The 122,583-nt window shown below is 46.1% G+C and overlaps 5 protein-coding genes across 26 annotated transcripts; 3 read left to right on the top strand and 2 right to left on the bottom strand.

The window, feature by feature from the left end:
- Window positions 1–23,917: 23,917 nt before the first annotated feature.
- On the top strand, window positions 23,918–60,189 carry MYO1H (myosin IH). 7 transcript variants are annotated; one of them, XM_087754835.1, is made up of 32 exons: window positions 23,918–23,986; window positions 35,942–36,100; window positions 37,230–37,345; window positions 38,306–38,504; window positions 39,075–39,155; window positions 39,581–39,760; window positions 40,842–40,940; window positions 41,282–41,395; window positions 41,762–41,833; window positions 42,476–42,595; window positions 42,947–43,014; window positions 43,352–43,457; window positions 43,982–44,062; window positions 45,561–45,652; window positions 47,058–47,152; window positions 47,381–47,427; window positions 47,667–47,747; window positions 48,221–48,326; window positions 48,436–48,553; window positions 48,843–48,956; window positions 50,565–50,641; window positions 51,198–51,266; window positions 51,897–51,981; window positions 52,567–52,726; window positions 53,622–53,705; window positions 54,178–54,271; window positions 55,171–55,226; window positions 55,762–55,897; window positions 56,471–56,538; window positions 56,949–57,046; window positions 58,044–58,143; window positions 58,899–60,189. In XM_087754835.1, exons 2-32 carry the CDS (start codon window positions 35,975–35,977, stop codon window positions 58,920–58,922), a joined length of 3,066 nt encoding a protein of 1,021 aa, XP_087610961.1. In that variant the 5' UTR covers window positions 23,918–23,986; window positions 35,942–35,974; the 3' UTR covers window positions 58,923–60,189. The 7 variants fall into 7 exon arrangements, with proteins under 7 accessions (XP_087610961.1, XP_087610960.1, XP_087610959.1 ...); XM_087754834.1 differs by having other exon boundaries at window positions 23,959–24,093; XM_087754833.1 differs by lacking the exon at window positions 23,918–23,986 and adding an exon at window positions 29,323–29,509 and having other exon boundaries at window positions 55,174–55,226.
- Window positions 60,180–73,798, bottom strand: KCTD10 (potassium channel tetramerization domain containing 10). Of its 3 annotated transcripts, none has more exons than XM_087754839.1 (7): window positions 73,697–73,798; window positions 71,887–72,100; window positions 67,178–67,347; window positions 66,275–66,364; window positions 65,529–65,581; window positions 64,602–64,797; window positions 60,180–64,004 (listed from the first exon to the last, which is right to left on the bottom strand). In XM_087754839.1, exons 1-7 carry the CDS (start codon window positions 73,697–73,699, stop codon window positions 63,786–63,788), a joined length of 945 nt encoding a protein of 314 aa, XP_087610965.1. In that variant the 5' UTR covers window positions 73,700–73,798; the 3' UTR covers window positions 60,180–63,785. The 3 variants fall into 3 exon arrangements, with proteins under 3 accessions (XP_087610965.1, XP_087610966.1, XP_087610967.1); XM_087754840.1 differs by having other exon boundaries at window positions 66,275–66,361; XM_087754841.1 differs by lacking the exon at window positions 73,697–73,798 and adding an exon at window positions 73,608–73,625.
- Window positions 73,799–73,894: 96 nt separating this feature from the next.
- Window positions 73,895–97,772, top strand: UBE3B (ubiquitin protein ligase E3B). Of its 13 annotated transcripts, none has more exons than XR_015704131.1 (30): window positions 74,039–74,176; window positions 74,524–74,620; window positions 74,706–74,788; window positions 75,336–75,505; window positions 75,600–75,720; window positions 77,065–77,124; window positions 77,528–77,632; window positions 77,730–77,826; window positions 78,338–78,423; window positions 79,092–79,174; window positions 80,126–80,231; window positions 80,918–81,038; window positions 81,701–81,878; window positions 82,292–82,461; window positions 83,169–83,336; window positions 84,145–84,316; window positions 85,085–85,203; window positions 85,804–85,918; window positions 86,323–86,422; window positions 87,002–87,121; window positions 87,469–87,645; window positions 87,738–87,848; window positions 88,461–88,598; window positions 89,008–89,073; window positions 91,485–91,543; window positions 93,172–93,354; window positions 93,484–93,682; window positions 93,775–93,883; window positions 94,250–94,342; window positions 94,812–94,855. XR_015704131.1 is itself a non-coding variant. In XM_087754825.1 (29 exons), exons 4-29 carry the CDS (start codon window positions 75,345–75,347, stop codon window positions 95,001–95,003), a joined length of 3,213 nt encoding a protein of 1,070 aa, XP_087610951.1. In that variant the 5' UTR covers window positions 73,895–74,032; window positions 74,524–74,620; window positions 74,706–74,788; window positions 75,336–75,344; the 3' UTR covers window positions 95,004–97,772. The 13 variants fall into 13 exon arrangements, 8 of the variants coding, with proteins under 8 accessions (XP_087610951.1, XP_087610953.1, XP_087610955.1 ...); XR_015704130.1 differs by having other exon boundaries at window positions 93,772–93,883; XM_087754825.1 differs by lacking the exons at window positions 74,039–74,176; window positions 93,484–93,682 and adding an exon at window positions 73,895–74,032 and having other exon boundaries at window positions 93,772–93,883; window positions 94,812–97,772.
- Window positions 97,773–103,404: 5,632 nt separating this feature from the next.
- Window positions 103,405–107,935, bottom strand: MMAB (metabolism of cobalamin associated B). The gene is made up of 9 exons (XM_087754842.1): window positions 107,773–107,935; window positions 107,610–107,686; window positions 107,419–107,512; window positions 106,946–107,003; window positions 106,017–106,089; window positions 105,524–105,621; window positions 105,132–105,196; window positions 104,007–104,066; window positions 103,405–103,610 (listed from the first exon to the last, which is right to left on the bottom strand). Exons 1-9 carry the CDS (start codon window positions 107,874–107,876, stop codon window positions 103,523–103,525), a joined length of 717 nt encoding a protein of 238 aa, XP_087610968.1. The 5' UTR covers window positions 107,877–107,935; the 3' UTR covers window positions 103,405–103,522.
- A 159-nt stretch (window positions 107,936–108,094) lies between these two features.
- Window positions 108,095–122,338, top strand: MVK (mevalonate kinase). 2 transcript variants are annotated; one of them, XM_009472339.2, is made up of 10 exons: window positions 108,095–108,248; window positions 108,328–108,475; window positions 109,517–109,664; window positions 110,930–111,085; window positions 113,932–114,035; window positions 115,090–115,135; window positions 115,928–116,018; window positions 116,473–116,589; window positions 119,787–119,940; window positions 120,284–121,953. In XM_009472339.2, the coding sequence occupies exons 1-10, from the start codon at window positions 108,171–108,173 to the stop codon at window positions 120,433–120,435; spliced, it is 1,194 nt and encodes a 397-aa protein (XP_009470614.1). In that variant the 5' UTR covers window positions 108,095–108,170; the 3' UTR covers window positions 120,436–121,953. The 2 variants fall into 2 exon arrangements, with proteins under 2 accessions (XP_009470614.1, XP_087610964.1); XM_087754838.1 differs by lacking the exons at window positions 119,787–119,940; window positions 120,284–121,953 and adding an exon at window positions 122,123–122,338.
- The last annotated feature ends 245 nt before the right edge of the window (window positions 122,339–122,583 follow it).

Here is a 122,583-nt window from a genome sequence, read left to right as displayed (position 1 = left end):
TCCAGCCTGGAGCATGCGCGGCCGGGGGCCGCCCGCAGGGTCAGGGCCGGGGCAGGGCCGGGGGAGCGCCGCGTTTCCCGGCAGCCGCCACAGCGCTGCGCGCCCCCCGCGCCCCCCCAGGCCCGCCCCGCCAGCGGCCGCGCCCGGGGGACCTGGCCATGGGGAGGGCGAAGGGGCTGGGCGGGGGAATTTGAAAAAAAAAAAAAAAAAACAACAAGACAAAAAAACAAAAAAAGAAAAAAACCCACCAACTTCTTGCAACTTTTCGGAGAGAGACAGGGGGAGGGGGACCCACCCAGCGCGTTCAAACGGGCACCGGCGGTTTGAGCCGGGGGGGGATAAATGTGTGAGGGGAGCGAGGCGGGGGCCGCCCTGGAGAGCGCCGCGGCCCCGGCGGAGAGCAGCCCGCCCGCCCGCCCGCCGGAGCTGGGGCAGCACGGAGCGGGAGCCTGCGCCGGTCCCCGCTCGGCGGCCGGTGCCCGCAGACCCCGCTGCCCCGCTCGGCCGCGGCGGGAAGGGGTGGGGAGGCAGCGCCTGGGTCCGCCTCTCCCTGCCCGCCTTCCCCGCCGCTGGGCCCGCCGCGCCCGCGACCGGCCTCCACCCCCTGCCCCTCCGCGGGAAGGTGCCCGGGAGCGGCCGGCAGCCCTCCCTCCGGCGGGCCCGGCGGCGGGCAGCGCCCCGCGCCCGTCCCGCCGCCTCCTCAGCGCTGAGGGGCTGCAGCGCGGGGGTGTGAGGAAAGCGGCCCAGTCCTGAGGGGCTGCCGGCGGGGAGAAGGTGGCTTCCCGGGCGTGGAGCGGGGACCTGCCCCCATGGGCCTGCAGCCGGGGAGGCGAGAGGGGCTTTCCCCATTGCGGGGTGGGCAGAGGCTGGGGGGAAGTGCTCCTCTCCCTGGCAGGGCGTGAGGGCGCCCGGGGAGCTCCCGGCTGTCCCGGGGGACGGAGGGCAGTGGGGCTGGGGGTGCCAGGAGGGCCCTGGGTGGGCTGGCGACCAGGCCATAGGGTGCCTGGTAGGCGTGGGCACCTTTATTTAGCTAAGGTAATACATAAAAAATGGAGAAATTCGTTCTGACAGACATACTTTTACTTCCTCTTTCACCAGAGGCTTTTTAGGTGCGGTGCACCCAACAGCTAGTGAAGTCTGACAGTAAAGGCGTGAGGTTAGGACAGCATTACCTCCACAGACCAGAGAGATGGGAGCAAAACGGCTGAACCAAGGTCAAACCCCATGTCAGCGGAAGGACAGCCCCAGAAACTATTGGCCTGGACTTGCTGGGTCTTGAGACAAGAGTTTTCTTCCTATAAGGCCATCATCAAAACAGGTGCCAACCTTACTTGTCATGAAAGGTGGCCTTTGTGTAGAAGCAGTTTGAAATCAATGATGAAACCAGGTCACTTGGACTCTGCAAAGCATAAATGTGGAAATACTTCAAATATACTTGCAGAATGAAAACCCAGAAGATCTCATGAGAAATTTATTACCTTGTGCTTGACAGTTTACTGCACGGTGTAGAGGAAATGAAATGTGAAGACAGGGGAGATCTTTTCTGTTGCTCTTAATGAGAATCTGTTCACTTTGATGAGCATCAAATCTCTCTCTGTTAATTACTGTCAATAGAAATGGAGAGTAATCAATACTTCTCAGCATCAAGGCTTATACCAGGCACATCTGGAGAACCGAAAAGCAGAATAAAAGAAAAAGTACTGCTAGAGCCTAAGGCATAGAGTTTGCACAGTTGCAAGTGTGCCCTTAATTACAGTGATACGTTGTGCTGTTTTGTAACTTATTACAAGGTCAATTTACTGTCGCTATATACTTGCCTTGTAACGTAAAAAACACTTTTTTTTTAAATGCATTCCTGTAGCTTAATATTTGCAGGAGGGGTAAAGATAAAACATGCTGTTTCTTTTAGACTTTCTCGGAATCTGCTGGAGCCATTGTGTTGAACTTTTCGCTTGACTGGTTTCCTTGTAGCCATCCATTCAGTGCACACATTCGTTTCTCTCATTCAGGTGATTTGCATACCTCCTGCTTGGAAGTGCCAGATTATAACAGGTAAGGAGTACAAGGGTGGCTTATACCCATCTTGCTCACTAGGGGAGCTTAAACTGAAATGTGAAGGGATAAAGAGCTTAGTTCTCCAAACTCTTAGTACACAGCAAGTTGCAACAAGGAAAGTTCTAGTTAAATATTACGAAGAAAGTTTTCACAATGAGGGTAGTCCAGCATTGCACGGGGGCACAGGGGGATGGTGCGTCTCTGCCTTTGGAGGTACTCAGAATTTGACTGGACAGAGCTCTGAGCAAATCGATCTGCTTTGGCCCTGCTTTGAGCAGAGGTTTGGAGCAGAGACCTCTGGAGGTCCCTTCCAACCTACATTACTCTCTGACTCCATAGTGGTGGCATGTAGTACTCCTTGGGAAACACGCGCATGAATATTTGCAGGCTGGGATTTTTGTGGCCGTTAAGCAGAGCAGGTGGTGGAGTCTGCCAGTTACCAGCTAAAACTGTTAAAATTATCAAACAGATTTAAAAGCAGTAAGCAGCTGGCCTTAGAGGTTATCGTGAATGTGTTTGCTGTTACTTCCATACATATTTTCAGAAATTCTTTGACTGTTCTGTGTTATGTCAGCATGAAGTTTGAATGCAGGTAAACTGCAAGTTGATGATTGGATTCAGAGAGATTGACTGTAGCCAGTTTTCCCTTGGTTTACGTGTTTTCTCACCCAGTTAATGTTACACTGGAGACATTATGCTGTCCAAGACACCAGCATGAAAACACCATGAAATGGAGTATCGGCATGTATTGTTTCCTTACACACATTAGCTGAGTTCCTTTACATCATTTAAAATGAGAGAATACAAAATATGGCTACTTGTTTTAATTTATAGTCTCGTCTAAGTTAAGGAATAGGGCAAGTTCACCTGACACAACTGAAGTTATTTTTACAGTGAATATTAGCAAAGAAATGTGTATTAGGTATTTCTATTCATCCAGTTTCTATCTAATTTATTTTGGCAGCATATAAAATCACATGTAGCCTTGAAAATAACGTCATGTTCAGTAATTAAATTCTTCCTTTCTTTGGAGTAACTAGTTTGTAGCAAATAAATGATGCCATAAAACAACAGAGGCAAAGGAGGGATTTGCTTTGTAAGGGCATTGGCTTCCTTGTGTGTGAATTTCTCCTAAAATTACCTCAAATTTCTATAGACTATCGTTTAAACTGTAGTAGCTTCCTTTGGATGTTGAACTGAATTCATTTTGCTACCAGCTGAGGTCATCATAAAACAACTTTGTTTTATTTTCCCTGCTCTCAAGTGTGCTTTAGGAGATAAGTAAAAAAAAAAAAAACCAGTAAGGGATTGAGTTGAGGAACCCTCAAAACCAGAGATTTATGAGAACTCTGTGAAGACTGATGACTTCTGTGTTCCATCTAGTCAGGTTGTAAAATCAAAATATTGCGCCCACCTCAGACCAATTTGGACTGGGACTCATGGTTTCTCTGTTGAACCCAGCACGGCTGAAAAGCAGCTTTGTGTTTACGCATCATCTTTTTTGTAAAAGGACATTAGCGTGTCCTGACCCTCCATCTTCTTACTCCTTGTTTTCTGATGTCTTCTTACTGCATGTTTTCTGATACTAGTTTTCATCCTTCTTCAGCTGAGTATCTAAAACTGTGGAGAAAATAATGATGTGAATTAAGATTAGTGCCCTCTATTTAGTGCAATGGGGTGCTTCTAAAAATGGTTAATGCTTCTTAAAAAGGAATAATTTCCTTGCACACTTCAAGCCAGCTTTGTTTTATGTGAAAGAGTGGATTCTTTAGCTCCTCCTTTATTTACCCAGTGCCTTTACAATTCGTCCCTCCATTCCCCTCCGTACAAAAGTGAAATATCCTATTTACATTTTAAACTGCAACTTCATCATGCAAAGTCTCAGTCCCTGAACAAGATGGGGAGTACGTTACACTTCATCCCCCTACCAGCGCACAGATTCTAAGTTTGTGTTCGTGTTCTTTCCCTCAGAAATAAAAAGCAGCTACTTCAATTACCCAAAGATTCTTTTCCCGAGACATGTGCAGTCATATCTGAATGAAACTAATGTCCAAGCAGATTCCGTACAACCCGTTTTAAATACAGGAAACTTTACAAGCTTCCTCCTTTTATTAAAATGCAAAAGCACTGACCGTTTTTTTATTTTAGCATACTGTATCGTAACAAATTATACTTAAAAATCATTTAGTGTGAAATTGCAGATTAATCCCATAGGGATGGGGTTTTAGCACTCGTCTAGCCACTTGGGAGCATACAGATGGTGAATCTGAGTTTTACAAAAGGCACAATCACTGATTACATGCATGGATGTAACGGACAAAAAGGCCTTCCTCATGGCTAAGGTAAGGAAAATACACTGGAGGTCCTAGTGCCTGGCTTGTTCAGAAAAAGCTACATTTTAAAATGCCTTCACTATTGAAAAGTTTCAGAATATGTATCACAAACAAAGGGAAACCTGCTTTTTACTCCCTTTAGGATCCCATTTTTGCTTTCTAACGCAATTACTACTGTTCTTTGTTGTTGTTGTCGTTTTGTTTTGTTGCATCTGTAGGCAACAAACAAACCGTGATTCCTTTAGAAGGAGTTTGGCAGCTTCTAACTATCACTGTCCTTGTTACTAAAACTAATGCCTGCCGTTCTCTATTCAGCAGGGAGAAAGTTGTCTTGCTCTGTGTGAAGCACTGGTAGTCTGGCCTGTAAGAAATTAATCTTCATCCTCATGAAGATGATATTGCTTGCCTGTACAGCCGTGAAGTTAAAACTGCCATCTGACCTACTCGCTGATTTTAACGTAAAATTGTTAATGCCTAGGAACAAAAGCCATCATACTGTGTAATCCATCGTAGCGTGTCCGGGTTCAGTAGGGTAAGGTGTGTCATCAGAAGGAGAAGCTTCTTTGCTGGTATCCCAAGTTAATTTTTCTTTGGGTTAAGATGCAGTTTTTAGAGTGCAGTGTTACTGAATAATTCTGAAGTTTAGGAAAAAAAAAATTAATTGGGGATAGCTGCTCTGTTTACCTTAACTGTTCTCATTATACTTGCATGTGTCTTAGAATTTCTCTAAAATACTCAACAAAACTATGCATCTGATACATAATTTCCTCTGAGGCCGAAACCATCTCACTACTGTATATTTGCAGAGTGCCTGGAAAAATGGGCCTGCGGCTTCTAAATGCCCCGTAACAGAAATAATACAGGGCCATTATTATATGCACTTCAAGAGCTGGCAGAACCACAAAACCAGACCCACTAGCACACACAGACCCTGACAATCTGTTTATAATTTAGCCACTTAAACCTAAGCATAGCACAATTTTATCTTTGTGAGTGGACTACGAGAATATTTTGCCTTGATACACGTCTATTTGGGGGCAAAACATAGTTTATAGATAGTGTAATGGTGCGGTGCAATGGTTATTATATACAATATTATGAAGCAAGTGTTGTGACAAGAGAGTTCTGGTTGGCTGGCATGTTTTCCACCACTTCAAATGTCCAACATAATTGCTCTTATCACAGGCTGTTAGCAGATTTTAACCCTCAAAATTTCATTAATGAGAAAGTGATCTCTGAGAAATGTAGTTTTAGTGTATTTTTACTTAGCCTCCAGCAAAATAGTTACTTTCAGAAGTACAGTGCCTAATACAAGATTGTAGAAACGAGAAAAATTGGGACTGAAGCTAAAATTGCTTCCTTGAACCATTCTGTTGTCTGTAGATACTGTGCTGTGTATGACAATTAGTATCAGCATGTGCAGAAGGTAGTATCCCCTTCTTAAAACATGTAGGTGTAAAAGGTTGGAATAAAAACTTATTGTCACCCTGAATTTTTAGTGTCCTAAATTTAGACAGTGACGTTAGAACTAATCTTTGTAATACGTAAGCATAGTGTTAATGCTTTTATTTTGCATTTTGGGGATAAAACGTATGCGTTTAAAATAATCTTTTTTTCATATATAGAAGGAAATCAAGATGCTGCTGGCTGCTGGATATAATTTACAATCTAGTTTGTCACTGCAAGAGACTACTTCAGCAACAGGGCGCGCTGCAGACAAAATTGTCAGTTTTGATCTCTTTATTGCTTTTTTTGTAGACTGTGATTAATTTATAGCTGAAGAACACTTCAGAGAATCATGTGTAGGTCTCACCTATTTCTTCACCATAGTAATGAACTTTTCCTAAAATAATATTCCTGATTGTTTTCAGCAAATCTCTGTGGATTCTGTTGTGCAGATAATGACAACGAATGCTTTTATCTATACCTATGCTCACATAAAGTTTTTCCTCTTTGTAGATGATCAGTTAGGAAGGAAGAAAAAAGGAAAATTTTACAGCTACCTGCTTTCAGCTTTGGGTAAATATACAACTCTTTGTCGTAGAAGCAATGAACGTTGACTACATAAACACTTTGGGAAATTCGTCTCTGAGGGGTTATTTGTTGCCTCAGTTGGAGGCACAGCTGAATCTTCAGCCCTTGAAAGACTAAATCAGTTGCTTCACACAGTGATGGACACCTGGAGCATAACTGATTAGCATCAGAGAGAGCCCAGTCTGGTCCACCTTGCTTCCCAGCAAGGCTGCTGTAATGTCTAACCTTGACAGAGTGGAATTAAGTTTGCCCAGTATGGTACTCGCTGAGCCGCACAGAGAGACAGGCGTCATCTGTAGATCACAATCTGGCCACATTTAAACTGATATTTCTTACATAGCACTGCAGTGACAAGGCAACAGCTAGAGAAAGGCCAAAGTCTAGGTTGGAATTTAAAATTTTGCAGAACTCAAATCTTCTTGATCTCATTAAGTTTATTAACCATGACTAGAAATACTCAAGTGAAGTATTCTTTAAGGTTTCTGGAGAAAAATTTTAATAACAAATACACATTTTTTTCTTGGTTTCTATTTCTGCAGTATTTTCAGCATATACAGGGATACATTTTATCTCGAATAAAAAATAACACCCATAGGATGTCAGGGTAATACTCTAAATGTGTAAAGCCCAAATACAGTATGATAAAGGACTTTCATAATCTGTGGCAGAATGATCGATTTCCATTTTCTTCCTAGCTTCTGTAAATCTTAGGTGAATATGTAACTAGTTTCACGCATGTATTGTACCTCATAAAAGCAAATCTGCTTTCCTGCCATTCAAGAACGCTGGGTGTTTTCTGGGATTCCTCGTTCTGAGTATGCGACTATTTGCATAACTATAACTTTACAGGTGGAAGCATCCTGCAGAAACCAGCACTGATAATTCCTTTGAAGCCATTGAGACTATCCACATGAGCGAAGATAAGCATGTACATATTTTTCTAAGGATCTAAGACTGAAAATTTAATATCCCTTCTCTTAAGGCCATCATCAAATTAACATAATCAAGAAGTAGTCAGTTCTATTATGAACAGCTTCTCTAGCAGGTATCCTGCTACCTCAGCATCTCTGTTCTAAACAGTATCACAATTTAGATGAGTGTTCTTTCATGTTTACGTGACACAGAAATCTAATAAAACCATTTCTGCACCTTCCCTGACCAAAATTCGTAATTTCAGTAATTAGAAGACACCACAGTACAGACACGCTGTTTCATCAGATTTTAGGCTACGAGACTTAAAACTAACATTTTCAAAAGCATTTCATGGTTTGAAAGAATGGTCAATTAACCTTCAGTTTCCTGTGGGGAACCCTGCAAAGAACTGTCAACAGTTCAGTTTAGAGAGATTTGTCCAGTGACCTACAAGGCCACTAAGTTCACGAATGCATGTAACAGTGTCATCATAGATTTGTTTCCTGGGTTACTATCGCAAGAGAATAAACCAATTGTTTGGCAGTTTCTGCTACAGTACATAGGTGACCAACTGAATGATGGGAAGTGCCCCAGTGCTACGATGCGCTCCAGTGTAGCTTGTTCAAAACTAGAACCACTCAACAGGAAAAAAGAAAATCTCTGGTATCTTCAAGATGAATTATGTGTCTCTTCCTTCCATAAGGTTCTTTTTTCTAAGATGGGGCCGGAGGGAATTCATCTTGAAGAGAATTCATCGAATTCTCTTCAAATGGCAGTGTAAGATAAACGTCTGATTATTCTAGTGGTGACAGTCTTCAGATTTAAGTGATAGCAACATCTCACTTTTTATTCCAAATTAAGGGCATTCTGTGGAGCAATAGAAATCGATTCAGGAGATGCACCTGCTGAAGAAAGGCAGGCGTACCCATTCTGAGCCCTTTAAGAAAGATTACACCGTCAAGCTACAGTGAGCTGATTTTATTGTGAAACTGAAAAGAAACCAAGGGTCTAGTCCTGGCCATTGAAGTAAAAAGAATCTCTGGTTTCATGAGAGAGGCAGAACTACCCATAAATAAACTTATCTTCTATGTAGGATTTGATACATGGAAATTGAAATCTAGCAGTTGGCATTTGGCTTTGCTTTTACTTCAGAGCTATATAAACAGGATTATCGCATCGTTTTGCAAGCTGCATGTAGCAGTTAATTTTTTTTTTCTGTTGCTCACAATCAGAATGTTATATCTGGCCAACTTGACAAATGGAAGTTTGATATATTCATTCTCATCTTTACTGGTTGCCAGTTGTGTGGATTATTTCAGCGTTTTCCTATGCATGACTTCGAAGGCCGTGTATCCTTCTGTGAAGCTAAGTATCTAATTGAAAATGCCAGGCAATTCTAAATGATGGCACTGTGCCATCGAGTGAAATGAAAATAGTTCAGTGTCATGTGAACATGGAGTTCCTACATTAAATCTGATTTTCCTGGCTTTTGACATTTTGTCATACCCTTAGCACTTTCACAAGTGCTGTCAGGGTTGTGGCTTCATGATTGTAATGGTCTATAGCACAGTTTAAAGCACTGCAGCTGACCTTATGTGATGCTCCAAACTTCACATTTTAATATATGAAGTAAACAGGAGGGTTTGCTTAAGCATTGTTTTGAATGCACATCTATATCTTTGGTTAAGATTTTATTCATCATAGTGTGCACTATTGTCTGAAGTAGTTCAGTTTATTACACAGGGCTCTGATTAGAATACACATTGTCATATTTTACCCATTAACGTAGGAATGTAGCAAAAAACCCCTGAAAATTATTTACATTTTAGTGTTCCCTAAAAACTAAGAAATTTCACGTTTACAGTATGTCTTGTGTGTGTAATATTAGGGTTTCATTACCTTCTGTTCAAGTTATGATATAAGAAAAGAAATCTAGTCCAAATGCCTTTTCTCATCATGTTTTTCATTTTTTCATTGTTTCCCTTGAATATTGAGAACTGATGCCAAAGCTTCTTCTTATTCCCTCCAAAGGCATATAGCAGAGGGTCATTTGTGAGCAGCTGAGGGAATTGGGTAATTCCTTCTTTCTCATGGTTTTGATGTCCTGTATGGGAAAAGCAATTTTGAAGAATTTGGACCACGATGATGCTCTGGTCTCTGGGGTGCAGCAGCTCTCTTCGGCCTGCCTGCACTGCCTGCTCCAATCCCGCAACATCCCCTGTTGCTGGCTCCAGGCTACTGCACTGCACACCTCCTGCGGGGAGCTGCTGCGAGGGGAGCTCTGGAGAGGGGGGAAGCTGGTTAGTGGGAAAGAAAATGAGCTGTTGAATAAAGAGCAAAAATATAGCTGGAAACAAAAGCAAAATTCTTATTTAAATGATTGCAAGTAATGTAGCAAAGTGTGCGGAATAGCAGTCACGGGTCTAAACTGGTGGTTGGGAAATAATACCTCCTTTCCTAGTGCTATCATAGACCATGTGTGTGGTCTTGCATAGTACAGATTTCCACGTTTTCTGAAGTATTTACTAATACTGGATATCTTCGCTAAGTAAGTTAGTAACTCATTTTTTCAGCATGTTGCAAGAACTGCTGAATACCATGCCCTGAATGGAGCTAGACGTCCAAATTAGAACCAACAAAGCTAGAAACAACCGAATTTACTGCATGGTGTTGAAAATGGAAGCTTCAGTTCCTCAGAAACTTGTTATTTGGAATTAACCACCGAAATGACTAATTAGGTGAGTTCTGCTAAACAGATAGTGCCATAATAGGGTTCTCTGTGCCCTGGTTAATTCTTCTGTAAAACAGATAATGACCCTTTCTATTACTATGCTAGGGCTTCATTCATTAGTTTTTATAAAACTTTCAGATACTTTGATGGAAGAGGCTGTAGAAATGCAAAAATATCATTGTCATTTGCTATTGCAATGAAGGAAAAAAAATTTAAATTTCCTCACAGAAAAAGATGTAATTATATGAATTATATGAATTCAACTTGGCCCAGTTTCACAAATCCTGATGATCACAGTTTAGAAAAATAGGCTCTGACTTTGAAAAGTTGCAGAAATGGAACTGTAAGCAACCTCTCCGAGATCAGTTGTCTCGGAAATGTGGCATCTTTTTGTTATGAGTGCCTTGAACTCCCTTCGAAGTTATGAATTTCATTCAACCACGTTTTAAATCTTTGTACTTCAGTATGCTAACCCACTTTAGATTTCTGACATGAGGAAGTGAATTTCATTGTTAGAGTTTTTTATCATGCTTACATTTGTCTTTCAAAGGTGCTACATACCTATGAGACTCACAGGATGAGATCAAGACAGAGGGATATGAAAATTTCACAGAATATACCTCTTGGCATTGACCAAAGTCTTCGGGCTCAAGTGAGAATGAAGTTAGCAAAACATTTGATTCTTCCAGCTGAAGGGTGTAACAATTAATATATTCAATAATGCTTTTTGGGGGTTAAAATACACATATATGTGTGTATATATATACAGGTGTATGAGTGCAAGGCCACAGAGATCCCTCTGTAAGTTAATAGGTATCTTCCACAGTCGACGCTTCATGTAAATACTGATATGTACGCACATCCTTGTGCTTGTACTCATACACCTGAATTCCCACCAGAGACACACAGCTGTGCATCCTAAGAGCAGTTTTTGTACTAAGTGCAGGTAACACCTGCTACAAATAACAGAATTCTCCAAAACCTCAGTGCTTCTGTTTTTCCAAGTGCAGCATGACATGAGCTGGATGTACTTCAGACTAGAGGAAATATATATTTTTTTATATTAGTTTTTTAAAAGAGTATCATATCTAAGGATCGTAATTGAAATCCATGCCCTGTTCTTCTGAGTGTTACACAGATACAGAGATAGTCATGGCTCAGGCTCCAAAGATCTTCCTGCCTATGTTGATTCCCATCGGAGTATAGCCACTGAGTAGTGAACAGATGTACGGGTCAAGTCAAGTAGGCTGTCACCCAGAGCCTGGGGTGACTGCCTCTCGGTGCTTTCAGCCAAGAGAAGACACCGGAGGAAGGGAATAACGGTCCTTTGTATTACTAGTAATTGTATTTTAGCAATGACATGTTTGTGTTGTGGCCATAGAGAGTCCCCTTGTGAGGTTCTTGGTATACAAGAAGGGAAGTATGAAGAAAAATAATGGGTTGAATTATAAGTTGGCACGTTCTTTCAGAATAAGTCACAGTGGGGAGAAGCTCAAATGCTCAACTGTTCTTTCTTTCCTCAGAAGTCACAGAGAACAGATTTAAAATGCAAAGCATGACTTTGCAGGCCTATACGTGTAAGGGGGGAGGGGAGCAGAGGATAAAATGCCATTGGCGGCACGTTGCACGAGCATCGTTAGACATTGAGAAAGATATCATTAGATTAAAAAAGTGTCTTCACAGAGAAACAAAAGGCGAGCCAAGGCATGGCGCGTCAGGATTGCCCAACGCGAACTTCAGAGTCATTGCTGTTGACAATAGATGCACAGGCAAGCTTTGCCTGGGAGAGGTTACCAATTCCAGGCAGGGTCCAAGTGGTGCTAACAGACACTGCCTGTCATTCTAGGTGAATAAACAGTCAACAGGGCTCCACATCTCCCTCTCAGTTCAAGATTAATTACTCATCTAAAATGACAGCTACTGTCTAGTGCCTAAAAGTTGTCAGGCGCCGTCTTGCCCATTCATGTTTCTTCAAGGACAAATGGCTTCATTTCTCTCGGGCGCGTTTCTGAATTTGTCTGACTGTTCAATTACATCTTTGAAAGTGCTTAGCAAAAGCTGACAAATTTTTCCTATTTTTATTGCTGAGGCTGAATACGAAGTAATCTGTTCATCATGTGTAACATCTATCAAGACAGCTAAGCTTCTTAATACATTCAAATTATCTTTCCTGGATTTATTTTTTATAACACTTACGTAAAATAAAAGCTTGGTGATTTTGCTATAATCTTTGGAGCATTAGCTAAGGAAAATATTGATCCTGCTAAACTCCTGAAAATTGGCGCTGGAATATGAAGTTGGGCACTTATTTTTCTAGTTTTTCTTTTATCTTGTCAAATAGTTTTAACCTTTATGCATTATATATTTTGTTGGCTTAGAACGGGCAGTTTAATGGTTAGATGAATTGCAATATATGGGTACGTCACAGAAAAAAGAATCTGTTGGGGTTATTCATGTGCTTTTGGATTTGATTTACTTCCTACTTCCTTATTTAATAACTAGGTTCCTTAAGACTCCTTAAGCTTGAATGACCCATGTTTTGTTGCCGGGTCTATTCCAATGACCCCTGCCAAGACCCCTGCCCCAGTTCGTCTATCAGACAAAAATGAATCTATTCCAGGAGCTATCAGTTCCCATTATCTCTAATTGAGCCTGACAGTTGGAGACAGGCCTCATTATTTTTAATTGGGCCCTATAGTTCTAGAGTTAAATTAAACACAATTTAATGCAGATAGCTCATATACATTGGTATGACAGAGTCAAATTGTATTTTAAGTTTAATGAAACAACAGTTTTTGTTTCCAGGCTTTGCTTTTACGTAGTTCTACTGCTTTGAGCTCTGCATTATTTAAAACTTGCCTATTGCCTGATGACAGATACATTAATTAGAATCTGACCTGATCATGCACCTGTTGAACCTTTTCACTACGTACGCTTTTATACTGAAAATCATAATGTAGGCCTAAGGTGGTGGTGAACAACTCTTTATTCTCTACTAAGCTCAGACTGTCTGTGACAGATTCATACGCAATGGTTAAGATAGTTTTAAACAGATTTGCAGTCACTAGTCATGCAAATATAAGAAACTCCTGAAAGTTTTCCCAAAACTCCTGAGTGGAAGTTTTATTCAGAATTTAAAAATGAAGATACCTCTGTATACCTCAACAAGGACATTTTTACTGCTTCATAACAGAGCATCTGGCCTTTTTCTGTCATGAAGTGAACATTTTTGTCACGATCAGGTGGTGCTTTTCTGTGAAGACACCGCTGAATAAAGAAGGAATTGAACCATCTTGCTACACAGGTGCATGTTGCTCTAAATACTATAAATGATCATGTACTGAATTTTCATTGGGAAGGAACATACCAGTCCATGCTGATGAAGGAGCCGGCCTCACCATCCTTACTGTAGTAGTCTGCAGCCATACAAGAGTTTGTAAAATCATTCTTTGTCCTCTTTCTTTGCAGCATGTAATGAGTCAGCAGTGGGCTGCAAGAAAAGGTTGAATCTTTTATTGAATCTTTAGTTTTGTCAGAGTTATTGAAGCAGGTAATCCATCAATGATACTCCTCTTTGGATTAAAGATCATGGGACCAAGTTTCCTAATTACAGAAGGCTTGATTAAATACTGGATTTTCAGATGCAAGTTTCCCTTTACACAGGTGAGGTTAACAGGTACTTCTTTCAAAGGACATTTCCTTTAATATATTTGCATGTGCTGTAGCTCCCTCCTCAGCTTTGCTTGAAGGACAAATAAATAAACTACAACAATTATCTAATGAGATGTGATACATGTAATCAAACTGGACATTTTTTTCACAAAATGTATAAGTTTAGGAATCAAAGACAAGTATTCCTGTTTGGAACGGCAGGAGCTCTAGCCTTCTTAAGAGCTCAAACGGCTTGCATTTAGTAATTATATATTATGTGCTTAATTAACAGATACTTAATCATGGACATTATATGTCATCAAGCCTATAGGCTATGATTGTCCTGGAGAAAAAGAACAAGGATTACCCAATGTTTATATAGTCACTCTACCTTTCTAACTGCTTTCCTTGGCCTGCGTGTAGGCATCCTTTCCAGACCAAACGTCAGTTATGCCTTACTTCTCCTAGCTGCCTGTAAAGTTGCTGCTGAAGCATGTTACACCTCCCACATAGAGCAACATCTGCATACTTTGTTGTCTGTTATACTGGACTGAATCTCTAGCATTTTCTCCCTGCACTGCTTTTTTCAAACAAAGGTGCCATTACAGATGAAAGGTCTGCTCTACCTTTCTTCTTCCTATGGGGAAAGACTTTCTTTCAGCTGGTAGATACCCTTTGACATTTTAATTTTTTTTTTCAATTTATTAATTTGCAGGGATGCACTTTGTATTTTAGACCAACAGTAGGGAATGTTTTCCATGCTGAAAGTCTAATAGAAATCTCAGGTAATACTGGTGTGACATCCTGTCACACACTTCTCCCATCTGCAGCTCTCCAGGGAATGCTCCTCTGCTCCAGTGCCACACACAGCATTCCCAAACCGCAGCATACAGTGTGTCCTCCTGTCCATCACCCTCACATGCATTTCCAGCAAGTTCAGTTCCTCCTCTCCCAGGGCAGGGCTCCTCTAACTCACTGCGTCCTTCTCCAGAGGTGTAGCCACATTGCACAGGGCTCCTCAAACCACCCCATCTTTCTCCCCCTGAATTCAGTGGGGTCAGGGATGGGAAGCTGGAGGGGGAGTAGCTCAGATGGGTGGGAAACTGTGGTATGGGTGAGAGGGATGGAGGTTAGCAGGGAGAGAAACCAGTGCTAGAGAGAGGAAGGGAAGAGTCAGACCAGAAGCTTGCAGGATACAAATCAGTGACAGTGTTCAGGCTGTAGGGCAGAGTTTCTTTTTCCCTGTTCTAGAGAGAAAATGGGGGTGTGGGGAGTGGTATACTTTCTCCCCCAAATATTTTTAATTGAAGGAAAAATAGTTACTGAAATTAGTATTTTTTTTTAGTCTAACCAGTCACTTGAAGGTATATCCGATAGCATCTCTGGAATTAATTTTTCATGCCCACATTCAGTATGCACATGCTACTTTAGACATAGCTAAATGCATGAGCTTCTCAGCTCTTCTACTCATTAGGTATTTTTGTTAGCTTTAGCTTGGCCAGCAGAAAAACCCTCTTTTCCTAGCACTGCAGGAGGTCCCTGCTGTGACAGGCTAAAATACCAAAAGATACAAGGGGTCTGTCATATGCTGTTGTCCTTTTGATTGAACTTGGAGAGAAAAGGCTTTTGTATAGTTTGTGGCCAGTTAGCCAGCACACTCCTAATATTATAGGCACAGATTTAGTGACCTGCATGAGAAGTGAGATTGAAATAGATTTATTACAGCTTTATATGCGCCTAGAAAAACCATGTATCTATGTTTGGGATTTTTAATGGCTTCCTCGTACATTAGCATTTGGGCACTGCAGAACGATTTAAGTCTGAGTATTCACAGCAGCCATGTTGTTAGTCGTATTTTGCAGATGGGGAAGTGAAGCTTTGCGGGTATGTTTATGTGACAGAGTACAATGCTATGGAAAGATCGAGATGAGGTAGACTTAAGTGGCTTGGATCCTGTAATACAGGCTAGTTTCTTGGGTTTTTATACACATGCTGGCTTTGTACAGGTTTATCCTGTGTGCAGTAGGCATTTTCTGGGTAAATTCACTCTAGAGGCTTGTGGCCAAGCACAGAGCTGCATCCAGGTGTCACAAATCCTGACCTACTGTATCAGGCCTCTTTCTGTGCAGACATAAGCTCCCTAGATGGGTAAATTACAGATTCATTTATTAAATCATAATAAATGGATTTATCATTCCCAGTTATTATCGGAACATATTTGAAAATCAAATCTTGCTGGTCTGTTTAAGCCACCTGGTTTTGTTTCTGTCATCACAAAACTATGTCTTGCATGCTGAGCCCTTCTGCGGATGCCAGGCGGGAGAGCTTGAGTGCAGCAGTTCACACTGGAGCTGCTGGCTCCCGAGCTGACATGCGTGGAGCCGGCAGAAAGCTTCCAGGGACGAAAGACACCTTCTCGGGGATCACAATGACCCCTTTCAGCTACAGAGCTAAAATGCTTCACGTGTCACGCCTGCTATTGTTAGCAGAAGAACAAAGTTAACAAAAATATTACTTCCATATTTGTTGTACTAATTAACTTCTGTATGTTCCAGTACTCCAGTCAAGTCACAACATCGCTTCCTCAGTCAATTTCTGTCTGAATGCTTTCCAGTTTAGGGTGAAACTTTAAATCCTTGTTCTAAGAAATTCCTCCCAATTTCCAGTGCAAACAGGATATGTTCATTTTAAAACAAGTAAGTGAGAAGAGCAAGGGTTTATTGTATTGCATGGCACAATGAAAAAGGTATAGACAACATTTTGTCAGACATGTTTTTTTCTGTTTTTTATCCAGACTGCCAAATCCATGAGAAGACCATGAGACCCAGGCCATGGGAAGGTGAATTTTCCTGTTCCAAACGCCATTCTGGGCAATGCCAGTATAAAACAAGTCCCATTTTACAGGTAGGAAAACTGAGGCATTCACTGAATTGTTCAGTAGGTCGTATCACATTTGCATGATTTCTCGTTGGCCTTGTGAAGATGAACTTTTTAATGGGATATGTTCACAATTCCATGGCTTGCGCAACACCACCTTGTTGCTACGTAAGGTTCATGGATTGTCATGGCCATGCCGGAATGATATTAAAGAATTGTAAGAAAAAAAGGCTTCTGTTTGTAACAGTCGCTTTTCAGCAGGGTTTTAAAACTTAAGGTGTGCTGACTATCAGAGGGACTGCCCCAACTCTGTCAAGTAGACATGTGTATAGGTGGCACATCTCCTGCTCAGCAGTGCTGAGATTGCTGTCTGGGCCTTAGATGCAACATGCAAATAATGTATTCTAATCTTACAATGACAAAAGTCATCTCTGCATCTTGAAATATTTGATCCTGTGTGACCGTACGATTACTGAAGTGCAGCGTGGTTTGGAGATCCTGACAGAGAGCAGGTTGCAGTTTTGCTGTATTTTACCAGGACCAAATTATCTCCTGTTCCCTCTGGGCTTTTTGTCTGCTTTGTTTGTTTCCTCTCAACTGGCTTGAGAAAGAATGTGGGTTATAAACAAAAGATGTTGAGGATTTAATTTAGCTAGTCAAAAGATACTCTTTTCAAATGTTAAAACTGAGGCTGAAAGAGGTCTGAGCTGCTGGTTTGAAAGGAGAGGACTTTTCTCAGTGCTCTTTAGCCATCACTGGCCCCAGCAGTGATGGGAGAGACTCAGGTTCCTAAGCTGATGAATCTGCCCCGTGCTGCCTTCTGACACAGCACCACTATTATACCTTGTCTGCTAGCCTGCTTTCTTCTTTAAATAATATATACAGGAAAGCCCCATATAATTCACTGACTAGCTTGTAGTTACACAGCCAGCAGATTAAAAAGGAAAACAAAAATATTTTGGAATTTTTACCGGAGCAGTAGAGCAGTCCTATGTATTATTTGGGATGTTTGGAATTAATGAGCTCAGAAGTGAATAATTGATAACCATTTTAACACAAGCAAGAATTCAATTAAATATGAACAAGAGGAGGCTGGGCATGCGGTAAAGAATTTCTCTTTCCCTTTTGACTGCAAACAATCCTTTCGGATCTGGTCACTGAAGACAACTGGCAATGAAATGAGTGTGTGAAAGAGGAGGAAACCAGATATTATGTTACTTAAAAGTCATTCATCATGTCACAGGAAGGCAGGAATCTGAACTCCTGAAATAAATAATCGCTAAAGGTGATCTCTCTACACAAAGGTACTGCAGCATGAAGCCGCTTTCAACCGCTAAAATATTCCTTCTGTAATTAGGCCAGGTACCCAAGTGCTGTGCTTGCAGTATGTCCGGGGAAGGACAGGACACATTAAAACGATTTCCTGGGTGAGACATCTCCATGAACTATCTGTAGAAATGAAGTTACTGCTCTGTTGTGCAGATGGGAACGCAATGCAGTATCCTCATCTCTATTTTTGCCAACGTGGACGCTGAAATAGAGCAGGATTCTGGGTTAAATTCTCAAGCCTGAGTTGCAAAGACTGTTTGAGGAGCCCCATTCATATCTGCCCATCATAGCACCTTGACTCCAAGTACAAAATTAATTGTCATTTTGCATTTGTCAGCAAAGAATATTATTTCCTTCTGTCTTTTAATTCCATGTCTGTTTTTTCCTACTCTGCGAAACAATTCCTCAGCATTCCCTACTGAGAATGGATGGCATGAAAAGATCTGTTCAATATTTTATCTGGTGGCAATTTCTAAGTTGTAACTGTCTGAAAGAGTAACAGTGCTTTTGGTGGTGGTCAAGGTAACAAACAGCACCATAGCGCATCAAACAGTCCAGGCCAGTTTACTGAAAATGTACTGCCTTGGCTGTGTAAAAAGACAGTGACTTTGGGCTGAGGATGGGCACAAAAGCTTCTGTTGGCAAAGTAAGTGACTGTGAGGGATCAATATAGCGCTTACTTCCCAGAGTTTGACTGGGCATGAGCATGCTTTGTTTTTCCATCTCTTGTAACACTCGATGATACACTCAACTCCACTTTCATGTTTAGCCCTACATAAACTAATGAGTTTTCCTCAGCATTTCTGCACTGAAGTCAATAATACATGTTCATATGCTTTTCATCTATGTATTACACTGTTTTGTATACCACTATTTGTTGTGGTTCAGACACCTACATAAATATGGACATGCACTTTAGATGCACCACACAATATATAACGGGGAATGAATTGCTAGATAAACCTGAAAGAATTTAATAAATGTTCTCTCTGTCTTTCTCTTTATTTAAGCAGCTGTAGAAACTGCTTGAAGCTCGAGGTCTAATTTTTCATCAGCTAATGACGGGACTGAGTGTGAAGACGATGCAGCGAGGATGCCAGCAGAGGTAGGACTACCTCTCTTAGATCTGGTTACAACACGTCAGGACCCTGTAGAAGAAAAAGGGAGAACGCAATATATGAATGTGAGAGTTGAGTACTCATTCATTATAACACTGTTTTGAGTCTTTCTTTAGGGTAAGTCTGTATCCACACCTGTGCCCTATCACAGTGAGTGGCACATTGCACAGTGAGGTGAAGAGATCGCGGAGGCTGCAGCAATGCAGGGAAGTTAGTAAAATTTAGTGTGTGAGTTGGAATCACATTAAAGATTAATGTGTAGTCTTAGCATCTGTTCCTCCTTTGTAGGATATCTGCACTTTTAATTTTTAAGCATGTCTTAGCCTCAGCCTGGGAAGAGAGATACTATAACCAAGAGAATATACATTATTAACCTTAAAGCTTCCAGCCCGAGTCAGCTCCTACAGCCTCTAACATTCCGGTTTCTGAACAAGCAGATGAGAACCCACCACCCGGTCTGCAACACTGGCACAGTCCTGGATTGGGCTGACTCCAGGGGCAGTTTTAAAACTGCAGATGGATGCACTCACTTATTTTGGTAGCTCATAATTAACATATAATGCTTATACCAGCTCATCAAAGATCACTGATGCCTGCAATGTAATCTCAAGGAAGATACAGTTTCTAGTGCTTATCTTGGAAAAGCAGCCACTAAGTGTATGCAAGTGCCATAGGACAAGGTCCCTGACTCACACAGTAAATTATTAATGGTACTCTATTCGGGTGAGAACATAGTCTCCTAGCTAGCTGCACAGTGTTAAGAAGGATCTTAAACAAGTTCAAAGCACCTTTTCAATGGTTTAGCTGGAATAATTGTTAGCAGCTGACTTTAACAGCATTCAAGATGGACACCCAGGTAACTTTAATTATTAGTGGCTATAGTGATAGATGTATTGGAGCTAGCTAGAGATGTAGTTCCATTTGACATTTCTATTAACTGCATTAGTAAATATTTGAGTAGTGCATTTCCATAGGCTAGAGACGGTATAATGATTTTGAAATAATATTTTCATAAAGCACACAACTGATATAATTCAGTCACAAATACCTAGACTCATTTCAAAAACTTCATGGTGCAAAAGTGTGTGTTGCGTTTAACTTGGACAATATGCCTTCAGCAGTAAGAATGACTTTTATCCTTGATACCTGTGTATTCATAAATGTTCACTTTCCATCTCTGTTGGCTAATTTAATTTAGTGGACTTTGACAAAGAAATTTCTTGGAAGCTGTGACTCGAGTGACATCTCACTTGCATGCTAATGAAGTCTTGACAGAGTAGATGACAGATGGAACTCCAGGATCAAACCAGCTACTTTTTCCAACAAGATACTGAAATTCAAAAGTTTATAACAGCTCTTGCAATGAAGGTGCAGGTTTCTCGGTGTCTGCTGATGACTTTGTCTTGCCATAGACTATAGCAAAACTTCCAGGGAAAATTCTGTAAGAAAGACCTCTGTAGCAGTACTACATCACTAACACAGACTGTCTTCCTTAAACAGTCCAGTTTAGTCTTTCTAAATGCTTAAGAAGTTCTGAAGCTGGCCTGTTTGGATGGTGGTCACGGTCTTGGCATGGCACTCTGCCTGTGGCAATCTCCATCAGATCTCATCACAAAACCTGGTGGTGGTTTTTGGTTTTTGTAGGACAGACATCCAAGTAACCTTGATATTCTTGGTCCAGAGCTGACTCGCAGGCGAATGAATGACATGGTGAAATTCTGTGATCTACTTGGCAAATATTCCACTTGCTGCAAAATAACTTGGTTAATCCTCCATTTATTTATTGAGCATCAGCACGTTGAGACCTGCTCAAAGGAAAAGTGGTTCCTTTGCACCTCCCTTTCTCCTCTTCCCCACAGAAAATTATTGTCTCTGTTGGGTAGGGACAATACAATTCACACTCACGATGCGTTTCATGAAGGTCAGTTGTGCAGCAGCGGTGGTGTCCTCAGAGGAACCACAGTTAAAAAGCTTCGCAGAGAGCTGCTCCATCAAGTGATTGGGCTGGAGAGAGCTGGCTTGGCACATAAGGAGAGGGAGGCTCTTGCTGGCTGCGGGGGTTGCAGTACGGAGTGACACTGAGTTGCTGGAGAGAGGTGCTGAAGCAAAGGTGGTCAGCCGTGAGCAGCGGCAGCGGCACGGAGCCGAGGTGGGAGCTGGACTGGAGCTCTGCAGCTGGCACCGCAAAGACCAAATGACAGAGCTTGATGCCGAAGCCAAAGAGAAGTAAGCAAATTATTCCCAAATAAAAGATGACAGAGGCAGAACATAAGAGAGCATTTCAGCTGCATATTCTGAGTCAGAGAGAGAAATACAGTGACCAAAGGCAAGACAGAGGATTTAATTTTTAATTAGCTATAATTAATTCCTTCCACATCTTATGTCTGGTGAGAAGACAGAGTGAAAGGGAGTAATAATGGGTTTGCTTCAATGTGTTATAGTACCAGAGAGGAAGATAAAGGGATGTATTTTAGTGAGTTGAAGAAATGAGTCCTGAACTCAGAGATGATGTGGGCGTCTGGCTGCGCAACGATCCTGTTAAATCTATTGGAGTTTTGCTTATTGCAACACTGAAGGCTTTTTTACTTTGCATGCAGTTTTCAGTGTTGCTACTCAATACTGCATGGTCTAGCTGAATCAGAGACAGCGGAGCCCCCGTTCAGTGATCCAAAGTTAAGCATAAATCTAAGGATAGTCCGTGCGATGTGATAGGTACCTTGCTGTTGAGGCTTTAAACTGATATAGGAATGAGGGAATTTTTTTTTAATAATGGTTGTAGAAGGCTTGAAAATAATTCTTTCTCAGGAAAAAAATGTCTTTTATTTTATCCAATTAATAAAAAAAATTCTTATCTTTCCCTTTTAATGTATATTTGTTTGACAGATCCAGACTTGTTAACAGCTTGTAGTAGCTGGGGGCTTTTGAAACTTTGCTGTGAAAGTTTTGCTTCCCACGGCTATACTACGTGACAGATATTTGAAATAAATTACAATTATCAGACCAAAAAAACCCCGAATGCTCAAAGAAAAACTCATTTGCTCTTGTCAGACAACCCAATGCAGCTTCTTTGGGCCTGCTGATGTTAAACCTGCTCCTTCTTTGTTCATCTTCCCAGGAAAAAAAAGCCGGGACCTGCATTTCTCATTTCAAAAAACCCAAAGCAGCATCCCCCTGCTCCTTCTTCTCAGTTTGTCCTTTTGAAGGTCAGCTTTAAAGACTATAAAATCAGCACAGTAATCCTAATAGGATCCGTGAGTCATTCCTCAGGCAATAGCCTTTGTGTATCCTCAGCTCGTGTTTCACCAACTCTGGAGCTCCGGTGTTGTGACAGTGCTTGGGTGTCCCCAAGCTCTCCCGGCACACCACCGGCTCCTCATTCCCGCAACAGTTTATTAACTGGCCATAATCTGCCGGTGACAGGAGCAACATCCTCCTATTTGCTAAGCATTGAATTCTGGATTTGCAAAAGAGCTGCAAGGCATGGAGGAATTTCTCCTAGTGAAAATCAAGCTTTCTTTCCTCCTTGTCTGGTAATGAGTGCTGGGCTTGCTGCTCTGGCTGGGCTTGGGCAACTCAGGGCTCTTCAGGGAGCAGGGGGGGACGTGGCCACCTGCCGTGGAAATGGAGATTTTACAAACATAATGAAAGGCAAAACAATGAAAACATTATCTACAGCGTGAGCTGCTGAGAAGCAAACAGCAACTTACATATTGTTCAGGTTTGGCACGGCTTTTATTTTTACCCTTAGACAGGACTCCCTATGTAGTTATTTACTGTATTAGTGACATGAGACAGAATTACAGCAAACGGGCCGAGCACATTCATTACTGCGATAATTGTCGCCGTTTCCACCGAGGCCGGGACAGCCGAGCGCTGCAGAGAGCCCTGAACGTGAACAGACCGATGGCTGCAGGTCGAATGCAAGAGCGGTTCCTGGCCTCTCCTTTCTCCCCACTGACGCTGCTTTTCTTCCATCGCCTCTCTTTGCTCACCACCTAGCAGAAAGGAAATATTCAGTTTGATTGCCGGGATAATTTTCATTCATTGTAAATAGTCCTCTGTGAGAAGAGGAGTTCTTACAGGAAAGGCCTACGGGTTTATAAAGGAGACACATTCTTTCCCTCCAAACCCCCCTCTGTTTTATTTTTTATATGTAAAGCATTTACTTCGAAATCACTGTAGTGATTTCTACTTCCTCAAATAACGTTCAGCTTTAAGTATAAAACCCAAGATAAATAATGTATAAAGCTACTTATGCCCTTGTATGAAACTCTGTAAAAGGAAGATGTTAATTTTAGACTTATTTTTCAAGATGAGGAATATATACTTTAATAGTAACACTTTCTAATTCAAACATGCACCTAAATCAAATAATTTCATATCGTCTCCTAATATGCAATGTAGTAAAACACAAAAGCATCTGCTGATATGTTGGTCTTATATTTGTCAGCCTGCAGTTATGTTACCATCTAACTTTTCACAGCAGTTGCCTATGTGGTGAGGGTTTAGTTTTAAAAAATTCAAGCATTATATACAAAAATGTGCTTGTGGCAGAATATACATTTCTCTGTATTCTTTCTTCTTTTATCCTTGTTAAGCACAAATAAAATAATTTCATATAGAAAACACCATCTTTATTCTAAAGTACTGCTAGTATATTAAACCACATCTTCCTTTCTTCTTTCCCATGAGAGGAAAAAGAAAGAGGTTTTACAGCAGCTGCGCCACGGTGGTCATTTTGTTAAGGATTAAGGCTAAGAAGTGATTAATGTTTTGTTGCTCTTTTAAAACATGCCTCTTCACTTAACCTGTTTTACCTATTTTAACAGGTTTTCCCCAGTTCAGATGATTAAGTTTCCCTGTGTCAGCCTTTTAACCATAAGAGCAAACAGCTGAGTCACCTCTGCTTCCAGCCTGCTCTGCTGTGGCAATATATCATATCCAGAGTGGGTAGTTTTGTGTTTCAGAAGGTGGTGGGGGATTTTTACTTTTTTCTCTTTCCTGCTTGGCTTGCTTTAGGCTACTTTTTTGTAGCAATATGGAAGAAGTGGGGGTAAGTTCTAGAGCTCTTTGTAAGGGTTTTTAAGTTAATGGGTGCTTTAAAATGAGAATTTCTGGCTAAATGAGGAGGGATAACTGTCTTGGCAAACTGGTAACTGACTTGTAGTGTGTAGGTAGCAACAATTTTCCTCCTTCTCAAAGGAAGAGAGGTAGAACTGTTTCTAGGGTGTTTGGGAGAGAATGGCGTGACCAAAGGAGGAGGGAAGCTGCTGACTTTGACCTGCTTGGAGAAGAGAGGGATGTTTTTCTGCTCAGTGGAGAAGGGGGCTTGCTTGTATATGACTGCTTGAGGAGCCTTGATTTTTATTTAAAAACAAAAAAACCAGGATAACTGCCCTCTGGTGACCTTGATGGGTGGGCCTTGCTGCGTGCAGAATGCTGGAGACCCCCTGCGCCCCTTTTGTACTTGCCATGGAGTAAAAATAACTTGGATGCTCTAAGGGGGATCACTGTGCTTCTTCCTTTTACTTCATCTCTGTCCCCACCTGTAACAATTCAGAGTGCTCGCCTTTTCTCTCACTTGGTTTCAGAGCTGCAGGCAGCAATGGAAGTTCCTTTCGAGTACCATGACCAGACCCTCAAAACCAGCTTTTGTGCGCTGTAAAGTATGATGAGGGGTGGTAAAGGGATATCTTCTGAGGATAATTCCCTATCTTTCCTTTACATAAATTTCTCCTGTATTAAGTCTCACCACACTGTTTGCTGCTTAATGCTGCAGGTGGCTGTAAAGCAAACCTAGTCTGTTAACCCCTCTGTCAGACTGGTTGGTTGGTGGGGTGCAAGAGACTCTCCTGTGGATTCAGGTGGTAGTTTCCAGAATGAAGCATTTATATGGCCTATTGGTAATGTCTTCGTGCTTGGCTTCTGAGTTTAAATGCTTGTTAGCGAAGTGCTTTGTGTGCAAGGGGGTCCAGGAAAATGAAAACAATAAGGAAGGTCTGATAAAGATGTTTTCTGCATCAGTTCGAAGGAGGTTTGCTATTTATTCCCAAGAACGTTCCCTGCTCCATTGCGGCTGTCTCTCCAGGCTCTGTTGAAATATTACACTTGCCAGTAAATATGCAACTAGGTAATGAGTCTGTGCTCGCAGCCTCTTCAGATGCACCCTCCGAGTTCCTCCTACCTGCATGCAAAACTGCAGCCTTGGCATCTGATGCTACTTCAGGCCTGACAAACCAGGCCCAGAGCAAGTGCGCGTTCTAAATTAACATGAGCGTTTGGGTGACCTTTGCTGTAATTCATGTGAATTAGACCTTGTGTTGCAGCCTCTGCAAGTTACTGGTTTGTAGTTGTTATCAAAGCAGCCCTTGATTTTTGCAGGCTCTAGTGCAGAGAAAGACTGACTTTTGCTATGGGAACTTGAGTTGTAATCTTGTTTTGAACAGCAATTTGTTGTCCCAGGCGTCATTCATCTTGTCTGCTTTCAGTTTTGACGCTGACTTCTCGCCTCCCTCGAGAGGAGTGATTACACAGGCCAGCTTCTCCTTGCTTTCTGATGCCCAGAGGATTTTATCATCGGGGGTTGTGTTGGAATGCTTCTATGAGAGATGTGATACCAATACGTATTTTATCTGTGGCCTTCTTGCTGTATCCGAAAGTGTGTGTTTGGGTGCAATTTTCCTCTAGTTCTCTCTTCTGACTGTCTTGAAGACTTTTCCCTACCAATGTTGTGCCTGCTTTGTAAATGCCATGATAGTGTGTTCACTTGCGTTTCAGTAAAACTTACGCTGCATTGAGGAGCTGTGATTTTTTTTTTTGCCATTTTTTTTTTCTATCTGGAATCCTAGCTGAAGAATTAAGATTTGTGATTGTGAAAACCGGAGTGTTCAAGCTGTGAAAGGGGGAGAAGGTGCCTTTGGTTTTCTAGATTTCTGTGTGGCTGGTGTAGATCTGGAACCTGGCCGGAGGGCTGCACCTCCTGCCCACACCACCACAGCTGGGAGAGGTTGCTCTATCTCCCTTTCTTATGCCAAGTAGGAATAATGGTGTGCTTGCTCTGAGCAGCCCAAGTCCTGGTTGAGACCAAACAAGCAATAATTGTAAATATGGAGGGACTGCAACCTAATCCAGGCAGAGGAAATACCTGTTACATCTTCCCTGGAGCTTGGTTGGTTTTGGGGTTGTTTTTTTTTTTGAAAATTTTCTGGAGGTGGCCTTCTCCTGCTCTGTGTTCTCTGTAGTTATTGGAGCAAAATCAAGGTCTGAGCTGTGCTCTGGCCAACATAGAAGGCATCTTAGCGAGGTGTCTCTTTCTGTTCATCTGCAAGACTTTTGAGTACGTGAACTTACTGCTGTTTAATGCTAATCTCCCTGTACCATATGGACTGTCAGATACTCAAGGACTGCCCTTCTCTTTCCTAGAAGTTCGATAAATCTACTCTCCCATATTTCCAGAAGCTTTAACTCTGAATGTTAGCTTTCCAGCTGGAAATCCTGTGCTCTGTTAGCTAGGGAATACATTTTATGGAGTTTATCAGCAGTTTATGCTTTCTAATAAGATGTCCTGTTCTTCAATTAATAAAGATACGGGATTCATTAAGGAGCTGTCTCTGGTCCAGCAGCAGTAAATATAAGCATGTTGGTGCTGAAGAAAACTCTGGCATTTATATCTAAAAAGCAATGAGAGCAAGAGCATGCAGTTAGTGTCTCTGTTCTGGCTTGACAGGATTTGTAGCTTGATTTTTATAGTCTTAAATTTCCCAAGTGGGGTGCGATTGCTGTTGCTTTCCTTGCTCATCAAGCTAGCGTGTCTGAGGTGCAGGGGCAAAAGCGGAGTTTCAGGCAGCATCTCTGCTGCGTGCAAAACAAGCTGATAAAGCAAAAGGATCTTTCCTGGCAGTTGTTACAGGTTTGTCAATTAAAAGGTTATAAAGAAGTGTTTTACGCTATAGGTCAGGTGCCTGAATGCGTTGGTGCCTGCTGACGGCGCTGTAACCTGGGAGCACTGGTGCAAACTGGAATCTCAGAGGTGAACTGGGAATTTTGGAATGAGAAGGGCTGTTTTTACTGACCTGGTCCAGAAGAGCAGGCTTACTGGCACTAACCCAAAATTTGAGCTGCTCATATTAACCTGACGGGCAATTGTTTTATTAAAGCTGACGTGCTGAATGGGACTCTTTTTAACGATATTCTTTACCTGTCTCATTGTGTTAAAGTGGGGAAAGGGGAAGGGGGGGAGAGGAGTGAGCAGGGTGAGCGATGGCAGGTGGAACCGAACATCAGCACCGGTTTCATGCCTTGAACCGCCCGGCGCAGCCAATGTAGACCCTGCGTAACAAGAAAGAGTTGCTAAGAACAAATCTCTATTGTTCCCCATCATCTTTAAATGAGTGTCAAAGTAGGCAGGGGGGCTTTGACCGTTAACCGCACAATTTAGCCTGCCCGTTGTGTCCGGCAGCCCCCACCGCCTTGGAGTTTCTCGGATGAGAAAAGGCGGCCTCAGCCCCTTATAAATGGGCCAACTCTTCTCCTTTGTGTGCAGACTGCCCAGTGTGAAATCTGCAGTGACGTTAAATGTTTTCTAATGAATAATTACTGAAAGGAAATGTAGGAATATATGTGTAATGGATTGTAGCGCATTAAAATGTTTTATTTTGGGCACAAAAATGTTGTCCTTCACCAGCGCCGCGATTGTTTCAGGAAGCCTTTTGTGGGGGTTTGATTCTCAATGGATTATCTGTGAGCGCTCGCATTTCAAATAGAAATCAAAAGGGTCCTTTGGCAAACTAATGTTTTTCAAAATGGCAGCCATGAAGCCCATTTAGTATTTAAAGTTTGGGTTTTAAAGAAATGTTTGAACTCTGGAGATTTTCTCACTTTTTTCTTTCTTTTGATTTATGAAAGTGAAGTGGTTCACCTCGACCTCTCCTCTATAGAGAAAGACAGACAGTCACCCTTTAACAAGTCTATAGCAGACTATGCCCTGGAGACAGACAAGAGGCCTTAAGAACTGTTGGCGTTTCCCTAGGCTGTTGATTAACCTTAAAACCCTCTTATTCTGTATTCTTTTGAAAAGAAATTAGGTTACAATGTGTAAATTTTTCCGCAGTATAATTGTATTTATGAATTCTCTTGCCTTGAAAAGTGTGTACAGTAGTGCAAGACGGCCTAAGTTCCTCGTTACAGACCCAAGACATCGCTTTTCTGCAGTGCTGCCGCTGTGTTTCCAAGCACAGTCAATGTATAGCGTTTCAGTTTCATTATAAATGTGGAAGAATTTTTCGGCTATATAGGGGCCAGTCTCACTGAAATGTCTAAAAATCATCTTGTCTTTTTGTTGGCTTTGCTGCAATGGGATGACCGTCACTTGGTGGAGGTCTGGTCTGCTTTAATCTGTTTTATGTGTGGGTCTTGTTTATCTGAAAATTACCCTGAACAGATTAATGCTTATGAGCCATGCCAAAGTTTCCACAGTAGGAGGAAAGTATTTACTTGTCGCCCTGGGCTCACTGTTATTCTTGGGCGGTGACATTGCTCCAAGTCCTATTGCCAAGCATACAGCAGTACCAGCTCTTTGATGGTCACCGAACCTGAGTTCTCTTTGGGGATGAAGGGGTGGGGTCCTGCCTCCTCCTGGAGCAGATACTGCATGGGCAGCTGCCTGTAGCACCTTCCAGCAGCCCTACAGCATGCTGTAATCTTGACCTTGAGGTCGCTGCCAGAGTTGAAGGAAGAGACATGATTACTGGGACCTGTCCGTGCTTTCCTGCTGACCTTGCCAAGCAGGCTCTTGCAGAACATTGTTTTTTACCACTTTTAATGGTCGAGTGCTGCTGCTGCCCTTTTGGCCAACTTCTTTTGGGAGCCTTAGGTGGAGCAGAGCCCAAGGGGCTTCCCTGTTGTAATCCTTGCAGTGCTGCCGTCCAGTTTTCAGGACTCTTAATGAGCAAATTCCTGTTGCGCACAAGGGGTGCAGGACTGGGTCAAGGAGCGCTGCCTCTCGCAGTAAATGAATATTTCCAAAACAGAGCTCTGACGTTTCTAAAGGAATCTGTATTAGCAGTGTTGCTCCAAGTTCATCTGTCCTGAGCGGGCCTGAGACTCTCATGTCTGTTTTAAATCAGATGGCTCCAGAGATGTCGTTCCTGTGGCACGGGTTTTATTTGCTTACATCTCAGGGGTGTAACAACAGAAGAAGAGGCAAAAGGGTCATAAATGTTTGCTGTGACAGCAGATTTCCTAGGATGCCAGCGGGAGACAGAGCTGAACAAATAGACTGAACTGTGCTTTAGGCTTGCTGTGTCCAGCGTTAGATAAGGCTCTGGCTTTTGGAGGGGGTGGGAGCAGGAGGCTTTTTTGTGGAGATCGTAACCGAAGTGTGCTCTGGTCGGTAGGAGTTGTCTTACCCATTACTGAAAAACGATTCTGTTGGGAAACGGATGGTTCTAAAGGAACTGTCTGTTAAACAGGTGCTTCTTTCCATTTCTCTATGGAAATATAAATTATTGATGGGGTTTTTTTTGTATTTCATTTTAAGTCTTGAATGTTCTTGTTCATAATTGGTATTTATTAGCTGAGGGTAAGTCAGAAATGCTTTTGCCTGACTCAGATTCCTGGATCGTACTGTTTGCCTGTTTTCCTCAATGACTGAGCGACGAGGTAAGATGTCTAACTTCTAAATGTTGCTGTAAGACCAGGCAAAGATATTTTGTGGTGCAGGAAGGGTTCTTCCACTTCTGTAGACCCTGATCTCGCTATAGGACCCTTTAGGAGGACACCTTTGTTATTCAGTGAGGTTGGACTTGGGTGTGAAGCTTCTTAAATATGGAGCTCTTTACAGGATTGAAAGCCTCATCTGGAGGATGGCTGAACAGAACTGAGAGGTCACTTGCTGCTGCTCATGGATCACTGGCTGCCCAAATGGAGGGGTTTTAGTCTGTTGACAGTTGTTTATGCGGGGAAGCAATCATGGGAAAATATTTGTTGTTGTTGTCTTTGACAGCTGGGCAGAGGGGGAGAGAGCTGGCATCGTGTGGGAGTTGGCGGCAATCGGAGTCCAACCAGAGAAGTCATTTTTGGGGGGAGAAACTGTCTGTTGCATATGAAAAAAGGGATAATCCGTGGAAACGTCAATCTGCAAATTAAAGTGGGTTTTGCAGTGACCTCTAGTGGGGAGCCAAGCCGGGAGCAGCGGGAAAGGAGCCTGGTACATTTTGTGCCTGCATTTGCTCAAATTACCCATCAGAAAGGTTAGAGTCCGTTGCTTCGTCTTCAAACTCGGACTTCAATCTTTCGGTGAGATCTTAAAATCTCATTAAGTGGTGCTGTCGGCGTAAACCTCATCAGCGGTTGAGTGCTGACAGCGTGTTAGATAATTCATTAAACAAGGAGGACGTTAGCATCCCTGCCCAAGGAGGGAGGCGAGCAAGCAGCCCGACACATGATACTTGGTGTCAGTGGGCCTTAACTTCAGCCTTGTTAACTCTTTATGGAAGAAGCACAGGCTGGAGAAGGAGTTGACGGGAGATGGCACGCTGCGGCTGGGGGGGTCCAGGTAAAGGAGGAAGGAGGCACGTGTGAAATAAAAACACTTCTGAATTTGTAGGGTGGTGGTAAGGAAGTCCAGCATCTCTGGCAGGTTGGGAGGGTTTGGGGGTGTGTGGAGGATCCCGGAGAAGACTTTTCTGATTTTTGTGGTGGGAAATGGCAGCCTTATGGGTGGCCCTTAGTAAACCTGGAGTCTGGTGGCTTGCGTGGCATTTTGCTACAGGTAAGGGTGTTTGCTTGACTGGTTGGGTAAGAGGCTACTTGAAAGATGCACTGGGTGAGATGGTGCCCACCTGAGGCTCTCACCTCGTGTTTGTATTTGCATGGGTAGCATGTAGCATCGTTGGTTTGGGTTTTTCTAGTGCTTCCAAAATAGCAGTGGCATCATAACTGGTCCTCCTCTTCCCCTATACATTAATCTCTTCTGTTCTATGGCATTAAACCAAAGAAACAGCAACAATTAACTTTGGAACCTGTTGAAAAATGAAGTTCTGAGCCTCTGGCAAAGATAAGTAATAATTTTGCAAAGTTTCTTTTTAGAAAAAAAAAGTTGTTTTTCTAACTATTCCTTGCCAAGTCTTGTTTGTTTGTTACAGACTGGTACAAGCTTTATCAAAGAAACTAGTCTCTTGCTTCTGACCTTAATTTAGGCCTTTTTCAAGAGCTGCACATCTCGTGAATTTGTGCTGTGATCCATTGCAGTTCCTTGTAGTTTCACTGTTGATAGACAAATCCCTGTGGGAAAAGAAAAAGCCCTCATTGTAGCGAGGGAGAGATTTTCTGATAGAGCTTGCATCTCAGTAGGCGAGAAAGAAATCTTCTGACTCTGAAGTGATGAGGAAAGGAAAATAATCCTTTAAAAAGAGCAGTGTCTTGCTGGGGTAATGCGCACTGATGAGTCCTGGGGGGTTTCTCTTACTGGTGGTGATACCAGGTAAGCACAAAACTTCTCGTAAACTTCCAGGAATGGGGTGGGGGACAGGGCAGTAAATGGTTCTGTGATAATAAAATTACCTGACCTCAGCAACAGCAAAATACTGAGAAAAATCTGAGCACAAAGTAGCCCAGAAAAGAGGTCAGGATTTTTGTCTAACGGGGAACAGTGTCGCTTACCAATTAACATATGAGTGAGAGAATTGGGTTAAGGAAACCTGATCAGGTAGATGGCCACTGTGGTTTCAGGCTTATTCTTTCATGCTTCCCAGCTTGGAGAGAAAGTAAAAGTCTCTCGTCCAGTTTGTCCTGAGTGCTTTCCCAGAAGGACAAATCCACCTTATGTTGTTTATAGTCTGTCTTTCTAGTAGAATGACAAACTCTGACCTTGTCAGGCAGCCACCGTGCTATGGCCAAACCAGAGGGGAAAAAATGAGTATCAACTGTTTGGGGGAAAAATAAGGGGAAATAGTTCAGACTGTGACACAATTTGAGTTCTCTCTGCCTTAGGTCAATCTCAATTTCAAGTTTTCAGTTTAAATTAAATTTGTTTGGCCTAGTCCAGGGTATCTGTAGAGGAAGTTTGCGTTTCAGGGCATTATTATTTTGATTAATACTGCGTGTATATTTTGAAAGTGAAGCTGTTCATATATTCTCCTTGCTTGTAGTAATTCTGCCAAAAAAGCTGATTTACCCTGGGAGAAAAATCAGATGATTTCTTACTCAGACTGTCAAAAATAACTTGAAATAACTGACAGCTGAAAGAAAACAACAGTCAAGGAAGACAGGAGACTTCATACACCATAAGCCCTAAAAGACACGGTATGGGATACTCCGGGCAAGACTGCTCCTCCTGTATGGCACGTTAACGTGTGGCAGTTAGATGCCATGGGCGTATGCATAGAAGTGTCTAGATAGGTCTAATTTAGGACGTAGTAGCTTTGGTGTGTTGATAGTGGTCTGGTACTAGAGACTGCTGACTGAGAAGTTGCCACATGTGCCGGGGTAGGTATCTTGATGAAGTGCTAAAGAGAAGCACTGACCACGCATGGAGCAGAGAGTGTATCGGGAGGTCGTGTTCCTGCAGCCAGGTGAAAGCCTCTGCTGTAAAAATGAATTTGCAATTAAATTCAAAGATATCTCTTGCCTGGCAAGACATGCTTAAGTTTGAGAACTCATTCAACAGCCCTGGCTTCATGGGTTTGTCTGCTTTTAATTCTCTGTTGCTGATTTATTTCATCCTGAACACGCTTGATTTGAGAGATGCACATCTTTACTGGTCTGGGGTGATGGTAAATTCCTTCTGTTCTTGATGCGGAGCTAACAGCTGCTCTGTTAAGTCTGATAAACACTTGTCCAGCTTGGTCATCTTAAGAAGGTTGTGTGCCCTTCCAGCCTGGGTAGGTCAGCCCTGCTGGTAGGGGCTGGGCTCCAAGCTCAGCTGCCCTTGTAGCAAGATCAAGATGATCAACATGATTAAGACAAAAGTTTCCCTGCTAAATGGTAAAGAAAGTTTTAGATTTTTTTTTTTTTTTTGCCCTATCTCTAAACTCTGTCATTTTGTTTATGAAATGTATACTTGTGTTTGCTGTGAGGTTAATATCTTTATCTAAGAACTTATGTGGACCAGGTAGTGTTTCTAGATGAAAAAAACACCTATCTTTTGGTAACACAAAATCTGTAGATTGCACTGCCAAATAATATTGAATACTACTCAGATGGGATAGACACTTAACAAAAATGATTACTCTGGTAATTTGCACTATAGCTGCCCATTTGTCTCATTTGCAATACAGTGAAGTTGCAAGATTGCTAAAAATGTTTGCAGAATAGATTTTTGATTTGGATATTACCATGGCAACTATGCTCAATACAAAACCAGGTATGACTGAATGTTGTGTCATCTGTGTTAGTCCAGAACAGCGACACTGAAATGATTACTGTTATCCTACTTAATACTGCAGTCTGAAAAGCCATTCCGTCAAGTCTTCCAATGATTTTGCAAAGCGATAATAATCTTTTGGGGAGATGTCGTGACTACTGGGGTGACTAGTGGTGTGGGAATGCCAGCACTAGTGAGTATTAAACCGGCTACTTGGTTTAGAGGCACGTCTTCGGAATGAAAGTAGTAATGACTATGACTAGTGGTTTGAATATCTCCTAGGTTCTTGAAGTTTATAGAATCAAATTAAATGTTTACTAGAACAATGAATAGGAGATTTTTTTTTTTTAAACTCTCTCCTCCCTCCCCGCCCCCATGTTCCTCCCTACATAGGTAGTTGGGTCTGTACAGGTATTGGTTTGAGAAGCTAAGTCATCCTTTATATTGTCTTCCAAACCAGTGGAACTTGAGCTAAGGACAAGCACAACAAATGGATAAGATATGTCATGTGCAGAGGAGGAAAAAAAAAAAAGGGGGCTACTAATATTAAAATGAAAAAATGTCAGTATCTTTCCAGCAGAAGAAAGAAGTGATCACAGTCACATTATGCTATGGCTCAGGAGAAATGAGGAATGCTACCTCCTGCCAACCTAGAGCTTGTAACACAGTCAGCTGGAAGGCAGTGGATGTAAAAGGCAAAAAAACTAATTACTTGTATGTGAAGTTAGTGCAGGTATGATTTATTTTTAAACTATGATAGGATTTAAATAGTATGCTTTCAGAATATCTTTCTCTCTGGAGTATTGTGGTAATGTTACTGCTGAATATAAATCTCAAAGCTCAGATTGCTCTTTCAGTGTGATAAACAGATGAATGTAAAGAACAGCCTGTACTAAAAATGAGCCTAACATTAAAAGTCCCATTTAAGAGCTGACTCTTCTGAGCTTCCCTCAGTCATAAAGAATATTGTGCAGTTGGGTCCTCTGCTTTTCATTTTAGTGAAACCCTGCTTCTAGATCCACCAAGCCTTAACGTCCAAAGTGCTGTCATCTTCCACCAGTGCTATGCAAGCTCATCCCAAAAGCCTACCTCCAGAGTCAGGGTTTGCCAAAGCTTAGCAGAAACACTTTACATTGTGCCTATTTACAATTTGTAAAGCTTCTGCTTTTAAAAATGGTAGGGGGCAAGTGACGTGGCACTGCATAAACAGACCATCACTGTCCTTTTAATACTTGTTCAAAATCTTATGCGCAATCACACAATCTTCTTGAGCAGTGGAGCAGCAAAATGTAAAAAGCCAATGTCACGAAGGGCAGTATGAGAATAGCAAAGGTGCTGGGCTTACGTGCACATCCCTGAGTCTGAGGAGCTGCTGCGTGCGTTCAGCTGATGGCTGCTCAGCCAGTTTCTTTCCCTTAATTTGCAAAGCCTGGGAACCCTGAAAGGTAAGCTGCTCAAAATGTATTAACTTCATTTCTGTCCTAAGGGAAGTATTTTATGCATTAGGGTAGGAATTTTTCTCTGAACTGTGTAATCCTGGTGTCTTTAAAAAAACAAACAAGAAACCCTGAAAACACCACTATAGCACACTTATTCCTATAGAAAAGAATATCCTGTTTGTCTATTTGCTAGCATGAAATTATCAGCTTCATTTAATTAAATAAAAAGCATACAATTTATTCTTAGAGCCTGGGAAACAAGAGCTTGATCCTCAGCAGTGAGTATTTTCAGTATAAGGTCAACTTTCACGATAAAGAACGGGAAGTGGAGTGTGCAAAAGAATTAAGTTTTGTCGGTGACCTCCTTTTTGCATCTTTCAGCCTCTTGAGAAAGAGGTGGGATGTGTGCTAGTAAAGTTTTAACTGTTTCTTCAAATTGCTGTTTGATTACTTTTATCAGCGTCGTGGACTCGCTGTTCCCTGCCCAGGTCTCTCGCTGGCGTGTGGAGACATCTGCTGCCCAACTCTGAAAGTTGACTTCAATCTGCTCACAGAAGGCACTGGGAATAACGAAGCAATCTCGTGCAGAGTAGTACTGTAGGATTAATCTTTTTTCCCCTAAAGGTCAAGTCAAATGCAGCCTTTTCTGGAGATTCTCCATTTTTGTAGTTTTATCTGTATAAAGTAGTTGCAGGTTGTGTTAAAAACAATTTGTCTGGTATGTTCCACTGTTAACTTCCAACTTTGTGCTTTCAACTACCGAGTTAATGGAATGTCCTGGATCGTAACTGCATGTTGGGAGCTAGGTTTGTCTCAAACAACTGTTATGTTAGTGAGGGCTGCCTGGAAACCTTGGTTTTCCTCTGTGATCACAGGAATGAGCCTCAGACATCTTGACTGTAAAGAATTTGGAATGCAAACTTGCATGGTATGAAATTGCCATCTTTGGGGAAGGTGTTAATAACAGCTTGGATAATAATCTTCTGGCATTACCCCTGCAAGGTGGATTTGGCCCTGGGATATGGGAGAGGACTTAGCTGACCCTTAGGGTCCCTATCTGCTATCTCCTAAATCTGTTTCATACAACCTCTGTGTTGTAGAAAGAAGAAGTGGAAGATAACACTGACGCAAACATGGAGGGGGCTCTGATAGCCCGGGACAGAGTCGGGGTGCAGGACTTTGTGCTTCTGGACTCCCACACCAGTGAGACCGCTTTCCTGAACAACCTTCGCAAGCGATACCAAGAGAACCTCATCTATGTAAGTGCTGGGCATGTGGATTCATGTAGCCTATAGCAGGTGAAATGTTTAAGTGTGGCATACACATATATATATAAAAATTGTTGCCCATCTAGATGGGATGCAAACTAAAACTACAGGGGCGGAAGGCACTATCAATACAGAGAATAATCACCTAGCTTTGGTTTCATCGTGCTCTGAGACACATTGCTAGATGTTAGTAGTACACAGCAAAGTGATCACCCAGTAGTAGTCTGTCTGCTTTAGCTAACGAAAATAATAGTCTCAGCCTGCTCTGAGTTGCCTTACAAAGATCCAAACAATATGCAGTAGATAGCACTTCACTTTCCTATTCCCTTACTAACTTTGAAGGCAAGGCAGTGCTGAGTGTGGTATCTGACTTGTATGAGAAGTGCTGAGATGGTGCAAAATAAGATGACTTCATAGCCATGTCCATTTTGTCAGCAGCCCCAAGGTTATACATTGGCTTACAGCACTGGCAAGTAGTCTCTAAACATGTCCTTTGTCTAATGAGGACTGATATTTGTATAACACTAATAGAAAGAATTGAAAAGAAGGTAGAACAGGGCATTTTGATGTGCTGAAAACATATACAAATAAGGGAAAATGTAATGTGTCCTGAAATGTGTTATTTGATCGCCTTTTACAGTCAGGAAGGAATTTTCTCTGTTGAACAGCTGTCTCTGGAACAGACATCCTACTTGGCTTTCCTTCTCAGCATTAGTTATTGGTCGTTTCCAGAGACTTTTGTGAAACAGAGCTGGGATTGTAAGTGCATTATTGTGTTAACTTAAAGTAGGAAAAAAAAAAAATAAAAATCCCGTAAGTGTCATGAAATATCAGGACCTTGTATACAAAATGTAAGGTTCTAAGCTTGCTGTCATTGTCCAACTCCACTCTTAACTGGGCGGGTTTTGGAAGAAGTTGGTATTGGCTTTGAAATAGCGATGTCTGTGGAGGGTTTTCCTCCTGGAGGGGGGGGGTGGTTTCTTCTCTCATAACAATTTCTGTACCATCTTTCCCAGTTGTTCTTGCATAATGTCCTGATGTACTTGATTCCCCTTTTGGGAGCTGTCGTGGTAGTGATGGAACAGGTTTCCCACCTGTATGCATTCTTTTCTCCCTGCAGACATATATCGGTACTCTTCTTGTGTCTGTCAACCCTTACAAAGAGCTGGACATATACACCATGACACAGATGCAGCTTTATCGAGGGGTTAACTTTTTTGAACTGCCACCACATCTGTAAGTAGCACCCTTAAGATTTCAGTTTATACCAATAAATTGGGTTTTGTCTGTGATGCTATGTATTAGCAGTCACTAGGCCTGGTGAATGCTGATATTTCTTATCTTCCTGTAGGTAAGAATGTGTTTGTCTCTGTCTTCTAGCTGACTGTGAGAATAAAGAGGGAACAAAAGGATTGCAGAGTGATGTTGGGGAAACTGTGGAGAAAGAGTTATCTTAAAGATTACTGTCCGGACTAGTGCTCAATGTGTCCTCCTTACTACACATGGTCTAGTCAGACCACTGCCTGACTGGGTCCATGTGCAAGTCAACATCATTTCCTTCAGTTGCCCAAAACACTCTGGTCATCTTGCCTTGTGCTCTGAGGCCCTGCGTCAGTGCAGGCAACCACAGGACTAGCACAGTGCTCAGGCACAGCCTCCACCTGGCCTTCCCAAGAGGAGAAGGAACATGAACTTCTGAACTCTGAGCTGGAATTTTTTTTGCTAGTTGGAAGTTGTTGTGTGGTTTGCTGAGTAGGTTTTCTCTTTTCTTTTTTCTTTTCCTTCCTTAAGTGGCATATTGGTGAAGGCTCCACTACTGGTTATCTTTGTATCTGTCTCTATCAGCAGAAGTTGAAGTCTTTGCTTTACTGGAATCAAAACTGGCTCCTCTGCTTTGGAAGAGGGAGTCCCTGCTGTGTATAAACTGTATTCACCAGGAATACATGCAGCCTGTATAAAGCCTACAGCAACAGTGGGGAAGAGAACAATCCCTGTCTGTCCCTCAAATACAGACTGGGCTTTTACTCTGAGACCTTGAGTCAGACTCATGTGTTGAGCTGTGATTTCCCATCACTCACACTACTGGTAATGTTAGACGAGGAGTTAGTCCTTCTGAAAAACCTTCGATGCTCTGCCTCCTGTTGCCGTTTCTAACGGATGCTTCTCCTCTGAATACTTCTTGTGATCCTTGTTCAGATACGCCATAGCTGACAATGCCTACCGGGTGATGTGCAGTGAGTACAACAACCATTTCATCCTCATCTCTGGGGAGAGTGGAGCTGGGAAGACGGAAGCATCCAAGAAGATCTTGCAGTATTATGCAGTAACCTGTCCAACTACAGAGCAGCTGCAGATTGTCCGTGATCGTCTGCTACTTTCCAATCCTGTTCTGGAGGTAAAAAATAAATAAAGGTACAAAATGCATTTTTGGCATTGATGGCCTCACTCCAGGAATGGCCTTCTGTTTTACATGATTTTGCACCTGCATATGTAACATACATAATAACATACATTCAGCCTCTTGGCAGCACAACCTCTGAAAGGATGCTTGGGATTGAATATCACTTAATGTTGAGAAATTTAAACTTGGGTTTTATAGTGGAGGATAGCTGAAACCTGGGCGTACAAGGAAATGGTACAGCATACAACCGTTCTTTGTGGCTTCAGTTATGGGTCATACAAGAAAGAGCGATAATTTGTTTAGCTGAGTTCCACATTAAAGCTAGGGAAATACATTAGGTTGGAATCATAGAATCATTTACGTTGGAAAAGACCTTTAAGATCATTGAGTCCAGCCATAAACCTAACACTGCCAAGTCCACCAAGTTTGTATTTCTTTAATCCCACTAAATTCAGCAGTAGGACTCAGCTGATGCAGCAAATCTCTGTTTCTGGAGCTTTGTCCTGCTGTGGGTGTCAGGCTCTCAGTAAGATGAAGTGACTCAATCTATCTGTTTATCCATAGGCTTTTGGAAATGCAAAAACTCTGCGTAATGACAACTCAAGTAGATTCGGGAAATACATGGACATCCAATTTGATTTTAAGGTGAGAACAAACTTAATGGACCGCTATTAAAACAAGCTGTATCAGTGAACCTCTTGGACACTTACCAGGCAGCACAGGATTTATGAAGACTGACACTGCAGACTTCTGACCCTATTTTTACGGGCATTGCATTTTGCAAGTAAAGTGACTAGCTATACATCCTGAAAGCTTCCTACATTACTGGTGATACTGCCAGTGCTCTGTAGAAAGCTAATATAAATTGTTATAAAGCACAAGTTACACTAGAAGGACAGCAAATTCTTTAGATACAGCTTGTGCTGTTGTTGGATGCTAACTCTTAAACACAAGATGGCAAATAAGTAACAGCAGAAACATGTTTCTCCTGACATTGCTCCTTGTTCCTAGGTGCGGAGGAACAGCTGTCACAATGATGTTGTTTATATCTGACTGCTTTGTTCTGCCAGGGAGCTCCAGTGGGAGGGCACATCCTCAGTTACCTAATTGAGAAATCCCGAGTTGTCCATCAAAACCATGGAGAAAGGAATTTCCATATTTTCTACCAGTTATTAGAGGGTGGAGACAAGGATCTTCTTTGCTGGCTTGGGCTGGAGCGCAACCCCCAGAAGTATGTGTATCTCATCCAGGTCAGTGAGAGCTTGTCCCTAGCTCTGTGTCTTGCATCTAGAATTGTAGGGATTGCGACTGCAGCTTTCTTCACTTAAGTGTGCTGCTGAACTCCTAAGAGAATGTGCTGTGTGTCACATCATAGCGAAACTCGAGTCAGGCTGGTTGCAAACATATTTGCTTTGGGGTTGTTGGACACTGTTGTGCCCTGGGTGCTTTTGTAGCAGGAACGGTTGCAGCTGTTATGGCCTAACGATGCACATAAGTGGCTTATAAGGGGTCATATCTCTTATTGGGTCAGCTGATATAGTTGTGGGGACAGAAAGAAGCTTTTGAGCAGCATGACCCAGTGACAACAAGGCCATCAGAGTTTAAAAAAAGTCACTTTCATCAGGTCTCTTATTGATTGTGTATTCCCCGTGTTCTGTGTGTGCATGGAATGGCGTGCTGCTGCTGTGAGAATGTAAACACTCTTAAGCAAATGTCACCAAACCATTCGATGACCCTGGTCCCTCTGGTATGGTCAAGACACTTCTTGATTCATTGAAAAGAGCAGTCCGAGCTACTAAACAGCAGAGTTGTATCTGTCTGCAAGTTACACTTTATACAAAGGCATCTCTTCTAATGCCCCTGTGTGAGGACCTGGTATAAAATGAGTTTCTCGGGATTTATGGACCTCATTATAGAGATCCATAGATATGGTTATGCAGCATACAGCTCACTTCGTGGTAGTGCTCTCAGTTTCCTTTCTTCCTTGGTGGTGAAGAATACTTAGGCAGAAGGTATTATTACCATAAAAATGGAAGATGGCTGTAAGCTCAAGCGCTTCACAAGACTTAGCCATTTTATGGTAGTGACTATCCAAGCTCAATGCTTTAAGATATCTGAAGCTTTAAGTATAAGCTGAAAGATCTGATCAAATGAGCCCCTTTCAGGATTAGCAGGAGTGAAATAAATTGCTAGCTAGTTGCAGACTTCATCTATACAGGCTGAGGAAACTGGAAATGAAAGTAGTATGCCCAGTAGTATGCTATGATTGTTGCTGATAATAAAATTGCTTTGCCAATTATTGGACTAATTCATCTTTCTTTTACTGCATAGGGTCGATGTGCCAAAGTGTTTTCTATTAATGACAAGAATGACTGGAAAATAGTCCGCAAAGCTTTTTCTATCATTGACTTTACTGAAAAAGATATAGAGGTATGCGTGTTAAAAAGGGACTGAGCCTACCAAAGGGAATTTAAGTAAGGAGTGCGCTGCTGCCTTTCCTTAAAAATTATGGAAGCAGTCTTGCTTGGGAGAGGTGTTAAGGATGGAATAGGACATCATTTGGGGGGGACTGAGGGAGTGGGTGGGTGAAGAGCTCTATCACTTGGTACAGCATGATGGCAACTGGCGGTAGCATATCTCTGAAGCAGGTTGTCTGACTCGCCTCCTTCAGCCTAGCCAATATTCTGTTTATTAGCATGCATAGCAAAGATTAGTGCCGTCCCACGGAGCTGTAGGAACCTGCTTTCTAATGGTATATCTCTTGTTATTAGCATCTCTTTGGAATTGTTGCTAGTGTGCTGCACCTCGGGAACATTCAGTTTGAAGAAGACAGCAATGGACATGCCATCATTCGTGACGGCACACAGATCAAATGGATTTCAAAGGTATCTCTTCTGAGATAGTGTCAGTATTACAAGTGCTACGAAGAAAGCTTTAACGTTGCTGTGTTTTCCTCTTAAGGACAAAATAATCTGTTCCCAAAAGCAGAAGGATTGCTATAGAAATACCCAGCTCTTGTTACAAACTATCTTGAATTATAGGGCCCCTTTTCTCTGTAGCACATCTCTCTGAAACTTCCTTACTTATTGTTGCTGAAAGATGAGTATACCTGAGATCTACCAAGGCTGGAATCCTCCTGAAATGAATGGGAATGGATTGGAGGGGTTATGCCTTACTGGTCACACAGTACTGCTTATTTAAGCAGTCTCCTGCTGGCCATACTCTGAATGCAACTGTTTCTTTTTCTGCAGCTACTGGGTGTGCACTTGTCCATTCTGCAGGAAGCTCTCACCCATCGGAAGATCGAAGCCAGATCTGAAGAGGTATTGCGTAGTCACCCCAGGCAGCTGAGAGTCACCCCAGCTAGTGGTGGTGACAGATCAGGAGCTCTGTTCTTAGCAGTGTTACAGTAAAAACAGATCACTCTGGCTGTCTCTCTCCTCCGTATTATCTTCCTCTTCTAGCCTGAGACGTTAAACTAAAGCATATTCCCATTATGGGAGTTTTACTGCTGAATGAGGTAGTAATTGCTAAAAAGCTAGGGACTTGCAGGCAGCCCTGTGTTTGAGCCAAATTTCCTTTTGTTCAGTCCCTGGAGTGCTTCCTGGGAAACTGGGCCACATAAACAAAGAAAAGCACTGGTAAAAACTGTTCTTTGAGCATTTTGTACCAAGTTTAATAAAATAAAACTAAAAGGAAGTCAGAATACTTCTCCCCACTTGTCTAAATTAGTACTCTCCAAAGCGTAGTATCATAGTCCTGCTGGCATATGGTCATACACCAGACTGAAGTAATGCTGATGGTAAATAAAGCTGTAGGCAGCCACAGTTCAGATAGGCTGAGTGCTGTGCTGTGGTGTACAACAACATGGCTGGTTCTCCAAGCCACAAGTGTGAACCGGCTTTGCAGAAGCTTGTTCTGATCATCTGTGGTGTTTATCATCTCCAGTATATCTTTATTTTTAGGTCCTAAGCCCATTGAATGTGGATCTGGCATTCTACGCTCGGGATGCAGTAGCAAAGGCAATTTATGGACGAACTTTCACTTGGCTGGTCAACAAAATTAATGGCTCTCTAGCCAACAAGGTTGGTTTCTTGTCTAGTGTCCTCCTAGACACTGAATTCTCCTAACGTGCTGAGCAGAGTTTCTCCAGTGAGGCTCTACAGCACTCATCACCAAATATCTTAGATGCTTGGTAATTGAGGTAGGGGCATCCCACAGCACTGAGCTGGAAAACTGCTTAGCTAGGTGTGGAAGGTGGTATGTTAAATAGTGTTAGCAGTTCATTACCTGCTTTAAAGTGGCTACTCCCTTGGCACGTGATATAAAGCTCTCAAAGAGAAAGTTTAAAATTTAGGTGAAGAAAGCAACATGAAACATGCAGGGAAGAATCATCAGCTGAAGCAGCAATTACAGAGCAATGGTGTCTTTAACAGGATTCAACTCGGAAAACAGTTATTGGCCTGCTGGATATCTATGGTTTTGAAGTGCTGGACACAAACAGGTAACAACAGCTCCTGAGGCATGGGGTAATGCCTCATGCTGGTGGGGGCACGTGCTGAAGTCCTACGTGGCTTCTTGACTGTACTCTTACCCTAGCAAGGCAAGCTACAGGTGACTGCACAATCTGAGTGCACTGGGTTAGCTGAACCCCCTGGTGAAAGCTTTAGCTTGGACTGCTTGCCTGGACTCGAGTCATTGGTGCAACAGTGTGGGAGGAATGTATGGGTTTGATCTGTATAGAAGTGGGCTGGCTGGCTGGAAAACAGTAGGTAGTGGTGAGAGGAGTAAAACTGTCCATGCAATAAATAAAAATTAATGCTTATTTAACCACTCTGAAGCTTTGAGCAGTTCTGCATTAATTACTGCAATGAGAAGCTCCAGCAGCTGTTGATTGAGATGACCTTGAAAGCAGAGCAGGAGGAATATGAACTGGAAGGAATAGAGGTAACTCATTATTTTCCCCCTCCCTTTTTTCTTTGAACTGCCATTACACTGGATGCTTTTGATCATCAATGAAGAAGACATCCTGCTTTTTTCTTTTTTTTAGTTTGCATTGTTCATGTGGGAAGTGTAAGACAGCCACAGGTCTCATTCTGTAATGCTTTTTGCAGTGTAATTTAGCCTAGATTTAATTTATGTTATTTAAGAAAGGAATAGGATATTCCCCAAAACTCAAAAGGTCAGCAGTGACAATGTCCATGTGGAAATGAGGAGCTCCAACAGTGTAAGACACTGGATGATGGAGTGCACTAATGCAGAGAACAAGATCTGGGCTGCTGGAAGCAGGAAGACTGTAGTGTGGGGTGAGGGATCAATGTGCTGTCACTTTTTCTCCAGCAGCTTGGTTGGTCCTAATTTACAACACTGATGTTCACTGGGATTGGAGCCTGGCTCCAAAGAATTTAAAATGTAAGGAAAAGACCTTCCTCTAAAACCTTTCTTCCTTTTTTTTTTTTTCTTATTTCCAGTGGGAACCAATTCCGTATTTTAACAACAAGATCATCTGTGACCTGGTTGAGCAGAAGCATAAAGGAATAATCTCCATTCTGGTAAGAACAGAATTTGTGCTACTGAAATTAAAATGCATGCCTGTGCCCTATTGCAATGGTCCATAAATGTATTTTTTCCGCTAATTATGTGATGGGTCTGCATTATTCAGAATGTAAACAAATAGACCTTGTAAACAAAGACCCAGAAGATTAAGGTAGAGGACCTGCTTGCTAGAGAGCTGTGTGTTTTCAAGGTGGTATGCTGCTTCCACAGCAACTCTGAGTGCTTGAGAAGGCAGACCTAGGCCATTCTTTCCACTTTGTGCCTGGAGACACTAAGAGATAGAAGGAAGGTACCTGCAGCAACCTGGCTGGCTATAGTCGGCAACAGGGATGGGACCCAGGCTTCTTCAGCATACCATTAGGGAGACTGCAGAGCACCGGGAGTGCTTCTCCACAGCCACCTGAAGCCAGACATCCAGGCTCTTGTAAAGATGAAAGAGGACAATTCATCCCGTCTAATTGCTTACGTGACTTGCTAGCCTTGATGTCTGATGCTTCAGCAGGGCTCAGCTCCTGAGAGCTGCCTGCCTCCTCCTGAGCTGCAGGTCTTCCTCTTGTTTCCTTGCCCTGTAGTTGTTGCTGCTCTTAAAATACTGATCTGAAGAAGCTCCTCTTTCTGCCTTTGTAGGGATAGCAGGAGAAATGGGAGAGGCTGAAGGCAGCTCCCTACAGAGCCTTTAACAAGGAGCTTGTTCTGCAATGCTGAGTAACATTTTTCACTTCAATTAAGTGTGCAGTTCCATGGGGAAGAGTCTGAGCACACAAGCTAACTACTGTGATGATACTTTCTTGAATGCAAGCAAACCCTAATTAGTAAGAAATTGAGTAATCTTCCTGTAGAGACTTGTAGCCAGACTTGAAGTTGAATTGTCCCTTGCCACCATCTCTGACCTGTCTACAAAGCTAAGAATTTTTATCACCTCAGTACAGGAGGCGAAGGATTAGTACATCGTAATCCAGAGAAAGTGCTGCTGAAGCTCAGCACTAGCTTCACGTTGCAATGGATTGCTCTTTCAAGTAGGGCTTTCTACACATGGTACAATTGGAGGAGCAGAAGGAATTGTGTTTCTTGGGTTAGAAAAAAGTCTTCTGTAAGGTTGTCTTTCCCCCTCCAACTCTGCAACTCATCCAGATCAAGAGTCCTTCAGGTCCTTCTAGATTTTGGTGTCTAATGATGTCATCTTTCTCACTGTTTTTGTTTAAATGAACAAAAAATAATAAAGGATGAGGCAGGGCATTGCCAGATTGGGGGGGGGGGCGGACGGAGGGACGGGGAAAGAAGCCAGATCTGGCTTAACCTGATTTATCTTGACAGTCCTACTGAAAACAGATAAACGAAGCTCTAAATTTAACTAGGAAATTGCTTTTATAAAATAGAGCTCATCTCAAATTGTAACCAAGCTCTTTGGTTTTGCATAACAAAGTTGTACTAAATGTTAGCGAGGAGGGAGTAGTCTGTTCAGAGCAGCGTTTGATCTGGTGTCTGCTGTTCCAGGATGAAGAATGCTTACGACCTGGTGAAGCAACTGATTTGAGCTTCTTGGAAAAGCTGGAAGAGAAAGTAGGAGATCATGCCCACTTCGTGACGTATGCATTTACGCTCTGTATCCTATCACAGAGGAAACTCTTCCCATCTCTTGCCCGTAACAGAGTATTGGGAAGGGAACAATTTTTGCTTTGTACCAAAGAAAATCAAGCAGCCCATCCGCTGCCTAATGTTGTAATGTGCTACGCTGGTAGAGTATGACCTGGGGTATTGGGGAGGTGTGGTGGGGATTTCTGTCTCTTTACTGGTGTGATGCTGATCTTTGAGTCATTCCACACTAAAATTAGGGACTAAAGATTAGATGGCTTTGGCCCATGAAGGTTAGATGGCTTTGGCCATAGATGGCTTTGGCCCCCATTGACTCCAGGGAAAGCTGAAGATATTGTGAAGAGGAGCCTAATACCCTAGGCTGTGAGGGGTACATAAATATTTAAGTCCATCTTGATATGTGTGAGGTTTGAGTATGAAGAGGAAAGAAGCATGCTCCTGCTGAAATCTCCCAGATGAGTGGTGTTTTGGTTAATACTCAATTTGTAGTATTTTCACATTCAGTTTTGGTGGCAGATGAACACGTTGGCGCTGGGCTGTTCTGGCAGTTCTCAGCAGAAGCCTACCGAAAGGCTTTGACAAGTCATCAATTCAGAGTCATGCTGCTGAATTGTCACCATTTCTACATTTCTGAAGTTCATCACAGCCAAGTGGAAAATTTGTAGCCAACTTCCTTGTCACCACAATGTGCCTTAATACTGTTCTGCCTGATTAAAAGCTTTAAATAGAAGTGCTACAGCTACTTAAATGGGATCTGTACTTGGCAATACTCTTGGAAGGGAGCTTTGATGTACTAATGTGCTGTTGTGACACACAACTCTGCTGTTAGTGACTGCGTACAAAGCTGAAACTCAAACTGTTAAGTTGCTCTTTTTTTTTTTTCTTCCCTCCTGCCCCCCCCCCCCCCCGAGTCCTTGCTTTCTAAAATTTTCCTGCTATTCTTGAAAATTTTGATTCCTCCTTTGTATTTGGGTTCTTGCTCTAGGGCAAAATATCTCAAACAATCCTTCCCTCCCCGGTTTCACTTTGAAATTGAGTAAGCTGGTGATCTATTCCTCATGTAGGCAATAAGAACATATTTACATGAATGTTATGGGAAGAAACCTTCATAATTCTGGAAAGGATGATCATTGCCAAATGGCAATGGATAGGTCACAGATATTCTGAGGAGTTTATAGTAGCTGACTCCATTCTCTGCTGCTAGCTGTTCAGAATGGGCAGATAGATGATAATTTGATTATGGGCAGTAACTGTATAGTCAGAGCCATGTCAATAGGAACAAACATTAGATTTCCAGTTGTCCTACAGCTGCTTTTTGTGCAGGTGACTTTCTACAAGCTGAGGAAGTCTGTTTGCTGCTTTTTCTTTTGGTGTGTTTGTTTTTTTTTTTCCCTGCAGTCGCAAGCTTGCAGACCAGAAAACACGGAAATCCATTGACTGGGTGGATTTCCGCCTCCTCCACTACGCAGGAGAAGTCACTTACTGTGCTGTTGGTGAGTGTGAACAAAGTGCCAGTCTAGAAGTTACCTGACCTTTCAAGCCAATGTGGTAGATGGTAACTTGGCGGGAAGATGAATTACAAAATATCTGCCCTCTGAAGGTACTGTTACTTGGAAGTTGTAAACGTGAATGCAGTGAGAATTTTGAGGATATCAATGTCCAGATTTTGTGCTAAAATGTGTAGCCTACAAAAGAATTAAACCTTTTTTTTTTTTCTTCAGGATTTCTGGAGAAGAATAATGATCTACTATACAGAAACCTGAAAGAGGTAAGAACAAAAAAGGGATGCTGTTCTCTTAGGTTACCTTGCTTGAAGCAGAAATGTTTTGTAGAAGATGTATTTAATCTCTGTAGCAAATAAGAACACATATTTCTCCTTAGCAATGTTCTTTAGGCATTAGGCACCTACATACATGTCCCTACAGCTGTGCTGCTCAAGCTTAGAAGCATCACAGTAGGACTAGCATGGCTGCTAAATAAGGCAGCTTTTCATTTCTCCTGTTTCAGGTGCTGTGCAACTCTAAAAATAGCATCGTTAGAGACTGCTTTTTACTATCAGAACTAGACAACAGGAGGAGACCAGAGACTGTGAGTTTCATCTTTAGTCTTAACTTTGAATATAAACTCAACTTCCCAAGTCTTGATTTAACCACTGATCCTGTCCTTAGTCCTGAATTCAGTGGATATTTTTGCTGGTGTTACACCCCTGCTAGCTTTCTGGTAGTTGAACAATGGTGTTGCTGAGACAGCAGCTAGCAAAGTGACATACCTTAATATTGTTATTAATGCATCCTTCTAAAACAAGCCCTGTGCCTAGCATCCAACAGTATTTAGTTTCTGAAGGGCTGCCTTGCGTGTCCAGCTGCATGGCAGGGGTTCAAATATTCCAGCTAAGCACTCTGTCCAGGTAACTTATGAGTGACTATGCTTCAAAAGCTTTGTGGTACTAATGCATACGTCAGCCTTTCACTTACAGTTTTGAGATGGGTGCAGGTGATGAGTGGATTTCAATTACTGCAGTGAGTTCCAAAGCTAAAAAAGTTCTTTCAATGTCATCTTAGGTTGCAACCCAGTTCAAAAACAGTCTGACAAGTCTTATAGAAATCCTGATGTCCAAGGAGCCTTCTTATGTCCGATGCATTAAACCGAATGAGAACAAGGAGCCTGGTAAGGCATTGGGTTGAAGACACAGTTGAGATAAAGGAATGAAGTAAGGGAGACTTCAGCTAGGTACATATAATATATATTTACCTGTGAATGTGTGTTCTTACTACAGGGAAGTTTGATGATTATCTGATCAGACATCAGGTGAAATACCTGGGCCTGATGGAACACTTGCGGGTGAGACGAGCCGGCTTTGCATATCGACGGAAGTATGACCTGTTCTTGCAAAGGTAAGTGGAACTGTTTTGCCCTCTAGCCAGGTAAACCTGCCCTCCCATGAGGGCTTCAGAGCAAGGTTTGTTTAAATGTCAAGTCCCAGTGATAAGAGATGTGGAGGGTGTCCGCAGACGCTCTTCTGCATCGAAGACAACCTTTGTATGTGTCTTCTGTCTGTATCCATTCTGATCTGCTTTGGCATCTTCTGCCTTGAATAAAGTAGGAGTTTGGGGGGGGGAGAGTTTCAGGAAGGGGTTCCTCAAACATCAAGTCATTTGTGTTGATGTCTTGCTGGTGTTTCAGGTATAAATCACTCTGTCCAGCTACCTGGCCACATTGGCATGGGCCAGCAGCTGAGGGTGTGGAGAGGCTCATCAAGCATATTGGTTACAAGCCTGAGGAATACAAATTAGGAAGGTAAATTTCCTTTCTCTGGCTGTAGTCTCTGCTGCTTGGTTGCATGGTGCTTGGCATATTTGATCCTCTGTCCTGTCTGACTGCAAGTCACCATATGGCCCTTCCTGGAGAGCAGCAAGATGTAGTGGTGTGAACAGATCCCTTTAGCTTGGCTCTTGCTTGACCATGTGAACAGGGTGGACCTGCCTGGGTCTGCAAACCTGACGGCTTCTGATTAGTGGCTTCTTTAAAACAGTCCAAAGTAACCTCACTGCAAAGGTATACAATGCATAGGAGCAAGGAGACAGATAAAAGCCCAGATGCGTAAATTTCCTCTTTATTTTACCTTCCTGTTTCCATGGAAGCTTGAATCCAGCTGAGTTTCTTCTGTCTCTGGGTTAGGGGAGACAGGCTGCCTTGCTTCAGCTCCAGGTCTCCCTGCATGCTTTGGCAGCCAGAGGCAACTTGCCTGTCTTAGGCTTGGGTTCTTTTTTAACTGCCTTTTGCAGCCACTCCTGAACTACAACCTTGTCCTCCCTGCTAAAGACAAGGTATGGGGCAAGGCGGGGTTCTCCAATGTCACCTTCAACCTGTGGCTATCGGAATCCATGAATTAATGTCTAGGATAGTAGCTAGACAAGGAAACCTGTTTTCACTGGGTTTCAGCTGCTTATCCTGAGCTCCACAGCTCCTGGGGAAACTTGCAGGGATCCCAGCATCGACACTGTGTGCTCAGGTGGCCAAGAGGGCCAATGGCATCCTGGCTTGTATCAGGAATAGTGTGGCCAGCAGGACCAGGGAGGTGATAGTGTGCCTGTACTCAACACTGGTGAGGTTGCACCTCGAGTGCTGTGTTCTGTTTTGGGCCCCTCACTCCAAGGACATCGAGGTGCTGGAGCGTGTCCAGAGCAGGGCAATGAAGCTGGGGAAGGGTCTGGAGCACAAGTCTTATGAGGAGCGGCTGAGGGAGCTGGGGTTGTTTAGCCTGGAGAAGAGGAGGCTGAGGGGAGACCTTATTGCTCTCTACAACTACCTGAAAGGAGGCTGTAGTGAGGTGGGGGTCGGTCTCTTCTCCCAAGTAACAAGCGATAGGATGAGAGGAAACGGCCTCAAACTGCACCAGGGGAAGTTTAGGTTGGATATTAGGAAAAACTTCTTCACTGAAAGGGTAGTCAGGCACTGGCACAGGCTGCCTAGGGAAGTGGTTGAGTCCCCATCCCTGGAGGTATTTAAAAGATGGGTAGATGTGGTGCTTAGGGACATGGTTTAGTGGTGGACTTGGCAGTGCTGGGTTAATGGTTGGACTCAATGATCTTAAGGGTCTTTTCCAACCTTAACGATTCTATGATTCTAATTACAAGTCATGTAAAGGCCGAGGTCCCCACACTGTACCTTCCAGGGCACCTGGGACCTTGTGCAGTAACTGGTGTTTTGCTTCCTTCCCTCTCCCTGCCACCCGTTGCCAAGTCCTTTGCATCCTTTCAGGGTGTGCCAGCTAGACAAATGAAGAGTGGTTATGGAAGGAGGTGTAACTTGTCATTATTACAGCTGGTTGAGGACTCTGAGCCTGGTTAGGGCAGCTGAAATGATGGCTCACTGTGAATAAGCTGTTCATGGTCTCTTTTTCAGAACCAAAATATTCATTCGATTCCCAAAGACTCTGTTTGCTACTGAAGATGCATTTGAATTCAGAAAGCACCTGTTAGGTATGGTTCCAGTTCCTTTTATCTATATATAGATTAAGAAGCAGAGCCTGGGTGAACTGTGTTTCTGGGCTCCAGGTTCATGCAGCAGATACACCGTGGTGAGAGCTGAGACCCCTGCTCTGCAGAACTCTGGAGAGTCCAAGGAAAACTTAGTAATCTTTTTCCAGGGTGGGGAGAAATCACTAGCTATATTACTTGAGTTCCAGATACATATCTCCTTTAGAGCTCCTCGGTCCTACTAGTAACTGTTGGTCCATGTCTAGATGCACTAAGTACCTTCCCCTGGGATTGGGATACCGCCTGTCTCATCCTAGTGTTACTTGTTTGTGCCTGCTTGAAATGCATAAACGCATGAGGCTGCTAAAGGCACGTTTACCTACGCAGGCTACTTTTGGTCCTGTTGGTGTCTTGGCACCTTTGTTCCTTGGTGATTGTGCAGACCCTCCTGTGCCTTGGCAAGTGGTGTCTGATTGCTGGGAGCACAGCTCCTGAATGCTGCGATCCTGTAGATAACGAGTAATGTCTCTGCTTTTTTTTTTTTTTTTTTTTTTTCCAGTTTCAAGACTACAGGCCAAATATAAAGGATGCCTTGGAAAGAGAGAGTACAAGAAGAAGAGAGAAGCAGGTATGGGCTCTAGAATCGAGGATTCTCTTCTTAGGGCTATGCTTTCCAGTAGGAGTTGTAGCTTTGGGAGGTCACAAATCTATGTTGCTGCAGATAGCACTCATGGCTCCCCTGCGGGGCTGTGGGTCTTGGGGTCAGATGCAGGTGACAGCTGTATGAAGAGTATTCAGAGGTCCCTTCAGTTCTGTTCAGCTCCTCACATCATGTGCTGCTCTTGGCCTCACGCAGGCATCAGCTGTGCGAGCAGCTCTGTGCGGCGGCAGCACCCTCTGCTGTGCATGCGGGGACGTTCTGGGGTACCGAGGGAATTGCTCGTTAACTGCTAGGGAGAGAAACCCTCTTATCACAATGGACAGGCTGATAAATAATGCTGCAGACTCAAAGGCCAGCTTTCTGAGATGAGCTGCTTGCTGTGTACAGTACACCGCCGCCTTGATGTTGGGCTCTACAGTTCAGGTAGTGCCGGATCAGTTGTTATGGAGAAGGAAAAGTTTGAAACGTCTTACTCTAAACATCAGCTGATGGGAAGAGCTGCAAAAGAGACAGTTATAGCTTCTGCTATGTGAATTTAAACGATAGTGTGGCACAGGACCTCTCGTACTAATACAAGGACCTGGTTAATTCTTGCAGCTATCAAGCTGGAGGCTTGTTGGCGAGGAGCGCTGGCACGGAAGGAGGCCAAGAAGAGGACGTGGGCGGTTCAGATAATCAGGAAGTAACTATCACTGCGTGGTGATCATGGGGAGGGCTGTGGGTTGCAGCCTGGTGATGGTGTCTGGACGATGAGTCCAGAGTACTGACAGTAGAGTGAGTCAAAACCATCTCCTTTGCACCCATTTCTAAGCTATCATGGTAGTTAGGAGGACAGTTGCCAGATGGGGTTGATCAGAAATGCCTGTCACCTCTTCATGAATTCTCTGACTTATGCAAATTTCTGTTGCACTGCTAGTTTATATTGGTGCAGAGGATCTCCAAACCAATACTTTGTGTGCCTGTCCATTCTCTTATGTAGGGTCCTCCCTCTCCACTCCCTTAAACCCAGCTCCTGAAGAGTGCTGTAGAGCTGATCTTCCTTTCTAACTCCAAAGCACTGTATTTTGGTCAACAGAACTTGGAAAAAAAATGTTAAGGTTTGGAATATTATAAAGCTTAAGATTTCCCTTGCTGTGACACAGGTGACAATGTACCCGAGTTAACATCAATGATCCGTTAGCCTGTTGTGTGCCTTCTGTGACTTGCCTTTCATTTCCATTGGTTTCTGAAGGTAACATGTAAGTTCTGGTTCGGATATTTTCTGTAGATTCATAAATGGCTTCATCAATCGGAAGAAACCCCTTTGCCCAGAGAACACTGAATTTGTGCAGCTTGTGCAGTACAACTACTTGATGAAGCTCAGAGACCACGTTCCAAAAAACGTCTTGGACAAGAGCTGGCTCCAACCTCCTTCCATCCTGGAAGAGGTGAGGGTTGCTGCAGGCTTCGGGAGAGGTGAAGATGGCTTCTGTTCTGGGGTTGCTTGTGGCACGCTTCATGTAGGAAAAAAGCAGCTGTCTCCTGCTGGCTTGTCCTCTGTTCAGGCGTGATGGCAGAGCCTTTGGAAGACCCTGAGATCCTCTGTATTTGGGGGAGGATGGGAGTGGGAGGAATGGTGCTGTTGTTTAAGTTTCCAAGGGAAAGGAGGGAGCTTGGTGCTTTTGTTTTAAGCAATAGAAAGGAAGATGCACTGACAAAAAAGTGGGGTCATGGACCCTATTAAAGACAAAATTGATCCCATGATGTTTTAAGCTTGCAGCACAGATAGACTTGTAGCCTTTCATCTAGTTTGGGCTTTGGCAGGACAGGTAGCCTCAGTGCACAAATTGGACAAACTCTAATTGCTTCCAGCAGAACTCTCATTTAGAAACAGCTGCTGCCACTTGTTATGGCCCCTTTGGTCCTGCCCGTTGCCTGGCTCAGGACCAGAGCAGATGACTCCCACGCTGGCTGTGGGCAGTGCTCGGTGGATGAGGTGGGCCCGGTAAATTAAAAGCTCAGGCAAAAGGTAAGGTGAAGAGCAATGCTAATGGTACGCTACGTGTGCAGTGCCACAGTCTCGTCTGGCGGTGACGGATGTGGTTTGCTGCTTTTAGTAACTCTAGTAATAACTCAGCTGCTTGGTGTTCTGTGTCCTTCGGCTGCTGCTGGGCATTAACCCTTCTCTGGTAGCAAAGCTCTTTGGTACGTGGGGCTCTGGGCTGGAGGACCTCCAATGAGTTGTGATTAGATGTTAAAAACAGCTTGCACCAGGCAAGTATTTGTTAGGACTACAGCAGGAGTTGCTTGCACAACTTCGCTATTTTTTTTCTTTTAATGTAGACATCTGAGATGCTACAGAAAATCTGCATTAGGAACCTAGTAAGGAAATACTGCCAAGGTGTTACTGCCGAGAGGAAAGTGCAGGTAACTAATATGTGGAATGAAAATGCGTGAGTTAAAACACACTGTGCACATGTGATATCTGCTTTCTGTGAACTGTCTGAAACGCAGGCTGCACCTTCTGACACACCACTGCTCCTTTGCTGAGCAAACATTCCTGAGCGTGGAGTCAGGTGTTTGTTTCGGTGGCACTTGCAATGTACAGTGCAGTTCTACAGACACATAGGTCTTAATCTTATGGCATTAAAACTGCACTTCATATAATTAGAAAAGATCCAAAAATAAGAAAAGATCCGTAGGACTGTTTAGTCCGTACTACTCCTTTATTTGGGGTAATACAGGAATAACCTAAAGGTGTTGGAAGAAATGCAGCATGAGTCAGGTAGATACTGCATGAGTAAAAGGATGATGTTTTGTAGTAACGATGCCTACATTATAACTGCTGATGTTAATGGAGAAACTCTAAGAGGTTGAAGGCTGTTCCTTCTCAAAACAGTTACAGCAAAAAGTGGTAGCAAGTGCTGTTTTCAGAGGGAAGAAGGAGGGCTACCAGCAGAGCATAAACCAGCCTTTCATGGACACCCGACTGAGTGAGTACACGGCATACCCCTGCAGGACTCGGCCACGTGGTCCTTGCTCAGGAAAATTCTGTTTGACAAAACAGACGTGGTTTCTAAGAGAAATTCCCATCTGACAGAGGCAGCGTCACCTGCTGCGTTTGGGCCCTACCATTGAGTTCCCTTGCCCTGTCGTGTCCAGTGACACTAAACATGGCGATCAGTCTGCCAGACTTTGCTCTCAGACTGGGAGTACCTGGAATCCCTCTTGGGATAGAGAGCCATAAACCCAAGCAACCTCCCTTATGGGCTGGGGTGGATCAGGACCCACCCTCGCTGTGCTGGACGGAGCAGGGAGGCTGAGCGGGGACGTTGCAGTGCAGCATTGCCAGCTGTGGGGTTCCAGTCCCACAGCTCCCAAGGACTGGAGCTTCTGGGAAGGAGAGATGTGAATCTTGGGAATCCATGCAGCTGGGGTTAAGCACATAAAAGGCATGCGAGGAAAGCCCTAGTAGTGCAATGGCAGGGCGAGGGATCTGGGAGATAGGGTGGGGTGTGGTAGCAGGGGTGCGTGGGTGAGATGCTGGGGTCATTGTTGGAAGCTCCCAGAGAGCTTCAGCTGGAGCACTGTGCAGAAGGAAAAATGCTCTGGGTGGTAGTCAGCACAAGTCCTTCTGTGCCAGGGCCTGAACCAAGAACAGACCCAAGAACAGCCAGTATTCCCAGTGTGAATTACTTGTCAGGCCGGAAGAATCACTGAAATGGGTTTAGGAGTAGCTGGAAGTGAACACCCACAGTTTAGAAGGGAGTGTACCAAGGGGACAAGGACTGATGGGATGAAGACAATTAATGCAGCTCTCTGGTCTTTTGCTGGTGGGAGTGATGGCTGTCTGTCGCCTACACTCAGTTTATCTTTCTGGTTTGCTCCTCAGAAGAGAGTGATATAAACCCTAAAGTACTGCAGCTCATCCACGGTGAGAAGATCAAGGTAAGGAAAGGACAGCTGGAGCTCAGCAGCCCTCGAACCAGCTTCACTGGAGTCCTGGAGCTGGTCGGTCACACAGACTGGGCGATCCGTCATGCCTGAGGCTGTCCTGCAGCCATGCTTATGTGGCAGGGCAGGCTGCTGAATAGCAGTGTAGCGAGTATTTCCTTGCTTTTAAATTTGAGACAGGTCTCAAAATGCACCTAGACAAAAATTATTTAAGATTCCTTTTAATAAAAGCTTAAAAAGCATCAATAACCCTATTTGGGCTGTAATGGGCAGGAGAAGTGCAGGTGCGTGCACTGCACTTCCCATGGTTATGGCATAGAGGGCACAGGTAAACCATTTTTCTCAATGCGTGATTCTGCCATCTGAATTTCTAAGTATAAAAACCCAGATGATTATAAGTAGAGGTTGGCAGCAGCTGTTGTGAGCTGGGATCCGCAGCTCTGTGGTGCAGTGCTGCTCCTTGCTGAACTGCTTCCAGCGCAGGACCCTGTGGCAGCAAGAAATGCTGATACCAACTCGTTGTTTTCAGTATGTGACCCCCGTGATAAAATATGACAGGAACGGGTTCAAAGCACGAGACCGGCTACTTGTTCTGACCCAGTCCTCGGCGTATGTGGTGGAAATGGCGAAGATCAAGCAGAAAATAGACTACGCCACTCTGAAAGGTAATGGTGGAGGTCAGCGTGGGGCTTCCCTTTCTGCCAGTGACCCTGGGGGCGGAAAGATGAACTTCTGAAACTTGGTCTTTCAAAGATATTTAAAGCAACGATCTACCTGAGAACGCTTTTTCCTGGGGGATGGATAAAGGGTCTGTGTGTCAGCGTGCGGTTCCTTGAGGTATGAATTATGAATAAGAGGACACAGTTCTTTGAAATACTTAAATGCAGGAGAACATCACTTTCTGTTAAAATAGAGGGGAGAAAGGAGAAAAAAAACCCCAACCTTTTCTACCCCATTTTGTAGGTATTTTTTAATCCTGGCATTGTCTCAACTACAGTCCAGGGGTAGAATATATACTTTCTCCCTCCTCCCCTACCAAAACAAAGGTAGCATGGAAAGGTACAGAGCAAACAACTAATGCACTGTGTTTAAATAACCACTGTTGGAAGTGTGTTATGGACAAGTGGGTGACAAAGTGGTCTTCAGAAGGTATTTTGAAAACTGGGAAGATGATGGTGGTGTGGAACTGTCTTTGGTAGTTTTTCCTCTAATTCTTTGATTTTTTTTTTTTTTTGAAGGCATTTCCACCAGTAACCTGAGCGATGGGATTGTAGTCATCCATGTTCCCGAGGACAACAAACAGAAGGTAGAAAATTGCAACGTAGCTGCTGTGAGCTTGTGGTTAGAAGTAAGGTCTTGTAGCTGACAATTCTAATATTTTCCTATGAAATACTGGGATTACACAGTTACTGATGTTCACTAATTCTGTAATCAGCTAGACCTTTACATTCTTGCTGTCTCACCGTGAAAGCTTTCACTTTCCTTTTTTTTTTTTTTAGAGCCAAAGTTGCTATAAATCCTAAATAGTGCCTGGAAAGGATGTTTAACAACCAAAACTTGTACTTGACTGTTTAACTGCTGTGCAGTTACTGGTCCCATCCGCACCGCAGTCCCTACCCTGGCATTAGGAAGGAGTTTCTCTGAATGCACAACCGCTGCGCGGCTTACGTGCTGGGGTGATGCCAGATGACTCTCTGCCTCTTTTTTTGTTTCCAGGGAGATGTGATACTTCAGTGTGAGCATATCTTTGAGACGATCACTAAACTCTGCATGCTGGCCAATAAGCAAAACCTTGTTAAAGTTGTGCAGGGAAGGTAAGGAAGGAAGCTGAATGGGTAGTATTGTGCAGGCTGTATTTTATGGAAGAACCTGCTTCAAAAACTTAAGGCCTGGACTACTTAAGTCAAAACTATTAACATCACCCCAGCAGACAGTGCCCTGAACTGATTAGAGGTCTGCTGTGCAGTAGCACAGTTGTTTTCATGGCTTCCTTTCATAGGCACAGGGGAAACAAGATGGGATGCACAGGAACAAGAAAATATATTAAAAAGTCATTACAGCCTATTTCCCACGCTAACAAGGCTTGCTTCCGTGATGGCTGTGGTTGCACCTTGCTAGGTGTGCTGCTCTGCTCTAAGACCTGCCCATGATCCATCTGCTTAAAACCCAAACTTGTTTACAGGTGACTGTATTGAAAACCACTTTTTTCAGGCTTCTGCTGATGTGACCTGGGCATGAGGCGGTGGGTTTAGTGGTTTCACAACGGATCTCATTAGCACCAGCTCTGAGGAAAGCCTGCTGGGCTGAGCCTGTGGGTCACTTCAGGATAAATGCTCCTCTCCCGAAAAGATTGAGAAGGCCCTGAAATGTGATTGCTGAGCACAGGAACCTTCTCAGTCACGCCACCAAGCTAATGGCAGGTGGATGCAGTCTGTCTCTCAAATCTCTACGTGAATTGAAACTGGCATATGAAACCTGTGCTTCTGCTCCAGCTTTTCTCTCTGGCCTTTGCGTTTCAATTGTAATTAGATTCCGTGTGTTCAGTGGTTTTCTCCAGGTCAGATCTGCTTATCTTCTAGTGCTTAATTGCACCAGGAAAATTCAAATGCCCAGACCAGACAGGCATGCTCCATTCATCAAACCCTTCTGGGTTGTGTGGTATAATGCAATTGTTTAGGAAATTTACCTAAGCTGGAGGGCTCTGATCTTCTAATCTAACGAGATTTGCCAAGGGAACAGAAATAAAGGGGGCTTAGAGTAAAGCCTATTGCGAGGAAAGCATCTAATGAGTAATTCTGTCTGTATTTGCAGTCTTCAGTTTCGCATTGGCTCTGGGAAAGAAGGGACAATGGTGTTTACTGTTGGGCAGGAGCCTCAGGTCTTTAAAGCCAAAAATGGACAACTAACAGTGGTAAGGCCTCATCTAAGCGCTGGGAATATGGCTCGTGCTTTCTGCTTTGATGCTCAACCCCTGCAGAGAGCACAGCTAAGCTCTAGCAAGGGCCCTTTGTATGAGTTTTGGAGGACTTGATTCCTCTCCCAGAGCAGAGAGGTGCATGACACAACTACCCAGTCAGTATCTACCTGCATAAGAAGGTAGATAGAGGTTTACCACCTCTTGTTGCCTCCCTCAACCAAATTATTTCTGAAATGGGTTGGGGGATGGAGGGAAAGCATTTCTTGTCACCCAGGCAGGTTATCTGAGAAGGAAGGATCTGTCTGACCCAGTGGCAGTCTTGGCAGCACTGCTACCAAAGGGAGAACGAATTCTGGCTCTGTACGTAGCTATGGAAAATGGGGGATCTCTGCTTCTGTCCTTGCTTCTGGTCAGGGAGGAAGGTGTGCTAAACCTGCCTCCATCAGCTCACAGCTGCAAGGCAGTAAATGGCAAGTGTGGCTGGAGGAACAAGGAAAGGTGTGGGTCTTTGCTGCTTCACCAGTGAGCTTAGCGGGTTTGGTGCCATTAGCTGACAGCTCCAAGGAAGCATTACACGCTGAGGTGTAACGGCACTGGGTCGCTGTCCTTGCAGGCCGGAGACGAAGGGAGTTGTCTGGATATGCCAGTTGCTAAACAGAAACAGACTGCCTCTTTTCCCCACAGACAGGACACCTCAAGGACATAACATTTGTACTTAATTTAATGACTCCTTCCTTTTCTCGTCCCAGGTGTCAACCCAGGCAAAGTCTTGATGAGAAACAGCTCCTGTTCCTGGTCACTGTCTTGGCTAGGAACAGAAAGGAGCCTGCAGGATGAGACCAGCACTCGCATCTCCTCTGGAATCTTTGATGCCATAGGGCTGCTGTGATTTGAGAGTTTGCTTGCATCTTTTAGGCTCTTTTTATAGCTTAAAACTGTTCAACTGGAGCTAAATAAATTCCATTATGTTGCTGTAACATTCTAGTGAGCATAGATGCTCATTACACACTGTCACAGGGAAAGGTTTAACCCAAAAGTTGCAGTTCCACACGTAAAATGTCCGTCTCTGTGCACCCAGTAAGAGCCGAGAGCTCTGACCAGGCAGGAAGGATTAAGACAGAAGCAGAAAGGTTTCTCTAGCTGTACCTTGAGTCACAACCTGCCAGGAGAACCGCACCAAGTGCAGATCAATGAAGTTAACTCTGGTCTGAAAACACCTTTTGTCTCGGGCAGACTAGCAAAGCCTTTAAAACCAGCAGCTCGTGCTTCGGCATGTGTAGAGATGGCTAAATGTAGCAGTAGGGCTGGTGCTGGTATTTTTGAGTTGGTGCATCAGCATATGAAGCTGCTCACCTGGAAGTCTCAGCAAGCTGCTTTCTTGTCTACTCTGACATGGAGGAAGATCTTTGCTTTTAGAATAACCCTGTCCTGGTTCTCCCTGCGCAGCAGCTATGCATGGTGTAATGGAAGCAAAACCATAAGCGATGACCAAAATGCCCCCTCTTAGAGGGATGTGCTGGCTTGGTGCAATCCAGTTCAGAAGAAACCAGTCCCCTGCTGCTGAAGAACCTTCATCTCCACCTATGGAGCTGGACTCACTCAAGAGTGTGGTAGGCACTACTGTTCCCCTGAGGTGTAGTGGGGCAGGTATGAGGGGAGAGGGTGGAAGGCAGGAATTCCCTCTGCTCCCTCCTGCCTGGAAGCTGCAGCTGTACTGCCGTTCGCTGCGTTCATAGCGCTTACTCTGCTGCCTCATGTTGAGGCAAACTCGCGTAGCTCCTGCTCCAGTGCTCCAGCTTGCTTTGGCTAGGCTGAAACTGCAGCCTGCAGGTCCTCGACTTGCTGCCGTTAAATCCTGGGGTCTGCAGGGTCCCGAGAGCCAGGTGGCCGGTGCCTCTGCCGTGAGCGGTGCCAGGAGGTAAAACGAACAACCTGGGGGAAGGATGGTATGGTATTTCTTCCTGAAAGTTCCTTCCAGCTCCATGGACCGTGAGGGAAGCATGCTTCAAACAATAAAGCAACTCACATGTAAATATGAAATATCTTCGAATTTATTGTGTTACATTTAAAAAAAAAAAAGTACATATTGCAAACATCAACCATACACTGGAATCCAGCTCAAGCTTTTTTGTGCCTAAGTATAAAGTGGGAGGGAATGATTGTACAGAACAGATGAATGTGCTGCTATTGTCCATGAAATGGGACAACTCCATTAAGACTGGAAGGTTCTGCCTACCCTTTGCTCTAAAGTAAGACTGGAGCTTGGAGCCTTCTACAAGGGCTCTAACCAGGTGATGGCCTGCAGCAGGATCCAAAACCTGCCTTATGGGAATACTGGAGCAGCTGCTTTGGTGCTACATCTACACTGACACGGGGAATAAACACCCTGCCAGGGAGCTGGTGGTCACTCTTGCCTCTACCATGCAGCCCTAACTGTGTTACAAGCTGCAGATTGTAGCCCAGCTGTTTGGCATTATGCTGATAGACAAAATCACTTCCACAAGGAAGATTTTAGTCAGCTCTGCTCTGCCGTACTGTCACTATTTGTGTCGGTTGCGGGGTGCTGGAGAATCGAAGCAGACGGGTCTGTGCTCCCCGTTAATACGAGGTAGCACTAGATAATCTAAAGAGCTGCTTGGGAGCGGGCCAGCTGCCCTGTACCCCATCCTCACCTGAAAGCTGTAGAGGCAAAACCATTTACAGTAAAAAGGCTCAAGAGCTGAGAGCATTTGTGCAAAGGCATTAACTAAGTCTCTCTCCACAGACCAAGGACAAGTGGCCACTAGGTGAAGGACGACAGCAGTACATCTTTACTACACAACTACAGCACGCAGAGGGTTAAGTCAGGACTGTGTTAAGGCAGAGTCTGCCCATAAATGCAGTAACAAAACTGAAACTTACTCAAACTCTCCTGGAGTGACTTACTAAACCAAGAGCTATATAAACCACTGTACAAAGATTAAAAATAACCATCCCCTGGGTTTTTTAAGAACTTAGTTTGCAAAACCTGAAAGAAGAAATCCTGAAGCCAGTTAAGAATCTATTTACAGAGAAGTTAATCACATAGATGTGATCTGTCAGGTGCTTAGCACTGGTGTCAACACACGTCACCTCCTGGAGCTGAACCTGCTCTTGCGCCACAGGATGTGACTGGATTTTGTTTGAGCAGCCGGTGCTGGGTTGCTGGAGTCTCCCCGGCACCGTATGGGGAAAGCAGGTAGTTCAGCACGGCTGAGGATGAAGAGGGCCTGTCCCTCCTGTCTTACAGGAGAGAGCCAGCTCTCTAGCGTTAATGAAGCAAGCAGGGTTTGCTGCAGGACTATCAGCATGTTCTACAGTAATCGGCTGGTGTTTCCTTTTGGCTGGCAGGAGCAGTGGGACTGCGGAGACGGGGGAATTGAGCTGAACGGCTTTACACAGTGCAGAGTCTGGGCCCCTTCAAGGGCAGTAGGTCTGTTATGGATGCTCAGAAACCCATAAACAGCCCAGTAACGTGCCCGAAGTGTCAAAGTACACAGTGCTGGAGAAACAGAGCAATTCAGAGGACTTTCTGTCCCCGCTCCCCAGCTTATCACATAAGGAAGGTAAGAAGGGAGAGGTGCTGGATCCATCACGACAACAATCTGCACTATGGACTTCTACAAACCCGAAGTGTGTTGCAAACACAAGTAAGTACAGCTTAAAATAGCAGCCTGTAACTGACGGGATGTAGCTGAAGCTGCTGAACTACAGTGGAACTGATAAAGCAGTAGCTGAAGAAGAAAGAGTAGAGGAGACAGGTACATGTTACAGACACCAGCTGCCTGTAACTTAGAAAAGTCTTTGGTTCCTAGAAAGATGACCTATGCCTAACTTTGAAATCTTTTTAGCTTTACTTGATGATCCAAAATTGTACCACTGAGCAAACACAATGCTTTATTTCAGCCTCTACAGACAAGCTAGACAGAGTTTGGGACGTAACTGCTATTTGAAACAGAAGCATTGGAGTAACGTAGCTGGTGATGCTGACAACACCTTTGGTTTTTAAAACGTTAGCACGCCGTTAACAGCCCTGAGCCAGGAGCGGGAATCCTTGCAGCAGGAAGTTGGGCAAAAACAAATAACCACCTCCATGAGGAACAGGAACATGGAGCTGCTGCTCAGTGTGAGATGTCTGGCCATTAAGACCAGCAACAGCTATTCCAGATGAAGGGTCAAAAAACTCTAGAGTAGGCCAAAGTACTCTGGTGTCTGCCAAGGTGCCAGCCTGATCGCACGTTTAAGACTTCCTACCTCGGGTTTCTCTCCCTCTCAGGCTGTGTTACGTTAACCATTACAGCTGTGGCTCTGCTCATTGTCCTTTAGCATCCAGTCCTATTGAATAATACACAATCTTCCACGGTAATTGTTACTTGACTCCACAACAGGCAACAAAAGACAAGGAGGTAGATAACATTCATTTATAATAGAAAAGTACTCTTAGAAAACTAGACTACTTAGGTCTTCTCTACACAACATTTTAGCTCTGTCCTTTCACACACAGCTGCCATTTCTGAAAAGACTTGGAATATGCTCAGGATAAAGTCAAACAAGGAATAACGGCCTCTGGGCCACTGCCTACTCCTCTTCCCCCTGGTACTTGTGTTGCCCTCGCTCAAAGCAAGACAATGCTCCTGTATCAGTTACAGACCTGAACTACGGCTGCTGGCCTCCTACCTACGCTGGGCTGGCACGGAGGGTTTGAACCTGCGACGACTACTGCTTTACCTGTAGTAAAGAAAGCACAGCTTACTGACCTGCGATCCGATGGAAATAAACTCCCCGGCTGAGACCTGGGATCAGGCAGAAACTCTAAGTGCTAACTGGTAGCAACACCACCCTAAGGAAAAGCAATCGCATACAATTTGCTCCTGATCTTCCTTTTGGAGGAATTTTAACATCTTCCACCCTTGAACTGCACGGATAAAGCAGGGGTGGGTCTCCACAGTTCAGTGCTGTAGAAGCTCCACTGAACCCTTGGGGGAAAAGGTGCAGGCAGACCCCGGCAAGCCGAGCCCAAGCAGCTCCCCCTGCCTGCCAGCACTGCAGGAATCAAGTCAGCACGTGTCATTTGTCCTTCTGGGAGTCACGCCGAGGCACTCCTGAGCTACCAACCCCATCACCTACAGGCCTGAGAGAAAGGGAGCTCTGCAGGAGCCCTGGTGTGTTCAGATCATTGCATTTCTCCCATGCCTGAGTGCCTAGGAGGAGACAGGGTCAATGAGTGCCTGGAGGGAAGGTATATGGCTGACTGACCTTTTTTTCTTTGCTTTTTGTTTTGTTTTTAAAGTGCAGGATAATTACTAAAGCCAAAGGAAGCCAGCCCTCTTCCTCTCTAGCCACAAAAGAGCAAAGACAAGAGTGCTAAAAATTCAGGGCATTTCTCCAGATGCTCAATAGGTCCTTACAGCATCTATCGTACGCCCAGTAACCTTATTTATTCTTCTCCTAGAACTACTGCATTTAAATACCCCAAATAATCTAGTTTGTTACAAAATGTAATTTACAGACTTTGCTGAACAGAAGTTAAACCGCCTGGTCCTCTGCTGCAGATAATCGATCAGACAAAGGGCAGCACCTTCCAGGCAGAGCTGCGCAGTCTGCGGCTGTTGCTCGGCTCACTGATGCAGATGGGCCCTGTCATCCGGACGTTTAATATGAATTCTTCGCACGCGTTCAATGCGCTCTCGTTCCTCGTCTTCATCTAAGTGATGGGAGCGGCCAGCTGCCCCTCCTGTGGCTTCCAAGAGCGCGTTGTCGGGTCCCCTCCCGTCCTGGGACTCGTACAGCAGAATGTTCAGTGTTTCCTCATAAATGCGGGCTTCTGGGAACTCCACCTGCCCACCCAAGAGAAACAAGGTCAGTCTCACCTATTGCCAGTCACTCCGGGTGCCAGGTTACTCCATTTTTCATTCCTGATACCTTTCTGGTTTTACAATTTCTTAATTTCACTCTAGCCACAGCAATCCCTTCTAGCGCAATCGTTTCTGTTCTATTATTTGCTTTCAGCTTTTGAGACCCAACAACCAGGTTGGGTTGTTTTTTTTTTTTTCAGAACCGGCCTGCCTGCAGGGCAGCCTCAGACAGATTTCTCCTGGGAAAGGTAAGGTGGCACAGGGAAGGCATGCCATTGCTCACCAGGATCCGTCTTTACGCAGAGATATAAACCCAACTTGGTTAAATGCACAAGTTTGTCTAAAGATAAAGAACTGAACTTGCATTACGGACTATCACAATTGCCCTGTGTTAAGTGCCACAGCCAAGCAGCCCCTGCCCTGATGAGCTCCGCTGTGCCGCTCCCACTTTGACTGGCATTGATTATTCTATAGAGATGCTAAACAATGCAAGGAGTGTTCAAAATGGAACAGCTGTCAGGATGCCAGTCTGACAGCAGCTCAGCCCGTGGCTGGAAGCATTCAGGGGTTTACTCGTACCTTTGTCTGTTTTTTCTCAGTAGCATAAACAATGGAAGTGCAACAGACTTCGGCAATCTTCCGCCCCTGCCCGTAAAAAGACCAGCAGCAGATCTCATCTCCAATCACATCTTTTATAAAGAGCACTCTCCCATTAAACCTCAAGGACAGCTTATCGAATAGCTCGATGTTCTTCAGCATGTTGTCATCGGAGTTGCTGTGAGAGACGAAGGCAGGCAGCAGTCACGTTAGGGGAATCAAGACAGCACACAGAAGAGAAGCAGGGTTTGGGCAGTGAGCGTTTACACGCCCAGCTTCCTTTGATTTACTGTGTCTCTACCAACGTAGTGTTTACAGTTGGTATCCAGGACTGCAGTGGATAAATCATTTGACTACTGCAGGCAGGAAAACCTGCTGCTGAAGCAGCACTAATACGACATCAACAGTACTGTGAGCAATACTGTCCAAGGCCGTTTCATTTGGGTACAAAATTCTGTCACCCAGATGAAAGCATTCCTAAACTCAAGCTCAGCACCAACTGGATGGAAGCTGTGTTATGTCACGAAACACATACAGACAAAAGGGAAGGGGGACAAGGTCCCAGGCTTGATGATTTTACCGCTTATTGAGAACACTGCACCATGGAAGACTTTCTGTATTCAACTATGTGCTGTAGCCCGTGGGGAACACAGGCCAGCAGTTGGCCAGGAGTCTCGTCAGCTGCACCTAAGTACTGGAGGAACTGCTCTGGCACAGAAACAGCACACACTTAGCCTTCCATTGATGACAGTAGGCTCCCTTCTGACTAAAGTTTGAAATTAATTGGGAAAAAAATTGAGTGCATGCCAGCACCAATCTGTCACTGGTTCTGAGTGAAGAAAAAGCAAACGCTTATCATAGATTTTAGTCTATGAAAAACTTGAAAGAAGCCCAGCTGAAGTCATTTACCTGGTGTAGGAATATTTGTTGTTGCTTCTGTTATATAGCAACTTCACTGCTGGCTGTAAAAAACAAACCACGGATCAGTTACAGGAAGTGCAGTAAGAGCTGGAATCTCAGCTCAGCCCAAGACCCTACAGCAGAAAAGCTGCAATATGATATGACACCATCAGGCCCAAGCCCAGTGGGATTTTGTTGTTGTTGTTACTGCAAAACTGTCATGCACGGGTTGGCAAGGGGGCTGCAATCCCTTCTGAGCCCTTCTGTGACTGGATCATAATCTGCTCTCACCCACCCTCTGCCTCTTTGCCAAGGCTAATCATTATCGTCAGCATCCTCCCCTCTACCTGCCACAGCGAGCAAGCTTCCAGAAACAGGAGCCATGGATTCACTTTAGCTAAAGAAAGCATCTGTCGTTAAGAACCAGAGCGGACAAATAAAAGGAAGATCTAACAGCCCTGAGGATCTGCTCAATCAGGCTGCTACTACCTACGCCCTCTATTTTAATACCTGACGCAGAGAAATACACGGCCAGGCCCACCCTGAGCAACATTTGACTTTTAATTCAGAAGAAATGTTTAGTCTGCTGTAGATTTTCAGTGCTTTGCAGCTCAATAGTTGTATGTATTTTAGGGTAAGGCCACAGTTGAAAACTAAAGACCATTTTCTAAAGAATACATGCTCAAGGTCCCACGCAAGCCCGGGGCAGCAGGCCAGCACCCTCCCAAGCCACGGCACAGCCTGGCCTCTCTTACCTTGTTAGAAGTGGCTATAAGTTTTTGCTCTTCTTTGGAAGATGTGATGACTGGTACCTTGCAGAACGGTTCATACGCATCTTTGTTCTGCTGAAACAAGAATCAAACCGCAGCTGAAGGTAAATAGGCCTTCAAGCACACTCATATTAACTGGGAAGGTCCTGCATAGTCTGTGCTGAAGAGTTCAGCGTGCAACCTGTCCCTACACCGCACCGAGTGGCCGCTTCTGGTCCATGCTCTGAACCAGGCTGGCACTCCAGCTACTGGGCAGCATCCCTCCGGGATGACCTGAGGTGTTCACTTCTGCTCTCCACTGCTCTGCAAACACAGGGACTGAATGTTATGTACCTATTTAAACGGCAGGATCTGGAATGTGGCTTCACTCAAACAGGACACCAGTAACAGTGGCTTCAAACCTAAGATGAGCACCTCAGAGGGAAACAAAGAACAAAAGTGGACTCCCAGCAGCCTGTGGCTACTGTGGCTACAAGCAGCTGCTCTGGTCTGGCCAAAGGACCTACCCCATTCTGGTTGATGCTGGAAGCATTAACTTTTGTCTCAGAGCTCGCGCTGCTAATAGACCATTTCACCACGTAAGACCCTGACGGCAGCAGAGAACACTGCAGAGGAGCCAGGAGTCAGCAGAGGGAAACTGAGCAACTATTTATCCCTCACTGTAACTGAGTAGCACTACACGCTGAGTTTTTCTGGATGTGACCAGACTCCAGAAGATCAATGACATGAAGTATTTCAATTTCATCCCAGCCTCAAAAAGGCACCAAGTGGAAAACAGCAGAAAATCTTGCTCTGCCCAGGTGCTGCTTCCCACCCAGAGCAGCCTCCTCTTCTTGACCCCTCAATGCAGCCAGAGCAACCTGATTCCTCCTTAACTCCACAACCTACCTGCAAGGCTGCTTGGCACTCGTCCACCAGCCCCTGGACCAGGTAGTACTTTGCTTCAGCCAACAACTCTTCTATCTCCCTGCGGCTCTCAGGGAGCGGCACAGCCCCGTCGCGCAGGTAGTTCAGTATTGTCCCAAAATGTTTTCCACAGCGGTCGATCAGGATCCAGCCTAGGGACAGAAGACGACCACGGTACAGCAGAAGCAGACGCAAATGTGGCAAAAGACCTTGACACTGGCCTGGGACTGCTGTACCCAGTAGGTTCCTGCCAAGAGAGACTAACTCCAGTTCCTTGCTTGAGCTGGCGAGCAGAGGAGCAGAAAGCACAGGGAATTTATCATCTCCTTCTGCGTTTCAAGTGCAGAGTATGTGGGAGTAAGGTAGAAAGCTCACTTGTTTCTCATAGTTCCCCGGTTATTGACAAATGATTAACTGAAACAGAAGAATAAATACTTCTCATTCTCAAACTAACCAGCTCTGTTCTTCCTCTGCTCCTGAAGCCCTGACACATTATTATTTTCTTGCCTTCTATCTGAGGGCCCTGTTACATATACGTATGGCTGCTTCTTACAGACAGCTTATTAGAGCCAGCCAGACGTGACTGTCTAACGGCTGTTGCACCTGAACACAACATGGGGACCCACTGCGATCCCCCATCTCCAGCAGATGTGCAAAAAGGTCGGCAAGAGAAAGGCAGCACAGACTTTGGCAGTGTCACGGCAAACGTTGTTCCAATCTCTATATTCCCAAAGTGCATTAATTTGGTAGAACAAAGTGGTTACTAGCACAATGGCTTAAACTGCTGAAAGACATGACGTGACAGCATGCGTAAGCAGAATGTAACGTACAGCCTGTGCCCTGGAGCTCACCAGTGCTGCTATGTACTGACAACGGTGTGAAGAAAAGAAAACAGCTACAACTGAAACGCTCTCCCGTTAGCTGGCGATAAAAGGATCTGCGCTTCACCTCTGGTTGCCAGTCTGTTGCCTGAATCAGGCCGGACCCTGAGAATTGTTAGGCAATGTTGAGGCTCGAGTTTCCATAAATGAACAGATGGCCACTCTTACGGGCTGCAGCTCAGGAATGCAGTGAGGAAACGCTTGTGGGGAAAGAGTCATATTTTGGACAAATAAGGAAAGTAGGTTAAAGCAGACCCTGTATGTTCTGCATGAATGGAATTACTAGTAAAGTCCGAACATTTGGTTCAATTTGGAAAGCGAACACAGCCCTTTCATGCTGCTCTGTGGAAAACTGAGACGCTCTCCAGCAGTTTACTACAGGCTTTCCATCTCCCTCGTTACCCTGCTGTCTACATAAAACATAATGTATGCTCGCAATTGTAATTTTACAGACTGTAATAACAAACTAGAAAGCTGGAGGCAGAACTAGAGACAGAGAAATCAAAGAACAAAAGACTGATAGAGGCTAATGAATACAGTATACCTAACCAACCAGAGCAGAAAAAAGCCCATCTGCCAATGCGGAGGTATGTAAAGCAAGATCTCCCATTTTAAAGAGAAGAGGGAGCACAAGACACGATAATAAACAAGGACATCCATATTCCACAAATGCAGCCGTTGACAGCGTTTACTAGAGGACACCAACACGTAGGGAGGTAAACGGCAGGCTGAGAGCAGAATTGTGATCCCCAAAATTCTTTTATTATCTCTGCTGTGATTCCCTCTGTAGGCTGTAAAAATCTGATGCAACTTTATGTTTCCAGATGGTGAAACCAAAGCAGAATTGCTCACTTTCATGTGGAGGAGGGATGAGAAAATATTTCGAGCGGCATTGCAAAATACAAATGACTGCTCAAACAGCTTTCAAAAACCTTCTGTTTTAACCGAACAGCCAAGGGTACAGCCAGAGCGAGATGACTCACAGGAAAACGACCCTGCTGCCACTCAGTCACGGCTGTGTGGAGCCTAAGAAGTGGGTTTCAGCTATAGTCATTTAAAGCCATTTTTTAATTGCAGTGCTACAAAAACGTCCTGTGATCCATTTACTGAGGTAGGAATGCATAATCCATGAAATGTACACACATTAGACTTTTAGGAAATTAATCTTTTGTTTTACAAGAAGTCTCAGGCACAGCATCCAAACACCCAGACCAAACCAGACTACATTTTCTGACCAAGCCTTGACAGATGAAACAGTAGCCTGGCTGATGCTCAACAGTCTTACTAGCAGCCAAACGAAAAACATGCATCTCGATCAACTGGTTAACAGCAGTGGGGAGTGAGGAAAGAAATGACACCGAAGAAAATTGGAAACAGATGGGTGCACCTGGAAAACTCACATCCTTCTATCTGCTCATTACCATAAAAATAAAATTTTCAAAATATGCCAATTTGCTACAGTTCATGAACAATTTCTAAGCCAAAAATAATCATCTGCCACCCACCACCAGAGAACTCCAGTCTTTTCTCCTACGGCCCAACTAGCAGCGTGGTGCAATTGTTAAGCTTTGAGAAAGAGCTGGGGAGATGGTGCTGGGGTCAGAAAAATGCATCGAAACAAAGAGGAGGACCCCGGGTGACGCATTCCATGGACGGTTTAAAAACTTTACTCCTTCCAGCTTCTCCACAAGTTTGGCTTCTTTTCCTAAGAAACACTTTGTTTTGTGCCAGATTTTGGGTGTGACCAATTAGCAGAATTTTGAACAATTTCAGATAAAAAGAGTTTCCCTTAACAGCTATAATGCTATTGTCCCAGTTTCCAGCATCACGCCAGGCAAGGGGAGATAAAGCAAGAACTACTGCAATGGGAGTGTCTCAGTTACAACATACAGGAAGTATCAAATTCCTATTAAAACACAAACTGGCTAAATGGAACAATCCCACACAGACACTCTGGGATTCACAGCAAAGTGAACTTGCCATTTTATGTCTCAAGCGTGATATTTTAGCAGATTAAACTCCAGTTACCCTCCTATTAGCAGTAATATCGTCAGTTGCTCTCCAGCAAGAAGTACCTGCACTTACACGGCCTCCAAGCCTTGGGAACGCCATGCACCAGCCCTCCCGCGGTACCTGCCCAGGACGCCCGGAGGAAGTGCTGAGACCACACCAGGGTGGGCTTCCAAAATTAATTTGGAATTTCTCATCCACTTCCAAACTGAAGGACTTAAGAAATCTTGAATTATCAAATTTTGTGAAACACAGAGCAGCTTTAGGAAGGGACGGGAGGATACTTTTGGAGTTGCCTGAAGTTTAGCAGCAAGAGGAGAGGTCTTCAATGAACCTTTCCACTAGAACACCCCTCCAGTCTTCCCAGTAAGGGTGCCAATTCCCATTTGACAGGGTTTTTTTTTGCAATTTGACCCACAGGCTGGCTTTTTTATGCAACCTGCACAGACCCGTGACAGGTAGCCCAGCGACCCTTTGATCTGGAGCCCACAAACCACAGCACCAACGTTACTGCTTTACAGCAGCTGAAACTTGCAAAAGACATGGTATAACACCCAGAACAATGCAGGTTTTTTTTCCCTGGCTTAAATATAAGGACTTCTACCTAAAACAGGAATATTCAGATAATTACATTGTATTTTTTTTACAATTTTTTCCTCCAAATCCACTTCCTCCTATCTCAAGAAAGCTTATCACAAGATCCCTACTAAATCCATCGCTTGTTCTACATGACCTCTAAATATAGACTATTCTAAAGCACTCAAAACTAAGCCCAATTCATCTAACCACATATTACATTTTCTATGCTTTTGGCAAGTTCAAACAGAATTTTCAAATAATTAACTAATCACAAGAAAGGTGTTTTGAACCTTTAGGCTGAGCGATGCACTGGCTATTGTTAAAGACAAGGTATCTAAGTCTGTAAAAATAGTTATGGGCAAAACGTCAGCGCACAAATAGAAAGCTGCGCTTCCAGTTAAACTCTGAGACATTCCCACAATATGAGAATGCTGATATAAAACTATGCTACCAGTTGCAGTTATCACAAACACATTTTAGCTATATTAATAATTTAAACATAAATGTTTTAAAGAATTTCAGCAGAAGATAAAATCAACGTATCTGGTACGGAAGTGAAGGATTTGAGTACTGCTCCTTTAGAAGACCGTAGTTTGACATACTGCACATTCCTTCTTTCCGTTTTCCACATTTAACGTGGAGAGACCCATTTGCTAGCTCTCTCCTTTTATTGTCAGTAATACTATAGCAAATTTTCTAAAAATTTTGCAACTGGTTTTGTTTTAATGAAGGCAACAGTCAATACTCTCACAAGAAAACAGTTTCATTTTAAAATGAAATTTTCACAACCCCCCTCCAGTCTTTAGAGCAAATTTTATACTTGTGTTTGAGATAAGGAAACAAGATGAGGGAACTGCCTTCTGAGCTTCAAAGTAAATAGGCAAGTCCTGACTCATAGTTTCTTAATCACTATCCCCACCATTTTCTATACGCCTAAGAGCTTTAGCGTTAGTATTTCAAAAGAAGAAGACAGCCTGTGCTATTTGGGCCTGACAGGAGCCTTGGGACTTCTTACTGTCCTTTTGTTGTTTAGACAACTATTCAAGTCATACGTGTCTTTTGTTCCACATCTTTTCTCAGTTGTATAAGCTACAAGTTTTAACACTAATAAAATGTAGAAATATCTGGCCCTATGATTAAGATGTTCCTCTCTGTTCTCTGTTCTCCAACCCCTGAAGAGGAAGGAAGCCGGCGCGAGGGACGCAGGGAGCAGCCCCTTACCTTCGCTGTCCGTGAGGACTTCCATTCGGCCACTGAACATGGCCTTGAGCATGGTGTCCTGCTTGGTCAGGGTCTGCATGGTGGTGTAGTAGAGGGCACCGCCTATGTTCAGCTTGACATACTTGGAGCTCGGACTAGTCCCTTTGAAGGAGGTAGTGCGAGTCGCAGCCGCCGGCACTGCTGAGCTCACCACACTTTCTCCCGACATCTCTTCCTGCAAGCAAGGAGTTACCAGTCAGACCTGCAGTTCCACTGCCTGACACCCATCATCATCAGAAGTAGTCATAGATGTGCTGGGCACTCTCAACCTCGGCTCCTCTCTGCCTCTTTGCTAAGTTCTCAAATGTTTTAGACGTTTAACTTTGTCTTCTTTCTAACAGTGACATAAACCATCGAAAGAACGTAACTCAGCCAGCAAAGAACGCTGTGAAAGCTGAGCAGCATTTTACACTGCGAAAGCCAGTGCTTTCCCACAAAACTGTGTTCAGTTCTTTCACAACTTCTAAAGCTTAAGCTCTTACTTCATGAATAATCTGGTATGTAACTGGGCAATTCCCAATACACGGAGCCTGAGCAGATGATTCCTATGTGCTGAAATGCGGACTATCCACAGATTTTCTGGAGGCTTTTTGTCCTTCAAGCATGTGTGGCTCTACAGAGAGCACACACAAGCTTCCCACTCTCTTCCCTGCACTCCCACATTTCTCAGCACACCAGAACCTGATGCCGAACATCCCCCGCTATCTCTGCCCGCAGTCCCCAGACAAAGTGGACTCCAATCAGCTAACGAGGTCACGTGCTGTAACAGGAACACGTTAGCTTAGCACCACAAATGCTCCAAGAGCCGCTAACAATAAATCCTTAATCAAGCTGTGTCTCTGCAGTTAACTGTTTTGCCCCACAACATGAAAGGATGGGACGATTAACGCCCCGCCATCTCAGACAGACCCAGGTCCTACAATTTTGAGACGATGCTGGCTGACTACCGTATTGAATGGTTTTTGCTCTGCTGTCATGAAAAGCAGAACTATCAGACGGCAAATCTCAGAAATGTGGCTACGTGTCCAGATTGCATTTCACAAGGTGAAGCAGTGGGATGGCTAGAGATGGCCACAGGGGGCCATTCCCTCTGTCACGGAGCCTGCCCAGGGCGCTCTGGAGCACAAAGGCATCAGCCTCAGCCCCATGCTCAGGCTCCCTCCTCAGCTGAACGCCCCCATCGCTCGGCCAGGAACCGTGCCCGGCGTCCCAGAGCGGGCTCCTGCGCTGCAGCGTGACCCAGCGCGCCAGCCCGCAGCCCAGCACCCTGCCACCCGCGAGGCACGGAGCCGCGGGGCTGCACCCCGACCCCCCAGGCCTGCCCGCCCCAAACCCCGCCAGCCTCTGGCCAAGGGCCAGCCTGGCACGACCGGACCCTCCCCGCACACAAGAAAACCAGGCCGTGGGCACCCCAACTTTTGGGAACCGGACCCCTGTACCTGCTCCCCGCTCTCTGAGCACCCCAACCTCGGGGGCTGGACCACCCCTACACCCCAAACCCTCCCCCCTTTCCCAGCACCCCGCCCCTGGGGACTGAAACCACCCAAACCCCGCACCGCCCCCGCTCCCCGTGCACCCCACCCTGGAGGCCGGATCCCCAAATCCCGCCTCACCCCAAATCCCGCCTCACCTCAACCCCCCCCCTCAGGCCAGCGCCCCCCGCCCCGGCGAAGGACCCCCACCCGCGCACTCCGACCGCAGCCGACCAGCCCCACCCACACCCCCAGCCACGCCACGCCCCCCCGGCCCCCGGCCCCCCCCGCCGCCTCACCATGAACGGCGCGGCGCAGCCCCACGGACCGAGCGAGCGGGAGCGCCGGGGCGGGGGGAACTTCCGCCCCTCCGCCGTCACTTCCGCCACGGCCCGGGTGCTCCACCAAACCCTTCCGATGTTCTGCTCGGCCTCCAACAGCGGTGCCGCGCTGCTCTCCCGCCTCCGGGAACGGCTCGGCCCGACCCGACCGACCCGGTAGCAGCGAGACCCAGAGCCGGCTGCTCCCTCTGCGCCGAGCCGAGCGGAGCCGGCGGGCGGGCGAGCGAGCGAGCGAGCGAGCGGAACGGCAGCGGCAGTGCGAGTTGCCAGCCGGACGCGGAGCGCGGACACGGGGTACGAGGCGGGGGCTGCCGGGCAACGGGGCTGCGGGCCTCGGCCTCGGCCTCGCCGGCGACGGAGCTGCTCTGGGGCCGCTCGGCCCGGCCCGGCCCGGCGCTGCCCTGCCTCCCTCGGCGGCGCAGGCGACGGCGGGCGAGGGTGAGGGCCCGGGGGGCTGTGGGGCGGCGGCGTTGGACTGCGGGGGGCGCCTGGGGGGGGCTGAGGGGCAGGTGCTTGGGGCTGGGAGGGCGCTGGGACGGGCACTGGAGGCTGAGGGATCTCGTGGTGAAGAGGGGGACGTGGGGGGGTGGGGATCCCCGCTGGATGCTGACAGTGGCTTGGCCAAGTCCCACGGTGGGTCCTGCCCCCGCTGGTGAAATGGGAGCCGCTCACCGTGGGGCGGCTGCTGCTCAGGTCTCGCCGGTGCCCGGGGCCCCGGCACGCTTGAGGCTGGCCTTCGCTTTTGTCACACATCGGATTGTTTTCTCCCCACTCTGAACCGTCAGGAGCTACGTGTGCCAGCCGTCACAACTAAGCGGTGGTGCTGCTTTTCCTCTCCTGAAGCTTTTCTGACTTCACGTTTTCTTGAGAGCGTAGTGAGAGGTGAGTCTGGTCAAAAGGACTTAGAACTGCAAAGGTAAAGAGTAAATCCTCAAATCATCTGCAGGTAGTGTGCTTATCTGTGCAGGAGCTGCCTGAAGCCAGTGGATGAGGATCATGTTTGTGTACAAATGATTATCATACTCTTCTTTTGAAAAAGTAAGCCCTCAGGTGAGTTCGTTGTTAAGTATTTATAAAGCTGTTGTTGACTCTCTGCATTTTCTGTTGCTGAGTGGCAATAAATTAGCTTCCAAGTGTCTCTTGTGCCCTTCCTCTCATATCCTTGCCTATAGAATTGTTCATATATGTTATCTGTAAACAAGAGAATGAAAACAGCTAAGCCTGGAACGGGGAATTGGAGTACAGGGAGTGGAACGCAATGACAGCACACTGATTTTTTTTTTTTTTTTTTTTCCTCTTAAAATCTGCTTACCTGCATTAGGTTGCAGGCTTTGCTGGAATGATTTGGATATCAATGTGTTTTCTTTTTGCAGTCCCACTGACAAGTAACTTTGGCTTTGACTAGGCTGTATTTTGCACACAGTTCTTTCTGTGCTGCTGGGTACTTTCCTTCCCCTATTAAAATGTCGGATGCAGTGGTCAGTTCATAAGTAATGTAAGGAATTACCCTTGCCTGTGCATTTTGTCCGCTCTGCTCCTAGTTTTCCAGGTGTTTGCTGCAATGATTCTTTGTTTCCTTAACTTTACATTTTGGTAGGTTATAAAAATGTTCAGTGCGAGCCAGTCTTCCAAAGCCCAGTTCCTCGACAAAGCACGCCAGGCTCGGGAGGAGCGGAGGGAGCTGAAGGAGAGGGAGCGTGCCGCCATCCAGATCCAGGCTTTGATCAGGAGATTTCTCTGTCGATGCCGCCTGCAGAGGGAGATAAGGTGTGTGGAATTCTGCCTTCCGTGCTTTGCTCGTATCTGGAGAGGTGCGCTTGATTTTTTTCACTACCGATGCTCGTTTTTCCTACTTTCCTAGGAGAGAAGTGGAGGATTTCTTTGGGGCAAATGAATCTGGCTCAAGTAAAAGAAGTGCTCTTTCTATCTTCAAAATTGCTAGGAAACTGCTGTTTGTATTTAATCATAAAGAGGACAAAGAGGTAAGGTTGCTACTCTGTGACATGCTTTTCTTCTTTCAAGTACATATTTTAATAAGTTAAATGAGTTTGATTAGTTATGTAGTGATCCTGTAGGTTCCTGCAATGTATTTTGGCTTCAGAAATGTGATCTCTGTCTCCTAGTCCTTCTTGGAGAGATCGGCCTGTGGGAATGAAATAGAAGAACCCTTGAATTTTTTAGTAGCAGTTCTGTATTCAGGGCACAGTTTAATGAATATTTTTCCTGGTGACCCTGCCAACTTCAGTAATTGAGCAGTGCCTTATGATTTTGTCAGCTGCATCAGTTCCCTGGGCAGGTACATTGTGGCAAGCTGACAAAGAGCTGTCCTGGCAGAGTGTAGCATGCAGGCTGTTTGTATGGCAGCTGCTTTTCTGACCATGCCCTGAGTTTGTGGTTTCAGAGTGAAGCCCTTTGCTGTAGTGTCTATGAAATGATGATATTTGCCCCAGGAAACTGTGAGGGCTAATTATAAGGAAAACAATTGGAAAATGAAAGGCTATATTTAAATTGCAGCAGCAGCGGGTGAATTTTTTTTAATCTTTGTTCCATCGAACTCCTTTTCTGTTGATGGCAGTAAAAGTACTGCAAATGCAGTTTTCTGTATTTACAGCGTTACAAAAAAACGTGTATATTATGTACAAATTTTTTAAGTGCTTGGCATGCATTTGAAGTTCTGCATTACAGTAATTGGGTGCATTGCTGAAATATGTGCATTCTACTTCCTCTTCTTCCCCTTCCAGCAGCAAGTCAGTCCCTTGCTGGGCCGAGGACAAGGCTGTGCTCATTTCCACTCTATTTCTGGACACCGCTCTCAGTTAGGATAACCACAGCAGCCAATTCTGGAGCTCAGAATGGCTTTATAACATGCAAGCATGTGACAAATACAGCTGGACTGAAATAGTAATTAAGGTGTTCTGGATGCGATCGCCAGGTTCTGCTGAGAGCCGTGATGGTCGGGAGTTTGGAACACACCGCTGTGCTCGTTAGCATTGAGCTCTTCTAGCTGAACCCCAACAGGAAGATGCTTTCCTGGCTTCAGCCTGTGCTGTTGAAGGAGGCAATTTAGCAGGGAAGGCTGAGAAATTCCTCCTGTTGATGAGCGCTGTGTTCAAGGAGGAAACTCTTCTGCATAGCTGTAGCATGATGTGTAGATGCGCTCTTGGGGAAGGAGCCATTGGCGCTGTCTGCAACGAATATGTTTGGAACATTTGTTGTTTTGTTATGGAGGTATCTTGCTCCCTCTGCTGAGCTGTTCCTAGTGCTTTTCCAGAACAGCCCTTCCTGTAGTTAGAACTAATGCCACTTTTTTTTTTTCCTTTCCCCAGAGATTTGAAAAGCTGTGCCGGTGCATTCTTAATAGTATGGATGCTGAGAATGAGCCCAAGGTCAGCAGGACGTTTTTTTAGTTTGGGGGTGGGAGGGTTGGTTGTTTGGGGTTTTTTTTTTAATTCTATGTGGGGATTTAGGTTGGTGATATTTGAATTTTTAGCATTCAAAAGCCCCTGAACACTGCTGAGATTATGTGGTGAAAGTTTGGACAAATTCTGTAGTATTCCTATGATATTTTTACTCTCTGTACAGCTGCAGGAGTTAAAGGGCAATTTCTTTCTGTGGTGGGTGGTATGCTTTGACCAGTGAATTCTGGGGAGAGAAATAACTTGGTTCCGCTGCTGGGTTGAGTAGGGCATTAAGGAGGTCGTTTTGTTACAAAGCTTCCTGGTAATGTATTCTGTCAATCTGTAGCACAGCTACTAATCACTGCTCCTGTTTGTATCCTGCCTTTCTCAGGTGTGGTACGTGTCACTCGCACTCTCCAAGGATCTTACACTCTTGTGGATCAAACAGATCAAAGACATTTTGTGGTTTTGCTGTGAATTTCTCAAGCAGCTTAAGGTAAGAAACATTTTCGTTGTGTTTTGTCTCCCTGCATTTATCAGTTCTGTAGTTTGGCACAAAGCTAATTTATTAACATTGCTGTTTGTTATTGCAGCCCGACATCTTACAAGACTCCAGACTGGTCAATTTGCACCTCACAATGCTTGTCACCTTCACAGACACTTCTACGTGGAAAATCCTTCGGGGAAAAGGTTGGTGCATCCAATTCAATACTTTAAGCCACTGATCTGGGATTTGCTATTAAAATCTACTGAATGCTGTTTCTGCACCTTGTCTTCTCCCCATGCTTACCACAAAGATTCATTGTGCTTCTGTGCTTGCACAAAGCATAGAATGGGCAGCAAGGATTCCCTTGAGATTAGACCGGCTGTTTCCCTTAGAACAGAAACAGTTACAACGTTTTTATAATGCTCCAAAATCTCACACACAAGAAGTGTTTAGAGGATAATGGAATGCGGTTTTAGCTCTGGGTTTTTGTATGAAATACGCATAGAAAAGGTAGACAAGTATCGTGAGGAAATATGACTCATACCTTAAACAAGACTTGATGTCAAATGCTGCTAAAATGGTGGTTTTGCATATAAGGGCAAGGACTTTGTGCAAGAAGGGCTTATGAATTGACAAACTGTTTTATAGTTTGTAAGGAAGTAAAGAGTGGAGCTGTGATGTTGAGTTAGTAACATCAGTGTTTTAATCCGGAAGGTGAAACCCTGAGGCCTGCCATGAACCACATCTGTGCAAACATCATGGGACATCTAAATCAGAAGGGATTTTATTCTGTGCTGCAGGTTAGTCTCGGGCTGATACAGTGATGTCTTCTCTTTATTCAAAACAAGCCCCAGTTCTGCACTGTGGTCCTTGTTCTGAGGAAGTTTTTATTATCTCTGTGGTGCTGAGTCAGGGAGAAGCTGATTGTGGAGCACTGGTGATTTGTATGTGGTCATATTTTTCTTCAAAGCACTTGAGACCAAATACACTGTGTCCTTTTTGTCACTGTTGCTGAATCTAAATCCTACTTAATCATCTCGTAATGAGATGGACAGAAAAGATTCTTGAATATTTTTCCAAACTGCTGCTGCCATTTTGTATGTATTTGATTTGTTTGCTGTTCTGATGAGAAAGGAACTGATGTAATTTTTCTTAATCTTTTAAATGAGAGTGATGTTACCAGGCAGCTATGAGCCTTGCCTATTAATTTTAAAAGGCCTGGGAACCCTGAGTACAGGTCCTAGAGAAATAAGTACTGTAGAGTGTCTGATTTGACAGCTGTTTCTCTGTTACGCTGTTACTAACCTGAAAGCCTTCTAGTTCTGCCAAGTGACTTGTAGTAACTGTTTTTTGGGTTGCTTTGGTGTTGTTCTTTTTCTCTGCTCTGAAAATAAGCATAATGTCTTCCAGGAGTAATCATAATCTTTTTCTGAGTACTGCAGGCGTTTTTGTTTTGTTTTTATTCCAGATTTTGCTAACTAATGGCTTGGCAAGATCCAGACCTTCCTTATCCAAAGGCTCTTTAACTGCCATCTTCTCTCTTGCATTGCGGTAAGGCAGCCATAGCTGCTTGGAATGATATGCAGCCAAAGTTGTCTTTATCGGGTTTTCTGAAGACTTCTCGTTCTGCCAGTCTCTTTGTGCCATTGAGAGTATCGCCCAGATGAAAGAAGCTGCTTTGGGCAAATAGCTCACTTCCCTGTCATGCTGTTTCAGATCAGAATACTCTTAAGTCAGTAATTAGTGTTTGTATGAACCTAGACTTTGGAGTGCAATTCCTGTTCAGAGTACAGAATCTGTATGTCTTTCTGTGGAACCATCAGAAGGGGTTGGAGTTCTCTAGATAAGTATGGTTGTGCCTCTTCATGATGAACTGCTGATGCAGATGTGCCTGTTACTCAATTTGCAGGGCAAAGTTTGTCCCTGAAACAGGCTGGTTGCAGGTCTTTCTAATGATTGAGTCTGTTTTCCTTTAAAAAAGGAAAGTATACTGTTACCCTGACCTCTTGTCTCTTCGCTTTGGAAATCTGCAGCCAGTAACGAGCATTCTTTTAAGACTTCAGTGGTTAATTGTGTGCCACTTGCCTTCTATAGCTGTCACTGCTGGGATGATGAGGTTGTGATGTTTGGTAGAGTAGCAGTGGATGTTCTTGAATATGCCACTTCTTCCTAAGGAAAACAATTATTTAATTACTGACTTCGTGGTAGTGAGGAGAGGAGGGGAACTTAGGAGATGAACCACATAACACTTACAGTGCTCTGGGTGGTATGGATGTGCTATGTAAAATACATTATGCTGTGAACTGTTTGGCTTATATTCCTTTGAGTCATGAGCTGTTTTGTGAATTTGCTATGATAAAAAAGTGTGAGTGAGTGTTCTTTTTCCAGTGATGCTTCTTGATGAGGGTAGAATCAGCAGCCAGTTCTGAACAGCTCAGTTAAAGACTGCGTCTTACTTTGCTAGGTCAGGTTACTTGCACTGACGTATTTTTCTCTCTGTAGCCCTGTGGTTGCTGCACAGTTTTCAGACAATCTGTTGAGGTCATTTCTGATCCATATCATGTCTGTGCCTGCTATAATGACTCATCTTGCTACTCTAACACCTGAGGTAAGTGGGTGATGTATCAAAAATCCACTGAATATCACATAAGGCCACTTGTTATTCCATTTTATCATCTCTTGGAACAAAGCATTGGCATTTCTTTCTTTGCCAGTTTCAACTCTGTTGTGGAAGCACTTGATCCTTACACCTGCCAGATACTCTGGGTTTCTAATACCACAGACATTATTAACACCAGTGGGATGATGGTCTGAACTGCCCTAAAATAAATAAAATAAAAATAAAGGCATATGTGACACACAGCTTGAATTCTTGCATGTCCTTATTCTTCCATTTGTGTAACCATAGACACAGCCAAAGGAAAAATCAGTCTGTTGCGTGGCATAGGATCTGTGATGGTAACTAGTAGGCTGTCCACTAATCTACTTTAATTTGACTGCTCCTCTGTGTAGCTTCGTGCAGACAGGCAAGTTTTGTGCCAAACGGGCATTCCGTGTTCTTGCAGACACAGTTGCAAAGGTCTGTCTACAACTAGAACATGGCCTGTTCACCTGCAAGGTTTTTTATTTCCTAGACCAGCTTCACGTCAACCACTTATTCTCTTCAGCGCAGCAGTCTCAACTTGCTGCTTTATTTGGAAAGAAAAGACAATCGGAATTGCTGATGGCAGATCAGGTGTGGTTATTCTGTGTGGTGCTTCTCAGCCTCACTGGCAGTTAAATTCTGTCTTTCAGCGTCTGGCAGTGATAGAATCTCATGATCTTTTCCGCAAGTTCATCCTTTTTTTAAGTCGTGAAGCGCAATGCCGAGATGCCTGCGTGTGCCTAGAAGGAAGTCACACTCTTTGTTTGTTGGGTAAGCAGCTGTAACACTTCTTTTTTTTTTTTTACTGTGCTTGGAAGAGAGTCTTGAGTCAAATCTTCATTCTCCATGGGTCAGAGCTGCCTCCAACTCATGATTTTTTTATCCTTATTTAGATGATTTCTAAATAATAATTGAGATTTATTTGGTGATATTGCAAACATGGTTTAAGGCCCTTGCAAATGGAGGAAGGGTCAGAGAATTCTTGTATACATGTTGTCATACCTACACTGTGAAGTATTATCTCCGCTAGCTTTTCACTTGGACTCTGAGAAAGTCTTGCAGTGTAGCAGACGTGAATCTAACTTCCCTAAATGGGTGTGCCACTGAAATATTTGAGTTCGCGTTTCTGTAAAAGTAACAAGAGGAAGAGTTGGAACTCAGAAATAAGCATGGATCGTCTGTAGCTCATAGTACTTTGTAGAAGGTGTGGGTGGGATCTAGATGAGAAGGCGGCCAAAGCGGCGTGCCACCTTAGTGGTTGATGTGTGCTGGAAATGGCTTGCTGCAGGGTAGCCTCTAATAGTCATTCTTCACAGAAATCCTCTCCTGGACTTGAAAAGGGGCGTGAGTTCATTTCATCTGTTATGTCTATAACCACTGTCCTGCAGCATCTGTTCCTCTTTTAAGTCTTGCTGTGCTGGTCATTCTGCCAGGTAATCTTGTGTACTTGGGCTCCTTGAATGATAAAGTTCTTGAGGAGGAGACCGCTCATTTTGTGGGTGTGCTCATTCACATGCTCTCCTACTGCCAGAAGTACGTTTCACAAAAGAAATCCAACCTCACCCACTGGCATCCTGTTCTGGGCTGGTTTTCACAGACTGTGGATTATGGGTAAGTGAGGAGGACCTTATGGTAATAGGTGATTAAGCCTCTTTTTTTTTTTTTTTTTTTTTCCTTTTGTTTTTTTGTGCTTCAGTGTGTTTTATGTTTTGAGATGAACAGTGTGACCCTATTCAGAATAACTTCTCAGATATTTCAGGTCATATCTGCGCAATACAAACTGCTGCATTCATACACAGGCTATTATATTACATGAGGAAATTAATTTAGTATAATTAGGCTGGTAAACAGTGGCCATACTCATACACTCGATACAGGACCTGTATATCAGCTCTTCCTATGAGGGCCATTCATAGGGTGGGTGCATACTCCATTTTGACTATGAGCTAAATGTATCAAAGTATCACTGGCTGGTGTTTTATTGCAGCCTGCCTTCTAACGTGTCTCTGTGACTTGTCTTTCAGATTGAATGAGTCTATGCCTCTGCTGACAAAGCAACTGCAGCATCTCTGGGGAGTCCATATGATCCGCATCCTCTTCAGTGATGTGCTCAGCAAGAAATTGCTGGAGAATCAGGAAATAGCTCAGCTGCCAACACAGCCGGTTTCCCCTCCGAACAGCCTTCCTATGAAGAGTCAGTTCTGGAGGGTTGCTTTTTTTGTGTGTGTGTGCGTGTTTACATGTGTCTTTCTGTCTCGCAGACTCCCAGGGCTTTGACTTTTCCACTTATGCTAAAAGCTTTGAGTAATTACTTGCAGCAGCTGCTGCTGCTTAGGTGGGGATATGGTCTCTCCTATTTGTAATTCCTGCTCAGAATGCCTCTGTGACCTGGGGCAAGTCTCTTACTTTGGTGCTGTGAAAATATTTGCTTATTTTAGCAGTTTTTTTCATTGTTTCTCAAGTAGCTGAAGTGCTTACTGCATAACTTAGTACTTCCCAAGGCAGGATGGGAGGCCAGCTTCCCAGGTGAAAAGCAAGACGAAGCTGGCTCATAGACCTGCGGTGCATGGTGATTCGGCAGAAGAGTATTTGGAATAAGACAGCTGTAATCTAGCTATTTTCTAGCTGCTGCCCATAGCACTAGATCCTGTGGTCGTTATTTACTGCAGTTCTGGTATGGTTTTAAGCTCTAGAGTAATGCCCCCATTGAATTATTCTTTTGTGTTACTAGCAGCTGTACAGTGTTCTGCCAGAAAAGTCCACCAAAACCGACTGTCTGTGGAGTGACTTTGCTTAAAATCCTCTTTATTACATGGCTGCCAAGTGGCTGAGAATAAGAAATGGTTTAGAATAGCACTTCTGTCTCCTAAGCCAAGATCTCATGTGCTTCTCTGTCACCAGATCTTTTCAAGAGAGCTTTCCAGAAGTCTGCATCTGTCCGCAACATTCTCAAGCCCATTGGGGGCAAGCGAGTGGACTCAGCGGAAGTGCAGAAGGTGTGCAGTATCTGTGTCCTGTACCAAACCACGCTCGCAACACTGACGCAGATCCGTCTGCAGATACTCACAGGTCAGGGCACATCTGTGCTTTTCAAATCACTTAAAATGTAGAGAAAAAATAGATTTTTCTTATTAAATTCTGTTGACTTGTTGGTAGTTTTATTACTGACAACAGTTTATTGACTGGCTGGGTAGAAGGCTTGTTCCATCCTGAATCATACATCTGATCAATAACATTCATCACTTCTTTATCAAGCATTAACTCTCCAGAATACAGATTGAAGCAAGTTTTCCTATAATGAAACCTTGCTTACTCCATATCAAACTTAAGACTGAGTCAGTGTTTTTGAGAAGCCTAGCAATATTAATCTTTATGCGGTGCAAACACTGAATGCTTTCATATGTCTTAAGGACAAATTACCTGTCTTAGGAATGGATGGAGGAGGTGATAAGCACTGTTTTGGTTTAGTGGCTAGAGCAGAGGAATGAGTCCAGAGCCTTGGATGCTTTGTTTGTGGCTATAGTGGTGCCCGCAGGTACAACCTTGTTCTTTGTGTTCTCATCTCTAAGATGCCTGTAATGGTGATTGGATCACAGGAATTCTCTTCTAAAGTTGCAAAATAATTAGTGGGAAAGCGCTTCAGATGTGCAAATGATAAATGCCTCGTTAAAAGCTTTTTTCTGCTTTCCTGGTGATTGTACATCTGTTAATGCAGACAGGCTTGGGAGCCAAATGTGATGCTTATGTTCCCTTCAAGTGAAGTGTTGCTTTGCAAAAGGATCTTTCAGCTCGAAGTCACATTTGTCTCTTTGAGCCTGCATGAACGAGCAGGCAGAACAAGCTTTACTGACTGTGCTTTATATTTTTCCACTGCTAGGCCTCACTTACCTGGATGATCTGTTGCCCAAATTATGGGCTTTTATCTGTGAGCTGGGACCACAGGGCGGGTTAAAACTCTTCTTGGAGTGCTTGAATAATGATACGGAGGAATCCAAGAGGCTGCTGGCCATGTTGATGCTCTTCTGTGACTGCTCCCGCCACCTTATCACGTAGGTAGCAAGCAGAGGGTGCTCTCTGGATTTGTAATGTGAAGCTGTTGTGTTCCTTAAGTTTCAAGAGGAATAGTTAAGGTATTGCTGCCTTTGCATAAAGATAACTAGGCAGAGTAAAGCAGCAAGCTTTTCAGATAGTGTCCTGAAGGACTTCTAAGGGACTTTCCCCCTCAGCCGTGTGCTGCTTCAGGAATATACAGCCGGTTGAACTGGTGACAAAATATTACAGCACTGGCTAGGGAGGGGGAAGAAACATTTCTTCTTCTGCTTACAGGCAACAATTGTGTCAGTCCAAAGCAAACGCTTCAATGAGTCCAGATGAGCTTTGAGGAACAATGTTATAATACTGCTGCAAGAAAGCTCCCCAGCTTATGTGCTTCTCTTTACAACTCCTTTGCTGTCTCGTTCATAGACTTGCACGACACAAAGGATGGGAGAAGGGGTGGAAAGTTGCCTTTGCTGGTCAGTAGAGACAGTTTTCTTAGCTTGAATGATGAAGAGTTTTCTTGGGGATGAGTGCATATGTCCTTTTAACTATGAAATACTGGCTTTGCTTCTGTCTCGGACCTTTCGTACTGTCTTCTGTTAGGATCAGATATCGATCAAAATCAATAAAGAAGGTTTAGTTGTTTATGACTTTAGATCCTCATGGGTGTCAGTTGTCATAGAAATAAGAGCTGCTGCTAAAGGATAATGTGTCTTTATGAAAATTTCAAAAGGGAATTAAATTTACCCTTGTGCATTTGCATTTGTTTTCTCCGATAGGATTCTTGATGACATAGAAGTCTATGAAGAGCAGATTTCATTCAAACTGGAAGAGCTTGTTACCATCTCATCTTTTCTGAATTCCTTTGTATTTAAGATGATCTGGGATGGAATTGTAGGTAAGTGCTTTTAGTAGCTTGAGTTGACGTTACTATTAGAACAACAAAAGGCATTAATTTTGGAATTTGGATCTTCTGCTAATCATTACTTTGCACAAAAAATCATACTACATTGTGTGGCATGAGAGTGTGTCCAGATGCCACCATTGTACTTGGCACCAAATACAGTGCACTTTTCTGTTTCCATTAAGAATTAGTGTAACAGACATGATGAGCATGTTGGTTTTTGTCAGATACAAATTTTAACATGACTGGGCCCTGTATTGGGCAAGAATGTAATACAGTGCTGTGACAAAGCAGAGCAAAAAGTCTCCGTAAATATCTAGTGTTGATCTATGTGCTGGTATAATTTGGGTAATGCTCAATTCTGGCACTTAGCTGAGATAGTCCGTTTCTGCTGTGATGGCTCAGTTGGAGCTGGCTGAGATGGCTGGCTGTCTTCTTGGGAGGCTCAAAATCTCTCCCGTCCCTCTGAAGGCAGTGGAGGTTAGGAGAAATACCCCTGTCCTATTGGCGTGGGGCAGATGATCAACACATTGCTCTTGGACACTCCTGTTACCTAGGGTGCCTGGACATTGCTGCTTTGTTCCTTTTGTTCAGAGAACGCCAGAGGGGAGACCCTGGAGCTGTTTCATTCTGTCCATGGCTGGCTCATGGTCTTGTATGAAAGGGACTGCCGCAGGCGTTTTGCTCCTGAGGATCACTGGTTACGGAAGTAAGTGTTCAGCTCAAGGCAAGGATCGTGTGCAGCTGTGTGCTTGTCCCAGTGCACCAGCTCCCCTGTGGGTGGCTGGTTTGGGATCCCTTACTTTGAGTGCCTCTCATTCTGCCTGCGAGATCAAGGTCAGAACTGCTCCCTGTGTTTGCATTTAAGGACGCCCCTCCTATTGTGCGTCTCTTCTGTGGTGTAAGGATTAGCTGCTGCTCATGGAGGGTGATGCTTTGAAAACTGACTCAGCACCTAACAGCTTGAGTGTCTCTGGCCTCCTTTGATGTGTACACCTGAGCACTTAAGTCATCTTTGAAATCATTACAGGTTTCCTCTCTCTCCTACCCCCAGCTATTTACCACACCTGGGCATTTCTCAGGGATCTCTGAATCTGTACCTTTCTTTGTAAGGGACCTCAAACCCAGCGTGCTCTTCCAGGAGCTGGACAAGGACAAGAAACGAGCCCAGCTGCTCCTGCAGTACATCCCGCATGTCATTCCTCACAAGAATGTGAGTGGGACAGGGGCAGGGGATGGAGGCTGAAAAGTCAGTGATCTGGGTGGCCTGGGATGGAAGGGACATGTGTCTTGAGCATTTTGTGACATGAAGCTTGTGATTGAAATGCCAGTTAAACAAAAGTCTTCTCCTCCCTCCCCACTCTCCCCAGTACATTTCCACTAAACTGTCTTGATTTCTGTCTTTGAGAGGGAGCTTATTGGTGTGGGCAGCAGTCATGACATGGCTTTGGAGAAAGTCTTTATGCAGAAAGCGAAGTGTCTTTTTACAGGTAGCAAATCTGCAGAGATGACAGATTTTTATGTGGTGATAGGAAAGGTGCTTTTGTTTTCAATATTGTCAGTACCCTGTCCCTCCCAAAGCAGTTTCAAGGATTTCTCTGCCCCACTGGGGAACAAGGAGGCAGATCCCACTGTTCCTAGTAAGTAGGTGACAGTGGTGTCGTTGGGCCTAGCTGGGAATAGGACAACCAAGAGCTAGTTCTGAGTGTGCGTCAGGAGCATCTGAAAGCGCTGCTGCACTGGAGGATAAGGATCCTTGTGGATGAAGACTTCCATTTGTTTTCTTTTTAAGAGGGTGCTGCTTTTCCGAAATATGGTTACAAAGGAGAAGGAGAAGCTTGGGCTGGTTGAAACTAGCTCCGCATCACCTCATGTCACACACATCACTATCCGCCGCTCACGTATGCTGGAGGTGAGTGACTTGGCTTGCAGAAGCCAACCAACAAGCCAGTAACTTGACCTGACAAGAATGGGGCGTGAACATGTTTTTATCTTCTCTGTGGATGCTGAGGGACCCAATGCCAGTTCTGTCTGCTTTTGTATGAAGTGATGTTATAGGAAAATGCTGGACCTTAGTTCAGTTCAGACTGCTACAAACCTGGAGTTTTGACTAGGAAAAATGCTGGTCTTTTTAGACACAAAATGCAGTGACAAATGCAGATTTCTGTGGTGTATGTCTCCTGCCTCTGCTGCATGTCTGCGTGGGTGTTTCACATGTCTCCCTGTATGATTGTCCTCTGGCTCTTCTGGTCTGTGTAGGATGGCTATGAACAGCTACGGCAGCTTTCCCAGAATGCCATGAAGGGAGTGATCAGAGTGAAGTTTGTGAATGATCTGGGTGTCGATGAGGCTGGTATTGATCAAGATGGTGTCTTCAAAGAGTTTCTGGAAGAAATAATAAAGAAGGTGTTTGACCCTGCACTCAACTTGTTCAAGGTATGATACAGGGCTGCAGAAGCTGCCCATGATGACCCATTGCAGAGAGAAACAGACTGGCTCACGGTACTGTTATCTCTGTTTGTGTGCAGACAACCAGTGGTGATGAGAGGCTGTATCCATCCCCAACATCCTACATCCATGAGAACTACCTACAGCTCTTTGAGTTTGTGGGGAAGATGCTTGGGAAGGCTGTATATGAGGTGAGCCAAAAGTACCATGCTAGGATATTGTCACTGTTGGTATAGCACTGTTCAGAAGCAGTTCTGTGATGGTGCCCCTTGCCTTTGAGAGCATCTGTCACATGCCTGGGGAGGTGTTACTGAAGAGGTGAGATTGGAAAAAAAGACTTGGATAAAGATACTGATGATGGAGCAGCCCGGCACTTCTTCAGGCATGTATTAAAATAATTTTGGAGGTAAAACCTGGGACATACCTTGATTATTCTTCTTGCTGCTGGGGACGCTAGCTGGAATAGTCTGTTATTTTGGTGTTACACCTTATGAGCATCCATTTGTTGATACCTTACGTAAAAGGACATGTGGCTAAAAGGAGGATGGGATGACAGAATGACCCTCTCCATGTAAGGTAGTTCTTTTAAAGGAAATGTGGAGTTCTCCTGTTGCCTTTTTGCACCTGCTTCGTTAATTAATGGATTTTAAGAGGATGTGGTTTTCTTAGCTGATTTCAATGTCTTGCATCTTTGCACTTGTTCCACAACACATGATCTGCCTGCAGGCCTCGTAGGTAATCAGGAATGTTGCATGTAACAAGCATGCGGCGGGACCTTACCTATGCATTCTTGTTGTCTGCAGGGAATAGTTGTGGATGTGCCGTTTGCTTCCTTCTTTTTGAGTCAGCTGCTTGGGCACCACCACAGTGTCTTCTACAGCTCTGTAGATGAACTTCCCTCCTTGGACTCTGAGTTCTATAAAAATCTCACTTCAATTAAGGTTTGAGCATTACTTTTCCTGTTGTTCAACTCCCTTATCACTGGCTGCTGCTAGAAATACTAGAATTGGAAATGCCTTTGGGGTACCGATCATCTCTAAAAACACCCTGGAAGTAATTGGTGATTCTGAGGCAGGTTGGCAGGTAGCAGTCCTGTTTTTTACTGGGGCAAGCAGGGATGAGAAAGGAGTCTGAAGGTGTAAACCTGGAACTGGCAATCAGGAAATCCCAAGTTTTAGCCTCAGCTCTTGTGCAGTCTTCCCATAACCTGAAGTGACTCGTGTATTTGTTATGCTTTGGTGCCTCGCGCCTGCTGGGGATCGCTTAGTGGAAGAGTAATACAAAAATGCAGAGCTGCTGTTCCTGCTGCTAAACACTGACCTTCTTTCCCTTTCTCTGTTGTTCCTCTAGCGTTATGATGGTGATATCAGTGACTTGGGCTTAACGCTGTCCTACGATGAAGATGTGATGGGTCAGGTAGGCTTTTATTCAGTGATTGTGTTGGACCTTATCTCTGCTTTGTTCCAAACACCCTCGTCATGCTAGGTGGTGACGAGCACAGTTCTGGGCACTGATAGGCAGAGTCCGTGGCCCTGGCTTAGGCAATCCTTGTTTCTCCGGGTTAGATCCTAGCCGCTTCACACAGGAGCGTCTCCCTCACTTGTCTGGCTGATGCTACCGGGAAGAGCCTTTGAAGCACTAAGAGGGATCCTGGGGATCGCTGCCCACTGCTGTGGGAAAGCCTGTGGTGCCAGAAGTGGCAGATTGTGAATATAAACAGTTGGCAGCAGAACTAGTTTTTATTAGTCCTAGTTTTTATTAGTGTCCTTAGAGCAGAGGAATAAACCTGCAGTCTCACTTGCCAGCAGAAGATAGCTATTATTCTCTGCTGAGCTTTCTGAGGGCTGGTCTTGAGCATCTAAAAGTCAGGCAGTCTGCCCAAGCTCATGCTACACAGAGTGCTTTTTACTCTGGTCCTTGTGTTTGTGGATATGTCAGGTGGATGCTCTGTGTGGCCCATCTGAACAAGAATCCTGAGGGGACTGACTAGTAAATGACCTTGTGTTTGATTGTGGTTAGGGCTTAGCTCTGCTCTCCTTTTACAAAAAAATGCCTGTGCTGAAAGGCCGGCTCAGCTTCAGGGGTTCTCTGAGCTCAGCCATAGGATTCTGCGGCTTTGTTCAATATTTAGCTGTGGGCAGAGAACAGCTTTTTCCACAAAAAGGTTGCCTTCTGACCCTTAATTTTTCTAGTGCCAGGTTTTTTTCTTTTCTAGTTGAAAAACATTGGTTTTTGCTTTTCCTGCATAACTGGTTTTCCCCTCTTTTAAAAAGAATCTGTGTGAGTACGGAGGAATTCCTTTTCTTTAAATGTAGCCATTTCTGTCAGGGAAACTTGAAGTGTGTCAGGAGGTCTCTTGGCCTTGAGAAGAAAAGGCTGTTTGTCAGTCCCTTATGAAGGCTTGGAGGTTCTTGGTTGCACTTGTGCCTTGGGTTCTGTGATGCTGTGTGTGCATAGCTGGAAAATACGGATAGATAAGATAAAAATGTCTTTGCTGTCTGCGTATGCTGCTGTTGCTGCAAATTCTGTGGGGAGACCCCGGCTAGCGCTAAGCCTGAGCACTGTTAGCAGTGTAGATCCAGTGGCACAGAGCTCAGAGACCACTAAGTCATGGCGTGTTTATCCGGAGCAGCTTGTCCTTGAGAGCTTTGCATGCTGCAGTTTCTTATTCCTAAGCTGGCTAATTTGGACCTAGCTAGCATACATCTGATAGCAGCAATAGCAGTGCAAATGCACGTGCAAAGCTGGGAGGGTGAATGGGAAGACAGCTAAGTACTGATACAGCCCTGCTCCGCACAGGTGAGGGGTTGTGCCCACTGCACAGTGGGCTGAACGCCTTGCTGCTGCCTCACGATTACTGAGGTTTCAGCTTTGAGGTTTTTTCTATCTTAAAAATAAAGGTAGGAAACAGCATATGAGAGCCCAGCAGTAAGACACGGAAGGCTGCAGCACTCAAAACTTCAAAATAAACCAGGGGACTCCTGTTTGCCTTCTGCTTTGGCCATGCTGAAGCAGCCAGGTGGGGTAACCCTGTGATTCCTGAAGGAACTTGTGTGTCCCTGCTAGGTACGGCTCTGTTGGGCACAGGGGAGCTGAGCTCATTCCCTGTGCTGGGCTCCCTTCTGACCTTGGAATTCACCTGGAACTGAAGCACAGAGGCCACTGTAATGTGTGAATAATGACTTTCTGCCTCTTAGCATTGGTGCAAAGATGAGTCATGACTCGCTTGCTGTAGCAAGCGCCCAGAGGGTCCCTGCTGCTGTCTCTGAGCAGTGCTGTCGGCTGAGCACCAGGCCCTGGCCTGCCAGGGCAGGGAGGAGATACTTCCCAGCTGTCTCACTTTCTGAGTGCTCTCTGCTTCATGCCTTGAGTGCCCAGCTTGAGGGATGGTGAACTCCAGGGAGCTCTGTCACTCAGGTGGCCCCAGATGAGACCTGTGGAGCAGACAGTTTTGGATTGTGCTGTTAGACTGAGCTATGCGAAGGCTCTGAGCTTGTTCAGCTGCTGGGTTCTGGGATTGTGACAGTCCCCCGGGGCTCTTTGAATTGATTTGTGTGCGGTTCAGCAGTGATGGATCACACTAGAGAGGAGGCTTCCTCAAAGAAGGGCTGGCTCTGCTGGTGGGAGAGTTGGAGTTCCCTACTGTTCAATAGTTAATAGTTAAGTGAAACTGGTTCAGGGCAGAAGCAGGATTATTACTTAAATTTTAAATCCTACTGTTTTATTGTAAAAATAAATGTTTTATGGGGAGGTAACGGCTTAGCATGGCATTTCTTTCCATTGTGGTTCCAGGCAGTAATTAGCAATACAATCATTTCTTCCCTCAGCTTGTTTGCCATGAACTTGTTCCTGGAGGGAAGACCATTCCCGTTACCAATGAAAATAAGTAAGTACAGCAATTAGATTTTTAAGGTCACCACTGCAAAATACTTTATTCTAGTTCCTTGGGCTTGCATCTGGAATGAATTGAGATAGATTGGAGTAGAAGGAGCACATAAATATCTTAATAGAATTTACTGGTTACAGTTCATCAGCAGAAATTGTATTAAATTCGATTTGCAAAATAAAAATTGACAATTTACTCCTTGAAACAGCGCTTCTGAGGTCAAAGGCACACAGTCTGTGAGATTCTGCAGGATTTAATGACGGTGATAGATACAGACAGATGGATTCAAAGCAATTCAGGCACACAGTCCTGAACATAGAGGGCACAGATGCTCAAAGACACCTTGGAGCAGACAGATCTTCTCAGAATGATAACATGTGGCAGTTGTATAAAGCACTGTTCTTCAGAAGAGACAGTGGTGAATTCAAATGTAGTCGACAGTCATACTTTAGACACAGGAAATCAGAGGAGACACCGAGCCCTGTAGCTATTTTCACAGATAACCGGCTTTTAGATAGTTATAGTAAATGTCAACTCTGGAGCCTGAAAACCAAACCCACCTTTTTGTTCCCTTCGTTTTTTTTTTCTTCTCTGTACCCTTCAGTGATCATAAAAGCAGGATAAAATATCTATTAAGCAGATGTGTGTTTGAACTGGGAATCTGGGGGTTGTTCTCTTTAACGGCAAGTGAAAGCTGGATCCTACCTGAGGATTTGTCTTTGTTAGCGTGCTTTTGCAATCTGATGTTTCCCATCTTTTCCCTTCTTGAGCTCTGACCAGGGAGTTTGCATTTGAAAGGATCTTTCTCTGGCTTGTCAGAAGTCAGCTCAGGGAGAAAGTTGAGAGTCCTGTATGTTACTCTACTCGCTTACAGCAGAAACTTTGAAGCTTTTGTGCAGATGTGCACACAAATTGGTAGTTGGGAGGGAGCAGGAGAAGCATTGTAAGTGGAAACAATCTAGAAACAGTTCTGTCTGTTAATGGTGGAGTGAGGTTACCTAGCTGAAAACCCAGTCAATGTGATTGTGGTGGTGTCTGCCTAGGAGCTGATGAAGAAGAATCAGCAAGCTCGGTTGTTTTGACTGTTGGTGAGAAGAGGAAGCCTGATGGTGCCTCCCTCTAATAAACAGTGCACCTCTTCCATACTCCTGGGATGAAGGTGGAAATCTCCTAAGTGTTTCTTGGTGTGTTGATTTTCCAGCCGCGGGTTTCGGTGCAGGCGGCATCAGAGCCCAGGCAGTTGTTTTTCAAACCTGGAGGAGTGCCTGTGACTGGGGATCTGATCCTTTAGAGGGGAGTTGGACACATGCTTCCCTCTGTAAGCTGCTGTCTGGCCAAGGTTGATCAAGTGATTATTAGTCAGCTAGTCCCTGGGTTGAGAAGAAGCTCTAAGAAATGAGCAGACAGTCCCAGAGGCAGAGGGTGGAGGGCACAGTCTGGGCAGAAGAACAGCTCTTTCTGCTTAAATAAAGAGCAGGGCCCTGAAGGGGAAAGTGTAATGCATCTCCAGGCAGTGCTAGTCCCTTTTGGGCTGGAGAGGCAGGTCAGCAGCCTTGTTACGGCACCAGCAAGGTGGTTGTCCGTTGTTGCTCCAGCTCCCTCACTGTCACCTTCCCTGTCACACACAGGATCAGCTACATCCATCTCATGGCTCACTTTCGGATGCACACACAAATCAAGAGTCAGACAGCAGCACTCATCAGTGGATTCAGGTCGATCATTAAGCCTGAATGGATTCGTATGTTTTCTGCACCAGAGTTGCAGCGGCTGATCTCCGGTGACAATGCTGAGATTGACCTTGAGGACTTAAAGTAAGTGAGCAACTTGGTCTGCTGGTCTTCTCACTCAGCAAACCAAGCCATTTTATTATATGGCTGTTTGGAGGTTTGCAGGGGACTCACTCTTTCACAACTTTCTGCTTCTCCTAATTGAAATTTGAGGAGTAGACAGAAACGAACGGAGCTGAAGAACATGTTCCCTAAAGCTAATTTGGACACAGTACTAATGAATGGGAAGGGTCCTTTCTTCCACTGGCTCGTGAGCAGAATTTTTCTCTGCCCTTCCCTTTTCTCTGATCAAGCGCCCAATAAGTGTTGGTGCGGGCTCAGTATTGGCAGAGTGAACCCTGACTCGTGGCAGGTATTGATCCTTCCAGCACTTGTCAGCTGGCAGCTGTGACCCTCCTGCTGCAGTGCGACACAAGCCTATTGCAACCTTTCTCTCCCCAGAAGACACACAGTGTACTATGGGGGCTTCCATGGCAGCCACCGGGTCATTATCTGGCTGTGGGACATCCTCGCCAATGACTTCAGCCCTGAGGAGAGAGCCATGTTTCTCAAGGTAAATGCAGTCATTTCAGCCCAACCTGCCATTTGGGGTGGTTGGGCCCGCGCTGTTCTCCTGTTAGCTGGGTGCTTTCTGCACTAATAGGAGTGTCAGAATGCTTGACACCTTAAAATCAACATCCTGCTCCCCTGCAGAGGGGCAGCTGTGGAAGCAGAGTTCCTATAAATGCTCTTGTGTCACCATGAATAGTCCTGTTTTCAAAGGCTAGCAGAGCTGTGCTCTAAAGCTCGGCAGTATTATACTGGGAGGTGCTCAGATGCCAGTCCAAGCAGCTGTCTGCTGTGACTGCGTTAGCCGCATGTCTGTTACAGCCAGGCTGCTCTCACTGCTGCTGTCTTTCACTGTCCATCACTTTTTCAGTTTGTTACCAGCTGCTCCAGGCCTCCACTTCTGGGCTTCGCCTACCTCAAGCCTCCTTTTTCCATCCGCTGCGTGGAAGTCTCTGATGATCAGGTAGGCACCCTGCTTGCTTGTGTCTCATGGCAGCCTCCTTCCCTGCCCAGCTTCCTCATCTCTGTCTCACCAGGATACTCGTAAGGCGTAAAAATATGTGCTCCATAGGGCAAGGTGAAAACAACCTTATAGGATGCATATGGCTGCCCCTACCTGCTCCCACACACAGCCGCACTTGGGCTCTTTTTGCCTCTCTCCAGGGTTGTGTTTTTCTCCTCGGGACCTCCCTGTGCCCCGTGCCTCTGATCCTGCTCCCCTGTCCACCCTGCAAAGGGCCCCTGCGTGTGTAATGGCAGCTGCAGTTACAAGAGAAGCTCCTTTCTAGCTGTTGTGGGGGACGGGGCTTTGAGGTTTGACTCTCCCAGTTCGCAGGGTTTTGTGTTAGCGCCTCCGCCCTGTGTATAGGCACCCTGCTTGGAAGGAGCACAGCAGAGAAGTGCAAGGGTGATGCATTTCTGCCCTGTTCCAGGACACCGGTGACACACTGGGCAGCGTGCTACGGGGCTTCTTCACAATCCGCAAGAAAGAGCCAGGTGGGCGTCTCCCAACCTCCTCTACGTGTTTCAACCTCCTCAAGCTTCCCAACTACAGCAAGAAGAGCATCCTGCGGGAGAAGCTGCGCTACGCAATCAGCATGAACACTGGCTTCGAGTTGTCCTAGTTGCCATGGCCCTGGACTCCGCAATGGGGGTTCTCAGAGCTGATGACTGCTGCTGGAGGTGGAGGCCTTCACGCACAGAGGGTGGATCAGCTCCGCGGGAGCTGACTGCTCACTCGAGGGCTGGAGAGATGCAGCTGATAATAGAGGTTTACAGGAAAGAGCTTCTGGGCTAGACAGGGCTGGCTCTTCTTGGGCACTTCTCCAGGATGAAGGAGGTGATGGGCCTGACCCAATACACTTCACTTGACACCCACGTAAATCGTCTTTAAAAGCAAACCCCGGGGGAGCATAAAAGGGACATTAAAAGTGCCAGTCAGATTAGTGACCGTAATACCCCCCAGCAGGCTGTGCAGTCTGGGCAGCTGCTGCTGTGGGAGTGTTTCTTCTTTCTTTCCCAGGAGACGGCCCAGTTTCTTACTGGGTGGAAGTCAGTCTGTGGGAAGCTGCACAAAGGCAGAAACCTGACAGAGCCCACAAGGAGACAAGCACGAGGCTGCAGCGTTGGATGTGCCACAAACGGGCACTGTTTACTCAGGACAGGTACTGCGCGGGGCCTTCCTGATGCCCTTGCTCTGTGCAAGGCCCTTGCGTTTGTCTCGGAGAATGAACCACTGGCCCAGACTTGAGAAGCAGCAGGTTAAACGCAAGCAGATGGACCCTGCCATTCTCAGGAAGGCTTCAGAGTGCTGTGGGTTAAGAGCGCAAGCAGCAGGCGTGGGGGTCAGCGTGCTGAGCCAGCTGTGCCTCTGCCAAGCTCTTGCCAGAGCCTGTGCTTTGGACAAAAGTGGTTGTTGTCTGAATTTGCTCAGGAGCAGAAAAAGTTTAAATTTATTTAGTTTCCAGAGGACAGGAGCTGGCGCACAGCTTGGGCAGCCCTCGTTCCCCAGCACAGTGCTCAAGTGGGGCAGGTGCCCCCTGCGTTCTCTGGAAAGGGAATGTGTCAAGCTGCCGAGAGCCCTCTGGAAACCTCCACTGGCAAAATTCCTCTTACTTGGATAGAAGTTTCACTTTGTGGACTCTTTTGTTACGGAGATGTGCTGTTTCAAACCAGGACTTGGCCTCTGCATAACAGCCACATTTGCTTTGTTGCCAAACTATTTATTTTGGTTGCTTTGTCTTTCTGGCCTTATTTTTAACCGTTGATGTTTGCCTGTAGCAGGCAGCTTTTTCAGGTTGTTCTGAAAGGGAGGGTGTGAGTGGCGGGGTGTGCACGTGTGTGTGTTGGGAAGGAATGGACCCTTCCTGCCATTTCTAATGAAGTCCAGAGCCTGACTTGTAAAGCGTCCCTGCAGCTTCCCGGCCTTGGTCCCTCGTGGTGTTGCAAGTCCTGCCTCGGCCTGGGCCAGGTGAGAGGAGAGGCTTCCATCTCCTGGGCTGCTCTGTCCTTGCTGGGTTTCTGGCACAAAGGAAAGCCATGTACGTTCTCCTGTTTGGGACAGGATTAAAAATCAGTCACCTTCTCCCCTTCCCCTGTTGCTGCTCACTAATAAAACAAGCTCCCACAGAGGCTGCTAGTAGCTCCCCTGGCCTTTCTTTCCCCTCCTTACCTTCCTGTGGCACTGGCGACCCTCACCCTGCACTCTGGCCCCCCAGAACTGGATGGGCAGATCAGCTGGGAGCCTTGCTGCACAGGTCAGCTCGCAGCAGCCGCTCCGGTGTGAGGCTGCCGTACCCTACCTCATCCTCTGGCTTGCCTTGCTCCATCTCGCGGGGATTCGCATCCCCAGGCATGCTCAGCGTAGCACAGGTCTCCGCACGGAGAAGGCTCCCTGGGCTCTTTGGAAGACCCTCTTAACCACGATAGGTTGCACATTTCAAACAGACCAGAAAATACTTGGCACCATTCAACCAAGAGTATAGAGATGGCCTTTGCTTCATCTTTCTCTTCTGTCTTGCTTCAGCGGATTTTCAGAGAAGTAACCCTTTTTTTAGAACCAATGCCTGGAAATGCATCTGGAAAGCAACGTCGGCATCCTTTTTCTATGTCAACTCAGTAATATTAAACAGGAGTGATCGGAAGCGTTAGTGAGGACAGGAATGTCTGCATTCAGAGGATTCAACATACTGGACTAAGTGAGTCCAGAGAAATTAAACATGATAGTAAATTTTCTTTTTTTTTTTTATTTTTTTTTTTTTTTACATAGAGCATTTCAGCATTAACAAGTTGTTGACAGTGGAGTTGAGAGGTTTAGGCACTGACTTGCACCTATCGTAGTTTAAAATATCACACACAGTCTCTTTTTTCTTCTAGAGAAATGCAGCGTCTAAATAGAGCACAGTGATTGTTCAATGAAGTGAGTTGTTGAACACGGTGAAATAAAATCTTTGCTCCCCTTTTTTCCTTCATTCCTCAGGAGTACAATTCCTAGAAAAGATCTTAATGCAGACTTAGCTAGGTCCCTCCAAACCTGGAAATATTGCACTACAGGACACTACATCCAATTTTGTAGCTAGCGTATAAAACGTGATTGTCTAGTAAACGCCCTGGTGGCTGTGTGCGCAACAATAATATTTCTCTTGAGTAGCCGATTTCTGTATGACTGGGAGGCTTTAATACATTTTTACTGAGCAGAAGGCTGCGAATGTGTGTCGGTCCCTGCCTGCACTGCTGTATTCTGCGCGGGTGTTCTTTGTAGGGCAGGGACGGTTTTGCCATGGGAGATTAATGACTATTTTTTCTATAGAAGACTTGCTGCTGTGGAGACCTTGGTTACATCCCTTGTGTCGGAAATGCAGGGAAGAGAAAAAATAAACCTGGTATGAATAAGACGATTGGATGTCTCCTCTTCCTTTCCCCGGGTGTAACGCTCCTGCTCAGAGCACACAGCGGAGGGGAGAGCGGAGCTTTGGGGTACTGGTGCCTCTGCCAGGAGGCTGCGAGGCAGGGAATGGGGGCCGCTGGTCCCTTGGAAATCCCTTTTATCAGGCTGGTTCCTGGTGTGTGTGCTCACGTGTCCTGGAGAAACGGACTCCGTGGGGCGCTACTGATAGTGATACGAGTGCCTCTGAGCCCGAAGGGACCTGGCAGGGTGGTTTGAAGCAGGATTTGTTCTTGTGTCTTGGAATACGCTTGGAGAAGTGCTGCTTGGTCCAGCAGGGTGCTGGGACTTCAGTCATTGGTACCTTCATGAGGGCATGGGTGCTCCTTGGATGTAGGGAGTGTTGAGCCTGGCCCAGGGCAGGGGCTGGGGTTAGCAGTGCTCTGTGCACGACGCTGGTCAGCTGGGAACGGTGGCTGGGGCCACTGGTGGAAAGGAAACCGGACTGGAAAACCAAGCAAGATCGCCCAGCGCCGGAGAGCAGGGCAGCGCGTGTCCCTCTGCGCCCAGTGCAGATGCCCCATCGAGTGAGTGCTCTTTTCCGGGAGCTCTGCCATGGGCAGAAGCTGGAGGTTGGTGGCAAAGCTGCAAGAGCCAGGGCTGGGTTTGGACAGCCAGCGGGGCCAACTCTGGATCTTTGCACCAAGGAATCTGACACCTCTTGGTTTGGGGAGGGAGAAGAGGCGTAGGGAGACGTGGGTTTGTGGGGCAAGGCTGCGCTTTGTATTTCAGAAGCGGCCCTAAGGACCAGATACCGGAGCTGATAAGGGGTTTGTTGTTAATAATAATATTATAATAATACAGGCATCTTGTTTCTCCCCTCACCTAGCTCTAGGAGCATCCTTCTAGGAATGGGAGCTGTACCTGCTGCTGCTGCTCCAGCTTCTCCCCCCCAACCCCTGAGTTCAGGTTTGGTGCGTGGCAGCGTAGCCCTTCGCTTGCCAACTCCCCCAGCTTCGGAGCCGCGCTGCAGCCCTCCCTGCCCGATCTCACCATGCCGATCGTGCCTGGGAGCCCTGCGCTCGGGGGCAGCCCCGTGGGCGCTCTGGCTTCGCTGGGGAGAGGGAGCTCGGTGGGAGTGAGGGAGAGGGCTCCCAGTCAGTGTGCAAGCGCCATTGTTTTGACACGGAGGCATATGGCACCGTCAGAAACAGCAAAAAGAAACCCCGCAGCAGATGCTGTCAAGGCAGAAAGCTGGCAGCAAACAGCCAGGCCTGCAAAATGCCTGCTTCACCGTCGCTGCGTGGCGGGCCAGCACGGTGCAGTCTTGCTGGGGCTGGCTCTGCGAACACCGCTGTGCCTCGGGGCTGACCAAAGGTGAAGTCTGACCGCGGCCGAGGCAGTTGGAGCACGCATGCACTGGGCGCTGCTGGGGGCGGAGGGATCGCTGGAGGCTGGGGCTCCCTCATCGGCGGTGCTGGGGTGTCCTAACCGCGGGGGCTGCCCTGCGGGCAGGCCCTGGCCAGGGGCACGCCACCGCTGCTGCAGTGCACGCACAAGCATGTTTTGGGAGCAGACAGCTCTGCTCGCTGCTCCTCTTCTACTCCTACAGACTGTCCCAAGCCCCTGACTGACACCACAGACTGGTATTCTCTCCATTTGATACCGCTGTTTTGCACAACCTCTTGGCCCGCGCTCCATGCCAGGGTTGGTTGCAGGTTCGGACAGAGAGGGAGGATGGTCCGCATCCCTGAGCAGAACGAGTTAAGGTATTCCTGCAGCTTATTTTTGTGTTTGTTCACGTTTACCGAGATGTGCAGCAGCAGCTCCTGCAGCGTGTTAGTGACCTGCGTGGGCAATGGAGCGGTCAGACTACATGGCACTGGCTTGGCACCGCCGCCTCCTGGGTGAGTGGTACTTACACTGGCTGTTCAGAAATGCACTTTTGTGGCTGTTTCTAAGGTCAAGTTCTTCGATACTGACCCTCTGCAGCTTTACCTTCACCCCGGGGTGGCTGGAGCACTAGCTATGGCACTCTGCCTATCTGCGCACACCCCGAGAGCCGCTGTAGCAGGGACGGGGTACAGAGGTGGGCGCTTTCTGCCAGGTTACAGCAGAGGTAGAGCTGAGGGACCAGGACAGCCCTTTCCTCAACACAAACGGGCTGAATCTGCTTCTGCCCATTGCAGGGATGGTGGTTCTTACCCTGGGGCACCCTCACTGCACTCCTGCCCTTTTCTAGCCAGGTCTTCCCTCGCTGTAGCACGAGCTGTTTGGATGGAGAGGGTTTTTCTTTGACCCCTTCCAGGCAAAATGGGTATTTCAGGGGCCTGTGACTGCAGAGGACTTGAGCTGATGGCAGATGTGGTCCCTTCTGGTCCTCCAGCTTGAGAGGAGGAGTGCAGGACTGCTGCTGGCTCCCCATTGCTGGGGCTGTGCACCCCAAGACTTGCCCTTCCGCTGCAGCACTGCGGGGGCTGGGGGGCCAGCGCGTCCTGTCGAGGTGGGGGCACACACGTACTAGTCCTGCCTTCTGTGTGTTAGCAGAGGAAACGCTGCCTTGTATAAATTTACATATGACTTGGCAAAATGTATGTTTGTGTCATTTCTGCAAGAGCAGCAGCCGGCTCTGCTGCTTGCACATTGTGGCGGTAATAGAGGTGCTTGAGTTATAGTGAAACTTATTTCATTTTACAGCTCCTACAGCGTTAACAGATGTACAGGCGTCTGATCCAATCATGCAGCAAGAGATTTTGGGGCCAGTTCTTCCAGTTTTGACAGTGTGTAAGCTAGGAGCAGCCATACATTTTACAAACAAGAATAAACGACCCTTAGCAACATATGTCTGTGCTGGCAGCTCCAACGTAATCATAAATAAGGAACCCTGCTAGGCAGGAATGTATCTGGGCTCTGCATACGGTCAGTACGGACAAAGCATCTGCCTTCTTCCCGTTATATTAATGAGGTGCAGGCACTGGAATCCCTACGCTGTACGGCTGGATTTGCTGGGTGGGGACAAAGGACTTGGAAAAACAAATGCTAACCCAGAGCAACGGAGCTTTATTTGTTTTAAAGCCTGTATTTCATTTTAGTGATACCTCACTCCTACTCGCTCTCCTGCCTGCTGTCTCGCCAGGCTCTGGTGCGTTACTGCGCGCTGCTCCATGATGGTTAGCAGACGCCAGCTTGGCCATGCTGGAACTTCTTCACTGAACCCCCACCGCCGGCCTCTGCTCCCAGCCCCGTGTGGAGGGTCTACTGGGGTCTGAGACCCCAAACCTTGCTGCAGCTTAATGGCCAGCAGCACCCCCGTGTCCGCATTCAGGACAGAAAGGTCCCTTTTATACAGCCGAGTGCTGTACAACGAGGTGGTGAAGCAGAGGACAAATGCCGCGCACTGTGAACCCTCAAAGGGCCAAGCACGGCCCCTGCTCTGCTGAGCTGCAGCAGCCCACGAGGCTGGGCCCACGCTCAGCCTGATCTCTGCTCAGGCCTAAATTCAAGTCCTGGCCCGCTGCGCCTGCGTAACTGAAAGAAGAGGGTCACCCCAGACGCCAGCCTCCCTCTGCTGCAGCCCCGCGGAAACAATTGCACAGTCGTCTTTGGGTAGAAAGGGAGGGGGGAGCTGGAAGCTGAGTGCACCCTAATAAATTTAATCTCTACATCCTGTTAAAGTGTAGTAGCTAAATTTATTTCCCTTTGCAATCAAAACAATGCTAGCTTTGGTCCCAAAACAGTAGTGAGATTTCTTCCCCCCAGCTGGAAAAAAAAGAAAATACTATAAATCCATCCCGGAGCTGATTTATATAGCATTCATGAAGAATTTATATTGCAAAGAATTTTATTCAATTAAACTTGAAAAGCCTCTAGATTCTTGAGGTTCAATAGTGATCACTGAGACAGAGCTATCATAAAACTGGATGGCCTGTCTGGAGCAGGCATTGAGAAAATGCCTGATGTGACATTGCAGCTGATGGTACAGTCCAAATCAAGAGCATTTGTCATTGGGATGTGTTACAGGCTAAGGCTTGGAAAATTACTCTGTGAAAAATGTGCATTAACAATAGCCATGAAATATTTGTTTAAAAAAAAAAAAAAGTGAATAATGAGACAGCGGTATCTTATTAGCGCTGGGCATTCTTCACTCTGACCCCACTCTGATTAAAAAGTTAACTCAAAAAGCCAGAGACTCTTTCAGGAAGCAAGTTTAAAGTTGTTTCTACTTAAATAATTGAACAGAGGAAGCTGCGTGACTGACTGAGAGGCTCCTGCCACTAGAAGTGGCACCCTTAGTGCAGGACGAGCACCCTCGATCTGTAATCACCTCCCCGCCCACAGGTTTCCGTGATGCTCCTCCATACGAGGAGGGGAGGACTTAAACCACCATGTCTGACATGTTCTTCCCAATTACATTTCCAAGCTGTAAGTAAGTGGCTTGGACTTCACTGTAAAACTGTCTGTATTCTCTGTGCAGCATAGGTAGCAAGGCGTTAACTCATTCAGCTGGCTATAACGCACTTGTTTACATAGAGCATATGTTTTTTGGCAGTTTTCAGTCCATCAGGAAGCTGGAAGAGAATGTCTCCTCTCTTGAAGGAGCCTTCTGCTGTCATTGTGTTTGTGGCCAGATTCCCCAAGCTCTAGGACACGCTCTAATCTACTCTGCTGAGGGTTCCGTGACAGCAACGCTCCCGAGGTCACTGCGGACGTGAACGTGTGAGATACGAACCCCTTTAGGTGTTAGCCTCTTCCTTCCAAGCCTAGCTATCGGCTGAGGAGGCGCCAGGCCCCTGCTACTCATCACAACCCCTTTATCATCAGACTTAGCGACTTGAGTTGTCCCCAGTAGACAGATACTAAAACTAAAGAAGGGCTCTACTCCTTCAGCTGGTACCTGCAGCCAGGGGGGATGCCGTGACCAAACTCAGAGGGGTCCATGCGCTCGGAGCGGCAGCTCCACGTGGAATTAATCCCAGCTACCTAAAGAGAGCTTAGAATCCTAGAATCATCTTGCCGGCACATGACCTGTAGGATTTGGCCCTTCCTCCTTTAATCCTTCTATCCTGCGTGAGCGCCATTCCTGGCAGAGGAGGCACTGGATTGTCAGCACGGAGACATTCTTCACATGCATAAAGAGAGGCAGCCAGAGCCAAAAAATTCTTAGTGCGTTCCTGTAAATCTACACAGCTCAGCTTCAGCCAGGGCTGATGGATTGAAAGCAACTTAAAAAAGAAAAGCACGCTGGGCTCGGTATTAAAGTATGACAGTTAAAGGCCCTTTGGTACAAGTAAATCACATTTATTATTCCAAAGCTTGTGGACAGACTTCCTGAATCTCTACACAGTTGCTGTTCTGTACGAGCATTATGACTTACAAAGAGAAGCTGATTGTTTTCTCCTCTTCATTCCTCAGAGTCCTGTCAAAGCCTTTGCACAGCACCTGCCACTGCCCAGGGAAATTAAGACATCTCTAGAAATCAGCTGTAGTGAAGTCTCCTGCCTCAGCTCCAACCCAGGGCAAACAGTAACTCTGATGCCATTCCCACAGTGTTATACAAGGGATATTTGGACAAGGCCCAGTGAACAGAACAGCTGTGTTCCTCACAGTATTTATGAACAAGGTCCTAGTTATTTAAGCTGGAAGTTCTCGGCAGCTCCCATTTCCAATCCAGGCTTGTTCTCGTTCCCTTCCTTGATGGGGGAAAGCAGTCTGCTGGATTTAGCTTCCCATGATCAAGGAAACAAACATTGCAGCTCCCAGTTATGGTTCAGGCTTTACATATATTTTCTCTTCCTTCCCTTCCTTCATTGCAGCGTAACGTGCCAAAACGAAGAGATAGTCGCTCAGTCTGGAAACCAAGGGAAAAGCAGTGAAACCACTTCTTGTACCAGGCGTGTTTGTATCCAGCAATGCACAACCACACAGCAAAGCACATTTGATTACAGCACAAGAGCTGCAGGTAAAAGAAGGCAAAGACAGACCACACGAGAAGTGATTTCCAAAATGGCCTTCAATAAGAAAGTGAAGTGCCTGCTCCCTCAGCACCCCGGCAGTGTCTGTAAACATACTTTGCAGCCTTGCAACAACACTTTTTAACAAGCTGTTTGTTGAAGCTTCAAAGATCTTATTCTAGAAGGGAAGCTTCTTGAGAGGTAAAACCCGCAGTTTTATCCCAAGATTAAGGGAACATCGCCAGGCACGCTTAGTAGTACAGAGTAAGGGTTTGGGATTTTATTTTTTTTACCTGTTTAAGTATTTGGCCACATTTGGATCTGCTTCCCCTGCTTGTACTAAAGGAACCACGCTAGAACAAGAAAAGGAAACTTTTAATGTATTTAACTTTCTAGCTCCGAACGCACACGACTGCGATTTGCTGCAACGCCAACCTTCACACCCCAACCTCATCTGGAGCCCCCATTCTAACTCCCCACAGCACGCTGTGAATGCTGGTTACTTCCCCAAGAAGAATCTGTGGTGCCTACATAATGCAACTAATTTTTGTAACTGTTCTGGAGGACTGCAGCTCTGCTCCTCTAAAGGCTGCTCATCAGTGGCGATCACTGAACAATGGGAGCAGTTTGCAGGTGATTAATACCCTGAAGGATCACTATCCTTTTCGGCAGGTAAACGGGGACCCTTCTTTGTTTGAGGGAATGGAGCTGTTCCTTGCCTCCTGACTGGTGTACAGCCCTCATTCTAGCTTTCTTTTGACAAGACAGACTGTGATGTTAGTTTTTGAAGATCACGCTGCTCCGGTGTATCTTGTTAGAGTAGCAGTCCTCGCAGCAGAGCACATCCACAGAAACGTCTCCCTGCACATCAGTGGCTTCAGTAAAGAACCCCCAGCAACTCAGAACCGCTGATGAGCGCGTTCAGGCTAACCCAAGAGACTTTGCATGGAAGTGATTTACATAATGAGCAGACAAGAGTCTTCTCCTAGGGACCTTACCAGGGGAGCTTTAATCTCCAATAGAGAATTGAGAGAAGGTAGGTGTGGGCAGTAACATCTTAAAGCTTCCCTGGGTCTCACACCTGCCAGCGCCCCAGCTTCCATGTGTGCTAGCCTACAAAACACATTCAGCAAACCAGATACGAGCTGAACACGTAGATGCATCTCAACATAAACCTGTCTGTTCTTTCTGAAGTTCTTAGCTCGGATGACCCAGTTCAGGGGAGGGAAGAGAGAGTTGCTTTTTGCTGACTGCACTCCTGGAATTTGACTAATACAAACATACGAAGCTTGACTCAAGCTCTAGCTGAGTGCAATACAGCTACAGTTGATTGCTCTGACTGCAACGATTTGCTATCATCGTAGCATTCTGATCACCTTTTATCAATTTTATTCTGTTACACTACAGCCAACACTCACCACCTTTCAGCTCTGCGGCAGACAGCTCGGGAAAAATGGAGAGCAGCACTGCTTTTACCTCCTGACTGAAACAACAATGAAACAGCACATCAATGTCTGCTAACAAGAGATACAGCCATCCACCTTATTGTGTAACTGCAGCAAAGCTTATCACATCTCACACACACGTGCAACTGAACCCTGTGTTACGGCTAAGCAACTGGGAAGAGATACCTGAATGCAGTAGGATGTGGAAATTTAATTCAACCGGGTCCTTCTCTCTGCTTTTCTTTTGGTATTTGTCCATGCAAATAACGGCTTCACAACCTGTTTTCCCACGGCAAGTGGTAGAGCAAGTTTACCCTAACAAAGCGAGCCTGCTCCAGTCAGTGAGAGGCATAAGCAGTACCTACTGGCAAGATGAAAGCTCTGAGCGGAGGAAGCTGCTCTGAGTAACTGTCAATCCACTGCTCCAGCTCCAGAACTGGCTTCTCACTAAAAGATGTTCGTTCTACAGAGGTAAAAGAAGAATCAACTAAAAGAAACGCAGAAGTGATTCAGTCTACAGATAGAGCTCTACTTTAATATTTCTTGGATCAGCGGGTCCTAAGAAAGCATCCCCAAAAATCCTCCTGTTAGAGCAGGGCTGGCTGCCCATTCAGCAGCTGTGGCTGGGTGTCAGTGTCGGGGCAGCGCCCCAGGCCAGCTTATGTCCCTTGAGTCACACACACACAGGCAACAGCAGCAGCTTGTGGGACCGTGTGTGACTTCATTCAGCACCAGACATACACAGCAGAGCAGCCCCGGGGCAGCTCTAACTACCACATACCAGAACAGCCTCCCCAGTCTAGAAGGGCAGCTGTGAGTCAAGAACTGTTATCCCAGGAAAGGTACTGTGGGGCTTACTTAAGTGAGCCTCCCTGGCTGAGGAGAGAGGCGTCGCGATGTTGGAGCCCACATCCTGCAGCATACACTGGACCTAGATGTGGCAATCAGGACAAAAATAAGAAGCACTTTCATTAACCAGTCTTTGATGCTCTGGTACAACTGCAGCAAGCTCTGGGAAGCGACAGCTGGTTGTGCTGATTAAAGAAGATCCTACCCTTGTTGTTCATCATCCCCCAGCCTGCTGGCAGGGGGGATCAGATAAGTGCTCCCTAATTGCTTTATGAGAAGCCAGATTAGCGCATGTACTTGTTTTCACTGGCACATTAAACCACCCTGGCTGACTTTGCAGAAAGCAGACTGGGGAGCGCTCACATAATCCCTTTGCTGGTAGGACACCGAACCAGTAACCTCTGGAAGAAAGGCAGTGACAAACAGCTGCAGACGGTGCTGGCTTGATGTCACATCCGCTCCACAGCCCGGGATACTTGAGAGGCAGTTTGGTAAAGCTTTTTAAAATCTCTGATTAGCTCCTTCTGTGTTCTTGTGCACAGCGAAGCTGGTTAGCAAAGCTCACGGACTGCCACGGCAGGACCTGCCTCCCACCATCGTGCCCACGTGGTTACTTTGCCCCAATTTCAAATCTGAGGCTATGTGACAACAAGACTTGTGTCCATAACTGTGTACAGTAACAGGTCTGAATAAATCTAGAGATGTGTTTGTCAGCCCATAACTAATCACTTGATCTAGCAGTTTCCTTCTTGGTTAAAGAAATGTATTTCTTAGAGAGTAATCAAGGGTCAGAGTCTTAAGTATTTATTTAATACTAGATTTATTAAATTCCTGGGTGTCAGTGGGAGCACTGTGTCTAAAATTAAAAAGTTTAAGAATATGTTTCAATGGCACAGATGAAGTGACAGCACTGGGTAAGGATTAGCATTAATACTCACTTTGTGAAGTTGTTCCACAAACGTGTGGCCCTTTTCACTGCTAAATTCACCAGCAAGCCTAGGTTAAAGAAAAAAGAACAGAGTTAGCTGGAAATGAAAAAAATTACCACGATTGTGCATATATGTTTTTCCATATGAAAAAGACAGAATTTGGACACCCCTGGCTGTTTGTCAGTGCAACCCCCCAGAGAAGTTTGGTCCACGGCGCATCCCCTTCCCTCCTGCTGGACAGCGGGGCTGGGAGAGCAGTTCCTAACGGAAGAGGATACCCAGAAGACCCCACAGAAAGGGGCTGGGACAGTGTTGCTAGGCCTTTGTGCATGTGGAGGGCCTGGGTTCGGCCTACCCAGAGCCAGAGCTCCCCGGGCTGGCGGCGAGCTCCCTGGAGAGCAGGGTCACCCTGGCAGGACAGGGCTGGGCCTCCGCGGCCCCTCCGCCCGGCAGCGGGAGAGGGTCCTGGGGCAGGGGGTTACCCGATGGCCGAGCTCAGTTCGTCCGTGGCTCCCAGGGCTTCGAAGATCCGGTCACCCTTCGGCCTCCGCTCCCCCGTGAAGGTGCTGGAGAAGCCTTCGGAAAAGGCCCAGGGGAGGCGCTCAGAGGCCGGGCCCGGCCCGGCCCTGCCCGCGCTCCCTCGGTGCGTGTCCCCCCCGCCCCCGATCACTACCTGCGTCTCCCGTCCTCGTGTAGATCTTCGGGGCCCGGTCGCTGCGGGGGCCGCGGTCGGGGGGGCCGCCGTCGGGGCTGCGGAGGCACAGGCCGTGAGAGGGGGCGCCGGGCCCGGTGTACCCCCCGCCCCGTCCGGCCCCCGGCCCCATCCCCGCACTCACCTGCCCGCCACGCTCCGCTGCCGCCGCCCCAGCGGCCCCCGCAGGCCCCGGCCCGCCGCCGCCACCGCCGCCCGCCGCAGCAGCAGCAGCGGCGGCGACACCATCCCTCCCGGCCGCCGTAGCCGCCGGCCGCCGCCCCCTGACCCTCGGCGGCCGCCGTCCCTCCCTTCTCCCACGCGTGCTGTCACCCCAGCGCCGTACCACTCCGCGCCGCCGCCTTCCGATTGGCCTTCCCGAAGTCCCGCCCCTGCGAGGATCCCGGCTATTGGTTTAAGCGCAAGGAGGGCGGGGCAGAGCGCGGCTCCTATTGGTGCGCGGCGCTGTCAGTCCGCGTGATTGGAGTTGGGGAGCTGAGGCGGCGGCGCGGGATCCCTGAGAGGCTGTGTCCTGCTGCGGGGATGTGGGAGCGGAGCCTGGTGCTGTCCGCCCCGGGGAAGGTGATCCTCCACGGGGAGCACGCCGTGGTGCACGGCAAGGTAAGGAGCCTGCCGCCGCCGCCGGGGGCTCCGGCCCGGCTCCCCTCGCCTCCCTGACGCCGCTTCTCCTCGCCCGCAGGTGGCCTTGGCCGTGGCGCTGGACCTGAGGACCTTCCTCCGCCTGCGGCCCTGCGGTGAGGGCAGGGTGTGCGTCCGCCTGCCCGGCGTCGGCGTCGTGAGGAGCTGGGACACTCCCCGCCTCCAGGCCCTGCGGAGGGGCTTTGCAGGCGAGCGCTGGGAGGAGGAGATCGCTGCCCATGTGGGGCTCTCGGTCCTGCCCGGTGACTGCCCCGGGACCCCGCAGGGTTATTTGTTCCGCCTGCAGAGTGTTGCTGGGCCTTGTCATCTGTGACCGCGCTCAGTGCGTGCTTAACGAATGTGTCCCTGCACACCCCCAGCTCAGGCAGCCGCACTCCCTCTGTGTGTGCCTCCTGTGACCTGCCTGGTGCTCTGGTATCTGCGAGTGGCCCTTGCTGTGGCTGTGTCCTCCTGTTTCAGATTCCCAGGGGCTTGTTCTAGTGCTGCTGCTCAGGTGGTGGTGTAATACATACAGAAAACAGCCAGGGACCACATCCAGGTGTATTACTGATGGGGGGCCGAAAAGGAGTCTCCCTGAAGCTGGTCGGAGTTGAGGGCTCTTGGGGAAGACAGGGATGTGGGGCCTCTTTTCCTGCCTCTCTGCCCCATGCCAGCCCTCACTGGAATTTCTGCAGCATCTTGTACTGGGTGGAGCCGTGGACTGGTGGTTGTGCCGTTTCCCTCTGGAGTACCTGGCATTAACTCCTGTGACCCTCACGAGCACCATTTGCTTAGCAGAAAGCAGAACAAAGTCTGAGTCAGAGCATTGGTAACCTCTCTCAGCACTGACCAAAAGTTCTCTTACGCTGATGCCTGCTCCTGGCCATTTGGAGTCCAGACTCGTATGCAGCGCATCAGAATGTCCATGTTCTTTAATAAAGAGTTTGTGACTTGTCAAGTTCTATGTAGTGATGGGTGGGTGCACTGGAAAGTGTAGGCAAGGAGACAGTTGCTGTAATACAGTGCAGGTATGGGATGTGGAAACACTGGGTTTTCAGAGTGGCTGGTGGACATTTTGCTTTTATTTTGTCATGAATCCTCAGGCGGAAAGTTTGTAGGTGAAATCTGAAATTGACTCAGTGTGTTTCTGCCTGCTATAACAGGAGATGTTGTTCTTGTAAATACTGCTTTCAAGTTTAACAGTTCCCTGGTTTCGAAGTGTTTAAATTCTCCCCTGCTTGCTTCCATAGCTGACTTTGATGAATCTAAGTCCCCCAGCGTAGAACAGCTGGATACACTGAAAGAGTTTGCCGGAATCGCTGCTGGAGCCTCAGCTCCCGAGAGCCTTGCTACCCTTGCCTTTCTGTATATGTGCCTGGCTATTTCGGCTAAGTATGGGTAAGGCTCTCTTCCTGCCCTAAAATAAACATGCTGTCTTCAGTGTTGTTCACTATTAATTCCTTCTACAAGGTCACAGGAAGAAACCAAATCTTTGAGGCAAAATAAGAAATTACAAGGAATCTCGCTTCATTTAGGTTCTGAGCACCTCAGGAGAGGCTCTTCAGAGCTGAGCTGTTTGGTGGGTGGGGTGCCCCGAGCAGGTGGGCTGGGAATCATCTGCTCTCATTTAGGCAGCTAGCTTTGAGGTGCTTAAGTCAGAGCAGTTCATCTCACCCTTCCTGTGTAGTCAACAGCAGCAGAGACAGACATCCCTCCCTCCAGCAGGCAGCTCGTTTCATCCTGGCTTAGGTTAGAAAAACTGCTACAGAAATGAGCTGTGAATTCATTGTCTCGGCTACATCTGAACCCTTTTGTGGGCTGAATCTCCCTAGAAATAGGAGAACTTGGGGTAACCACAGCTCAGGGCTGTTCCAGTTTCTGAACTTGACCAACACTGTTGATGAGATCAGTGTAAGTTACTGGACAGGTGCTCAGGGCAATGTCTGATGCAGCACTGCTTGCTGTTTTAAACCAAGTCAGAACCTGACTTCAATATTCATAGCAAAGGAATCAAAGGTTAAAGAATTATGATGTGTAGCTGCATCGTGTTTTGCTTTGCAGTCTCTGAGTTGCTTGGTGATAACACTGGGGCTGTCATCAGCCTGCTCTGAAGCCATCAGTTCATAGCTCATGTCACTCACCAGCCAGTTAAAAGCTCCTGGGTTCGATGTTAGGGTCTGTAACACAACCCGGACGCGTTCCGTGGAGAAGAGGGGGGCATGTGGGCTCAGATATGTGTGTGTTTCATCTTCCCCATCAGCTTGTTGCTGCAGTGGGATGTAACTATGCAGTTATGGATTTGGGATATTTAGGCTTTATTTAGAAATATGTTTAAAGTCACGTTAACAACAATCTTTGAAGGGTCTCTTTATGGTGCTACTCAAGTATTTAGTTACTAAGTGCCCCCGCTAGCAGCTTGACAAGCTGTGCTAATCATAGATCCAATTCAGCAAGGCTTTGTTCTAGTACAATGGCTTAGCAAGGCTACTCAGCTGTGCTAACTGAAGCCGGTGTGTGTCGGATGTGTATGCATGTGCTGATGTTGCCAGTTTTCAACCAGCTTGTCCTGTGATCAGCCCTAATTGGCATTTTTTGCCTTTGAAATGTTGTCTCAAGATAGAATTCAAGGTCGTTGTGTTACATCCTGTGTGTTTGTGTTTCAGAGATGTTCCGAGTGTGGACATACTGGTGTGGTCTGAGCTGCCCACGGGAGCTGGGCTGGGTTCAAGTGCCGCCTATGCTGTTTGCTTGGCGGCGGCCCTGCTGACAGCGTGCGGAGCCATCTCGTGCCCTCTGAAGGAGGGAGAGTCCACAGCCAGGTAACACACTGGGGAAGCTTCCCTGCTTCGGATGCACGGCCCAGGGCAGCTCTGCTCTCTGTGCCCCTCTCCTTCCTTTTACCTGCACAAATTCTGACACGGGCACCTCTCTCAGTCTCTCTGGCTATGGCTGTAGTAGTGGCACCCTGAGCCCAGCTCCTTTCCCTTCCTCTCCTATTGCTGCCCTGCGTTCCCAGTAGCAGGGACGTGCCCTGTCCCAGGGCTCTGAGCTGTGAATCACATGTTTACAATTCGCTTCTGATAAAAGCAACTGGATGCAGAGACTTGGTAAAACTTGCACTATATCCCTTGTCTAGTGTAAGATATACATACTTAAAAAAAAAAAAAAAGCTTTATTTTGCCAAGCAAATAAAACACACACTTTCATTAAAGTGTTGGTTTTTTTTAACCTCTGTTTCCTCTCTGTCCGTGAGCATCTTCCAGGTTTTGCTTTGAGTCCTCAAGGAGTCGAGGATCCTTTCTGTGTTTTCTGCATTTTCATTAATTTTTTTCTGCACGTGCTACATTTCCTTCTGATCTCCTGCCTGAGTTTCCCCTTTATCAGTGGCTGGTGAAAGGGAGTTTCTTTCCTTCTGCCCTTGGGTTGCTTTCCCTTGGAGTTCAGTCTTGAAAAACTGGTCTGCTCTGCTGTGTGTCTGAGGAGGCTCTGTTTAAAGATGCACATCACAGCTGGAGTGTCAGAACCCTCTATTGTTCATTCGGTGCCAGGTGCAAACCTTTTATGGTTGGCTTCTGCGGATTTTGTGTGGGACTGAAAGTGAGACAGCAAGAGGGGGTGACTGTGTTCTGCTTCAAAAACAGAGTTTGCAGCCTGACCCAGAAACACGTTCCTAGAGTGGAGCAGTTTGTACGCCGTGCTCAGGCAAATCTCCCAAACAGTCACACAGCATGAGAAATGAAAGGCCAGTTCCAAACCAGGCAGCGAGCAGTGAGGATGTCTTCATTCCCTGCTCGCACGTCTTAGCTTCAGCTTGAACACAGCGTAATTTTTTTTTCTTCCAGCTGGCATGCAGAGGGGTAAGTGAGAGATGGGGGTGTCAGACTTCAGAAGGTTTTTGCTTAACGTCGCAAGAAAAGAACAGCGTGATATGATGACTCCTGTGTAGAGAAGAATCGCAGCCTCTCAAAGAGGGTTAAAAACAAGTGGTTTACAGCAAACTGCGCTTCTCTTCTGAGTAGCAGTGGTGTGAGCTGTTTTCCTGAATGCTTCAAAGATTAAATATTGGCAAGTGAAATGCAAGGTGTGTGGAGACGGATAAAGACATTCAGCGGAGGCCCAGGGAAGTGGGGAGTTAAAGGAAGCAGCTTCCAGATAGCAGATGGCTCTCAGAATTTCTGCCTTGCCTTAGCAGTGGTCAGTGACTGTTCTTGTTATTTCATGCAAGACTGTGTGATGCTTTTCCAAAATCCATGTTTATGCCTCTGCTCCATCATGTAATACCTGTTCCAGGCCCCATATTCTAAAAACCTGTCGAATGCACGTTCTTTCTGCACTGAACACCAGCTCTGATCTCTGCAGAACATCGCTGATGCTGGGATATCTGATACCACTCTGCATTAGACCATTTGAACTGTGCGCTGTGTGTCTGGACTGCAGAGCAGGCAGCGCCATGTTCCAGGGGAGGCTCAGAGATGTGTATTCGTGTGCCTGCGTGAGTCTAATTGTGTTACAGCAGGGTGCAGGAGGGCTAGCTGGCTCCCTGGGGTGCCAGGGTTTGAGGTAGGCCTTCAGCGTGGAGTGAGTGAGTGGGTTTGAAATAGACGGGAGAGTTCTGAAGGTGGTTGTGTGGGTGCGTGCCTTGCAGAAGCAGGCCCAGAGCGGTGGGGTTTTGAGAGGCGCTGTGGTGGAATTGCGGCGAAGTTGCAGCCAGCAATTGCTTTGTAACTGGCAGCTCTGCGCTTGCTTTTTGTATTGCTACAGTGCATTAATTAGTATGTTCAGTCAGGGGCCTTGATCCTTGCTGAGTTTGACCCAGCACCAAACTCTTTGTGCCGGCATTTAAACTCTCAAAGCACTTACCGATTTATGTGACTGCTTTTAAGACAACAGAAAGACCTGTTTTTGTGGTTTTAGCATAACACCTTCTGGATCTGCATTTGGTTCCCTTCTGTGCTCTAAGTGCCAGCAACCGGTGCAGCTTGAAGTGTTAGGAGTTAATCCCTAAAAATCAAAGTCTTTGCTGGAGATAGTAAATCAGTTCTAACTACACCTTTTGACCCAAGTTGTGAGGCTTCTGCAGCTGAGCAGCTGGCAATTAGAGGCTGAAGTTGCGCGTGTGAAATGCAACTTTTACTGTTCTCTTTTCACATTTTGCCTTCTGTGTCTATAAATGCACCGTCCTGCCTGTTGGTGAGCAGGATCTCGGGCCAAGATGTGTGGTAACACGCAGAGTTGGGGAGGTGGGGATAGGTCTGGACTTGCATTCAGTTAAAATCGATCTTCACTAGGCCAGGGCTAGGATCTTCTCCCTGAATCTGCTCCCTCCCTTGCCGCTGGCCTGCAGCGGGAGCGCTGGGTAGCGGTTGTGCCCTTCGTGCTGTCTCTGTCCGTGGAGCAGCCTCGGTTCCCCTCACGGGCCTGGATGTGTTCTACACGCTGCCGTGCAGAGAAGCGCCAGTTAGGCGCTGTAAACAGCGATGCCCGCTCTCTGCTGAAGGAACGCAGCACACGGAGGGAATTTGCGGGGCTGGTGCTTCCCACAGCAACTGGGTGCCTTGTATGGTTCCCGCTGCTTTTGTATCTCCTGCAGCCTCTGGTGCTTCTGTCTGTCATTCTGCACGTGCTGGTTTCGGTTGTGTGTTGGAGTAATTTTCTTGCCTTTCAGGTGGACAGAAGAAGAGCTGACTTTGATTAACAGCTGGGCCTTCCAGGGGGAGCGGGTGATCCATGGCAATCCCTCGGGCGTGGATAATGCTGTTGGTACCTGGGGTACGTGTGTGTTTGCTGCTCCCTGGCACTGAATGTGGGTGCTGAGGAGGGGCTGATGGCGTGGCAGAGCAGCAGACATGTTTCCATTCTCTGCTGCAGAGTGTGCATCAGCTCTGGGACGGTGGTAAGCAGATGCCATAAGTTGCATTTCTCCAAACGATAAGGCTTGATTGGGGTTGCTGCAGAGACACTGGATCAGCAGGTTGCCTCACTGCGCTGAGGTGCAGCAAAGGGACCAGAAACTCCCAAATTCAGGTCCCTGTTTTGACCCGAGCAGAGGGAATCCTTCCCTGTCTTGGTTTGCCCCATCTGTAAGCTTGAGCTGGAGCCAGCTGGGCTGTTGGGGACCGGCTGCAGTAACACCAGAGATCTGCGTCCCCCAGGCAAGTGCTGTGGGGCAGAGACCCTGCTGCAGATAACTGAAACTTAAACATTCTGGCATGGACAAAGAAACCTAATCCTGTCCCAAGGATAATGCAGTAGAAAATGCAGTTGGACAGCTGTCATTTAGTTTCAATTAGCAGAGACTTCCAAGTGTTTTGGAAGTGTCCTTGGAGGCTTTTAATAATCTTTCTAATGAGGCCTAATCGCAATGCCTCTGTAAAAGTAGGAGCCACGTGAGACATTCCTTCTGGACAATGAAATTCCATGCTGAAGGACAGCTGCTGACATGAGTGCACACGTTCAGTCCAGTTTGAAACCTGTATGCTTGGCTCTGCCACAGGAAATCGCTGCTTGATTCTTTTTTTCAGTAAAGATTTAATGTTGGCCGAACTCTTTGCCTTTTAAAAAATATTTAATGTGATCCCGAAGTAGAGGAGAGCAAAGGGAAAGGCATTGGGTTAATTACGTCCGGCCAGACCCTCTCATTAAGTCAGCAGGGTTAGGCAGATTCATGCTGTCTGAGAACATGGTTCATTTAGCTGGTGTTTCTTGCAATTACTGTCATATGCTCTGGGTGAGGTTCTAAAGATGAAAGACCTTCTGTCTCTTACGACACTGTGTTATCTCTCAGCTTGCTGTGTGCTGAGACAATGCATGTATTTTACTTTAGGTGGAGCCCTGAGATACCAATCAGGAGAAATCACACCATTAAAGAGGTAATATTCGAGTTTAAAAATAACACTTAGATACGGTGGGTGGAATATGTCAAAGAGGCATTGGGTGGATCTCGTAGGGTATGAGATTAATGGGAGATCACTAACAGTGTGGTGGAAGGGCTTTGTAGCCAGATTTTGCTGTGGGTGTGGTGGCTAGCTTGAGTGTTGTCTTGGTTTGGGGTGGACGGGAACAATGAAATGTTTGGTCATTATCTGACGTTAGATGAACACAGCACAAAGGATCAATATTAATTTCATGGCATTATGGGCAGCAGGAACGGATCTGCTCCTGGCAGCAAATGACCTTGTGGGGAGGGGGAACTTTTTGCTTACCTGGTGGTAGGACTGTGTGAAAAACCAAGCTGCAGAGACAAATCCAGGTCCTGCATGTTCCCTCTGCCTCCTGCCAATGAAGTATAATCTGACTCCATTAAAATCTTTCACAGTGCATGAAATTGCTCTATTAGCAGTTAATGGCTACTGCTGGCTAGTCTCGCAGATAGTATTTCAAAGGAAAAATTTTGCTTGAAAAACATGAATTTCAGTAAATATGTTACAGTCCTATTTATAGCACTACTACAGTTCTTCCTTGTATCTAAGAGGAACAAGCCTGAACCTAGCCAGCACTTAAGCACCTGCTTAACTTTTTTAAAACTAATGGGACTCCTTTATCTTGGGTGCCTTGCTCAAATAGGCCTTTTGAGGCAGAAGGAACTGTGGCTGTCTGAGCCTTGGGAGCTGCTGGGGGACTGTGAAGGAGAGAGGCAAGGAGATGTCTCTTGTTGCTTCCAGGGTGCCAATGCTGAGGATTTTGCTGACTAACACAAAAGTCCCTCGAAGCACCAAGGTCCTGGTGGCTGGTGTCAAAGAGAAGATCCTGAAGGTGCAGCACCTGCGTGGTCGCGGGGATGGAGATGTGTGCTGCGGCAGGGTGGGGGGATAGCCCTCACAAGCTCGGATCTCCTCATGCGGGATTGCAGGTCTCACGGGGATTTCTTGGGAGATCCCTCCTGTGGTCACTGCATTCCTGCCTGCCACTAGCTAACACCCATCTGCCCTGGGAATGGGGGTTCAGGTCACCTCCTCCCTCTCCAGCGCTAACAGGGCTTGCCACAAAAATCACCAGTTTCTCTGGCCTGTTTCCCTCTCTTCCTCCAGTTTCTGCAGGTGGGAGCAACTTAGCATTGCCCTACTCTGCAGGGGATGGTTCTGCGAATGAGTAGCCTCAAGTGGGGTGAGGAATTGCCCACCTCCAAGAGACTGGGGCCAGTTTTATCACAGTGGTGTTAGAAGACTAGCGAGCAGTCTCCTCACATCTTGCCTCCCCCCCTTCTCAGTTCCCTGCTATAATGAACCCGGTGCTGGACTCCATCGATGCAATTTCTCAGGAGTGCCAAAGTGTTCTGGAAGCGATGCCTGCAAATCCATCACCAGAGTATTACCCTGTGCTGGAGGTAAGGGGCTTGTTTGCCAGTATTTTTAGACACTGTTACTGTTGAACATCAAAATGTCATTTAAAGAACATTAGGTCTAAGAAAAAAACTTGATAGCAGGAAATGTTCAGTTCCGAGTGAAACCGTGGTCTGTGTGTGCTGCTTTTAATGCCCTTCCTGGAGCCAAGGGACAGAAAATGCTGCTGGTGTCTCTCCACAGCGGTGCACAGGGAGGGAGGGAGCGGGCCTGGTGCTTTGTGGACCTGTAGCTCCGGAGGTTTTGTTTCCCTTTGCTAAGAAACGTGGAGTGAGTTCAGGCCGAGACGTTGCCTCCCTGCGCCGCGGGCCAGCCACACTCGTTCTGGCAGTCACTGCCTGTGAAGCAACTGCTTTGTCATTGCTAAGGCTGGAGTGAAGAACAGAGAGCCCAGCAGCCGCTGGTTTGTGATGGACTGGTTACGAGCCAGCTCCCATTGCTCTGCGCTCATCCTGGCTCCAGAGAATAACAAACAGAGTTGTGCCCAGAGCTGACCTGACATTGATGCATGAGGTGCATACAGAGATCTGTGTTTGTCTTGGCTTTGTTCAAAGTAGGAGAGGCTGCTGTGGTGGGGGGAAGCACGCTTCCAAGTGGAAGATTTTTTTTTTTTTGCAGTGCTTAGAGCACTGTAATACTGATTCATACAACCGTGGGGTGAGGATGTGTGGCAGTGTCCCAGCTGAGGCAAACCTGGCCTGGCCCTGGGTGCCAAGTGACTTGGACGGTCAAGAACCATTTGGTACCAGCAGTGCAGTTCCTTGCTGGCATCTGGATCCCTCCCCTCGGCTCTCCCGTGAGGACCTCTGCTTGTCCTTGCTCTCGCTGGCAGGTTGTCCCTTCCACAGCTGTGAGGGTGCTCCGGAGGTGCGGGAGGGGGCTCTGGGGCGGGACAGAGAGCTGCTGTCCCAGTTCAACCCGTGGCAGCAGTGCAGGGCCGCTCTGTTAGCAGATGGCTGGTACCGCCTTCTCCTCTTCCCTTCAGGCTGTGTTGCACCTCACTGCCTGTGGGTGAGCTGCTGCTGGGACTGCAGCAAACACAGGAGGGTCTCCCATGGGATTCACAGCAAAGTCCTGTTCCCTTCTCACCAAGAGGGTGGGGGGTTTCTGTACCCATCAGGGTGGGCTAAGTCTAACGAGGGCTGAGCTGGCATCGGCTGCGGGAGATCTGGAATCTGTTTACAGCACAACTTCAGACAACTCCTCTCCGCCTTAATGCATTATTGCTCAGACTGTCAGAAGTATTGGGAGACAGGGAAGAGGAGGGCTAATTTGAAGTGTGCTTTGAGATCCTGACATGAAAGATGCCAAAGCAGCCCTGTATGCCATGCCCAGGAAGCAGCACTGCAGTGAGCAGGTTTCTGTCTTGAATCTTTGTTTTGTCTTGTGCTTGAATTGCCCACAGAGGCACAGTTGATTATATGCAGCATATATATATATATATATTTGGCTGTTTCTGAAGTGTGCAGTTCTGGACAGCATTGTATTTGAACCATCGAACTACTCTACTGTGTCATAAGCTGTCATCTGATTCCTGGCAGATTTTGGATCAGGAGATGACAGGTGTCTTGGATCATCATAGACAGTGCTGTGCCCTCACTCAGGCATATAAAGAGGCCTCTAGATGGATGTCTGTCCAGCCCAGCACAGAATTTGTGATATATGCGCTCTGCATGCGACTGGCTAATTCATCTCCTCGCATTTGTTTAAATGCAGTACAGAAATGCTCTGGAGGGGGGGAGAGGGATTATTTCTGCATCGTCCCCTCCTGTGTGGTGTTGGCAGGAGACCCGTGTGGAGCTGAGGGAGGGCGATGTGACTGACGCCTGTCACGCTGCAGCGTGGCTCCCGCTGCTCCCTGTGCACAGCATCCCTGCCGGCTCACCGTCAGCTGCAGGCAGGGAAGCGCTTGGTGGCATTGGCTGGAGGAGGGAGCGCAGGGCTCCTGTTAGGGAGCCTCTCTGGGACTGGTCCCATCTCAGCTGGCTCCCTGCTTGTGACACCCTCTGGGACGGCGAGGGGAACAGCCGCCACACACCGGGGAGATGATCGAGTTGTGGTGTCAGACCAGCGTTGTTGAGAGTGACGTTCTTCCACTGATAGTGCTGATGAGCTGGGAGGGCACTGCGGTGCTTGAGGGCCTGGTGTTGGTTCCTGGCCCTGCTCCATGCTCGCTCCAAGTGCAGGCCAAGCCCTTCCCTGTTTCTGAATTCCTCACCTCTAGTACTGGGCGGAGAGAAGCTGTAACTCCCACCTCTGTGTGGTGTTGCCCATTCCTTGGGCCATTTGGACTTTGCCGTGGCAGCTTTCTCCAGGAGGAGCAGGGTTTGTGGCTGGCTGGGACAGCGTGGCAGAGTTGCACTTGCAGCTCACCAGAGCTGGGCAGCTCTGCTTGGAGGGCAGCCTTGCTTAGAGAGTGGCTTGCGCTGCTCTGCCCTGAAGGGAGGACCCTCTCCACCCCACTTGAGCTGGGTGCCAGATTCCCAGTGTGGTGCTGGTGAGAGGCCCCTTGGCTCACAGCCCAGGCCCTGCCTGTGACGAGGGAGAAGTGCTGCACAATGCAAACAAGGGGAGGTAGCTCTGCGTCGCCTCTCCAGCAATGTTGTTTCGGACTTGGCTGTGTCAGGAGTCCCCTGGATTTAGTTATGCTGGATGGATTGCAGAGCAGGGCAGGGTGACAGCCAGGAATGAGAGATGCTGGCTTAGTGCCCTTCCCACGGCCAGCAAGGGGGCTTGCACAGTCTCCCGCTCAACACTCGTGTGACAGGGGAGAGGTGAAGCAGTTGGGAGGCATCGGGGAGCTCTGATTTAGCGCCTGAAATAAATGCCTGCTGGCAGCTTGCGGTGACCAGGATTTTCTTTCTCCTCCCCGAGCAAGGAGGTCCAGAAGCTGTTGTACCACTGTCACTGTGGTGGGCAGCAGCAGCACAAATCATGAGGGGGACAGGAAGAGCTGAGCAGCCCAGGGCTCAGACCCTGGCCTCGACCTTGCTGTGCAGTGCTGCTGAGCCCCGAGATGTGCTGGTGGCCAAACTCCCTGCAGAAATTAATGGCTGCATGGGGATGTGGCTGGGAAGGCAGGGCAGCTCGCCTGCACCTTGCTGGGGAGGGAGCCACAGCTGTGAAGAGCCTCTCATGGCTCTCATGCGTGCTCATCTCATGTGTGTGCGGTTGCTTTTAGGAACTCTTTGATATAAACCAACACCACTTAAACGTGATCGGAGTCGGCCATCCCTCCCTGGACAGGCTGTGCCGGGTGACTGCATCCCACGGCCTGCACAGCAAGCTGACTGGGGCTGGCGGGGGCGGCTGTGGCATCACCCTGCTGAGACCAGGTCAGTAACCCTCTGCTCGCCCTGGGCATCCTTCCCCGTTCCACACAGCCCTGCTGGTGGGGTCGGGTCTGGAAGCAGAGGGGTACGATGCCAACGCTTGTATGGCTGTGGTGGGATGTGGAGCCATGTCAAGAGCGTGGGATGGTGTCTAGCAGAGCCGCCTGGCAGTGTGCTTTGCAGTGTTTCATACAGGGGCGATTCAGCGTGTTCATTTATGTGTGTCGGATCTTTAGGGCATTGGCCCTGCTCCAGGGGGCATGTGTTTAAACGTGCAGTGGCCCATTTCGGTCTCCCTGCAGTGGCCTAGCTGACTAACTGGCTGCTCTTGCCTTCCTCTTGGCAGACACCTCCCCGCTGGCTGTGGAAGCAGCCAAGCAAGACTTATGTGCCTGTGGATTTGAATGCTGGGAGACCACTATTGGGGCCCCCGGCGTGACCCTGCACCACTCCTCGTCTTTAAATGCTGAAGTTCTGCACGCGCTTTCTGAGAGTTAAGCTTCTGCCTCTGGCAAGACTGAGCTCTTGGCACCGCGTCCTCGGAGCGATACCTGTGCGTGCCCTGATGCCCGGAAACGTGTCTCTCGCTCTCCTGTGTTGCTGTGAGCCTCTAGATGTGGGTGTGGAGACAATTTCAGGCCTGGTGTCACTGGGAGTGGGGGCTACAATGAGGACCCAGGAGCAACTGCTTGCGCCTGGGCTAGGCGTGAGCTTGACCCAGGGTCTCAAAATCCTGTTTTGAATTTACTTAACTGCTGTGCTAATCCCAAGGGGCAGGAGGAGAGGGTCTGGCTGGATTCCAGCGCAGGTAAAGACACTTTGCTTGGCTCTGCTGCTTCAGATGCATGTGGTGTATCTTCCCTTCTCCCCTGGCGTCCTGCGAGGGCGGGCAGCGAGGCTGGCAAGGTGGATGCGCAGAGCGCTTTGACATTTTTGGGTGAAAAGCGTCTTGGCAGCTCAGGGCTTGACACTCAGGTCTCCATTTCTCCTGGACTGCAATTCACAGTGAAGAGGAAACCTTTAAACACAGCTCTTACCTGCTACTAATTAAGAGTTGGATAATTAAAATGAAAGAAACAGCACATTTTTAATGATACTATCACTGTTTTCACTCTTTCCCATCATCTCTGCCTGGGCTGATAAGCAGGGTCCTGTAGCCAGCCCCTGGTTTCTGTTCACGTGCTCAAGATCAGGTTCAGACAGCGACTGTCACCTGCAAGGAGGGCGGCTGAAGGCACGGGAAGTCGTAACATTTCTCCTTGCAGTAGCTGTTCTGGGGTCTCTCACGCTTCAGTCTTAAACGCGCGTGTCCTTGCCCCTGCCTCTTGGTGGGTGTGCAAAATGTGCCACTGCCGGGACGGGGGGCCGAGGGGCGTCGGTGACAGAGCAAACACAGATTTTAGTTGGAAGTAATTGGTTTTTAAGTAGGGGGGGGGAAAAAACCCCACCACCTCCTCAAAAGCTGACCATAACTTGCAATTGGCAAAATATAAAACCTAAATGCATTTAAACTTCTTACGGAAATGTAAGTGCAGTTTTTACTTTTGAAATTTTAATGAGTTGTACCACGGAACTGAAGGGAATTGGCAGGTAAGTGTCTGAAGCCGGGCTATCTTGAAGTAATAAGCTGACTCTTAGTGGCTGTGGTCTCTTCTATACCCGCCAAAGAGATTTTTATCATTGTTCTGTTTGTCTGTTTTTTTTTCTTTTTTTAAGTATAGCTCTGTTCAAGAATTGCTTCATTCAAAGCTGAGTAATAAATGGGCAGAGGTGGGGGAGCTTCCCTTCCTCTTCCAGTGCAGAATAAAAAAAAATCAAGCGCGAGAAGTTGAGATGTACTAGCTCTGAAATCCAGGCATCGTGATGACCAGCTTTAGTTCGCTGATCAGATGTAAAACTGTCTCTGGTTTTAATAAATTGACGGGTTTTTATGTGCAAAGTGTTCTTTGATAATTATGCTGGGTACAAAAGGGAAAATGTACCTTACACTGCTTCAATAAAAACAGGTTTCTAGATGCTGGGTTTCTACGTGTCTAATTACAATTCCAATTTGCATCCAAGAACAGCTTTACACTAATCACAAGTCAGAAAGCCTGATAAATAATTTACCATTTTCTAATACAGTGTAATCAATGTGAGTATCTGGAAGCGTTTTGACTCTATAACCGCTCAAATGTGTCTGTAGTTTCTCCTGGTTAGCACAAAGAAATGCCAAATCCAGCGCGAAGAAACTTCGCTTCAAAACGACATGTCTGGGCTGATCCTCATTAGCTGCTTCCCGTGGAAGGCGGCCTTGCCGTCACGCTACCGCTGCTGGAGGAGTACGGAGGAAAAGAAGGGAATAAAAATGTTGATTTGCTCGTTTAAATCATAATTAAAATTGGTGATTTAAGTAGACCAACTCAGGTCGGTGTGGGGGCCTTCTGTTACCGTCCTGCTGAGCTGCAGACGTCCTGTGCTGAACGGCAGAGTGTTGAGCATGCGGTCCCTGCTTCGCTCTTCGCCCCCCAGCTGGGGCAGGGCAGCAGCAGGAGGCCTTGGCTCTACCCAGAACACGCCACCGCGGGATCCTGCAACCGGGCACGCTTTTGCCTGCAAACTTCCAGCCTTCTCGTGTTGGCCTCTGGTTTGTTTCTGGGTGTGGTG

Source organism: Nipponia nippon, unplaced genomic scaffold (genome assembly GCF_047370975.1).
Source record: "Nipponia nippon isolate SJK-2023a ecotype South Korea unplaced genomic scaffold, ASM4737097v1 scaffold_18, whole genome shotgun sequence".
Lineage (NCBI taxonomy): Eukaryota > Metazoa > Chordata > Aves > Pelecaniformes > Threskiornithidae > Nipponia > Nipponia nippon.
This window is presented reverse-complemented; position numbering and strand designations above follow the sequence as displayed.

Bases quoted from the DNA above. Each gene is read 5' to 3' on its own strand.
- MYO1H (XM_087754832.1), top strand. From the start codon at position 29,480: ATGGTTCTAAAGGAACTGTCTGTTAAACAG. The intron at 38,505-39,074 runs GTAAAAAATAAA...GTTTATCCATAG, and splicing joins TTTCCAATCCTGTTCTGGAG to GCTTTTGGAAATGCAAAAAC. The intron at 48,327-48,435 runs GTAAGGCATTGG...TTCTTACTACAG, and splicing joins GAATGAGAACAAGGAGCCTG to GGAAGTTTGATGATTATCTG.
- KCTD10 (XM_087754839.1), bottom strand. The intron at 65,582-66,274 runs GTAAGAGAGGCC...TGTTTTTTACAG, and splicing joins TTATAGCCACTTCTAACAAG to CCAGCAGTGAAGTTGCTATA. The intron at 64,005-64,601 runs GTACGAGTAAAC...TTGGGTGGGCAG, and splicing joins CTGAGAAAAAACAGACAAAG to GTGGAGTTCCCAGAAGCCCG.
- MVK (XM_009472339.2), top strand. From the start codon at position 108,171: ATGTGGGAGCGGAGCCTGGTGCTGTCCGCCCCGGGGAAGGTGATCCTC. The intron at 109,665-110,929 runs GTAAGGCTCTCT...TTTGTGTTTCAG, and splicing joins GCTATTTCGGCTAAGTATGG to AGATGTTCCGAGTGTGGACA. The intron at 116,019-116,472 runs GTGCAGCACCTG...CCCCCTTCTCAG, and splicing joins TCAAAGAGAAGATCCTGAAG to TTCCCTGCTATAATGAACCC.
- MMAB (XM_087754842.1), bottom strand. From the start codon at position 107,876: ATGGTGTCGCCGCCGCTGCTGCTGCTGCGGCGGGCGGCGGTGGCGGCG. The intron at 107,687-107,772 runs GTGAGTGCGGGG...GTGCCTCCGCAG, and splicing joins CAGCGGAGCGTGGCGGGCAG to CCCCGACGGCGGCCCCCCCG. The intron at 107,004-107,418 runs GTAACCCCCTGC...TCTTTAACCTAG, and splicing joins GAACTGAGCTCGGCCATCGG to GCTTGCTGGTGAATTTAGCA.
- UBE3B (XM_087754825.1), top strand. From the start codon at position 75,345: ATGTTCAGTGCGAGCCAGTCTTCCAAAGCCCAGTTCCTCGACAAAGCA. The intron at 87,122-87,468 runs GTGAGTGACTTG...TGGTCTGTGTAG, and splicing joins GCCGCTCACGTATGCTGGAG to GATGGCTATGAACAGCTACG. The intron at 87,849-88,460 runs GTGAGCCAAAAG...TGTTGTCTGCAG, and splicing joins TTGGGAAGGCTGTATATGAG to GGAATAGTTGTGGATGTGCC.